Below are 140,894 nucleotides of genomic sequence, written 5' to 3'. Positions count from 1 at the left end.
TACTAAAAGTAGACTACCACGTGATTCGTGGGACCAGCCCTGTATGCACTGAAGGAACCCGAGTCAGCACACGGTGGGCCCATAGCGTGGCTCACAATGGCCAAGATATGGAGCCAGGCAAGATGTCCATCAGCAGACAAACCAGGAGAAAGAAAAGCAGTGCATACACACAAGACATGCTCTTGTCTCTCCTCACTCTGTAGCCCCGCTGACCTGGAATTCACTATGTACTCCAGGCTAGCCTTGAGTTTAGTATGGTAATCCTTCTTCCTTGGCCTCCTAAATGCTGGGATTACAGGTATAAACTGCAGGCCCAGCACAACAGTTTTGTTCTACCATAAAGAATTAAGTTTCCTAGCAGTCTGGAGGCAGAGACAGAGGGATCTTTGTGAGTTCAAGGCCAGCCTGGTTTACAGAGCAAGTTTCAGGACAGTCAGGGCTACGCAGAGAAACCCTGTCTCTAAAAACCAAACCAAACAAACAAACAAATAGAATTACGTTATCTCCAGGAAAATAGATGTAACCGAAGATCACCTTGTTAAGCAAAATAAGCCAGACGCAGACAAATGTTGCTTCCTCTCATTTGAGGAACCCAGGTTCAAACGTGCACACACACGAGCATGGAACAGAGCGTGAAGGAGGAAACCACAGATGGTGGTGGGAAAGGAAAGACAAAATGTTGGACTTTCTCTCAGCGGTAGATCTAACCTAACAGTTACACAAGGCTACTTATATATAACATACGATAAGACATGAGAGAGGAGGGAGGCTTGTGGTCAGAGGGGAAAGGACCAGCTGGAAAAGGGGGATTTGCACTGAAGGCTGGGGGGGGGTGGGTAAACAGGACTAAAACACAATGATTCATATGCCATGGCTGTGAAAACGTCATGACAAAATTCACTTGTTTATTTTATTGTCTTATTGAGCCAGGACCTCACTATGTAGTCCTGATTGGCCTGGAACTTGCTGTAGATATAGTCCAAGCCAACCAGGAACTCACAGAGATCCACTTGCCTCTGCACCCCTGTCCCTGCCCCGTCCAAGCTGTGGCTAAAGCCATGTGTCACCACCCTACAAAACTCATTCCCATGCTTTCTCTTTTATTAGATAGATAGATAGATAGATAGATAGCGATTATAATTACATCATTCTCCCCTATTCCTTTCCCCCCAACCCATTCCAGGCAACATCCCAACTTTCTTGTAAAATTCATGGCCTCTTTTTCTTTAATTGTGGTTACATTTGTGTGTGCATGTTTGTGGTGTGTTTGTGTATTTCCAATATATAAAGCCAACCTGTTTAGTCCATATAATGTTCTTTAATGTTCTTTGTTTTGTTCTTTTTTTTTTTTTTATTTAAGATTTATTTATTTATTTTATGTATGTGAGTACACTGTGACTCTCTTCAGAGAGACCAGATTGGGTCTCATTACAGATGGTTTGTGAGCCACCATCTGTAATGTGACTGCTGGGAATTGAATTCAGGTCATCTGGAAGAGCAGACAGTGCTCTTAATGGCTGAGCCATCTCTCTAGGCCCCTCCTTACATACATTTGTATGTACATGTATGTACATGTTTTCAGGACTGACCTTGGCATTCCTAAGTCCCCTGGAGTTCTTTGTCTAGGGTTGAAGCCTCATAAGCTTTCTCCCTTCCATGTTAGCATGTCTGTGTGGGATCTTCCTATTCAGGCCATGTTTAGGTAGCCATGTTGGTGAGACCTCATGTGTGCAGAATCTCTGGCATTTCTAGGACACAATCTAACAGCAAACCCCCTGTTCTCTGGCTCTTATAGTCTTTCCTCCCCATTTTCCATGGTGATCCCCAAGCCTTGGGTGAGCAGTTGTGTTATAGATGTGGCAGCTGAGACTGGTGCTCCTCAACTCTGCATTTTGATTGGTTGTGGTTTTCTGTAATGGTCTCCACCTACTGCAAAGAGAGGCTTCCTTGACGAGGGGTGAGGACTACACTTACCTGTGGGCATAAGGATAAATATTTAGAATGTAGTTAGGAGTTATGTTGGTTTAGTAAAGTGGTGGTTGTGGGTTCCTTTCCAGGATCCATGACCTCACTAGCCCAGGGAAGTTGGCTAGGTTTCCAGTATGGTCGTGGTTTCCCCCTTGTTAGCATCAAGCCTGAAGTCCGTTTGGAGAGCAGTTGGTTACAGACAAGGTATGTGTGCCACCACTGCACACTGAGGGATACCGTGCTGTGCTAGCTGTTATTGTGATCAATACTCATCACAGCTGGGTAGGAATGTTGCAAGTTTGTATGGTGCCTTCTGGTACTATGGAAGCTAGTCCTCAGGCTTTTAGATAATATCTACCTCTGAGACTCTGAGCCTTGTGTTCAAAGTATGTGATGTCTTCAGTAGTAGGGTCTTACCTTCCACAGCCAAGGACAACAACAATATTCTATAATGTAAGTATATGTTGTCCCAGAGCAACTACCAAAAGGAAACAAACGAAATATACAGTTGATACAGATAAAATACAGTTCATGTGTTTATTTAAATAGGACGCCAAAAGTGTTCAAATAATGCCAGTGTAGGCAGGGTAAAGAAAATAGAGCGGTAACAACATCTAACACAAGTGAATAAATGACTCCCCAGAAGACAAACAAAACAGGAGGTACTCAGCACTCAGGAGGAGTAGAACAGAGAAAATCCCAGCTGATAGGTACCTTTATGAGTGGTATACACAAATTATTTTATTTTATTTGGTTTTTCGGTTTTTGTTTTGTTTTTTGTTTTTTTGTTTTGAGACGGAGTTTCTCTCTGTAGCCCTGGCTGTCCTGGAACTCACTCTATAGACCAGGCTGGCCTCGAACTCAGAAATCTGCCTGCCTCTGCCTCCCGAGTGCTGGGATTAAAGGCATGTGTCACCATTTCCTGGTAAATTCTTTATTTTAAAAAGTGCTTTTGAGACAGTATTTCTGTGTAGCACTGGCTGGCCTTAATGTCAGTCTGTAGACCAGGCTGACACACATATCCAACTGCCTTTCTTTCCCAGTGCTGGAATTACAGGGGTGTGCAATATCATGCCTGGCCTGGCTTGTCAGTGTGTGTGTGTGTGTGTGTGTGTGTGTGTGTGTGCGTGTGCGTGTGCGTGTGTGTGTGTGTTCAAATAGATATACACACAGGTGCAGATACTAGATGTTAAAACATATTCCTTAATCACTCTGCCTTATTTTTTTAATTTTTAAAATTATATTTACTTCCACGGGTTGGAGAGATGGCTCAGCAGTTAAAAGGTCCTGCTCTTTCAGAGGTCCTGAGTTCAATTCCCAGTAACTACATGGCAGGTCACAATCATCTATAATGTGATCTGATGCCCTCTTCTGGCATGCAAGCGTGAATGCAGATAAAGTTTTTCTTTTGAAAAACTTATTTATTTTCTTAAAAAAAAAAAAAGCACCAGGTGGTGGTGGCACATGTCTTTAATTTTAGCACTTGAGAGGCTGGGGCAGGCAGATCTCTGAGTTTGAGAGCATCCTGGTCTACAGAGTGAGTTCCAGGACAGCCAGGGCTACACAAAGAAACCTGATCTTGAAGAACAAAATAACAACATATTTATTTGCCCGTGAGTGTGTGTGTGTGTGTGTGTGTGTGTGTATGTGTGTGTGTAGGTCAGAGAACAACTTACTAGAATTGATTTTCCTCTTCTGCAGATGGATCCAGGGAATTGTACTTGGCAGCAAGCATCTTCTCTATCAGCTGAGTCATTCCTCTGACCCAACACCTAATATTTTGAGACAATATTTTGGGCCTCATGGAAGTCCAGAGACAACAGGTTCTCAGTCTCAGACATCCCAGATGTTGCTGTATGTTTCAGAAGAGCTGAGAACAAAGTGAGGGCCCCAGGGCTGAAGGGAAAAGAGGGCAGGGGGAGATGGAGTGCTGGGTGGTTCCCACATGGGTGAGAGCCCTTAGTTTGGTCCATGGCTGGAGCGCAGAAAGGCCTTCTGGAGGGAGATTAGACATGGCTCTTTAGGATAAAGCCTATTCCATCATTCAAGCACAGCGGGTCTTGATGAGCAGAGTCAGTCTGTGATTTTAGAGCTTTTTGTAGAAAGGCAGGGGGAAAGAGAGAAGGGAGAAAGAGAGAGGCTGGCCATGGCCACGCAGAGAAAGCAGGGAAGGGAGGAGAAGAAAGAGAGCTAGAGATGAGAATAAAAGAGGTGAGAGCTTAAGGGAGCGAGGAGGGGCCAAGCAGCCCCTTTTATAGTGGGCTGGACTATCTTGCAGTTGCAGGGTAGCTGTGGGGAGGAGCATACCTGGCTATTGTCAGGTAACTGTGAGGGTGGAGTCTAGCCAGAATGCCGGGAGCTTGGGACTTTGTCTGCATGACTGATAGTCACAGGATTATGAAGTTGGGGGCTCCATGGTGTCAGGCATCTATGTCTGGGAATGTGGCTCACTGTTCTGTCCCTTGTAGAGTTTTCTACTGGGTCTCCAGCGTAAGCTTTGCTCAACTAGAACACAGGCTGCCTTTCACAGTCCCACACGCTACCTTGTGTGGAGCTCCACAGAAAACAGAAGAAAAGTAACAGTATCCTGCATGGTAAGCAAAGAACAGCATGAATGCGAGTGCTAATCATAAACTTTATTTTTTGGAGGCTGTTGTTGCAGGCGGTGCATTTGAGGGGATAAGGCTAGGTTGAAGAGGTGTTGACCGGACGCTGACTTCACCTTGGAGTGACAGCGCAATGGCAATGGGACAGGGGAATTCTAAACAGGCATTTGTTCTCAGCCTAAAAGAGCTGCTTCAGGCAAGAGGAGCAGGGTTTAAAAAACAGATGTTAGAAAACTTCTTAGCTCAAGTAGATTTGTGGTGTCCATAGTTTCCAGAAGTAGGGATGGTAAAAGCTCTTTCAGAGCTCTCCTAGGGACAGGAGGAAGGAGGGAGAGATGTCCTGCTTCTTCTCTGGCTCCTACTGGAGATATCCTTAGTTCTGGCTCTGGATCTCTTAAGTAGGGTATTTGGGTCCCTTTGGGACATCAAGTTCTCTTCCCTCTCTGTCTATTGTCTGTCCTTGGTGCGCTAATCTGTCCATGTCTGTCCATTTATGCCTGGTTTTGTCTTTTGTTTGAATGGTTGGTGTTCTGTGCTTCATGTTCAAAAGAAAAAATGGATAAACTTATCTGCTGGCTGTCCCTCGTACCCCCCCCCCCTCCTTGCTTTAGTTTAACTTGTTTAAAAGGCACTCAATTTGCACTGCAGAAACTGAGAAGTTACCCTGCAAAAAAACTCTGTAATTGGGTTCAAAAAGTAGCAAGGCACTCCTCTCTTGAAATTACAGCTAGAAAAAGTAAGAAAATTTTGTTTAGTCTAAATATATAAGATGTGTGTGGCCACTTCATTTTTGTTTCTGACTGGTTTTAAAAGTATAAATATGTTATACATGTCTTGGTTATAGAGTATTGGCTTATAAGTTATTTGGTATGATTAAAATTTTGTAACTTTGGTAATAGAAAGTTGGCTTAAAACTGGTAACTCAGGGTTGGAGTCATTCTAAATAACACGTGGCATGAGCCAACCCAGGAAAATATGTCTCTAAAGATACTTCTAAATTGGGATAATATTTTATGTATTTCTTATCCTAGAAACTAGACTTATGAAGGATAGGATTTAAAACAATGTCTCTTTAATGAGGTATTAAAAGCTGCACTGTCATGCACTCATATATAAAAACTGGCAGCCAAAGTTTGTATCGTGAAAGTAATGCTCTTGGTATTGATTTTAGAGAGAAAAGATTGTTTAAAACTGGGCTTTGTTTTCCAAAATTATGGGTATGCTCTATGTTGAAAAAGAAACTTAAAAATATAGTTAAACTGCCAATGTTCCATTAGTTGCAGTTTACAATTCAATTACAAGCTCATGATTTTTAACTCACCCATACTTGTAATTAAGAAAAAATTAAGCAAGTGAAGATGATTGCAAGAGTAATAAAAGAGTTTAAAACAGCTATAGCATAGTACCGACCTGCTACCCCTTTTATACAAGCTTTATTGGATACAGTGGTAGAAGCAAATTTAACCCCCCAAGATTGGAAAGGAGCTCTCAGTGGGAGTTTATCTGGGATCGAACAAGGTCCCGATGAACCAGGTCCCGATGAACCGCCTCAGGAATTTGTGGATAGACTGCTAAAAGCAGCTGGTAGAATTTTTGGAGATCCTCAGGCTGGAGTTCCTTTTGTTACATAATTGGCTTATGAGAGTGCTAATGCAGCCTGTGTGCCCCCATCTGTCCGAACAAAGCCAAGACAGAACCTGATAAACAAAGCTGTCCCTTGTCAGGAAACTGGAGGAAGGGTCAGCCTCAGACCTCAAGGCACTCACAACAGGCAGTTTCCTAGCCAAGAAAATCAGAGCAACCCCAGTAAGCACAGGATTGGACCTCAGTCCCACCACCTACACAGTCCTGACCCCAGAAATGGGAGTTCAAACCCTGCCTATAGGAGTTTTTGGTTCCTTGCCTCCAGGGGCCTTGGGGTTATTTTTAGGCCAAAACATCACTATTATAAAAGGACTACATATCTATCCTGGAGTTATAGATAATGATTATGCAGGAGAAATTAGAATTATGGCTGCTTCTCCCCATGGCATTATAACTGTACCTACTAACAGAAGAATTGCTCAACTTGTTTTAGTTCCCTTGCATCTGCTACCTTCCAAATGTGTTAAGAGTAGGAGAGGACTTTAATCCCAGCACTTGGGAGGCAGGCGGATTTCTGAGTTCGAGGCCAGCCTGGTCTACAGAGTGAGTTCCAGGACAGCCCTGTCTCGAGAAACCAAAAAAAAAAAAAAAAAAAAAAGAGTAAGAGAAGACAAGATGGCTTTGGTTCCTCTGATGTGTACTGGGTCCAGTCTGTTATAATGAGGGACCTAACCTTAAATTACTAATTGAAGAAAAAAGTTTTGAAGGATTAATAGACACTGGAGCTGATGTTCTCTCTCACCTCCAAGGGGTTGGTTATTCCATTAATCCAAAACAAAGTCCAAACTTAAGATGTATGAAAGGTTAATGAAACTAGGAACTTAGGGGGGCATTATGACCTGGCTTACCTACTCCAGCTGCCATTCCAAAAAATAGCTATAAAATTATTATAAATTTAAAAGATTGTTTTTATACTATTCCTTTGTGTCTTGATGGTTGTAATAGGTTTACATTTAGTGTGTCTGCTTGTAATTTTGAATAACTCATGAAGTGATATCATTAAAAAGTTTTGCCTCAAAGAATATCAGATAGCCCTACATTACGTCAAAAATGTGTTTCTGCTTCAGTGCAGGAGGTTAGGACTTTGAATCCTTCAGTGTATACTATTCGTTATATGGATATTTTATTAACGGATCCCTCTGAAGGCGTTTTACCACAAGCCTTTCTCTTCTTATACAACACACTTTAAAATTTTGGAGTAGTTGCTGCTCCAGAAAAGATTCAAAGGCGATATCTTTTTCAATAGTTGGGACATCAGTTATATCCTAAACAAATTAGCACAGAAAATCCAAGTAAGAAAAGATAATTTACAACCGGGCAGTAGTGGTGCACGCCTTTAATCCCAGCTCTTGGGAGGCAGAGGCAGGCGAATTTCTGAGTTTGAGGCCAGCAGCCTGGTCTACAGAGTGAGTTCTAGGACAGCCAGGGCTACACAGAGAAACCCTGTCTCAACACACACACACACACACACACACACACACACACACACACAAAGATAATAAGATAATTTACTTACCTTAAATGATTTTCAAAAGCTTCTAGGAGATGTTAATTGGCTAAGACCTCACCTTAAGCTCACCACAGGAGAACTTAAATCTCTGTCTGTTTGTATTCTCAGGGGGGATGCAAATACTAGTTCCCTGAACAATTAACCAATGATGGACAAATAGCTTTGCAGAAAGCAGAGGAAGGTATTAGCCAACAGCAGATACATTATATAGACTATGAGCAATGGTTGACTGTTTCACAGCAGTCCTTAGGCCAAAGGGACCATTAATGTGGATCCATTTTTCTTTGTCTCCAAGTAAAGTTTGCACGCCCTATTATGAAGCTGTTGCTGTGTTAATACAGAATTGTAGGATAGAGTCATGAAAGTATTTTGGCAAAGAACTTGATGAGACATTTATTTCTTATTTCAAACAGCAGTTAAATTGATAATTGCAGGATACTGATGTTTGACCTATTGCATGACAAATTTTTTAGGCAAATTTGATAATAATTATTCAAAAGACAAGTTGTTAGAATTTGCCTCTGTACATACTTTTGTATTTCCTGTAAATGTACACATGCAGCCCATAGAGAATGCATTTACTGTATTTACAAACTGCTCATCTAATGGGAGAGAAACATATGTGATTGGATCACATGTTTATTCTCTCGAGTTTCAACCCTGCTTCACGAATAATTGAATTACATGCTGTAGCTACTGTTTTTGAAATGTTGAAAAATCAAGCTTTTAATTTGTATACTGATAGCCAATATATAGCTCATGGTTTACAATTGCTTAAAATTGTTCCTTTTTTAGATACTGATAATTCTCAAATTTTACAGTTACTTATACTGATACAGCTTAAGTTAAGAAACATGTACTGTTCCTTACTTTGTAGGACATTTAAGGGCTCACACTGGATTTCCTGGACCCCTGGGCAATGGCACAGCAGATTTGTATCCCAGGCAGATTATAGGCCTTACAGGAACAATTAGCCAAACAATCTCATTCTTTACATCATCAAAACAGTAATAGTTTGAGACAATTTGGTATTTCTAGAAAATACACACATCAATTTGTAAAGACTTGTTCTCAGTGTCCTCTATTTCTTCATGTATCACATAATGATGTTAATCCTTGAGGACTCCTACCTAATCATTTATGGCAAATGGATGTTACCCATATTTACCTATTATCCTAAAGGACAAGGTATTGTGGAACAAGCCCATGGAACTTTAAAACAATATCTTCATAGAAAACAAAAAAGGAGGAATTATATCCCTATTCACCACAAAATTATGTAAATCACACTTTTTATTTTAAAATATTAAAATTTGGATGCCAAGGAAGTCTCTGAGTGTGGGAGGAGCATCTACTGGCGCTTCTGCCCTGGTTTTGCAAGAAAAAAATTACGAGTTCCTTATAACAGCAACAGATACTGATATAGAAAGGATAGAAATCTCTGTTTCCCATTTGCAAGAATCTCTAACCTCCTTATCTGAGGTAGTGCTTCAAAACATGAGAGGACTTGATCTTTCATTCCTTCAGCAGGGAGGATGGTGTGCAGCCCTCCATGAAGAATGCATCATTCAGGAGTTAGTAAAGGATTCTATGGCTAAAGTTCAAGAAGGAATAGCAAAAACGAAAAGAGAAAAAGAACAGAATCAGAGATGGTTTGAATCTTGTTTCTCCACTTCCTCATGGTTTACAACTTTAATTTTTACACTGCTTGAACCATTAATTATACTTTTTTTGCTTTTAACTTTGGGACCTTGTATCTTAAACAGATTGGTTGCCTTCATACAGAACCACTCTCGGCAAGCTCAGCTATCTATTCACCATGGCAGTTACCCATCGCTATGAAGAAATGCATTGAGCGCATATTCATATATCCTTCGTGGCTTTGGTCTGAATGGGAAAGAGTTTGCTATAGAATCCGGTAGTCAGAGATGGGTAAGAGTGTTCTTGAGGTCCTGTCAACCTAAGACAGAGACATACATCAATGCTATTCTTTTTTTTTTTTTTTTTTTTTTTTTCGAGACAGGGTTTCTCTGTGTAGCCCTGGCTGTCCTGGAACTCACTCTGTAGACCAGGCTGGCCTCGAACTCAGAAATCCTCCTGCCTCTGCCTCCCAAGTGCTGGGATTAAAGATGTGCACTACCACGCCTGGCTCAATGCTATTCTTGATCTCCATGACCGGTAAGAAGGAGCAGTATAGACACTGACCTAAGACAGTCACAGTCACCTGGCCACTCTTTACCCTAGATGGGATTCTGTAAAACAAGTAAATCTTGTGGAGTTATCCGCCTTGGTTGCACATGCAAGTTCCCACAGGAACATAGAAGAATAGACTGCCTATTGACCTTGCTTTGCAACATAATCCAGCTGAAACAAAGGATGGGTCTGTGGGCTCTCCCTATATAAACCCAGTGCTGAAGATTAAATTTGGAGCCTTGATCAGAACCTTGTCTTGGGTTCATTCTTCTCTCACCCACCCCACCCCCCATTTCTTTTTCATTTCCAACTCCCTTTTCAGGTAAACCTAGTTTGTCCATGGTCGCTGGATGGCTACAGTCTCTCACTGTACTGAGAGCTCATGACTAGAGGCCAACTAGCTCACTCCTGTCTTTGTCAGTCCAGCACTGGGATAACAGGTATGTGCTGGTTTTACAAATAGATTTTGGGGTTCTATTTAGGTCCCATGCTTATGATATATGCACTTGATAGACTGAGCCATCTTCCCAGTTCATAAATACATATTTTTTATGTGCACGTAATACCTTGCTACTGTAAAAGTATTGCCTCTACCAAGATACCACCATTTATTTACTTATTTATTTATTAATTTAATTTATTTATTTAGACAAGGTTTCTCTGTGTAGCCCTGGCTGTCCTGGAACTCACTCTGTAGACCAGACTGGCCTCGAACTCAGATATCCACCTGCTCTACCTCCTGAGTGCTAGGACTAAATGCATGTGCCACCAAGCCCAGCTAGGATATGGATAACTATTTTAAGTAGTTTTAGCACGTGTCTACCTTACGTGTTTCCAAGAGCCATGATAACCCCATTTTTAAAATGAGGTCCCATGAATAACTCCTTGTCTACAAATCTGGTATTTAGGACTCTTAGCTCAGTGTTCTCACAAGTTTGGGAGGTGAAAGCCATGGGAGAAACAAAACAAAATAAAACAAGACAAAACAAAACAAAACAAAAACAAAAAATAGGGGTGGGGTTGGGAGTAGGGAGTAGGGAGAGTAGCCTGGTGCTGTGTTGTTATTGTTATTGTTAAAGCCCCGACATGGTGCCCTCTAGTGGCATGTTGTAAAAAGCCACCCGGTCTCCACACTGTCTCTCCTCTAGTGGTTGAGAATGCCTTCAGTGTACAATGATAGAGGGCCGAGTAGGACAACCTTTCCTCCGCAGAACTCCCACTGCTTCCTGCTGGAGGATTAGGACGAGGGCAAGTGATTTACTTGTGTTTGTTTATTGAGACAGACTCTCATTGTGTAGCTCTGGCCGGCTTGGAACTCACTGTATAGACCATGCTGCCTTCAAATTCGCAGAGATCTACAGTTCTCTGTCTCCTTGAATGCTGCCTTCTCTCTGCATCTGAATCAGACTGATGCTAGGCATGGGCTGGTGTAAACTGGCAGAAGGTTGCTTATGTAGAAGGCAGACCTGGATCCCAGAACTCTGGGGAGGAGGTGAGGAAGGCTGGTGTCCAGCTATTTGAAGGCCTCTAAAGTGGGAACAATGAGGGGAGTGGAGTGGGCGCTGAAAATTAACATATCAGCCACCAGGGGGCGGTGTTGGATCTCGCCAACGGCCTGCCCAACTGGAAAGAGCACGGAACTTGGAACTTGGCTTCTTTTCTAATGTAGCAAAAGCACCTCAGCTTCTTGAGGGACAGCACTGAGCAGCCTCCAACTGGTGGGAATTTCGGCCACAAGAGGGAGATAGTGAGCTGAGCTCGTGGTTTCAAGGTTGATCTATTTTCTAAAAGACTTCAAAAGGCGAGCTTGGTGATGATACAAGCCTGGAAAGCCCAGGGCTCAGGAGACAGAGACAGGAAGATCACTCAGTTTAGGGGCCAATGACCCCTTGACTCAGAATAGGGGTAGGCAGTTGCATAGTGAGAATCTGACTGTAAAATAAAGTGCAGGGGCTCGCCATACTGCTCTCACAGAGGACCTGAGTTCTGTTCTCAGTACTTTGCTTACAACCGCCTGAAACTCCAGTTCCAGGGGATCCCGTGCCCTCCTCTGACCACCATGGGCACAAACACTCACATGGCACATATCCATATGAACACACGCGTGTACACACACACATGCATGCACTCATGCATGCACACACACACATACACATATAATTGTTTTGTTTTGTTTTGCTTTGCTTTGTTTTTGTTTTGTTTTCAAGACAGGGTTTCTCTTTGTAGGTCTGGCTGTCGTGGAACTCACCCTGCAAACCAGGCCAGCCTCGAACTCAGATTTGACTGCCTCTGCCATTCTAGTACTGGGATTCAAAATGTGCCACCATTGACCAGCAGTAAAATATTTTTAAAATAAGTTGGAGCCGGGCGTGGTGGCCCACGCCTTTAATCCCAGCACTCGGGAGGCAGAGGCAGGTGGATCACTGAGTTCGAGGCCAGCCTGGTCTACAAAGTGAGTTCCAGGACAGCCAGGGCTATACAGAGAAACCCTGTCTCGAAAAACCAAAAAAAAAAAAAAATAAATAAATAAATAAATAAAATAAGTTGGGCATGGTGGCACACACTTAATTCCAGCACTCATGAGACAGAGGCAGAGGCAGGCAAATCTCTGAGTTTGAGATCAGCCTGTTCTACATTGTGGGTTCCAAGACAGCTAGGACTACACAGAGAAACCCTGTCTCAAAAAATGTAAACTTTTTTTTTTTTGAAGAAAAATAATGAATCTAAAACAAAGTAAAAGAAAAAGAACAGGTCTGTTTGTGCTCAGGTGGAATTCAAAGACCAAGAGACAGCTGGTGAGTGTGGCTGTGCCAAGGGTCTGCGTTTTGTTAGGTTCCAGGACACGGCCAAAGCTCCTGACCGGCTAAGAAGGTCCACAAAACAAAACACGCAGCAGCGTCAAGAGAGACCTAGTGATCACCTCGACAGCACAGGCCCTGGGAAATTCTCGCTTTTTTGGCAAAGGCTTTGGACTTGGACCTTAGCAAGAGAGAATGTGATTCTCTTTGTCCAGCTTCGGGAAACTGAACACATGCAGAACACGGCGCTGTTTCACATCCATCGCACGCTCCTCCGCCGCACTCACCCTACCACCCTGTACAGCCGCTTCGTATGTGCGCTCACTGTCTCCCTCTACTGGAGACCATGAGCTAAAGCAGGGCTGTGTCTGATCCTGTACTGCCATAGATGCTCCTCAGGGACAAGTGACAGGTGGATGTGGAACATCAGTGCCCAGAGCCCAGTAGCCTGGGCAACTGGTCTGCTTCTAGTTGTGGCGATTCTTGCAAGGAGAGTCGCCTTGCTTACGAGCCTTCACACTTGGGATCATTCCTCACTTAGAAGCATAGATTTGGCCTTCATTCCAGACCACTGCTAAGAGTCCAGCCTGCCCGTTCGAAAGATGCTGAGGGCTCTAGGGGACCCTGTAAGCTGCCCTGCTTCCGCTCTTTACAGTGTTGTGAGCGTCTTTCTAGACATCCGAGAAACGGGAAGCATCGCGATGTATGGTGGGGTTTGAATAGAATGGTAGAAGACAAAACCCCATTTCTTCCAAGACAGAAAGAAGTTCCTGTTTGCTTCAGCTCCGGGTTTCTCCCACCTCGATTCAACAGGGGGAGGGGAAGTACCTTTCCAGGGGTAGAAAGTACTGGGTGGGAAGTACCCTTCCAGGGGTAGAAAAGAGCAGGCTCGGGCACTTTCAAACTGATTATTATGAAACCGGTCATATGTACGAGAGAAAACAGCACTCATGCCAACGACCTCAAACTCGATCAACTCAGAGGGCACCCCCTGCCCCACCACAGTGTCCAAATCCCCTCCTGCCAGAAGAGACATGAAACAGGTGTTTCCCCTTCCCTTCCTTTCTTCTCCCCTGACCCCTGAACCTCTGTGTCTTGACACTGCCTTGAGGCTGGCTTCAATCTCAAAATGTAACTGAGGAGCCCTTTGCACTTCTGGTCCTACTTCCGACGTGCCAGCACTGAGTATAGCGTGCTGGGGATCCAACCTAGAGCTTTGTGCACCCCAGGCAAGCACTCTTCCAAGGAAGCTACATCCCAGCCCCTCCTCTGAGTTAATCATTTCTTTGTTACCCTTTAAAGTTTTGTCACAGATGTAAATGTTCTGATATTATATATTATTTTATTTTGCCTATTCGGGGCAGGGGCTGCAGGGAACTTTTTTTGTTTGTTTGTTTCTTTTATCCTTATGGGTGCTTTGTCTGCCTGTATGTCTGGGCACCATATACAGAGTCCAGAAGAGGGCACCAGCTCCCCCTGGGTTACAGAATGTTGTGAAATGTCATGTGGATGCTGGAACTGGAACCTGAGTTTTCTGGAAGAGCATCCAGCGCTCTCAACTGCTGAGCCATCTCCTCAGTCCCTGGTAGTGAACTTTACTGGTGGTAATTGAGAGAATAGGGTTTCCTAACTTGTCTGGGTATCTGGAATGGAACTGTGAGGGTATATTCAGTGTGATGGAGACTGAATCCAGGCAGGGACTCCTCAGCAGCTGAGGGCCCCTCTCTTATGGTGTGGGTGGTCCATGGCTTCTTATTTCTTTTTTTTTTCTTTATTTTTTTGTTTTTGTTTTTTTGTTTGTTTGGAGACAGGGTTTCTCTGTGTAGCCCTGGCTGTCCTGGAACTCACTCTGTAGACCAGGCTGGCCTCGAACTCAGAAATTCTCCTGCCTCTGCCTCCGAAGTGCTGGGAGTAAAGGCGTGCACCACCACCACCCAGCTTCTTATTTCTTTTTTTTCCTTATTTATTTATTTATTTATTTATTTATTTATTTAATGTAATGTAAGTACACTGTAGCTGCCTTCAGATACTCCAGAAGAGGGCGCCAGATCTCCCTACGGATGGTTGTGAGCCACCATGTGGTTGTTAGGAATTGAACTCAGGACCTTCAGAAGAGCAGTCAGTGCTCTTAACCGCTAAGCCGTCTCTCCAGCCCCTGGCTTCTTATTTCTTGAAGACCCTGTAAGGCATGAGATCCATAACTCTGTCTCTGTAGCTGAGTTCACTATCATATCAGAAAATGAGCTTGACAAAGTGGTCATTGAGAGCGATGCCATCCATCACCATAGGAGGAAGAGTGCCGCTGTTAAAGTCACAGGAGACAGCCTGGTCCTCAGTATAGTTCAGGATTCCCTTTGGGGTCCACATGCCTGCTTCACCCTCTTCTTGATGTCATCATACTTGGCAGTTCTCTCTGAGCAGCAGGTCAGATCCACGATGGCCATATTGGAATGAGGAAGGACAGGCCAAAGTGACTCCATTGTGTCCTAGCTTCACCAAACTGCTCCTTAGCCCCTACTGAGCACTTCCAGATGAGTAGAACATTCTTGTGCAACCGAACCAGCAATTCCAGGAGGTCCAATTGTTTAACAGCACAAAGTGTTTTAATCAACTGAACCAAAACCTATGAAACCTCAACCTCCCCTACAACCCCACCCCTGACATAACCTCCTCCGACTTGATGTAATTAAACGTAATGCTGAAGGTTTGGGAGTGTATGGCCCATGGTATACATGCAAGAAGCAATGGGCTTAATCCCAGCATCCAAAAAGATTACTCCAAATAGAATATTAGATAGATTTAGGAAATATGAGTAAGGTGTGGCCTTTAGTTAAGGATAAAAAAGAAATCAGTATCTACGAAGGATCCACCCAGGGAGGAAAGGCCACAAAGATGAGGGCATCTACTCTATTTGAATAATTCTGTTTAAATCTGAAATCATCCATGAAGTTAAAAAAAAAAAACAAAACCACCTTTATTTAGGGCTGGAGAGATGGTTATGAGCATTGGCTACTCTTCTACAGGACCCAGGTTCAATTCCCAGCACCCACATGTTGGCTCATGGTTGTCTGTAATTCCAGTGCCAGGGAATCTGCTGCTCTCTTCTGCTCTTCTCAGGAACCAGGCACACATGCAGTGCACAGATATACATGCAGGCAAAAAATCATATACATAAAATAATACATTTAACTTTTCATTTAAATGGGAAATGATGGTGTGTACCCGTAATCCCAACATTTGGGAGATGGAAGGAGGTGGTGTCAGGTATTTAATATACGTAGTAAGTTCAAGGCCAGCATGGGTTATGTGACAGACACCCTGTCTGTCTCAAGAAGGAGGGGGGAGGGGAGAGATGGTCAGAAAAAGAAGTTGTTTAAAGCAAGGCTGTAACTGGTCAGTGGGCAAGGATTTCTTTAAGGCATATACTAGGTTGAACCTCTGGGTCACCGGGTGCGTGTGCCGGAAATGTGTTCTAGGATCTGCATTTCAAAACTACCAATTTATTCCCTGGGTGATGTATCAGAATTCCTTTTACTTCACATCCTGAACTGAGGTGTAATATCTGACTTTTGATTTCTGCCAGTCGGGTGGGTGCGAAGTGTTATCTCCCTGTGGTTTAATTTTTCATTTCCCTGGTAACTAACTCGGTGTGCATCTCTTCCTGTGTTTATTGGCCATTTGCATTTCCTGTTCTGGGTAGTGCTGATTCAAGTCTTTCACCTTTTTTTTTTTTCTTTTCCTTTTTGAGTGGGTTAATTATCTTTTTCTGATTAATTAAGAGAACTTTGCGATACTTTCTGGAAATTTGTCCATTGTCAATATTTTCCCTAGCTCGCCACCGGTCTTCGCAAATGCCAAAGTGAGTGAATGAGTTTATCTTTTCCTTCGTGGTCTGCGCTGGAAGGGTTCTCACCTATTAATTCCCACATTTGGGAAGGGAGACCCTGCCTCTCCGGTGCCCTTAGCTCTCCCTCAGCCTTTCCTGGGTACTTGGAGGTGGACCTCAGTGGATAACACAAATGAATTCTTTTTGTTTTTAGACTCTTTAAAAAGTTATATTTATTTATTAAGCCTGGGAAGTGGGGCATGCGTGCTCCAGCACACAAGTGGAGATTAGAGGTCCAGAGTCGGTTCTCCACGTCCACCATGTAGGTCCCAGGGATCAAACCCAGGTCATCAAGTTCAACAGCAAACATCTTTGCTAACTGAACCATTTCACTGGCCCACTGCTGAGTTCTTCATCTGTAGATTTGGCAGTGGGTTGGCAAGCACTGGTCAGTGATCCAAAGGTGGGAGGAGCATGGAGTCAGGATGTTCATCTTTCCAGTCCCTCCTCACAGGAAGTTCCAGTGTTCATAAAGGGTTCCTCTGTATATAGTACCCCTGAGCCTTCTGGTTCCACTCCTGCGGTTACTAACTTTAGATAGGTTTCTTTCCCTACATCTTGTTCTCATTTTAGGAGTCCCCTCAGTAACTACTCTTCCAAGTTATTCAGTGTGGTGGTTTATTTTGATGGTCAACTTGACACAACTTAGAATCGCCGGAAACGGGAAGTTCAGATTGGCCGGCGGCCATGTTGTAGGGGTTGGGTGGGGTTGTCCCGATTGCCTTCTTTAAGGTGGGAGGCTCTAGCCTGAAATTGGCAGCATCAGGTTCGGAGCCCTCCACTGTAGAGTGGAGGTCAGCTACTATGCATGCATGCAGTCATTTTTCTCTGCTCTTAAAACAGACTCCCCCCCCCCAAAAAAATGGGTTCTTTGAGAATTTCAAACAATGTGTTGATCCTAATCAGCCCTCCCCAACTCCTTCCAGATCCCCCCCCCCCGGCCTACCCACCCAGATTTGTGGGCTTTTTTGTTGTTTTGTTTTTGTAACCCATCATGTCTGGTTTGCATTGCCCACACTCTTGGATGTGCGGTCTTCCACTGGAGCATGGCTAGAACTCCAGAACTTGCAGAAGTCCCACCCCCACCCCACAGCATCTATCAGTTGCCAATAGTTTCTCTCTAGAGGCGGGACTTGGTGCTCATCTCTCCTTTCGGGCTGAAGTTTAGTCAGGCTTGGGTCTACACAAATCCAGTGCCTGGTGTCGCAGCTGCTGCGAGGTCACATGGTAGCTGTCCTACTGTATCCGGAAGACTGTTTCCTTAGAGTTGCCGCTACGTCTGAAGCTTATGCTCTTTCCACCCCATTTCCTTTGATGGTTCCTGAACTTGGGAGGGGGTGTATAATATAGATGCCCCGTCTAAGGCTGAACATCCTGCAGTCTCTCATTCTCTGTTCCTTGACCAGTTGTGGATCTCTGTGCTAATCGACAATTACTGCCAATAAAAATGTCTCTGACGAGAGCCGAGACATGCATGAATCTATAGGTATAAGGACAAGTCGCTGGAAGTCAGTTTGATGCTGTGTCTGTGGATAGGTGGGTCATAGGCCCTGCTGTTATTCAGCTAAATGGACATAGTATCACATTTATGTCTCTGCTCTTGACTGTGGGTGTGGCATGATAAGCCTTTCCTTACTACCTTGACTCCTCTGCAGCAATGGCCTGTAACCCTGAATGGTGAGCTAAACCAAACCTTTCTCCCCAAGTTCTTTTTTTTTGTCAGAGCACTCCATTGCAGCAGCAGAAATGAAACTAGAATATCCCGTGTAAAAGAGAATCGTTTCTTGCTAGGAATGCTCACCCAAGGGCAGCTTGTGGACGTTGTTTTTCTACCACGTGGTATCCAAGGACTGAGCTTCAGACGTCAAGTTTGGTAGCCAGCACCTGAGCCGAGCAATGAGCCCAAGACCCCCCCACCCCCATTTTGTTTTGTTTTGTTTGAGACAGGGTTTTTCAGTGTTGCCTTGGCTGTCCTGGAACTCACTCTGTTAACTAGACTGGCTTCAACTCAGAGAGATAGCCTGCTTCTGCCTCCCTGAATGCTGGGATCAAAGGCATGTTTGGAGCCACCACCACCTGGCTTTAAATCTCCATTTTAATACATATTCATTATACTGGTTCTCTTTCTCTAGAAAACCCTGACCCAGGAAGTACAAATATAAAAGGACATCATATGTCATCAGGGAATTTCAAGTTAAAGCCAGATACCACTATACACTCATTAGAATGGCCCGGATCCAAAATCCCACCAAAGGCAGACACTGGTGACAAGGTGTGAGCACAGACTCTCTAGTTCATTGTGGTGGAGATGCAGCTGGCGGTTCCCTCCAGAGCTCAGCGGGCTTTCACCAGACTCCACAGTCTGTGTTCTTCACTCTCTATCCAAATGAGGGGAAACGTACATCGATTGAGCAACCTACTTGGGGATGTTTATAGAGGCCTTCCTATAATTGCCAAGCCTGGAAGCAATCACAATGTCCATTTAATGGATGGATGCTCACTGTGGTGCATCCAGACAGTGGAATGTTAAGTTCCGTGTTAAAAGAAAATGAGTAGGGCGATCGATGGCTTGGTGTATAAAGTGCCTGGCACACAAGCACCCACGTGCAAAAGCTGGGCAGTGTTGGCACACATTTGTCACCCCAGTGGCAGGGATGGGTTTGTGTGTCAGGGGTGGGGTGGGGGTAGGGGGACAAGAGGATCATCGGGATCATCAGGGCTTGCTGGGCAGGAAACCTAGCCCAACTGGTGAGCTTCAACTAGCCAGTTCAGTGAGTCACCCCGACTCAAAAAATAAAGTGTGGAGTAGTGGAGGAAAGCACGCAATGTTGACCTCTGGCTTCTGGACACACACACATGTGCATGTACAGAAGCATGCAGTACAGGGAGGGGGAGAAGAAGGAGGGGGAGGAGAAAAAGAGGAAGAAGGAGAGAGAGAGAAGGAGGAGGAGAGGAAGGAGGAGGAGGAGGAAGAAGAGGAGAGGAAGAAGAGGAAGAGGAGGAGGAGGAGAGGAAGAAGAAAGAGACATTGGAGATGTAGTTCTGTGGTAGAGTGCTGACCTATCAAGTTCAAAGCAGAGTTCATCGTGAAAAGCACAGATAGCCATGCATGGTGGTTAAGGCAGGAAGATTGTGAGTTCAAGGCTACTCTAGGCTATATAGAAAAACCACGTCTAACACACAGCCACATAGGAAGCATAAATATGGATTGCTAAGTGAAAGGAGCCAACCTGAAAGGTCTGTATATGTGCCATTCAGAAAACATTAAAACTATTGACACAGTACAATAGCAGTTGTCAGCCCTTGGGGACAGGAGAGAATGACGAGGCTGAGCACAGGAGGTTGCTAGGATAGTGAAATGACGGGATGTGAGTACAGTGGTGGTAATGTGTCATTACACATTATGGCTCACTGTTCTGTGGGTCTCTGTACCACCACCAAGAGTGAATGTAGGAAACTATGAACTTGGAGTAATAATGATGGGTCAGTGCTAGGTCAACAGTATGACAGCTGGCAGGAAAAGATGACAACCAGGCTTGGGGAGATGGCTCAGCAGCTGAATGCTCGCTGCTTTGGCTGTCCTGGAACTCACTTTGTAGACCAGGCTGGCCTTGAACTCAGAAATCCACCTGCCTCTGCCTCCATGAGTGCTGGGATTAAAGGCATGTGCCACCATGCCCGGCTGCTCGCTGCTTTTATGGGGGACTCAAGTCTGGTTCCCAGCACCCACAGCTACCTACCAGCTCCCAGAGGTCTGATACCTCTTCTAGCCTCTGTAGGCACTTGCAACACACACAGTGTAGGACACAGTGTAGGAAAGGGCACAGAGGGATCTGGAGATGGAACATGGTAGAGTGTTTGCCTAGCATGTACAAAGCTCAGGGTTCAATTCCTAGCATGGCATGAGCCAGGTATGATGCACTGCATGCAATCTCAGCACTCAGAAGGTGAATCAGTAATTCATGGTTATCTTTAGCTATATTGAGAATTTAAGGCTAGCCTGGGCTACATGGAAACATGTCAAAATAACCCAAAAAGGCAAAGCTATACAAATTCATGGGGTGTTGGAATAAGAGTCATTATTCCTACTGAGTAAAAGCTTTTCAATAATTTTCTGTTGTTGTTGCTGTTGCTTGAGACAGAGTTTCTCTGTGCCCTGGCTGTCTTGAAACTCTCTTTGTAGACCAGGCTGGCCTTGAACTCAGAGATCTGTGCCCCATCACACTCCACTAGCAGTTCTTATAAGGGACCTTAGGGTGAACTGTTAACTCAGCAAAAGTTCAAGTCCCTTAAAATGTAAGAGATACTTTCATAATATTGAATCGCCACACTTTCTGTCCTTGGCAGACGCCAGGAATGCATGTAGTACACACACACACACACACACACACACACACACACACACAAATTTCACACAAATAAAATAAATAAATAAATAAATAAATAAAATCTAACAAATTTTCAAAGAAACAAAACAAAAAGTTTGAATGTTAAATTGGAGACATGGCCCATGCCTGCACTCAGGAGGCTGAGGTGGGGAGACTAGGGAATTTACATCAGTCTGAGCAACACAGTGAGTTTGAGGCCAGGCAAAGTTGCATAATGAAGCTGCATCTCAAAAAAAAATTAATAATTTTGGGAAGATAAAATATATTTTCCAAAGAAAACGCTGATGGAAAATCACCTATGGATAAATAATCAAGGTTAAAAAAAATAACTAGGGAGCCTGGCAGTGGTGGTGCATGCTTTTAATCCCAGTACTTGGGTAGCCAAGGCAGGAGAGCCATGAGCCAGACTCTCTCTCAAAATCATAAAAGTAATATATTGGACCTTGCATACGGTAATACTGACCTGCCGGGCAAGATGATCTCGTTGATGTAATAGTGGCATGACTTTCAGTGTGGTGGTCGTAACCAACTGTGGGCTCTGATTATCTAAGGCATGCTCCCTGGGAGGGAATGCGTGTTGGGAATGTAAATCTAGTCAGAAGCCCACAGACACTTCAGAGAATGTTTTATTGTTTTACTAAACAGTCCAACTGCCTTCTATGTTCATATGTATGTTTCTACCCATAGGCAAGTGCTGCTTTCAACCGTCAGCAGAGGAGCACTTTATTTTTGGTAGTGGGCAGTGCTTAATGCAGGGTCATAACTGCTTAAAGTGGTGGGAATTAGTGGATGTGTGTCCTCAGCCCTACATGAGACATCACACAAAAGCACACGTGCACACACACAACAAACCACAAAGCTTAAGGAACATGATGAAGGGGGATGGTGGGAAGGATGTTCGAGCCAGAGACTGGGGGTAAGTACTGTGAGATGCTGCCTCCTGGACGTGACTTGGCCCTTGTACTCAGGACCTCACAGCAGCTGTGGTTATCTTCACACCATCAAGCCAACCAAAGTTTAGTATGAATGGGGAGGGAAACTCCTAAGGCTCCTGCCCTATGTGAGGACCCGTTGGGGGTTTATGGCCACCAAGAGAGGAAGAGTACCTTTCCTGTAGGGATGTGGCCACTGGTAGGTTGCCTAAGCTCAAGTAGATGGTCCACACGTGCTCATAGGGACAACACTAACTGAACTCAGTGGGCTAAAAAATAAGAGTGAGAAGATTTGAAATCGGGAGGGGGCCATACTGGGAAGTCCAGGAAGAGTGAGAGTGAATGGTAGGACCAGAATAGATCGCACAGACATATAAAATTTTCAAGGAAAAGTATACTGAAAGATAACTACAGAGCCAGAGAGACTGTTCTTCCAAAGGTCCTGAGTTCAATTCCCAGCAACCACATGGTGGCTCACAACCATCCGTAATGGGATCCAATGCCCTGTTCTGGTGTGTCTGAAGTCAGCTACAGTGTATTCATATAAATAAAATAAATTTTTTAAAAAAATAAGAAAATAAAGATAAATACATAAGTAAGCATATCAATCAATACATATTGTATACCTTTAGTTTATTACAATTTTAAAAAGCCAAGTACATGTTTAAAAAAAAAACATACTAAGGAGCTGGAAGATGCTTGAGTGGGTAAGATGGAAGATGCTTGAGTGGGTAAGATGGAAGATGCTTGAGTGGGTAAGATGGAAGATGCTTGAGTGGGTAAGATGGGAGATGCTTCAGTGGGCAAGATGGAAGATGCTTCAGTGGGCAAGAGTGCCCACTGCGCGAACATGAGAAGCTGCGTCTGGATCTCCAGCACCCATGGAAAAAGCCTGGCATGGCCACGCATACCTAAGACTCCACCCCTGGGGCTGAGCAGGAGGAAGAGGAGACAGGAGGATCGCTGGGACTTGCTGGCTGGCTGCCAGCCTAACCAAAAGAAATGGGAAACTCCATGTTCAGCAGGAGACCCTCTTAGGGAACGAGGTAGAGAGTGTTAGTGGAAGAGTCCCAGTGTGTTCATTTGACCTGCACAAGTGCAAGCACACACAACATGCATACACAGGTAGTTCATGGTGGTTTGTTTGTTTGTTTGTTTGTTTGTTTTTTGAGACAGGGTTTCTCTGTGTAGCCCTGGCTGTCCTGGAACTCACTTTGTAGACCAGGCTGGCCTCGAACTCAGAAATCCGCCTGCCTCTGCCTCCCAAGTGCTGGAATTAAAGGCGTGTGTCACCACGCTCGGCTTCCACCTTGCTTTTTGAGAGAAGATCTCTCACTGGTCCAGAACTCACCAATTCATTTAGGTTGGCTGAACAGAGAGCCCCAGGGATCTGGCTATTTCTGTCTCCCAGTGTCAGGACTACAAGTGTGCCCCCACCATGCCCAGCTTTCTGAAATGGGTTTTGGAGCTCGAACTCAGCTCTTCATCCTTGTACAGCAAGCACTTTATTAATGGAGCGATCTCCCATTCATTCATTTATTCATTCATTCATTCATCCTCTCATTCATTCCTCTCCTGTTCACCCTGAGCCATCTGGACATACTCCTACATAGGGAGATCCAGGCTCAGTCCCAGCCCTTGTTCTTGCTCCCGATACCACTACCAAGTCCACCCTTGGTGCTCCCTGAAGCTCTAAGGAGCTGAAAGTGCTTAGTCAGGACATACTCAGTCTCTCCTCTGGGTCCCTGCACACACCCAGGGTTAGAAAAGACCAATAGCAAACTGAATTTGAGTTGTCCCTTCTGCTTTATTAGAATATTATATACGTTGTAATAAATATTAACTTACTGAATCCATCATAAATAATATGAACATCTTACAGAATTAAATAAAAGCATACATCTGTTTTTCCTGGAGTAAACTGGGGGAGGCTTCTCCAGTGACCCTGATACCTGAATAACATCCCAACCATTTTATGCTTTCTGTTGGCATGGGGTAGTAAGGTTGTGGTATTTACTTTGCTTCTTAAGTTCAGTTACACGGAGAAGTAAGGCCCAGCATGTGGCTGGCTCTCATTCACACTGCAAGGAGATGTCCCTTTTCTTTTCCAAAATCCAGCTGCTCCAGGCACAGAGGCACAGTCATGGCACAGTCTGATTCATACATAGGACATAAGAAAAGTCAACCTTCTCTCTCCCCAAGAAATAGAAGTGGGCTTACTAGAGTTTGGGGAGAGTAGCAGGGAGTTGAGGAGAGATTGACTAGTGGGTATTAAATTGAAGTTAGATAGGAGCAGGAAGCCCCGGTGTGGCATCCCTCAGCAAGAGAGTCATTAAGTATCATCTATCTAAAGGGGCTAGGAGAAAGGATGCTAAGGTTGGGTATGTGATCCTCCTGCGTCCATCTGGACCAAGAGTTCAGGGTCACCCTTGGCTACACACTGAGTTCAAAGTCAGCCTGGAATACTTGAGACCCTGATGCAACGAAGAGGATGAGGGGGAGGGAGTATAACTCAGTTGGTAACATGCACAAAGCCTTGGGTTCCATCTCCAGCACTTCATGAACTAGTGGCAATGGTGCATGTCTGTAACCTCAGCCTTCAGGAAGAGGAGGCAGGAGGATCAGAAATTCAAGGTTATCCTTGGCTACATTACCAGTTTGAGGCCAGCCTGCGCTACAGGAATTTCTTTTATGCGTATACAAAAAGGTTAAACACTTTGCATATATGGACATAGATAGGTTTAACTGACTACAGGACATAAATATAAATGGAAACAGCATATGGTATCCCTTGCATTTGCACAGTTTTGTGGGGTTTTTGCATCTGTTGACAATTTAACTTAAATTGTGAAGTCCTGTCACCATGGAGCAGCTCAGCCTCAGCCTTCCATTGCCCACTCTGTACTCATCACACCAAGGAACTCTTGCAGGTAATCCAGGAACTGCCTCGTCCTCCGTCTCTCCTCGCCACACTTCTCCTGTGAAAAGAACAGACTGTCAGGTTGGCTCCTGGAGAACCAGCTGCAGCCGGATTCACAGGGTCCCTGGGGAACTTACTTTTTGGCGGTCAATGTATTTCTTTATTAATGACAGGTTTTGGAATAGCATTTCCACAGTACCCCCACGGACAGTTTGATTCTTCAGTATGTCTAGCCCCTGAAAGATTTCTCCAATGCATAGCTGGTGCTGAAAGAAGATTATCAAGAAGCAAATAGATCAGACTGCCCACAACGTACACATATTTTGAAATATCATGCCATATGCAATAAATACATGCAATTTAAATGCATCAATAAAAAACCCCAGACAATACAAGATGTGATGGTGCTTATCTGTAATGCCAGCATTCAGGAAGTTGAGGTAAGAGGATCAGGAGTTGAAGGCCAGCCTCTGATACATAGAGTTTGAGGCCAGCTAGTGCTACATGAGATCATTTCAAAAAAATGAACCCAAAGTTAGGATTGGGGCTGGGGAGATGGCTCAGTGGTTAAGATCACTGGGTCCTCTTCCAGAGGACCTGGGTTCAGTTACCAGCACCCTTGTGGTGGCTCACAACCATCTGGATTAAAGGTGAGTGGTACCACACCCATATTAATATTTTCTTTTGAAATTTAGGCTGATGAATTTTCTTCTATTTAGAAAAAGTTAAATAATGTACTTTACGCTAGAATAAGATAATATTGAAATGTATACAATATCACTACATAGTCATATTCATTAAACTGTTTAGAAATTATTAATAAAGGCATTCATGATATTTTTATGTCTTTCTATCATTACCTAAGAATATAACCCTCTGAGCGGGAGAGATGGCTCAGTGGTTAAGAACACTTGATGCAGTTCCCAGCATCCAGATGGTTGGCTCACAACCATCTGCATATCCAGCCCCAGGTGATCTGATGCCCTTCTTTTAGCCTTCAGGAACACCAGACACATAGACACATACGTGGAACACACACACACACACACACACACACACACACATATACATACATACATACATACATACATACATACATATATATATACACACACACACACACACACACACACATATATATATATATATATATATATATATGCAGGCAAAATGCTCATACACATAAAATAAACAAAAGGAATATATAACCCTAAACTCTTAATACTTTCAGAAAGGCATTAGAGTGGGCGGGCTCTGGAATTCAGTGGTAGAGTGCTCACTTCACACACTGAAGGCCCTGGGCTTGATCCTCAGCAGTAAGAAATAAGACAAGGAAAACAAAGAGAGGCACTAGGATGAAGAGAGCCATGGACAGAGCCAAAGGGAGCCCAGCAGGACCTCTCGCCATGCAAAGAATCTTGTGAGGCTGTGAGATGTATGACTGACAGCTCCAGCTGGCCACTTACATAACAGATCTAGCTCAAAGCCATTCCTAATATTAATTGGCTGGTGGTTTTTGCGTGTCTCATAGCCCAGGCTGGCCTCTAGCTCAAAAATGTAGCTGAGGATGACCTTGAACCTATGATCTTCCCGCCTCCATTTCACCATCATGAGATTACAGCCAGGTACTTCCATGTTTAGTTTATGGGGTGCTAAGAGTCAACCCAGCATATTAGGCCATCTATCAACAGAGCTTATATCTCCAGCCCTCTAATGTTTTTGTTTATTTATTTATAGGATTTACTTTTGATACATACAGGGCAATGTATCTAAGCTGGCCCTAGACTCAGACTACCCCTGCCTTTGGCTCCCAAGTACTGGGATTACATAATTTGCCACTCTCATATTCTTTTTATTTATAAGCACAAACTTTCATATCTACCTACATAAATTTTCTTTTCCAAGAAAGTCAAACAGTTTAACTGAAATCAAAAGCTCTGCTGGGTGTGGTGGCACAGGCCTGTGTCCCAGCTGCTCTATCAAGGCAAGAGAATCACTTGAACCCAGGAGCTTGAGACCTAGAGAGGTCCCCATCCCAGACACACACAACACCAGAAAGCTAGATGCAGATGACTTATAGCTTAGTATGCGAAGCTGACTTACTCATGCAAGCACGGCAGTAAAGAATAACTTACATTTTTATGAGTAGGGACAGGAAGCCTCATCGTCTGCAAAGGAAAGAACATCATAGGGTCATCCTAAAGAGAGTCCGTTGCCTTTTTTAATGCAATGCTTGCTGGTGATAGGGTTATCACCTGTGCATTAACACTAACACATTCATAATTGCACTTTTTTTTTTTAGTATAGAATAGAGCTTATTCAGGGCATGGAGAGGGGAGTTGAGAGGGTAGTAGAGATAGAAAAAAGCAGAGAGAGAGAGAAAGAGAGAGAGAGAGGGAGAGAGAGAGAAAGAGAGGAGGAGAAGAAGAGGGAGAGAGAGAGGGAAAGGAAGAAGGAGGGGAGAGGGAGAGAAAGAGAGTAGAGAAGTAGAGATGCGGGCCATGAGCACATGGTGGGGGTGGAATGGGGAGAGAGTGGGACAAGAGGACAGAACGGGAGCAAGAAGGCAAGGGAACAAGCCATAATTGCACTATTTAAAGCAGATCTTTATGTTTAGAAATGAATTGCCACAAATGGTTTGGGTTTTTTTTTTTTGTTTTGAAAAAAAATTATTTTGAATCAGGGTCTTGCTTTAGCTCTGGCTGTCCTGTAACTGGCCACGTAGACAAGTCTGGCCTTGAACTCACAGAGATCCACCTGACCCTGCCTCCCAAGTTCTGGGATTAAAGGCCAAATGCAGCTATTTATGCATTCTGAAGAACCATAGCGTCAGGCAAGGTAATGTGTCTGTAATCCTAGTATTTGGGAGACATAGGTAAGGAGATCTGGTAGGGGTTAGGACAGCCTACCCTACATAGCAAGTTTGAGGCCAGTCAGAGCGGTATAGCAAGGTCCTGATCTTAAAAACAAAGCTGAAGGAATAAGTTATACTTTACCTCATTGCTTGTCAACAGAGCTCGGTGAGCGGACAGCTGTGTCAAGGTCTCTTTCACCACTGTGCTCATGGGAATCTCCATGGCAGTGGCCCAGACACAGCTGAGAGTCAGAACACTCAAGTGCAGAAGCATCCTTCTCATGACTCTGAAGTCTTCAGCGCTGGCCTTCAGCAAAGGAAGAGCGCAGAGCAGGGCCGAATCCCCAAGCAATTTATTCTCTCTCTGAGGAAATGAATAATTGCTAACAATCAGATAGAGGACACCTAATAAAGGCGAGTCCTGAAACTCAGGGTTTCCAGTGCCCTGGGTCTTCAAACAAAATGCATTTTTTTTTTTTTGCTCTTTAATAATAGTTAACATCTTGACCCCCACCCCTGCTTAAAAAGCATTTTCTATAACATAAAAGAATGTTTCTACAACTTTGATCCACATTTACACTCCATTCTGGTTATTGAATTTCTCTTTAAAAGTTGTGCATATATGGCGGATCTCTCTAGAGACGCCCATGCTCACACTCTTGGGAGCGTGATCGGCTTTTCTTGAGCACCTTCTTTTTTATCCCCCCCTCCCTGCCCCACACCTGCTTTAATATGTGTTAAACTCAATTCCTGATAAAGTGAGAAAAAATGTATTCAAATGTATACCTCCAACAGGGTTAGGCTAAAATACATAAATGTTGAGAATATCTTACTAGGTGTGGTGGTACACACCAGCAGATGTGGGAGGTACAGTCAGGAGGATCAAGAGGTGACAGCATCTTTGGCTTTTTTGTGTGTACAGCAAAGGTGAGTTCAATCTGGAACACACAAGACCCTGCTCCAAACTGCCAAAGAGAAAAGGGAAAGGGGGTGTTTTTTTTTCTATATTGGCGGTAGCTAGACTTATCTGTGCTTAAAAAAAGAAAAGAAAAAAAGAATTGAAAACTCTCTGGGAAAGACATTTATTAAAGCAGCTGGTCTGACAGAGTTGAGTTGCATGATGTAGGTTTTTGATCAGCATCCTGTCTGTTACTAAAAGGCCAACCCAGACTGAGTGGAGATAAGAGGATGCTTCTTGGTTCCTATGACAAAAAGTGCAGGGCAGAGGCTCCTTCCTGTACTGCTTTGGTGGCTTGGCCTTGACCCACTTTTCAAGCAGCTTACTGTGTGTATGAGGGGTGCTCCAGGGTGACAACAGGACTCCTGGCTCTCTCTGTATCTTGTCACACACAGCAGGTTCGCATTTCTTCTCCTTTTCCTTCTGTCTTTCATTTGTGGTGGGTTTATTAGGACACAGTCTTGACTATGTGGCCCAAACTGTCTATGAACTTCTGATGCTCCTGCCTCAGCCTCAGCCTCTCAAGCACTGTGTCAGGCATGCTCCCCTGCACCGGGTTCCAGTCGTGCTCTTCTCATTGTTCAATCAGAACAATTCAGTCCCTCAGCACTCTCTAGTTTCAAGATGCAGAGGAATCAAGCTGGAAGGAGCCTGAATGTTTCTCCCTGCTGGCTGGCTAGCACTCACAGTGCTGGCAGGTAGTATATGGACTGCTGAGGGAGAGCTGTAGAAACAGTCTTATGGGCTGGCGAGATGGCTCAGTGGATAAGAGCACTGACTGCTCTTCTGAAGGTCCGTAGTTCAAATCCCAGCAACCACATGGTGTCTCACAACCACCCATAAGGAGATCTGATGTCCTCTTCTGGTGTGTCTGAAGACAGCTACAGTGTACTTATGTATAATAATAAATAAATCTTTTTTTAAAAAAAAAACAGTCTTACTTAGCTCTGCACCCTGTTTACACAGGTCAACTGGCCAAGCAAGATGTGCCATCTGGTGCCCTAGTGGTAAGACAGTTATGGAAGCAACCAACGGCTTTAGAGGTGAATTTGAGGCATACTCCATAGGAAGGAATTCACAGGGAGCCTGGGAAAGGCTCACAACTGGGTCATTGGCCCTAGCAGGGAAAGTGGTAAGGTTGTTGCGCTGAATGGATATGATATGTCTGCCAAATTGTCTTCTAAGTAACTGTGTGTGTCCACACATCAGCACAGCTGCCAGCTTTGGTCAGGAACACTTGTTTTAAAGTTGCCAATGGTAATTGTGGAGACCCGTAACTGGCCAAGGTACTGAGGATGAGTGACTATTGAATGCTCAGTCCCCAAAGGATTTATCTATATCACCCCCTCCAATGCTCAGGAAACACAGCAGGAAGAAGGAGCAGACAGAACTAAAGTGCCTTGGGAACTGGTAGACACTGTGGAATGCTGGTTTCTGGGCATGATGTGGCTGTTGTGATCACCTATGCAAGACTGGGTCAGCCATCAACATCAGTCATGGAGGAGTGAGAGGCTCAGGGGCCCCCACCCTTCCCAAGCATTTATATGCAGTTGCAGTTAATAGTTGATAGGTGAGGAAGAGACTTTTTTTTCAGTGATCAAGATGCCTGCGGTCCTATAAACACTGGATCTCTAGAGAAAAACACAGAAGAATATTAGTTTAGAATAGGGAGAGGATTAACAGGAGTGGAAAGGGGACTTGAGAGGGAAATGGGGTTAATATTGCTACAATAAATCACCATTTAAAAATTTTTTTTATTTTTTTATTTTTTCGAGACAGAGTTTCTCTGTATAGCCCTGGCTGTCCTGGAACTCACTTTGTAGACCAGGCTGGCCTCGAACTCAGAAATCCTCCTGCCTCTGCCTCCCAAGTGCTGGGATTAAAGGCATGTGCCACCACCGCCCAGCATAAATCATCATTAATATCATCAAAATATCATAATGGAATCCATTGCTGTGTATACTGATTAATGCTAATTAGAAAACTAGATTTTAAAAAAACAGTTCAAAGACAGAGGGATACACTGTAGACACACTGTGACATAGTACAGCTTCCATAATGAGATGTTTTCTATGCGTTGTTATTTTGTTGTTGTTTATGTGTGTATGTGTTTTTTGGTTTTTGGCTTGTTTTTTTTTTTTAGCTTGTGGGGAGGCTGCAAGGGTGAACGGCAGATTTGGGGAGATAGGGTGATGAGCAGGACTGGGGTGCATGATGTGAAACTCACAAAGAATAAATAAAAAGTTAAGACAAACAAACAAAACCAGTTCAGTCTCTAGCAAAACATGGTGCCTAACGCCTATATTCCTGGCATTTAAGAGTTTAAAGCAGAAGAATCAGGAATTTGAGTCCAATCTCAGCTACACAGTGAATTTGAGGCCAAGTGTAGGCTACAAGAGTCTCTAAAAAACCAAATGCCCCAAACACAAACAACAACATTCAATGAATCAGGTCTCTGTTTGGAAAGAGGAGGGGGACTAATGGGAAGAAGGAAAGAGATGAGACAGGAAGGAGTGAATGTGACAAAAGACAATATAAACATGTATGAAATGTCATAGTGGAACTCCTTATCTTATAAAATTACCATACACCAATGAAATAAAGGAAAACCCAGCTCAGTAAGGGGGTTTATGTGTTCACCATGGACCTGTGGCTAAGCCTATGGGATACACCGCTTGCTCATCCTGAGCTGGAAGTGGGCATCATCCCGTCCAAAGCACACAGCTGGGGCATCCAGGGTTCACGGTACTTGTAAGAGGGATGTAGATGTTGGGAAAGAAACAAACGTATCACAGACAGGGAGCATGTGGGCTTAGCCTCTCCCATATGTCCCTCAGGCTGAGGTCCTTTCATATGGAGTGTTGCCTGTCCATGAGTATGTGTCACGAGGAGAACCAGTCTTTTGTTTTTTAGGCTTAAATCAATAATCCCAGAAGCATCCACAGATTGTTTCCCTGAATCTTTTTCCAAGGCTGTGTATGGTTCTACATGAGATGCAGAGGCCGTTAGCATTTAGCTACCGGTGCAAAGTGTGTGCGAGTGCACATGTGTATGTGTGTTGTGCATCTTCAGGTATGTACTGAGGTTTGAGCTCTTGGCTAGACATAACTGAGTTGAACACTCTCAAGTATTGTGGGAGACAAACTGGCTCACTTCATCGAATCTGTTAGCAGTGAAGCAGGAACCACGGTGGCCGGGCTTAAAATGATGCTCTCAAAATCCAAGCTTAGCTCTGGCAGGACCTGGCTTGCCCCAGAGGTCGTGAGACAATAATTCTATTTCCCTTCAGACATCTTCTGGCTACTCTGAGAAAGTGTGGGCTTAGATGAAGGTTTCAGGGGAATTGCCAAGTAATTTGCAATTTTAGTAACTCCACCAAGGTTTCAGAGTGATTCAACACCATGATAGAGCTGCACAGGTCATGGAGGGAGTAGCAGATTGAAAAATCCCCATAGTAGCCTTTACTAAGCAGCGGAAATGCGGCATCTGCTCACCGAGTTTAGGGATGTAATACTAGCCGGCAATGAATGGGATGAAGCGGGAAAGGCTGTATTTACAAAATGAAGGTAGCGAGGCCTAACTTGCAGCACAGAGCATCTAAAAGTGGGCACTCAGCTCCAGCTCAGCTATTGCCATATGACTTTCACGGGCTCACGTTTCCAGATACCCAGTTTAAAAACAAAACCCCAAATCACACTTACTATATGTACACCAATTCTTTACTTAGAAAAAAAAATATTTCCTATTCAAAATTGTATTTATTGTTTGTTTGAGACAGGGTCTCCTGTAGCCCAGGCTGGTCTTTAACTTGCTAGGTACTCCTTGAATTCCTGATCCCTCTGCCTCAGCCTGCCGAGTGTTAAACGAAATGTGTGTGCTGCCTGGTGGGCTCAATATTGGTTTTCTTTCAATTTTTAAAAATTATTAAGAAATACACTGTAACATGAGATGTTTCATTTCAGCAACTATGTGTTGGGTCCAGTAGCATCATATGCAAAAATAAATTGTAGGCTGTTCACTTTGCAAAATAGAAGAAACTCCGTAACTACTGTCAGAGGTCCCCCGCAGCCCCATCAGCCCTGTCTTCGGAACCCTTGGGTTTCACTACAGCCACACTGTTGTCTTTTATAACAGGATTATTGTGCTTGGACTTCGGAGTTCATGGTGTTCTAGCATGTGTGAGAATTTTCTTCCCTGCTGAACAATACTCAGTCTTACATACAGATCCTGTTTTGTTTGTCCATTTTTCTGCTGATGGATGCTTAGGTTTCTTCCTTCTTTCAACTTCTATGGATAATGTTGTGTCTGGGCATGTGTGTACAATGATTTTCTTTTCTTTTTAGGTCTAGGGTCTTGTATCAACTCACTATGTAGCTGATGATGTCCCTGACCTGCTGGTCCTCCTGCCTCCATCTCTCAAGTGCCGGGGTTACAGGTGTGCACCACTATACCAGGTTCCTCCCCTGCTCTCTCCTCTCCTTCCTTTTGAGATGGAGACTCTGACAATGTCACCCAAGCTGGCTACTCTCAATCTTCCAGCTTTAGCAGCTCAAGTATTGGAAGTACAGGTGACAGCTGTGCACCTCACAGCTCAGAATCGTATTTCTCATAAAGCTAGGTCACTAACGTTTCCTCTATGAGTTTAATCTCCTCAACCTGATTGCAAGCTTTCTTACAGTAGGAATATTATTTATTACCCGTGTGTGTCCATGCACGTGTATGTGTGTGGAGAGGTGTGTGTAGGTATGTGTATGCACATGTGGTAGGAGTGTGTGTATATATATGCACTTGATCATTCATGCCATGGGATACAGGTGGAGATCAGAGCACAGCTTGTAGGAGGCAGTTCTCCCCTTCTACCGTGTGGGTTCAGACAGTAAACTCAGGTTCAGGCTTGGTGGCATGTGCCTTAGTAGGTGAGCCATCTTAACATGAATGCTTAGAGTGGGAACTCTCAAACAATATTTAAAAGCGCTTTATTAATAGAAGTTCCCAAGCAAGAGGTAATGACTTTTTTTGAAAATTGAAAAGTATATTTTATTTAGTGCATAGTGTGCCCCAGCATGAGTGACAGTCAGAGGAAGCTGATCAACACAAGCAGTGGTCAGTCATGTTACACGAACCTTTGATATGACATCTTAAGAATGACATATTATCTCTGTGGTCTTCCTCCTCCAAACCATAAATTCTGCCTAACCATGAGCAGCAAGCACCACTCATCCCTGAATGGAAAGACAATACCTGGCCAGTGCTCACCCCAAACCACTGAGGTCATCATCATATCCAAGGACAGACTCAGGCATGGTCACAACCCAGCAGCATCTGAGAGACACACCGAGTGCTCGGATGTGCTGTCCTGCACCAGAGCCACCTGCATGGTAGCACACACCTTCAATCTTAGCACTCTCGAGGCAGCCACAGGTGGATGGATGGATCTCTGTGAGTTCGAGGCCAGTGGGGTCTACATAGTGAGCTCCAGAGCATCCAGGGCCACATAGTGAGACTAGGTACTCAATATTTATAATATATAACCAAATAAGCAGACTCTTGATGTAGATTGTATAAATTGGACAAATTAGTATGAACACCATAGAGATTCATAGTGTCTATTGTGTGCAGCTAAGAAACTGAACAACAACAACAACAACAAAACTTTGGGAAGATTAATGGCAAAAAGGCACAGCATCTGTCAGGGATTTCAGGATCTATGTTATTGAGACAGGCATGGTGGTGCACACCTGTGATCCTGCCACTTGAGAGTAGCAGCACAAAGTAAAGGCTCAATTCAACTACAGAATAAGTTTGAGGTCAGCCTGAGCTACATAAACTGTCCCCAAACCAAACCAAACCAAACCAAAACCTCACAAAATATTCTTTTATTTTTGGGGCAGGGTCTCACTCTGCAGCCTTGGCTGCCTGGAACTTGGTGTATAGACCAGGCTGGCCACAAACTCACAGAGATTTGCCTGATCTGGGGGACAGACACTTGTCCCCTAAGTGTTGGACTAAAAGTGTTCACTACCACGTCCAGGTTATAAGCTACAATAGCTTAGGTGAACAGAAATAAATTACCAGTCAGTAATCTGAATCTTCAAGGATTGGTGACTATACCATTTAGCAAAAAGACTTTGAATTTTATCTTCATAATAATGTTATAAATTGAAATAAAAGAATAAAATGATAGTTATTTAAATGTGAGCAGTTATGTACCTTTGAAAGGGCACTTTCACAGAGAGGGTTTACCCCCTGTGCCCTAAGCCCTCTATCTCCTTTAATGTGCTACAGATCAGTAATAGTTTTTCAATAACCGGGGTTTTCACTGTGATGCCATTTCAGGTCAGATGACTTTTCCATGAACTGATTCTAATCAGCTACCTGCTCATGATCCTCTAGTTTTCATAGTGACTAAATGCAAATTTGCACCATTTCCTCTTGACTCTATTCTAACCTTTTACCTTCCAGCTCTAAAACATATCTTTAAGATGACGTTGTGGGGCTTTTCTTTTTTTTTTAAAAAATTGAATTAAAAACACTATAGGAAAATCGACACTGAATTTCCCTTGGCGTAGCAACTATTAATTTTTCTGGCAATTTTTTCCCAATCTTTACTAACTTATGGATAGTTTTATGAGGCTGTAATCAATGAATATGTGAGGTTTACATTAACTTTTTCCTGTCTACTATTTCTGGTTCATATTTCTATGTCGTTTCCTTGTTAATACTTTAATGCTCTCATGTTCTCAAATGAAAGTGCTATCTCCTGAATACCTACCTCACTGTTTCCCAACTTATGTTCATTACCCTTGCCTTCAGGGTTGCTTTTTTTTTCCCCCAACGTATTTTTATTGATTATTTGGGAATTTTACATCATGCACTCCGATCACATTTACTCCTCAATCCTCTTAGGTCTGCCCCTCCACCACTACGGTAACTCCCCCCCCCCCCGCAAAAAAAAAAAGAAAATGAAGAAAAGCAAAAATAGGAGCAGTGCAGTTTGTTTTGCCCATGTACTCATTGGTGCAAGTCAAACTCCTGGTGGCCAGCCCCTTAAAAGACAAGTGCATCCTTCCCCAGCTCTCACTCCCTGCCAGAAGCCCTGAGCTGTGGAGAGCTGCATTTCAGCACTGGTTCTCACAATTTAAGATAACACCATCAGAAACCTCCTTGTAGAATTTGTGCTAGTTTGGTTTGGCGTTTCTGTTTCTGTTTCTGTCTTCGAGTCAGGGTCTCATGTAACCCAAGCTGCCAGGGTGTTTTGAGATGTGGGCCTGGACGGCCTGGAATTTACTATGTAGTGCAGGCTGGACTCAAATATACAACAATCCTCCTGCCTCTGCCTCTTGAATGCTAGAATCACAAGCATCTCTATCCTCTTGTATCCAGCTGTTTGTTTTGAGGTAGAGTCCCCTTATAAAACCCAGGTTGATCTCCAATAGCAATCCTCCTGCCACCACTTCCCTTGTGTTTAAAAGCATGTACCACCAAGCCCAGAAATTTTTTTAGAATTTTTGAAAAAAAAAAAAACATGCTGATGAATGGACAAGATCATTTCTATAACTGTATATGCATTTTACCACATTGCCCTCTAAAAATATCCAGTGCATAAAGAAATCTCTTGTATCTTTGATGTTTTTAAAGTTAGCATACAAGTAAAGGGTGTTGTCTTAGCATGCACACGCGCGCGTGCGCGCACACACACACACACACACACACACACACACACACACTGTTATACTTTTTTTTATTCATTTTCCTCCCTTGTATTTTTTTTTTTTTTTGAGACAGGGTTTCTCTGTGTAGCCCTGGCTGTCTTGGAACTCACTCTGTAGACCAGGCTGGTCTCAAACTCAGAAATCCGCCTGCCTTTGCCTCCCAAGTCCTGGGATTAAAGGCATGCACCACCACGCTCGGCTCCCTTATATTCTTTTTTTTTTTTTTTTTAAGATTTATTTATTATATGTAAGTACACTGTAGCTGTCTTCAGACACTCCAGAAGAGGGCATTAGATCTCATTACGGGTGGTTGTGAGCCACCATGTGGTTGCTGGGACCTGAACTTCGGACCTTCGGAAGAGCAGTCGGGTGCTCTTACCCACTGAGCCATCTCACCAGCCCCCCCCTTATATTCTTAATATTTCATAATTCATAACACATTTCACAGAAATAACAGTAATATAAAATCCACTAACACTGGGTTGTTTTTTGTTTTTGACAAGGCTACATATTGTAGCCTCCCCCAGCCTGAAGTGAGCTGGTGCAGACCTTGTTGCCACTGAGGTGGGGCCACCTGTGGTGCAGCTTTCCGACTTGGCTGGCTTCTTTTGAAGTGACAACTGTCTTCCTGAGACATTCCTGAATAAGCAACAGCCTGGCGACCAAGTGCTGACAGCATGGCGACAAAGCACCAAGGATGGACTGGTGTGATGGGCTTTCCCCCTTTATAAGCAGAGTCTCTTAGTAAACTCTTGGGCCTTGATCAGAGAAAAAATTGTCTTGGCCTCATTATTTCTCTCACCGTCTAGTCTCTCTCTTTCAGCCCCAGCCTGCCTTCCAGGGATACCCGGTTCATGTAGGCCGAGGGCCGGCTTACTACTACAACATATAGTCCAAGCTGGTTACTCATTATGTAGCCAAGGCTGACCCTGAACTCCTGACCCTGCTTTTGCCTCCTGGGGTGGAATTACATGTACGCATATCACATCTGATTTATGTGGTGATACAAGCACTCTAGCAACCTAGTGATATCCCTAGTCCCCAGCACAAATTTTTAAGAGTTTTGCTCATGTAATGAATGACAGATGTCTGAAGGAAGAGGGTGATGTAAGCAGTAGTAGTTACTATTTGATAGCTGGTGTTTGATAACCGTTTGATAACTGCTGGTAAACCCAAGTAGCAGTGTGTGTACTTAGCTCACTGTGAACAAGAATTAAAAAGAGCTCTATGATGGATAAGGTGATAGGAATCGTGCATCATAGCTTTTGTGCATCATAGCATAGATTAACTTTGAATGTCAAAACAGCCACGTAAAAATTTTAAGTAGAATTTCTAAAATAATGGGAACATTTTTTTCTAACTCAGGTACTAAAAGAATAAAAACGTTCAATCAATCTAGGAAAAAAAAACCCTAGAAAGAGTGAAAAAAAAAAAAAAAAACCAAACACACACACACACACACACACACACACACACACACATACATGAACAATATGAGATAGGAAATTCCAAATTGACCAGACAAGTTAACTAACTCACCTATTAAAAAGACTCATAGCTAATCCCAGCACTTGGGAGGCTGAGGCAGGAAGATTTCTGAGTTCGAGGCCAGCCTCGTCTACAGAGTGAGTTCTAGGACAGCCAGGACTGCACAGAGAAAAACAAACAAATGAACAAACAAACAAAAAAGACACATAGCATAAAACTGTATCAAAGATATTTGCCATCTGTTTTCAAAAGATACTCAACATAAATGACAAAGAAAACAGAACGAAGACTAGCCAAGAGTTAGCTCAGTTACCAGACTGTGTTAATGGAGACAAGCGATCAGAAAGCATTAGAAAGATGCATAGGTTCCTGTGGACATAAGATAGCATCTCGTGGCAGCTTAGCTTTTCATCACATTAATTTTGGTTCAGGTAAAACCAAACGTTTTCCAGAAGTACTTTACCGAGAATTGGGGACTTGGCTGATTGGAACTTTGAGCCATAATTTTTTCTTTTTTGGTCATTTTGACTAGAAAACCTTTACTATTACAAGGTAGAATTGTGTGTGTGTGTGACAGAATGTAACTACCATGACATATCCATTATTTTTTTTCAGTTAACTATTTTGTTCTGAACTGTTTTTTTTCAAAACGTGTGCTTTGTGCATACTTACGAGAGGTTCACATGCTGTTTTCCCAGAGTATCAGAGTGGTCCAGAATTCAGTTCCTAGCATCCACATCAGGGACCCAACACACTCTTTAGCTCCCAACATGTGCACATAACCACACACATACATATAAGTTCATATTTTTAAATACCATGCTACTAATATTCACATATGAATCTCAAAATTCTCCTCCTCCTTCTCCGCCTTCTTTAAGATTTATTACATATTTATTATACGTAAGTACACTGTTGCTGTCTTCAGACACTCCAGAAGAGAGCGTCAGATCTCCTTACGGATGTTTGTGAGCCATCATGTGGTTGCTGGGATCTGAACTCAGGACCTTCAGAAGAACAGTCAGTGCTCTTAACCACTGAGCCATCTCTCCAGCCCTCAAAATTCTTCTTAAATTAAAAGCATTATCATTATAGAAATATTGTTTAATAAGCATTTTTGTCTCCTGATTTCAAGGTTTACATTCAGAATTTCCTGAGTCCCTCAAATTCCCTTCACTTTTTGTTTTTTGAGACAAGGTCTCATTGTAGCTGTGGCTAACTTGGAATGTCTTACACGCGTTCTCGACCGGCCAGGAAAGACGCAGCAAACCAGAATCTTCTGCGGCAAAACTTTATTGCTTACATCTTCAGGAGCAAGAGTGCAAGAGAGCAAGAGCTCTATTGCTTACATCTTTAGGAGCCAGAGCGCAAGAGCGCTAGAGTGCAAAGGGCAAAAGCAAGAGCCAGAGCAAGAGTGCAAAAACGCAAGAGTGCAAGAGAGCAAGAAAAAGAACAAGAACAAGAAAGCAAAAGAGCAAGAAAAAGAACAAGAAAAAGAACAAGAGCAAGAGAGAGAAAATGGCAAAACCCCGTCCCTTTTAAGGAGAATTATCCTCCGCCTAGGACGTATTACTCCCTGATTGGCTGCAGCCCATCGGCCCAGTTGTCATCACGAGAAAGGCAGAACACATGGCGGGAAAACTGCCCCTGCACGTGTGCAGATTATGTTTACCACTTAGAACACAGCTGTCAGCGCCATCTTGTAACGGCGAATGTGAGGGCGGCTCCCCACAGGAATGTGCAATGATCCTCCTGCCTCAGCTTCCCTAGAACAGGGATTACAGGCTTGTCTCACCAGGTCTGTCTGGCTTCTTCTTTTTCTTGAAAAAAAAAAAATTAAAGCATGAAGCCAAGTGTGGTGGCTCACACCTTTGATCCCAGCACTTGAGAGTCAGAGGTAGGTGGCTCTCTCAGTTTGAAGCCAGCTTGGTCTACATAATGAGTTCCTGGCTGCCAAGATTACACGTCACAAAATGACAATGGAAAAATTAAAATGTAATTATATCATTTCCCCCTTCCCTTTTCTCCCTTCAGCCCTCTCATGTTCTGTCTCCCCTTTACTCTCTCTCAAATTCATGGCCTCTTTGTTATTTTACACACACACAAACAACCTACCGAGCCAGTTAGTGTTACTTGTACACATATGATTTCAGGGCTAACCACTTGGTATTGGATAACCAACTCCTCCCCAGAAAAGACCACCTCTTCTCTTCTCAGCAGTTAATTCCATTGTAGTTCTCTATGGGCTCCCTTTCCATGTCAGCATGTCTACTGATGCTGTCCTTGTTCAGGTCTTGTTTAGGCAGCCATATTGCTATGGTATCATGTGTGAAATTTTCTGTCATTTCTAGGAGACACAATCTCACAGGTTTCCTGGACCTCTGGTTCTTACAATCTCTTCACCCCCTCTTCTGACATGTTCTGTGAGCCTAGGTCCAAGAGTTGTGCTGTTGATCTATGAATCAGGGCTGGGCACGCCAGGCCAGCCTTTTATTTTTGTATGAGACAGGGTCTCACTCTTAGTCCACACTTAACAGTGAAAGGCATCCTCCTGCCTCAGTCACTCACCTGAGTGCAGGAATTACAGGTTTGAGCCTCCATAGCCAGCCCCTTTCTACCTAATTCCTACCTTGTGACCTTGTTGACAGGAGCGGACTTTCTTCCTACTTATAAGAACCCTGTCTTGGAACAGCATCTGGTTTTGGGTCCACAAACTTTTGGTCTTAAACTCCTTTTGCACTTTTAAATACTGCTGAGGGTGGAGGCATTGTATATGTTACTAATAGTTCAGTGGCAAAACTTTAAAAAAAGCCTACACACACATATATACTTTGTGTATTGCCTGCATGTATTACAGCATGTCTATGCCTGGAACTCAGGGAGGTCAGAAGAGGGTGTTAGATCCCCTGGAACTGGAATTACAGATGGTTGGGGCCACCATGTGGGTGCTGGGAATTGAACCCCGACAATCTGCAAGAGCAAGTGCTCTTAACCACTGAGCCACCTCTCCAGCTCACAAAACCATTAGCTCTGCAAGGATCTCAACACAAGCCTATGTAAGCATTAACTAGCAACATTTACAGCTTAGTAGAAATGAAAACTGATTTATTCTAAAGGAAAAATATATACAAGAGTGCAGTCTATTGTAATGGCAGCACCACAGTCACGTGATCAAGAGAAACTACTCGCCACTATAAAGTGAAAAACCAAAAAAAAAAAAAAAAATAATAATAATAATAAAAAGTGACAGTGAAAAACGCTGTTAAACAGTACTGTCCGTACAGTAGATGTCATTAACAAACCACTAACTGGGGTCTCCGACTGCACCCCAGCCTACCCATGCGGTCCAGGGATCCAAATGTGGACGTAAAGTATGGTCTTCGCTACTTAAGATGGGCTAGGAGGCTCTGTAATAGCGACGCTTGGAAGACTGAGGCAGGAGAATCGCAAGTTCGAGCCTACAGAGCTAGACCCGATCTCAAAACGTCAAAGCAAACAGTGATAGGTGGCAGCTGCCTCCCTGCCCAACTTCTAAAAGACAACAGCTACTCGTCCTGCTCGTGTTGCTTAGGACTCCCACTTCCCGGCATGCCCCGGGCGTGCGAGAGGCGTGGACAAGTACGCGCCCGCCCCCACGTGACCCCAGGTCGTGCGAGGCGGGAATGTGCGAGCTTACGGTTGCTGGCTCGCTTGGCTTTTCTGGGCTGTGCAGACCCTAACCGGCCCGCGCCCTCCCGGGAAACCGAAGCCCGCGGGGCCGGAAGTGCTCTCGCCACCGGAGCTCCTGCTCGCAGCGCGTGTTCGGAACTTTTGGGTCCTCTCGCGGCGTTCCTTCCCGGCTTGCCCAGCTTCCGCCTTGAGGTTAAAACTCGCCCCTGGCACTGAGTAAAGGAACGTGGTGCAAACATGTCCCGGATCGAAAAGATGAGCATTCTGGGCGTGCGAAGTTTTGGGATAGAGGATAAAGATAAGCAGATTATCTCTTTCTTCAGCCCCCTCACAATTTTGGTTGGACCCAATGGGGCGGGGAAGACGGTAAGTCCTGAGGCGAGGGCCCCAGAAGGTGTTTAGGGCGTCGCCCTGCGCGCTGCGTGGGCCTCGGGGACCTCAGAGCCGGTCCGGCCCAGCAACTCGGAGTGTCGGAAGCCCACGCGTGCGCTCCGCTCTGGCATCTCGTTCCCGGGGAAGGCCGGCTGCGCCCCTGCTTCCCAGCCCCGCCCCCTAGTTCCGGAAGCGTAGCAGACTCTCGCCACCTACCTGTGCCCAACTGGGACCTCCCAAAAGCCCCTCCAAAAAGCTTTTTTTTTAAATATGAGAGATAGGTAACCTAGAGTTGCAAAACATGTCTACTGGTAAAACATAACGATGGAAAAAAAAAGACTTATTGTGGACATGAAGCTGATAGAGTAGCCCTAACGCTGGAAAATTATTTTATTACTTCTGAAGATTTGGGCAATGCGTTGTGACACACTCGTTTAATCCTAGATTGGCAGAGACATGCCCATTTCTATGAGTTTGAGGCCAGTTTGATCTACACAATAAGTTGCAAGATAGCCAGAAATACCAACTTGGATGTTGAATGTCAGGAGGTGGACTTTTATGTGGAAATGTTACTTGACATTGTACCAGGTCTGTTCTTAGCCTTGATCTCCTGGAAGGAAGACATAATAAAGCGCTTATAATCACTAGCTACATGTATACATATTTTTTGCTATTATTTAATTTATTTATTTTGGACACAGCATCCCACATAGCTTAGGCTGACCTGATCTTCTTGTCCACCAAATGCTAGAATTGTAGATACACACCTCCACACCTGGCTGTGAATGAATATTTGTCATAAACTACTGTGGTTCTCATCACTAAATAACACACAACTTGCTCTTTTTTTAGACCATCATTGAATGTCTAAAGTATATTTGTACTGGAGATTTCCCTCCTGGAACCAAAGGAAATACATTTGTTCATGATCCCAAGGTAATGGTGTCTGTAAAGTTTTGTATTTTAAGAATTAAATTTTTATAATTCTAAAAGTAGTGGTTGCTTATTGTAGAGGACCTTAGAGTGGAAAGTATGCAGAGAAGATGGTCACCTGCAGTGGACGCACCCAGTGATAACCATTGTTGGCATTTTTATTTTCCTATGTACTGTTTAACCCAGCAGAGATCATAGTCCTATCTAATGGTACATTTCGGGGTTTTCCCCCCAGAGCACTGTCATACAGTGTGAAGTTATTAAAGCACAATAGGGCTGACAAGAGCAGGTAAACACATTTGCTGGTCACGCCAGGGTCAAACTTAAGAAGGGTGAGGGGAGAATTGACTCCACAATGAGTTCTCTGACCTTGTGTCATGCACAGACATTCGCGTGTACATACACACATACACACACACACACACACACACACACACACCTCTAATAATAATAACAAATAATAAAAGGAAGTTTTGAAGAAGAAAGCAAAACCACTATAATGATTTCTTAATCTTGGTGTATGGGATGTTTCAATCTTTAGACTTTTTTTTTTTTAATTTAGCTGGAGTCTTTTAGTTGAAATTTGTGATGCTATATAAAATCATTAATAGTTGCAGTATTATTTGCAGTTAGATTGCTTTTAGTTTTTCACCATAGTCTACCGTGATGTAAATCTTTGGAATGCCTTGTTTGGATTGTGATGTTTTACATATAAATATGTTTTGCATATCTATATGCAACAAGAATGTGAATTTATGTAGTGCCGCAGAATCCCATTAAGGTAAGTGTTTATTGTTAAATTCTTTCTGTGCTTGTAAAACCATGTCTTTGTGTATCTATAATTACACTTTCACATTTATATTTTAGTGTATCAGAATTTTGTTTATTATACAAATTAAGTAGGTGGTGTGCTGTGCATCTGTTAATGCATATACACACTTGCTGGTTTTAGTTTCTGTTAATGCTTCGTTGAGTTCATGTCCTGCAGGGTTGTTGTTACTTGCTTTAATACAAAGTCTGACTGTATAGTCCTGGCTGACCTGAGACTATGTGAACCAGGCTGACCCTGAATGAACAGAGATTGACTTGCATCTGCCTCCAGCCCTTGTTTATTTAACCAATCACCTGTAAGTCGTTTAAGTAGCATCATTAAATGTGACTTTAAACTTTCATGTAAGCTTGGTATGCCGCAGCATGCCTGTAATCCAGCACTCTAGAAATAGAGGCAAGAGGACCAGGAGAGCGAGGCCAGACTGGGCTATATGAGACCCTGTCTCAGATGAACAAAGCCAGCTTGTCATATTTTTGACAAGATGACACAACCCTAGACAAAACTGGCAGTGAGGGAACCTCAATTGAGGAATTGCCTCCACAGATTGGCCTGGGAGGCTGTCCGAGCAAGGGCTGTCTTCTTGATTGCTTATTGATATGGGAGGGCTGAGCCCCTTGCAGGTAGTACCATCCTTAGGCAGGTGGGTGTGAGCTGTGTAAGAGAGGTAGCTGAGCAAGCCAGGGCAACCCAGCCAGGAAGCAGCACTCCTCCATGATTTCTGCTTTAGTTCCAGTCTACACATTCCTGCCTTGAGTTCCTGCCCTGGCTTCCTGGAATGAAACTAACTTGTAAGTCAAATAAACCTCTTCCTCCCAAAATTGTTGTTGGTTAGTGTTTTAGCAATAAAACCTAACTAGTACACAAACTCAAAAAACACCTAACGAAGCTTTAAACTTTCCTGTGACTAGAGAGAATGCTGGAATTATAAAAGTCATTACGTATTTCATCTTGAAAACAGTCATACTGCTTAGTACACTTTTATTGGGCCCTCTGTAAAATGGCTGCTTCACACCTTCTCATTCCTAAATCTATAAGCTACTCTGCTTAGTTAGTGCTCTTGGCTTGTACTTTATTGAGAAATAAGAGGACTCAGATGAAATTCAGTTTTTAATAATAAACTCTACCAAACTAGCCTGCACATGAGTGCATACTGCTCGTTGGGTGGAGCATAAGTTAGGAGAGGTTTCCTACGTTCAGATCCTTGCCTTGCTCTCAGGCCTGGTTCTGCCTCCGGAACTTGAGTTTAGTAAGTTATAGATATGATCAGCCACATATTTTTTTCATGCCAAAACCTGTGGATTGGCCTCTATTGATTTCTTTATCTTACCCCATTTTTCCATTTCATAAGCCAGCCTTTGCTACCCCTTAAAATGGATCGAGGATTTGTCCTGTCCATTCTAACTGTAACTTGAGTGACAGTGATCCCCTAAGTTGGTTTTGCGACAGTGATCCCCTAAGTTGGTTTTTTTTTTTTTTTGGTCTGCACTCTTGAAGTATTTTTGAGACCAGCCAGAACTATATTCAGGAGGAAGATAGTTGCTTGAAATCTGTGGAAAGCTTCCATTCAGTGTCAGTCGGATGCAGAGTCCCTGAAAAGCAAACATGCTGAGTATGTCAAGGACTCAGAGGAGCAAAGTAGTGAAGAGAGAACTAGGAAGCTCAGTTAAAGTTAAAAGACGCTAGGTTTCAGATGCCAGGCAAATGCGTCCCTGCTGACCTGTATCTCCCACTGGTTGCTAATACAAAAAGACAGAAGATTTTGAGCAGAGAAAACACATCATCTGAGTTTTTTTTTTTTTTTTTTGTTTTTGTTTTTGGGTTTTTTTTTTTTTTTTTTGGTTTTTCGAGACAGGGTTTTTCTGTATAGCCCTGGCTGTCCTGGAACTCACTCTGTAGACCAGGCTGTCCTCGAACTCAGAGATTCGCCTGCCTCTGCCTCCCGAGTGCTGGGATTAAAGGCGTGCGTCACCATACCCGGCCTGAGTTATGTTTTAAGGACTCAGTCTAGCTGACAGAAGGCTTCTGTAAGTGGTAAAGGCAGGCAGAGACCGAGAGGCTTGTGATAAACCAGTGAGACGCATTGGTGGCCTCATTAAAGTAGTAGAAAAGGTGATACTTAGATTTGGGTGTGACCTGAGGGCGGAGCCAACGGCTGAGCTGCTGTTCTGAGTGATGATGTTGAGAGAAGCAGAGGCTTGAAGTGTAGCTTCAGGGGTTCTCCTTGAACAAGTTACTGAGGTCAGTTTGCCCTTTATTGTCACAGAGGAACTCAAAAAGGAAATTTGGTCGAGTCTGGTTTAAATATGTAAGTTTGAGTTACTCCATAGATAATCAATATCCAGTTGGCAAAAATAAAAAATAAATATTTGTACCATTCAGAGGTTAGAATTACAAAAAGAAAATTAAGTCTTAAAAAGAAAAAGAAAATTGGGAATTCCTGAGCGACACATAGTTTAGTACAATTACTATTTAAAGCCTTAGGGGATCAAATAGGAAATGAGTAAAAGAGGCCTGGAGCCAGTGCATTAGAGCTAATGTGTTTATACATCAGGAAGAGGAGCTGCCATCAACTTCACCACCATGTTAAGTGATGGGGAGTTGGGTACATGGAGCCATTCACTGCCCTTGACAAAACCAGCTTCGGTGATCAGAAAACCAATCATCATTATATATATATATATTTTTATAACTAAGAGGGCAATACAATAGCTATAGAGTTTTTCTTGATAAGGGGGGCGTTTATTAGATATTGTTATTAGTGCTTATAAAAGTGGAATATGCTACAGTGTACAGACAGAATGGCTAGAGGGGCAGTGAACACTGAACACAGGGGGCTGCTTAAACTGCATGGTTTCCAAAAAAATCAGTTGAGCAGTGTACTTCCCATGTCTAGAAAGATGTGTAACGTGGGCTCATTTTGAATGAGATCCTTTAGTGGCTTCCTCCTCATTTTTGGATAAGCAAGGTTGTTGGTACTCTTTTCTCTCTTGATAAAAATGTGCTGATGCTGCGTATGACGGTGTTCTTCTCTTTACCATCCATCAAAGGTTGCTCAAGAAACAGACGTGCGGGCCCAGATTCGCCTGCAGTTTCGAGATGTGAATGGAGAGATGGTAGCTGTGCACAGGTCTATGCTTTGCAGTCAGAAAAATAAAAAAACAGAATTTAAAACCTTGGAAGGAGTCATTACTAGAATGAAGTAGGTACTCATCTTCTTGGATTGTTGCTCACATTGGTCTTCTAGGCCTAGAAGCCTTTCTGTAACTGTTACTTTTATTTTAGGGGAGTATATTAATTTTCTTTCAGTAGAATTGTGTTTTCCTTTTTGATACAGTCTTCTTTTCTTTTTGAGACAAGGGCTCATACTTTTAGTTCAGCCTGGCTTGGAACTCACTGTGTAGCCCAGTCTGGCTTCAAACTCATAGGAATGCACCTGCCTCAGCCTCCTGAGTCCTGGGGTTACAGGGATAGATCTTCACATCTGATCTCAGACTTATGTATGTTTGTTCTTTCTTTGTTTGTTTCCTTTTGTCTTTCCTTTCTTCCTTTCCTTGTTTGTATGGTTTGTTTGTTTTGAGGTGGGGTTTCTCTGCGTAGCCCTAGTTGTCCTGGAACCATACTGGCTTCAAACTCAGAGATCCACCTGCTTCTGTCTCCCAAGTGTGGGGATTAAAGGCATGCACCACTACCACCAAGCCAGACTTTATTTTTCAGGAGTAATTTTGTATTCTCAGTGTGATTGAGAGCTTGTTTGGAGGTTCTAGCAGGGGAGTGCAGCTACGTATATATATTGTTGACTAAAAACCAGTCCTCCTCTATTCCGGGAAGGTCGTCCTCTTCAACCAAGTGCAGCTTTGGGAGGACGAACATGGAGCAGTGAGGGAGGAAGGGGACACCCTCCTAGCCAACCAGATCATCCGAATCATCCTGGTGATCAACTGGGTGACAGATGTCACAGCCAGATCGTTTTCCCTTCCTCCCAGTGTAATTTAATAGAGTAGAGCTCCCACCGACTCCATGCCTTTTTTTTTTTACATTTATATATTTAATGTGTATGAATGTTGTGCCTGTATGTCTGTATGTGCAGCAGGTTAGAAGATTCCCCTGGAGCTGAAGTTGCAATGGTTGCCACCATGTCGGTGCTGGGACTCCAGTTCAGGACCTCTGCAAGAACAAATGTTCTGAACCACTGAGCTGTCTCTGCATCCCAGATGCAGAATGCTCTTGTTAAAGATTGAGTGATACCATTCCATTGCCTTAATGTCATTTGTGAATAGTTGCTGTAATGGAGAGTGCACTACTGGAGTATAGGTTGGATAGATGGTGGCTGCATACAGAGAAGGGTGAGGTAAAAAGTGGACAAGTAGGGAGAAGTAGTCATTTCCCTTTTGACCATTGTCAGTGTGTTAGAGTTAGAGGCTATGTAACTGGATATGTCCTCTGTGTGTGTGTGTGTGTGTGTGTGGCAAGGTAGTTACATTCTACCTTGTAATGGGTATGGGTTTTGGAGGTTGGCTTTATCAAAAAAGAATGCCAAAGGTTTGCTTTATATATTTAGAGGGCTTTTTGTTTTTTGAGATAAGGTTCTCGTGTAGTCTAGGTTGGTCCCAAACTTCCTGTGTAGCCAAGGATGACTTGAACTCCTGATCTTCCTGCTTCCACCTCCCAAGAAGACCTTATAGGCATGCACCACTACATCTAGCAAACCTCGTGACTGCCAGGCTGGCCTCATACTCAAAACAGGCCACCTGTAGCAGCCTCCCTAATGCTAGGATTATAGGGGTGAGAGTCAGCATGCCAGCTCGCCTACTTGGACTTTTAAATATACTAGTTCGAAATAGTCGTACAAAGTTGTACTGACTGTCAGTAGCAGACGGAGAAAGGTGAATTATCAGAGACACATGTAGTATGGGTTAGAAAGTGGGTTTCATCACTTCTCAGCCTTGTGTCTCAGATCAAGTGTAGACAATTGTTATAGGGCTGGAGAGAAGACCCTGGTTAAGAGTGCTTGCATTCTCCAGAGACCCAAGTTAGGTTCAGCACCGCAGCAGGCTGCTCAGAATCACCTTAACTCGCCTAGTGTACCGTCATCTGCTGGCAGCCACAAGTTCCTCCACTCCGGGTGCTTGAAATGAATGATTTAAAAGTCCAGATGTGGGGGTTAGGAAGATACTTGCCAAACAAGTATGAGGACCCAAGTTTGATTCCCAGCACCCATGTAAAGGTCAGGTGAGGTTATGTGTGGCTGTAATTCCAGCTCTGGGGAAACAGACAGGAAAATCTTGGGATTCTCAGTCAGCTGAATCAGTGAACTCCAGATTTAGTAGAGAGAGCCCCTGTCTGCATTGAGAAAGACAGCTTGCATTGTCCTCTGGCCCCCACACGGATGTGCACACGCAACGCAAGCATACAGGCATCCTACTGTGTTTTTTTGAATTCTTGATTTCTTTCTTGAACTACTCGTTTCGCATAGGCTTCATCAGTGCACTTTTTGACCATAGAAGGGTTAGCTTTTTTCCCTTCTGTGTTCATGTGTTTGAAGAAGCCAAAGTTCAGCTTTGGTTTTGGCTTTGGCTATGGCTCTTCAGGAGCCATTCACCTTGTTTTTTGGGACATAGCATTTATTGACCTGGAGCTTGCCAATTTAGTGAGGCTGATGGCCCGTGAGTCCCAGGAGTCCTCCTGTCTCTGCCTGCTCAGCACTGAGGTTACAAGTGCATGCTACCACCCGAGCCTTCTTCCATGGGTGCTAAGGATTAACTCCAGTGGTCACACTAGGTGGCAAACACTTCAGTCTGCCTCCCTTGTACCAGGCTATTTAATGAGACATGTAAAGGGCACTTTTGTTTCTTTGTAGAAGAATGGCATGGCCTGAGTGTGTGACTCAGTTGGTAGAGTGCTTGCCTAGTGTACAGTCTTCAGTGTGATCCCAAGCACATCATAGACTGGGTGGTAGCAGCCCTTTGTAATCCTAGCACTTCGGAGTCAGGGATAGGATCATCAGAAGTTCAAGAGCATTCTTGGCTACATGGTGAGTTTTCGGTGAGTCTCAGGTAGATAAGACCTTAAAATATTTGAAAGACTAAACAACGCAGTAGGAACCTCTGAGGGTCATTTCACTAATAGCCTTGATTCTCACTTTCTGTAGGCATGGTGAAAAAGTCAGTCTCAGCTCCAAATGTGCAGAAATCGACAGAGAAATGATAAGTTGTCTTGGGGTTTCCAAGTCTGTGCTAAACAATGTTATTTTCTGTCACCAAGAAGACTCCAACTGGCCTTTAAGTGAAGGAAAGGCTTTGAAGCAAAAATTTGATGAGATTTTTTCGGCAACAAGGTTTGTGAGTGTGAGTGCCTTCGCTGTGAGGTTGTTTAGTCTTGTTTTATTTGTGAGGCTGTGCTTGAGCCAGGGCTTTGTGCCAGGAACCTGTGTTTCACTGTGAGTTAGTTACAGCCCCAGTCTGGGCCACTGCTTCTGTTGGTTTTATTGGCCAGGTTGCCCTCACACTCTGGGTTCACCCAGCATCTGGAACTTTAGGTGAACCATGGCCAACTTGATGCTATTCTATAAAAAAATAAGTTAGAAAGCAGAGAGTGTCAGCACTCACTACTCCACCAAGTGGCAACTACTAGGTGTATTTATTTCCTTTATGTTTTCTTGCGGTGAAAGTTTATCTGAGAGGAAAAAAAAAGTGTCATTTTTTTTTTCACTTAGTTCTGATGTCATAAACATGTTCCAGGTCATTAACTCTAAATGTAATATTAATGTTTGCATAGTATTCTACTGTAATTTACTTAGCCAGAAATTTTACTTTTTTTTTTTTTTTCACATCTTCAAAGGTACATTAAAGCCTTAGATACACTTCGACAGGTGCGTCAGACACAGGGTCAGAAAGTAAAAGAGTGTCAAACGGAATTGAAATATCTGAAGCAAAATAAGGAGAAAGCGTGTGAGATCCGAGATCAGATTACGAGTAAGGAAGCCCAGTTAGCGTCTTCGCAGGAAATTGTCAGGTCCTACGAGGATGAGCTTGAGCCATTGAAGGTAACTGATTTTTTTAAGTGTTTATGATGTGCACTGTGACTTAAGTGTTTGCTCCACGGATGGGTAACGCCAGCTAAATAACATTTTCGTTATGTCACACCTCTTTTGTGTGGTATTTTCTCAGCGATTGATAAGTATACAACAATTAGTTACTGATATTATTTACCATGGTGAACAACAGCTGTCATCTAGCATACTAAGAAGAAATCCCCTCCCTCACTGTTGTATCATTTACCCCTAAAGTGTTTACTTACTTGTTTGGTTGGTTGGTTGTAGCCCTGGCTGTCCTGGAACTCACTCTGTAGACCAGGCTGATCTGGAGGGATCCGCCTGCCTCTGCCTCCCAAGAGCTGGGATTAAAGGTGGCGCCACCATTTCCCAGCCCAATGTCCCTTTTAAAACATTTATTTTTATTTTGTGTATATCAGTGTTTTCCCTGAGTGGATGACTGTGCACCATGTGCACGCAGTGCCTGTGAAAGCCAGAAAAGGGCGTCTGATTCCCTAGATCTGGCGCTGCGGACATTGGCAGTCCCTGTGTGAGGGGAGCTACTCGGAACCACTAGCCCGTCTCCATCCCCATAAAGTACCTGATTTTATATGAACTTTGAGAACATGTATATTTCTTTAAAATTATGAGATACTAAGTTTTGACTGAAGTCTGTGTTAGATGGTCAGTCTTATTTATTATTTATTTGGTTTTTCAACACAGGCTCTTTCTGTGTAGCCCTGGCTCTCCTGGAACTTGCTCTGTAGACCAGGCTGGCCTTTGCAGGCCTCTATGCTCTGACTCTCAGTGCTGGGCTTAAAGCTGCGTGCCACCACCACGCCCAGCGTAGACAGTCGGTCTTTACATTGCCCAGAGAGGATGAATTTGAGTGAGTGGTTGGCACAGGTCCTAGCTGCTGAGCACTGCGTAGCTACACCTGACTTGAGAGTTTTTCTTTTTTGAAGTTTTCAAATTGACAGGTCTTTGTGGAGAAATTTTATAATTTTAAGGGTGTTCTTGACGTTGTACAGAATTTGGAATTCATCCATACATATGTAAATTAGTATCGTTTTTTTCTAAGCCCTGTGCTGTTGTTGTTTTAACCAGCTTATAAATTAGCAGGTTTTCTTAAGGCATTTTTGTGCATACTTGGTGTGGGTTGTTTCTTTTTCCTACCTTCTGGGTTTTATATATTTATCTCTGAGGCAGGATCTTAGCCATATCCCCAGGCTGACCTTAGAATCCTAGTCTAGGGTCAAGGGATCCTCTTCCCTACCTCCTTTCAGAGCCTGGAGGAGGCCAGCAGCTGAACCTGTGGTCTATAAGGAAGCCTTCGGGAAGTGCATGCATTTAGTAGCACTTACCAGTGCCTCCCTAGTTGGGTATCCACACTTGAGTCTGCATGCTCAAGGAGCGTCAGCATTCCAGCGTACCTCCCGGTCTTGTTTGCTCCATTCTTGTTGCTTTGAGTCTTTGAGATGAGCTCTCACTTTGTCACCCACAATAAACCATTTGTAATTCTCTTGCTCCCCTTCTGAGCCCAGGGATTACAGGTATGTAGCACCACAGCAGCCTGGGCTACTCAGCTTTGTCCAAGTTGGCTAAGTCTTCTGACTGTGCTGCTTAGCTTGTGGTCTTATATCAGAGAGAACTTAGAGTAGCACCTAGGGCTGTCTGGAACACAGTAGACTTTCTTCAGTGATATGACCATTGTTTGTAAGATTACTTTGCTCAACTCTCTTTTATTTAGCTAGCATTAAACTCTTCTGGGGATATAGGAGGAAACAAAGTAAAGGAGGTTCCTGCTTGTATGGTGATTACATAGTTCCCAGTAGTGTATAGAGCATAAGAGGCATTACTAGCATAATTTGCTTTATTTTTTCCTTTGTTTTTGTGTGTGTGGGTGTGTATTGACTGTGTGTATATCTGTGCACCACATGCATGCCTGGTGCACTTGGTGAGGGGAGGCAGAAATACTGAGAATGCAGCATTGCCTTTGACTATATAATGAGTTTAAAGTCAGTGTAGGCTACGTGAGGTCCTGTGTCAACTAGAACAACAAGAAGACGACTTTAGGGCTTGGGTTGTAGCTCAGTGTTAAAGCTTGCCTATCAATCATGTATGAAGCCCTAGGACCAAGCCTCAGCATTTAATCATCATCATCATTGTCATTATGAAATAAACTAGCCATTTAAGAATTTTGTTCTTAAAAATGTGGCATTTCACAAGCTGGGTTGAAGGCTCAGCAGTTAAGAGGGCTCACTGTTGTGTGGAACATCCAAGTTCAATTCCAACAGTCCTATTAGAGAGCTCACAGTTGCCTTTGACTCTAGTTCCAGGAGATCTAGCACCTGTCTGAACTCTTTGGGCCTGTACACAGACGCAAACACATGTATAATAACAAATCACCTCTTGGTCTTCTAAGATCAAGTGTAGTATCTGTTATCAAGTTAGCATAGTGAAAATGTGGCATTTCACATCGTAGCTGTAGGTGCCTTCCGAACAAATGACTTGTACAGAAGTTGTTGAAAGCAAGGTATGTGCTTTATGGTGTCCTGAGTGCTCTACATAGTGTTTCTAGTGACTCTTCACAGGCTGGTATTAGCACCGAATGGTGGTGTCTTGTTAATTGGTCTGTGTATAACTTATGTCCCTTTCTCAATGATGTAAACCAGAATGGATTCTGTTCATGTAAAATATACCTTTACTTTCAGAATCGCCTGAAAGAGATTGAACACAACCTGTCTAAAATAATGAAACTTGATAATGAAATTAAAGCCTTGGAGAGCCGAAAGAAACAAATGGAGAAAGATAACAGTGAATTAGAACAGAAAATGGAAAAGGTTTGTGGGTGATAAATTTTGTTCTGTTTGGAAATTCAGGGCTGATCATAGTGAATTGCATTTAAACCCTTTCATCTCCACATTTTTGGGGAAAAGTAACCCTGAATCCTGACGTTCATGATACCTCTATTAAAATGGGTACTGAATAAAATTATTACTGTGTTAGGGTGGTTGTCATATAAATACACGAAAGCTATCTATTTTGGTTTGATACAGGTTTTTCAAGGGACTGATGAGCAGCTAAATGACTTGTATCACAATCACCAGAGAACAGTAAGGGAGAAAGAAAGGCGCCTGGTAGACTGCCAGCGAGAACTGGAGAAGCTGAATAAAGAAGCACGGCTCCTCAACCAGGAAAAAGCAGAGCTGCTTGTGGAGCAGGGTGAGACACAGACCTTACTTGGCCTTTTCCTTTCCAGAACATACATTTTCTGCATGAATGAAGAATCGCCACAGAATTACCACCAAGAGCATGCAGTCTCAAAGGGCTGTGTCAGGAGCCATCATACGACAATCTAATAACTAACAGGTGCTCTTCCTGAGATGACCGCCTTAGATTAGTCTATGATGGAACTCTAGCAGGCAAGACCCAGGAGAAAATCATTTTAGGGAAGATTCCCGCTATTAATATGCTTTTTCTGCTGTTATTACATATATGACAATCACTAGGTATTAGCCCACCGTTTGAGCAGATCTCTGTAGATCTGTGAAGAGGTACTGTCTTATAGTGATGCTATGTAGACAAATAGATGACTTCTTAATTCTTAATGATGATCCTATAAGAATTCCTAAAATTGTATCAGTATTTATTAAGCTCTTTTATAGTGAGACTGCTATTAGGTCCTATCTGATAGTCAAAACTGCAGTGGGAACTCTGCCAGTCTCCGGTGTGTCAACAGTTAATTGCTTCTGATAGTGAGCAAGCTTTCTACTACTCAGAGCACTTTCCAAGAGGTTCTAAGACCGTTAACCAAAGGTCATAAAAAAGGAACTAATGATTTATTATAGGTGCTAGGATGGGAGAGCAAATATTGATTGGGTTTATCTATACAAAATTTACTAATAACTTAGCTATGATTTTTTTAACTTACGAAGTTGTGACAGGTGATGAATGTTTAGTCAGATAATTACTCCCAACGGATATGCGTGTAAACATTCTCTGTTGTAAACTCCTTATTCAATTTATGATTTGAATTTACATGTAAACCTGTGATGAACTTTTTACCATGTGATCATGTATTCTGAAAGATATACATCTGTGCTGAGGACAAAGAGCAGAGGACAAATTTTCCCTTATCCCCCTTCTTCATTCATTCTGTTTTTCCCCTTTTTCTTAGCTTTCTTAGGAAACTTTTTACAACTTAGAAATAAACGTTAAATTCACTTTTCAAAGTGTCTCCTTTTTTTCCTGCAGCTTCAGCTAGCAGGCTGAAAGGCCACATTACTTGTCCCTCACTGTTAGGCTACGGGTGTTAATCACCTAAGCCAGCGGCTTTTAACCCTCAGAAAGAGCCAGAAAGTTTTCAGGACTTTTTAGAAGTTATCATCAGCATCTCAGTATAGTTAGAGCTAGGACTTTTTAGAAGTTATCATCAACATCTCAGTATAATTAGAGCTAGGATGTCTGGAGACCGTCATTCTGTAAAGCCACACCAGAGCCCTACTCTGTGTTCCATTTCAACCCGCTCCAGGCCGGAGGCTCCCCACAGGGCTATAGAGTGTGCTTCCATTTTAATGATATTCTGAAATGTCAAAATTAAGGACCTAGTGAACAAAATCATGGTTGCTAGGGGGAGTGGATAAAAGAAGGGGCAGGAAGAAGATGGGTGTGCTATGGTTACAGAAAAAGATTCTTATGGTATTGAAACTTTATTATCTATACTGTTGTTTAGATGTATGAGATAACATGGGGTAAACTTATGTAGCACTTGAGGTTGGAGATAGCTCAGTGGTTAGGAGCACTTTGTGCTCTTCCAGAAAACTTGAGTTTGGTTCCCAGTACCTACATGAAGTAGCTTACAGTCACTGCAACTGCAGTTCCTAGGATCTGCTGCCCTCTTCTCTCCACAGGCGCTCACTCACGTATGGCACAGACTCAGACACAAACACATACATACACCTAAACAATAAATTTAAATCTTAAAAAATTATATGAAATTTAATGTATATACACAAATGAATGCAGTTAACAGAGGAATTTGGATAGGCCTGATGGATTATACAGTGTAAGTATACCAATTTAGACTATATGACAGTTTTACACAGTGCTCATTAGAGCAAACTGGGCAGAATATATAAAGATTACACTGTTATTTTTTACAGCTGCATATAAATCTACTGTTACCACAACTTTGTTTTTTAATTTATTTTTTAAAATAAAGGTCGTCTACAGCTACAGGCAGATCGCCATCAAGAGCACATCCGAGCCAGAGACTCATTAATTCAGTCTTTGGCAACACATCTTGAATTGGATGGTTTTGAGCGTGGACCATTCAGTGAAAGACAGATTAAAAATTTTCATGAACTTGTGAAAGAGAGACAGGAAAGAGAAGCTAAAACTGCCAGCCAGCTCTTGGTAAATATCTTGAAATCCAGGTTTGCTGTCTTTTGTGTTAGACTCACTAAGTGATCCTATAAACTTTTAAAGCGAACCCAATGTTGTCACATTTTTAACTGAGTTTTGGGCTACTAAGTAGAAAAAAAACTTAGAATTTTTTTTTTTTTAATTCATAAGGATAAAATAGGAGCATAGTACAGATTTATGGTTTTATTTTAAGAAAAATAAATTTTTGAGGATAATTGCAAAAAAGTTTGCTCAGTTACTAATTATCACCTCTGGGTGATGCTTTCACAGTTTTAGAAATGATTTCTTATATTTTATTCATTGTGTGTTTTACTTTAAAAGGGGGAGTTTCCCTAGTTGCTTAGTGACAGAATCAGTAATGTGCATTGTTGCCCTTTAGAGCGACCTGACAGACAAAGAAGCTCTGAAGCAGAGGCAGCTTGATGAGCTGAGGGACAGGAAGAGCGGACTGGGGAGGACGATTGAGCTGAAGACAGAGATCCTCACGAAGAAGCAGAGCGAGCTGCGGCACGTGAGGAGTGAGCTGCAGCAGCTGGAGGGCTCCTCCGACAGGATTCTGGAACTGGACCAGGAGCTCACGAAAGCTGTAAGCTGACGAGTGACCACTGAGCCACCTCACATTCAAGGCCCATGGCTCACCCTGAGACTGTAGTACTTCAGTTAGTAATCCCATGGAAAGTGAGCTTATTCAGATATCTTGATGATCAGCTCTTTGATTCTAGAAGTTGATGGGTTAAAACTAGAATCACCAAGAAAATTAAAAAAAAAAGAAACTCGTGCTTAGACTTTCAAGCTTTTGACTCTCCCAAAAACCGTCTCCTCTGTGTGGATCACAGACGTGTGTCCCAAACGCAGCAAAGTCGGGTGATTATCACAAGTACCTTCGTATCTGACCCAAATTAAAAGGCAAATACTTTCCCGTTAGTCTGCACACCTGAGGTTTTTCTGTGACCGACTTGTCACCACGTTTCCTGTGGTAAACAAACGCCATTTTCTTTAAGAGGTTTGAGCTTTCCTCCTTGCTTTGTCCTCTTTCACATCTCCATTCCTCTTCAAAACCATAGGACGCCCGTGTCCCACCTCCATAGCATAGGGAAGCTATGGCCACTGCAGAGTACGTTTTCTTTCTTTTTTTTTTTTTCTTTCTTTTTTTTTTTTTATTAGGTATTTAGCTCATTTACATTTCCAATGCTATACCAAAAGTCCCCCATACCCATCCCCCCCACTCCCCTACCCACCCACTCCCCCTTTTTGGCCCTGGCGTTCCCCTGTACTGGGGCATATAAAGTTTGCAAGTCCAATGGGCCTCTCTTTGCAGTGATGGCCGACTAGGCCATCTTTTGATACATATGCAGCTAGAGACAAGAGCTCCAGGGTACTGCTTAGTTCATATTGTTGTTCCACCTATGGGGTTGCAGTTCCCTTTAGTTCCTTGGGTGCTTTCTCTAGTTCCTCCATTGGGGGCCCTGTGGTCCATTCAATAGCTGACTGTGAGCATTCACTTCTGTGTTTGCTAGGCCCTGGCATAGTCTCACAAGAGACAGCTATATCTGGGTCCTTTCAGCAAAATCTTGCTAGTGTATGCAATGGTGTCAGCGTTTGGAAGCTGATCATGGGATGGATCTCTGGATATGGCAATCACTAGATGGTCCATCCTTTCATCACACTTCCAAATTTTGTCTCTGTAACTCCTTGGTGTTTTGTTTCCTATTCTAAGAAGGGGCAAAGTGTCCACACTTTGGTCTTCGTTCTCTTGAGTTTAATGTGTTTAGCAAATTGTATCTTATATCTTGGGTATCCTAAGTTTCTGGGCAAATATCCACTTATCAGTGAGTACATATTGTGAGAGTTCCTTTGTGATTGGGTTACCTCACTCAGGATGATGCCCTCCAGGTCCATCCATTTGCCTAGGAATTTCATAAATTCATTCTTTTTAATAGCTGAGTAGTACTCCATTGTGTAAATGTACCACATTTTCTGTATCCATTCCTCTGTTGAGGGGCATCTGGGTTCTTTCCAGCTTCTGGCTATTATAAATAAGGCTGCTATGAACATAGTGGAGCATGTGTCCTTCTTACCGGTTGGGGCATCTTCTGGATATATGCCCAGAAGAGGTATTGCTGGATCTTCCGGTAGTACTATGTCCAATTTTCTGAGGAACCGCCAGACTGATTTCCAGAGTGGTTGTACAAGCTTGCAATCCCACCAACAATGGAGGAGCGTTCCTCTTTCTCCACATCCTCGCCAGCATCTGCTGTCACCTGAATTTTTGATCTTAGCCATTCTGACTGGTGTGAGGTGGAATCTCAGGGTTGTTTTGATTTGCATTTCCCTGATGATTAAGGATGTTGAACATTTTTTCAGGTGCTTCTCTGCCATTCGGTATTCCTCGGGTGAGAGATCTTTGTTCAGTTCTGAGCCCCATTTTTTAATGGGGTTATTTGATTTTATGGAGTCTACCTTCTTGAGTTCTTTATATATATTGGATATTAGTCCCCTGTCCGATTTGGGACAGGTAAAGATCCTTTCCCAATCTGTTGGTGGTCTTTTTGTCTTATTGACGGTTGTCTTTTGCCTTGCAGAAGCTTTGCAATTTTATGAGGTCCCATTTATCGATTCTTGATCTTACAGCGCAAGCCATTGCTGTTCTATTCAGGAATTTTTCCCCTGTACCCATATCTTCGAGGCTTTTCCCTACTTTCTCTTCTATAAATTTCAGTGTCTCTGGTTTTATGTGGAGTTCCTTAATCCACTTAGATTTGACCTTAGTACAAGGAGATAGTAATGGATCAATTCGCAATCTTCTACATGATAACAGCCAGTTGTGCCAGCACCATTTGTTGAAAATGCTGTCTTTTTTCCACTGGATGGTTTTAGCTCCCTTGTCAAAGATCAAGTGACCATAGGTGTGTGGGTTCATCTTTGGGTCTTCAATTCTGTTCCATTGGTCTACTTGTCTGTCGCTATACCAGTACCATGCAGTTTTTATCACAATTGCTCTGTAGTACATCTTTAGGTCGGGCATGGTGATTCCACCAGAGGTTCTTTTATCCTTGAGAAGAGTTTTTGCTATCCTAGGTTTTTTGTTATTCCAGATGAATCTGCCGATTGCCCTTTCTAATTCGTTGAAGAATTGAGTTGGAATTTTGATGGGGATTGCATTGAATCTGTAGATTGCTTTTGGCAAGATAGCCATTTTTACTATATTGATCCTGCCAATCCACGAGCATGGGAGATCTTTCCATCTTCTGAGATCTTCTTTAATTTCTTTCTTCAGAGACATGAAGTTCTTGTCATACAGATCTTTCACTTCCTTAGTTAGAGTCACGCCTAGGTATTTTATATTATTTGTGGCTATTGAGAAGGGTGTTGTTTCCCTAATTTCTTTCTCAGCCTGTTTGTCCTTTGTGTAGAGAAAGGCCATTGACTTGTTTGAGTTAATTTTATATCCAGCTACTTCACTGAAGCTGTTTATCAGGCCAGAGTACGTTTTCATCAGTTCCCAGTTTATCGTAGTGTTGTCAGGATGGGGATGTGCGGGTGATGGACCACATCACAGCCAGGGAGTAGAGTGAGTTACACGGGAACTTAATAAATACCTAAGTAGGGGGAGTAAGAGTTATTCATCCATCTACAAAGATACATTTCTCTTAATTATTTTCCTTTTCTTTATTCTTTAAAGATTTATTTTTTGGAGCTGGTGAGATGGCTCAGTGGGTAAGAGCACCCGACTGCTCTTCCGAAGGTCCAGAGTTCAAATCCCAGCAACCATATGGTGGCTCACAACCATCTGTAATGAGATCTGACTCCCTCTTCTGGAATGTCTGAAGACAGCTACAGTGTACTTATATATAATAAATAAATAAATCTTTAAAAAAAAATTTAAAAGATTTATTTTTATCTATGCATATATGTCCATGTGTCTGTGTAGTTACATACGTGGGAGTCCAGGCGCTGGAACAGGACAGGGGCATTGGATCTGTAGTTCTGAGCTACCTGACCTGGGTGCTGGGAATTGAACCTGGGTCCTCTGGAAAAGCAGTGTGTGCTTTTAATCACTAAACGGCCTCTCTAGCCTCTCCTAATAATTTTCTGATTTTTATTTCTCCTTTCTGTTTGACTTTTCGAAGTTTATTTACTAATTCTTTATCATTACAGCAGAGTACAGTACCCTGAATAAGATTTTTCCCAAAGCATATGTGAGTTTATATTTTTCTCTTTTGGATATGAGCAGAAAGTAGTATTTTGTTTCTCTTAGGAATAATTTTTGGTTTTAGTGGAAAAAAATGAAAACTTACTAAAAGGATATATTCTTCAAACAGTAAAAGAACTGCTTTAAAGCTAGCAATAATTACACTTTCTCATTATCTTAATTCTGGCACAAAATATATAAATGTACATTTGTTTGAATTGTTGATTAGGAACGTGAATTAAGCAAGGCCGAGAAAAATAGCAGCATAGAAACCCTAAAAGCAGAGGTAATGAGCCTCCAAAATGAGAAAGCTGACCTGGACAGGAGCTTGCGAAAGCTGGACCAGGAGATGGAGCAGTTAAACCATCATACAACAACCCGCACACAGATGGAGATGCTCACCAAAGACAAAGTATGAGTTCTTTCTGTAGTATCTATACTGATGGGTATTTAAAAGAGTTTATCCATTTTTAGTCAGTAGGTTGAAGTATTGATTTGGTATTGTCTTTGTATTTAGAGGTAACAACATAATATTAAAAATAGGCTTATAAAATAGAGTTTTAACTTAAAACTCTTTTTTTCTAAAATTGTTATTACTGTTTTGAGATGAGCTGTAGCCCTGTTGCCCTTCCTGGCCTCTGACTCTATGGACTCAAATGATTCTACTGCCTCAGTCTCCTAACTGGAAATATAGGCATATACCATTGTACCTGGGAAAAGCTATGTTTTAAGAACAAAAATCCCAGAAATACAAACACAAAAACATGGTTCGAGACCAGAGTTTCTTGTGTGGTGCTGTCTGTCTGGAACTCCCTTTGTAGACCAAGCTGGCCTTGAGCTCACAGAGATCTGCCTGCCTCTACATATTAAGTACTAGGATTAAAGGTGTGTACCATCCTGCTCAGCTGTTGGTAACTTTTAACAGAGAGGTTTAATTTTTTTTATGATATTGAGTTGGTTACTCTCTTTAAAAGACCATCCTGGAACATGGGGGATGTCTTGAAGGTAAAGATACTTGTTGCCAAGCCTGAGTTTAGTCCCTGGAATTCACATGATAGAAGAACTGACTCCAAAGTTGTCCTCCAATCTACTTGTGTGTGCCATGGTTGGAGTATATACACACAAATGTTTTTTTTAATTGGATTATTTTCTTTATTTACATTTCAAATGTTATCCCATTTCCCGGTGTCCCTCCCCCCTTGGAAACCCCTTATGCCGTCAGCCTTCCCCCTGCTTCTGTGAGGGTGTCCCACCTTCCCACCCTCAAGTCCACTATTCTGGGGCATCTTTTGAGCCTTCATAGGACCAAGGACCTCTCCTCCCACTGATGTCTGACAAGGCAACGTATGCAGCTGGAGCCATGTGTACTCCTTTGTTGATGGCCTACTCCCTGAGAGCTCTTGGGGGACTGGTTGGTTAATATTGTTGTTCTTCTTGTGGGGTTGCAATCCCCTTCATCTCCTTTGGTCCTTTCTCTAACTCCTCTATTGGGGAACCCACACTCAGTCCAATGGGTGGCTGCAAGCATCCGTCTCTGTATTTGTAAGGCTCTGGCAGGGCCTCTCAGGAGACAGCCATATCAGGCTCCTTTCAGTATGCACTTCTTGGCATCCACAATAGTGTCTAGGTTTGGTAACTGTATATGGGATGAATCCTCAGATGGGACAGTCTCTGGATGGCCTTTGGTTTTTTTTGTTTTTGTTTTTGTTTTTAAAGGCAGTTCTCTGAGCCTTTACACATTTTATATGTTTTGCCTGAATTTGTATACTTCCCATTTTTAAATTGGAAACTTTAGGCATTCTAGAATTTATTTATTCAATGTAATTAATTCATTTAAAAAGTTCTACTTATTACTTAGTGTGTGTTTACGAGCACATGCTTGGCTTTTTAGTCATCTGTAGGTGGTGCACACTTTTAATCCCATCATTTTGGAGGCAGAGCCAGAGGGATCGCTGAGCTTTTGAGCAGTCTTCTGTATAGCAAGTTTCTGGCCGGACTCTTTCTCAGAAACCTTAGAGAGAGGGAGAGCTGGTTCTCTCCCCTGTTCCTGTGGGCTTCAGGGGTAAACTCTGTTGTCAAGCTTTTATGGCAAATACTTGGACCTGCTGAGCCACTGCGCTGATCCCCAGAATTTATTTTTGTCATTAACAGGCTTGACTTTTAAAAGTTGATTTGTTTTGTTTTGTATTTTTCTTATAGACTGACAAAGATGAACAGATCAGAAAAATAAAGTCTAGGCACAGTGATGAACTAACTTCACTGTTGGGGTACTTTCCTAACAAAAAACAGCTTGAAGACTGGCTTCATTCTAAATCCAAAGAAATTAATCAGACCAGGGACAGACTTGCCAAACTGAAGTGAGTTGCTAAAACATTACCATGGATACAGATCTCTTTATTTCGTGCTTTTCTTTTTAAATCGTTTTAAGTATTCATTGTCATGAGATGGTATATCATATTTAAGTAAAATGTAATGGGAGTCGTTGGGGCCTCTTGTTTCGTAAAACTGTAGAAAAAGGATTGACATCGGAGTTTGTTTTCTGTCTGAACATACACTGCTCAGACTTTCTCGAGTGCTCTCTGAAGTGCTGGTTACATGAGAGGTATTTCTCAGTGAGCTTCTAGGGAGATCATAGATTTGACTTTTGCTGTATTAAACTAATGGTGCTTTGTTTGTTCCTTGTGTGAGCAGGGGTCTCACAATGTAGCCCAGGCTGGTCTCCAACTTAAGATCCTCTTGTCTCAACTTTGAAGTGCTGGAATTATAAAATGTATGTCACCATGCCTGGCTCAAATTCTATTTCTTTTGGAAGAGTCTTTTAGTAAATAGGCTTTTTTAAGTTCAGGAAATTGCAAGTTGTTGCAGTTTGTTAAAAAGATAAAGTAATTGGTATTAGCCATGTCACCTTGAAAGAATTGTACAAAGAGGGGCAAGTAAGATATCTCAGAAGGAGCTGGGCGTGGGCCTTTAATAACCCAGCACACGGGAGGCAGAGGCAGGTGGATTTCTGAGTTGGAGGCCAGCCTGGTCTACAAAGTGAGCTCCAGGTCAGCCAGGGCTACATAGAGAAACCCTGTCTCAAAAAACCAAAAAAAAAGATATCTCGGAAGGAACCCTTACTGCCGAGCCTCATGACCTCAGTTCATTCTCAGGAACCCACGTGGTGGGAGAGAGCCGATTCTGCAAGTTATCCTCTCGCCTGCACATGCATACCATGGCGTGCATGGCCTCCACAGTGGAGAAGAGAAGGGGTGCACAGCTAAATGCAAGGGGTAAGCCCCACTGCATGCTAAGGAAGAGGGGCTGTCAGTGGAAGCAGCGACTGCTTGGGGACCAGGATGAGGCAGCTGCAGTGGTGTCTCGGGTGTTTCCTCAAGGAGAGGCCAGGAGGGTTTGGTGCTTCTTGGAGACTGGATAGGATGAAGGCTGCACTTGTTTTTGATGAATGAGGGTGATAAGTGACCACGAGGCGAGCTGTCACAAGAAGGGCCAGGGGAGGTGTTTAGAGGTGCGTAAGGAGTAAGTGCTGTGAGGAGAGCCATGGAGTAGAACTGCTGCTTGTTCTTGTCTCCAGGAGAGCCAGTGGGTGGCTGCTGCTTGCTCCATCCCATAATCTGGGGTCTGAGGCTGTAAGCCCCAGAAATATAGCAGAATTCTGCCCCTATTTATTTATCTGGGAATGGGTCCATGCTCAGGGTTAGCAGATGTCAGTGTCCTAGGAGGAGCGTTCCACTGGAAGATTAAATGAGAACATTCAATTTGTTCTTCTGACTTCTAAAGAAAGAATGTGGTAGTGTGTAGTTACCATGCTTGAGGGCCGTTGTTCTATTTCCAGCACAAAACTATAAAAAATACAAGTATAGGAAAGTAATTGTACATATCTCTTTAACAACTTTTGGCAGAGTTTGTGTAGTAGCTCTTTAACCAAAATTTTCAAATTTCTAGGGAGCTGGAGTAGAGGGCTCAGTGGTAAAGAGCACTGGCTACTCTTGCATTGGCTCTGGGTTTAGTTCCCAGCATGCACGCAGTGGCTCACAACCACCTGTAACTCCAGTTCTGTGGCATCTGATATGCTTTTCTGATGTCTTTGGGTCCCAGGCACATACATAGTGCATGCCCTTATGTGGAGGCAAAGCATTCCGACACATAAACTCAATCTAAATAATTTAAATTTTTCAAATATCCCACATTTGTTTTTATTTTAGCAAAGAGCTAGCTTCAGCTGAACAAAATAAAAATCATATAAATAATGAGCTAAAGAAAAAGGAAGAACAGTTGTCCAGTTATGAAGATAAGCTATTTGATGTTTGTGGTAGCCAAGATTTGGAAAGTGATTTGGGCAGACTTAAAGAAGAAATTGAAAAGTCCTCAAAGCAGCGAGGTAAGTTACAGTTTATAGAGATCATCAAGGCACTTTGACTTTTGAAATTTCATTCACAGGTAACTGCTAAGGATCAGAGATTTTAAGACTTACTTTGAAAATTAATTATAATTGTGTGTATGAAGGGGTATGTGCATGTGAGTCAGGTATCCACCAAGGCCAGAGGCATCAGGTCGTCCTTGGAGGTAGTGTTGCAGATGATAGTGAGCTGTCCAGTGTAGGTGCTAAAAACCAACTCTGCTTCTCTTGCTAGAGCAGCAAGTGCTCTTAACTGCTCAGCCACCCCTCCAGCCCAAGGACTATCCTGGAGGTTTAGAAACTTTGCATAGACCCAAAAGACTTGAACTTGTTCCTGGCTGTATAGCTTCACTGTACAAGTAGCTTTGGGACTTGCTGAACCTTTCTTGTGCTTCAGATTTGTCCTCTATAGAATGAAAATAAAGCTATGCATTATGTAGTACAGTAAGAGGAGCAAATGAGATTGTGTGTGTAAGGAATGCCTAGCACATAGAAGATCTCAGTAAAATGTTAGATGCCAGAGATTATGCAAATAGAATATAGAGTATCCTTAGGAAGATTTAAATGTCAAAATCTTTATTTCCTTTGGGTATACTTATAAAGCAAGAATAATGATTATGGAAGAAATGCATGTGTGTCTGACTAGGGTTTCCTAACCTTTTAAACAGCCATGCTGGCAGGAGCCACAGCAGTTTACTCCCAGTTCATTACGCAGCTGACAGATGAAAACCAGTCCTGCTGCCCAGTCTGTCAGAGAGTATTTCAGACAGAGGCTGAGTTACAGGAAGTCATCAGCGACTTGCAGTCCAAGCTGAGGCTTGCTCCAGATAAACTCAAGTCAACAGAATCGGAACTGAAGAAAAAAGAGCGGCGCCGTGATGAAATGCTTGGGCTTGTGCCCGTGAGGTAAGCCTGAGTAGTCTTGGCTCGGGTGGTCTTTACTCTGTGTTTCCTGAGGCTTGGCTTGAGTCATAGTTACGACAGTTCTAAACTGCTTGTTGATGTCATTTTCCAAACCCCACAAACAAAATATGAAAAGTTCTAAAAAACAACTTAAAAATTTTTATGTATGTGTGTGGATGTTTGCCTACATGTATGTCTGTGCACCACATGGGTACTTGGTACCTGTAGAAGCCCAAAATGGGTATTAGATACCCTGGGACTGGAGTTTTATATGGTTGTGAGCTGGCTGTGAGGGCTGGGAACTAAATCCTGGTCCTCTGGAAGAGTAACCAGTGCTCTTAACTGCTAAGCCCCCCTCTCCCAAAAAACCCTCTAACTTTTAAAACTACATTTTATTTATTTAGTGTGGGTATGGGCATGCAATGTCATTCATGTGGCCGTCAGAGGACAACTTTCAGAAGTTCTCCTTTCCATTATGTAGGTCCTGGGGTTCAAACTCGGGCCATTAGGCTTGGTGGCTGGCATCTTTACCCGCTAAGCAATCTTGTCATTCCCCAAGACAACCTTAAGGGTATGACGTTCTCATCGGTAACTCCTTATCCTCATGCTTCTCCCTCCCAAGGTCGGGTGTGGGCCACCATGTCCTGCTCCAAAGAGCTCTTAACAGTCCGTTCTCTAGACAGGAAGCCTCTTTACTTACTTTACTTTACTTATTTATTTATTTATTTTTGGTTTTTTTTGAGACAGGGTTTCTCTGTAGCCCTGGCTGTCCTGAAACTCACTTTGTAGACCACTCCCTGCCTGTGTGAGACTTTGTTAGCACTGTGTGACTGCTCCTGGTTCTTAGCCAAAATCCTGTCATCATAACTGTCCTTTTTACATGTAACAGGCCTGTCTGTGACCACGGTTTTTGGAAGTAATAAGAAATGGAAGTGATTGCTCATGTTAATATACATATGAAATAGGAACACTTCATTGTTTCTTCTCCCCCCTCCAACCCTCCCTTAAGAACTTGTCTGTTACCACAGTACTTTAAGGTTGGCATTTCTTGGTCATAGTGTATACTTTTTAAAAAATCAGTAACAGTTATAGCATGTAATAGCCAACATTTGGGTTGTTGTTTTTTCCTTGTTATTAGCAGCTAATTTAATTTATTGTACTTTTTAGACTTGCCATATTAATTTAATTTTAAGAAAGAATTTGGAATTTTTCAGAAATAAACTTGATTTTTTTTAAAAAAGTTTATTTTTAGTTTATATGTATGGATGTTTTATTTTCTTGTATGATCTGTGCACTCCATGCATGCAATGCTCATGAAGGCCAGAAGATGTCATTGGACCTCATGTAACAGTTGTTACATACGGTTGTTAGCCACCATGTGGGTGTTGGGAATTAATCCCCAGTTCTCTGAAAGAATACCCAGTGCTTTTAACTGAGCCATCTCTCCAGCCCCTAAACTTTGAATTTAAAAAAAAAAAAAAACTGAATACGTGTTACTGCTTTATAATTGACATCAATAATAATTATAGAGCCAGTACTTGTCTTAGAGACAGTAAGATTCAAATAGTGATATTAAAAAAGGCTGAGCTAGGCGTGGAGGCGCACACCTTTAATCCCAGCACTCGGGAGGCAGAGGCAGGCGGATTTCTGAGTTCGAGGCCAGCCTGGTCTACAAAGTGAGTTCCAGGACAGCCAGGGCTACACAGAGAAACCCTGTCTTGAAAAACCAAAAACCGGGCTGGTGAGATGGCTCAGCAGGTAAGAGCACCTGACTGCTCTTCCTAAGGTCCGGAGTTCAAATCCCAGCAACCATATGGTGGCTCACAACCATCCGTAACGAGATCTGACGCCCTTTTCTGGAGTGTCTGAAGACAGCTACAGTGTACTTACATATAATAAATTAAAAAAAAAAAAAAAAGAGCATACAAAGAAGTCTTAGGACCCAACAAATAAAAAGACTAGCTCTTAAAAAAAAAAGAAAAAAGAAAAACCAAAAAAAAAAAAAGGTTGATGTTTTTATACCTTTTTTTAATACCTTGAGCCCATATAGCATTTGGCTGAGTGCCTGACTTCTTCCCTTCCTCTGTAATTTAAAATACTTTTAATTTTGAAATAACTTTCTACATAGGAAAAACTTAGAAAACTAGTACAGAGAATACATACACACTGTTATGCTGAGCTTAGTGCCTGTGTACAGTTATTGAAACCAGGAAGAGTAACATTGGGCAGCCCTGCTGACTGCAAACCACACTGCAGCCCGGCAGTCCTCACATCCCTGCCTGTCTTCAGGATCCCACGTTGCATCTGATTCTTTCTCCATAGGCTCCTGCAGTCTCTGTGCAACAACAGTGCATCCACCTTTCTGTCTCTGTCATGGTCTTGAAACTTTTTTTTTTAAAGATTTATTTATTATTATATGTAAGTACACTGTAGCTGTCTTTAGATACACTATAAGAGGGCGTCAGATCTCATCACGGGTGGCTGTAAGCCATCGTGTGGTTGCTGGGAATTGAACTCAGGACCTTCAGAAGAGCAGTCAGTGCTCTTAACCCGAAGAGCCACCTCTCCAGCCCATCTTGAAACTTTTGATAGTGCAATCAGTCAGTTTGTAAAATTATCTCTGCTTGGCAACACCCCAGTAATAATTATTATAAACAGTTAACAGTGGCTACTAGCATCAGTAGGCAGATGTTTGAAAACAGGACATTGACATATTCTCAGATCTGTGATATCTCTTAAGATGTATTTTTTAAAATACAAATGGGAAAAAGGAGTCATCTTACAGTCTAGAAACCTGGCTAACACCACCATACCCAAATGGATAGGGTAAACATCACAAATAACTGACATCATTGAGCAGTGACAGGATGTCCGAGAAAAGGTTGGCAGTTCTTCTGTGCTGCTCTTGCCAAAAACACACAGTTTCACTTTAATTATGAGGACGTGTCAGCTAGATTGACTTTCATTGTGTTTTCTTTTAAGGCAAAGCATAATTGATTTGAAGGAAAAGGAAATACCAGAATTAAGAAACCGACTACAGAGTGTCAATAGAGACATACAGCGCCTAAAGAATGACATAGAAGAGCAGGAAACACTCTTGGGTACAATAATGCCTGAAGAAGAAAGTGCTAAAGTGTGCCTGACAGATGTTACAATCATGGAGAGGTTCCAGGTAAGCCGCTGTAGTTCAAAGCAGAATAAGATTGATTTGCGGGTTCTTGAATGTGAAGTGTAAGTGCATTAAAAACAGTAGCTGGGGGTGGTGGAACACACCTTTAATCCCAGGGCTGGAGAGGCAGAGGCAGGTGGATCTCTGTAAGTTCAGGGCCAGCCTGGTCTATATAGCAAGTGCCAGGTCAGCTAGGCCTACACAGTGAAACCATGTCTTCCCCTTATCCCCCTAGATAGATAGATAGATAGATAGATAGATAGATAGATAGATAATATACATGTGTATATGTATACACGCACACACACGTGCGCATAGTAGCTAATTTTCAGGTGCAGACAGCTGATTTGTATGCATTCCTAGCATTAAAGTATTCATAAACTATGGAAATTGAGGCATAATTCATTTACCTTATTTGCAGGACTAGATCTTAATTTTATTTTTTATCCTATTAAACTTGGCCTTAAAAGAGTTTGAATCATGAATAAGTCTCTTAAAAATAACTGTTCTGTTCTTAAGATGGAGCTGAAAGATGTTGAAAGGAAAATTGCACAGCAGGCAGCTAAGCTGCAGGGAGTAGACTTGGACCGGACTGTCCAGCAGGTTAACCAGGAAAAGCAGGAAAAGCAGCACAGGCTGGATACAGGTACTGTGTCCACAGCCACAGAGGCCACTGCCTGCTCTGTGGAGGAGCCCTGTGCACTCACTCTCTTCCCTCCAAGTGTCTCTGCTTGCCTGCTTTGCCTTGGAATGGTACATGGTCAGATGAGCTGTGTTCTTTCCAGTGGTACCTGCCCTGTGAGCTTCACCCAGGAGTGGCCAGGGGAGGGACTGCAGGCAAGATACCCTTGCCACGTGCAGTGGAGGCCCCTGGAATTCAGCCTTTGAACTGTGTACACTTTGAGAACTCAAAAAGGATGATAGTGGTGTTGTCTGTACCCACCCCTTAGCTACTGTATCATTATGTTTCTGTGCAGTTACCAGTAAGATTGAATTGAACCGTAAGCTTATACAGGACCAGCAGGAACAAATCCAACACCTGAAAAGTAAAACAAATGAGCTGAAGTCAGAGAAGCTGCAGATAGCCACCAATTTGCAACGGCGCCAGCAAATGGAGGAGCAGAGTGTGGAATTATCCACTGAAGTCCAGTCTTTAAACAGAGAAATAAAGGTAGCAATGTGCATACATGTTGTTCTTTAAATTACTTCAGACAAAATTCATGTTATTAATCTAACAGACATAATTACAGTTATTGTGAAAATCAAGTGTTAAGTGTTATAATGCTTCTTCGTGCGATTTCTAAGCAACAGAGTAGGTATTAATAAGTAAAGATTTGGGAAGAAAGAGTCGGGGCGTATAAGGAAGAACCAAGATTCTGGTTAGGTGGTGGATCTTATGTTCCTGGAAGTGGTCAGTTGATGGCTGCATAACTGTATGTGAATTCTTGTCCCCAAGTATTGTATCCGTAGCAGATACCTGTGTGTCAGCTGTGCTTCCCTTCACCTCGTGTGTGATTCAGACTGCTTGCCAGTACAGTGAGCAGGCATGGACATGCCACGGATACCGAAATGTACCCACTGGCTTTCTTTTTTTTTTTTTTTTTTTTAAACATATAAAGCTCTTTTTTATTTTTTTATTTTTTAAATATTTATTTACTTATTATATGTAAGTACACTGTAGCTGTCTTCAGACACTCCAGAAGAGAGCATCAGATTTTGTTACGGATGGTTGTGAGCCACCATGTGGTTGCTGGGATTTGAACTCAGGACCTTCGGAAGAGCAGTCGGCGCTCTTAACCGCTGAGCCATCTCACCAGCCCCCCACTGGCTTTCTAAGTGCATCAAAGCAAAGGTCTTGACCCAAGAAACCAAAGGGTCTCTTAATCAGGGTCACTCACTCAGTAAGCACTACACAAGTTACCCAGTTTATTTAGTAGTCATTGCTATAAATGTTCATTTATTTCTTAAATAATTTTTGGATTAAGTAGGTTTGGCTTATAATACAAAATAGTATTACCTTGCACTAGTTTTGGCTGGTTATAAATGATTTTTACTTAAAGTATTGAATGCTTCCCAGCCCTGTTGAAATACATAACCAAGTCTGTCTGTGTAGAAAAAAAGAAACTGAGATTTTAGAATGCCCCACGGTTGACCAGAGGAAGCAAGGTTGATTCTCAGAAAGATCTGACAGGGAGGCCTGTGGCTTTCCACCACACCACTGTCTCCCAGCATGAGAAAACACCAGTGCCGAAGTCACAACTGTGTGTCTGTGTCTACCTGTAACCTTGTAGGTTCAGAACATGTTCAAGATTTCAAGGTTCATTGTTTTAAGCTGTGGCTATCATGTATGTGTGTAAATGGCAGTGTTATAAGGGATTTCTGATTAGTGCAATAGTTTCTCATTTGAAAGTCCTCTTTCTTCCAGAATAGGCATGGATCCACCGCCATGAGTGAGTACGTTGTTATTACCTTGAGAATAGCTGCTTAGTCAGCATGTGAGAGAGAAGGTTGGGCTGAATGATCTTCTAGTCTCTGATCACACAGAGCTGATATAGGGCCATAGGTTCCTATTGCTCTCTTGAAGATTCATGCATAAAACTGTGTGGCATAATTGGGACCACGTGGCCTAGATCAATAATCTAATTTTGGTAGAGTCATTTCTGGAGCCAGACTAGGTTATTAGGTTATACTCTTAGCTATTTTAATTGATTATTTTATTTATTTGATTTATATCCTGACCATAGTTTCCCTTCTCTCCTCTCCTCCTAGTACACACACACACACACACACACACACACACACACACACACACACTTTTCCTCCCCCCATTCATTCCTTCTCCCTTTCTCTTCACAAAAGGGGAGGCCTCCCGTGGATATCACCAGCCTTGTCATATCAAGTTGCAGTAACACTAGGCTAGAAGCAGCAGCACAGTAGGGGAAAGGGCCCCAAAGGCAGGTGACAGAGTCAGAGAGAGCCCCTGCTCTTGCTGTTTGAAGTCCCCCATCAAGATAGAACTGTAAGGTGTGTAATGTGTGTAATGGGCCTAGGTGTTCATGCAGGTTCCATAGTTGGTGGTTCAGTCTCTGTGAGCCCCTATGGGCCCAGGTTAGTTGATTTCTTATGGTGTCCTTGACTTCTCTGGCTTCTTCAATCCTTTCTCCCCCCTCTTTCGAAGGATTCCCCAAGCTCCAAACATTAGGATGTTTGGCTGTGGGTCTCTGCATGTTTCAATTATTTGCTGGGTGAAGCCTCTCTGAGTTATGCTAGGCTCCCTTCTGCAAGTGTAGCCGAACATTATTAATAGTGTCAGGGGTGGGCTCCCTCTCATGGCATGGGTCTCAAACTGAGGGAACTCATGGGTTGGCCATTCCCTCAATTTCTGCTCCATCTTTATCCCTTGTAGACAGGGCAAATAGTAAGTTTTGTAGCTGGGTTGGTGTCCCAATCTCTCCATTGTAAATCTTGCCTGGTTACAGGAGATGGCCAGTTCAGGCTCCTTTACTACAAGTCTTAGCTTGGGTCCCCGTGTAGATTCCTGGGAGTTTCCATTGTCCTAGGTGTCTGGGTCATCCCAGAGATTGCACGCCACTCCCCATTCCAGCTGTCTTCCCCAGTGCTCTGTCTCCTTCTGTACTCCCCCAACATAATCTCTCCTGCCCCCAACCCCTAATCCACGATGTCTATTCTATTTTCCTTTCTCAGATTCAGATTGCCCCCTCCCCCCAGGCCTTCTTGTTAGCTTCTTTGGGTCTGTGGATCGTAGCATGGTTATCTATTACTTTATGGTTGGTACCTACTTCATCTACTTTTATGACCTTGAACAAGTTCCTGTTTATGCCTGTTTGCCTCTCTGAAATATGTGGATAAAGTAATGGTGCCATCTTCATGACCCTGTCAGGAGACAAAAAGAAGTTGACATTAATTTGGGACCCATTTTATTAAGGCTATAGAACTTCTGAAATAAGATAATGGAGTGTTACCTGACTAGTCTGGTTTTGTATGTATGTGTGTGTTGTCTAGGATGCTAAAGAACAAATAAGCCCTTTGGAGACAGCATTGGAAAAGTTGCAGCAGGAAAAAGAAGAATTAATCCACAGAAAACATACAAGTAACAAAATGGCTCAGGATAAAGTAAGTTCTTGGTTATATATTTTACTAACTGCTAAGATAGAGTATCTTCGGGGTTGTGATCCCTGTGAGCCGGAAGTCCTCCTTGGTTGCTCTGCAGCAGAGTCTCTCTCACTGAACCTGATTCTCACTGTAGTTGCCTGGTGAGCTTCTGGAGTCCTCCTTTCTCCCCTACCTCAGTGCTGAAGTTACAGGCACACATAGCTATGCCCAGTTTTGGTTTTGGTTTTGTGTTTTTGTTTTTGTTTTTAATCAAGGCTTTTTTTTTCTTTTTTCTTTTTTTTTTTTTTTTTTTTTTTTGGTTTTTTGAGACAGGGTTTCTCTGTATAGCCCAGGCTGGCCTCGAACTCAGAAATCCGCCTGCCTCTGCCTCCCGAGTGCTGTGATTAAAGGTGTGAGCCACCACGCCTGGCTTAAGGCATTTTTTTGTTAGATATTTTCTTCATTTACATTTCAAATGCTATCCCCAAAGTCCCCTATACCCACCCCCGCCACCCCCCCCCCACCCCCGCCCTTATGTTTTGTTTTTAACATGGTTGATGGAAATTTGAAGTCACATCCTCAGGCTAACATAGCAAGTGCTTTTATCCACTGAGCTGTGATTAAATTTTTGACATTAGCAAATTTTTGAGTGTGGCCGGCTCTCCTGGAAGTCTGTAGACCTGGCTGGCCTCCTACTCACAGAGATCTACCTGCCTCTGCCTCTTGAGGCAGTCTCACTCTGTAGCTCTGACCGCCTTGGCATGTGATGTATGGACCCGGCTGGCCTTGGAGTCATGGCGATCCTCCTGTTTCAGCCTCCTTCCCAAGTACTAATTCCAGGCATAGACGACCATGCTCGACTCATCTAATGTGAATGCTTTTGTTTCTGTATGTATGTGTTTCAGTTTTATAAATGTTTTCCCACAGATTAATGATATCAAAGAGAAAGTTAAAAATATTCATGGTTACATGAAAGACATAGAGAATTATATTCAAGATGGAAAAGATGACTACAAGAAGGTAATTAAAACAAAATTAATATTTCTTTGTTTTTATTTCATGCACTTAATGATTTTTAAATTTTTAATTTTTATTTATTTATTTATTTTAGCAAAAAGAAACTGAACTTAATGGAGTTGCTGTTCAACTAAATGAATGTGAGAAACACAGAGAAAAGATAAATAAAGACATGGGAACCATGAGGCAAGACATCGACACACAGAAGGTAGGCTGGCTGCCCGAAGGAGCCTGTCAGCACTGTCTGCCATTAAAATAGAAGATAAACTGGACAAAAGGCCAATAGAGGAAATAACTTGTCATTTCTCTTCTTTATTTTTTATTTTTCACATTTATTTTTAGCAAAGGACTTGGGTGGTAAAAGTTTAAACATAAAAAGCCAGGCATGGTGATGGTAGCACATGGTTTTAGTCTCAGCACTCAGAAGGCAGAGGCGGGTGCATCTCTTGAGTTCAAGGCCAGCTGGGGCTACAATTAAGTATCTCCCTCCTCCTCCTCCCAGTCTTCTTCCTGGATGTTGTTTCCATTAGATCTTTGTTTAATCGTGAAGAAAAGTTTTACTTCTGTGTCAGCAGATACACACAGAGATAAATGTTTATATTTGCACATATACTTAAGTTTATATATGTATCTTACATTTGTATTACTTTCTGTCTTTTCAATTAATGTGTTTTGCTCTTACATATTAACTTATAGGCGTTTTAAAAAAAAAGACAGATCTCATTATGTAGGCTAGGCATAGGACTAAGTCCCAGTGTATCCTTAAAAGTTCTATACAAGGAAAATAAAAAGTCATTTTGGAGTTGGTATGTGTGTTATTTTCTCTATTAATAAAATTAATGTCTATAGTATAGTTAAAGTTAGATTGAGACATTATCTTTTCTAGACTCATGCCTTTAATCCCAGCAGTTAGATTTCTAGTTTAGCCTGGTCTACAGATGGAGTTCCAGGACAGTAGGGCCTACACAGAGAAACCCTGTCTCAAAAAGCTAAAAAAGAAATTAAGTTGACATGTTACCTTCAGCATGCCTTAGGCAGGCAGGCTTGGTAGTTAGTGTCCTCGAAACAACATCCTTTTTCTGTTTGTGTTGGGTTTTTTGTTTGTTTGTTTTGTTTTTCAAGACAGAGTTTCTCTGTGTAACGCTGGTCACACTGTAGATCAGAACTCACAGAGATCCTTCTGTCTCTGCCTCCTGAGTGCTCGGATTAAAGGTGTGTGCCATTATTGTCCAGCTTTGTGTTCATATTGTCTTAAGCCAAATTGGATGTTTGCTTTATTTACTTTGTTATACATGATAGCTACATTTTATTTGAAGACTTGAGGATATAGTTTATTGTTAAATATTTGCCTTTTGAGGATTAGCTAGAGCAGCTGGGTATATGGCTGGGTATCACCAAATATTTTTATTGTTTCTTTGAGACAGGGCCATGCAGTGCAGGCTGACCTGTAACTAGTGTTGCTGAGAACCTTGAACTCCTGACCATTCTGTTTTGACCTCCCAAGTTCTGGGATTACAGGCATGAACAACCATGCCCAGGCGTTTCACATGTGAAATATCAGTACAAGGGCAGGTGGCCTGACCTCGTTCATGTATCTGGAAAGTCATCCTGTAGTGTGAGCAGGCACCTTGCAATGGGCTGGGAGCCCGGAGAAGAAAGAAAAGAATTTCTCTGATGACATTTTAGCAAAAATGCATTCTTTTTGAAGATTTATTTTAGTGTGTGTGTGTGTGTGTGTGTGTGTGTATGGTAGAGAGACCATATGACGGCATCAGATTTGCTGGGACAGAAGTTACAGGTGATTGTGAGCTACCAGCGTGGGTGCCAGAAAACAGACTCCATCCTCTGCAAGAGCAGCAAGCGCTCTAACTGCTAAACTGTTTTCCAAGTCCTGTGGGACACACTGCTTTTGCTCTTGGACATCAGACCTCCAGGCTCTTGGGCTGGAGAAATAGCTCAGTAGGTAGGGTACTTACCTAGCATGTAGGAGGCCTTGGATTTGATCACTAGCACTGCATAAACTGTGCACATGTATGTTACACATGCAGTGTTAAACATTGGAATCCCAGCACGAGGGTGGCAGAGACAGGAGGAAGAGAAAACCCAGAACTTAAGACCATTGCCCCTCAGGTTCTTGGGCTTGACACACGGAGCTGTGTTTCTGGCCTCCTGGAATCTTGAGTTTGCCAACACCTTGTTGTGAGCTTCCCCTTATCCTCTGTAATTTTGTGAGTCAACTGTCCTAATGATTTCCCCCTCACAGATCTGTATGCTATGGGCTCTGTCTCTCTGGAAGTCGAAAGTGGCAGACTGTGTGTGCTTTACTGTATGAGCTGAGCTCTGTGGCTGGAAACTGACTTGATATGTGCTTGTTAAGTCATGATGTGCCGTGCCTAACGGAGACTTGACATGCCAGGGTGGGAAGATACCAGGGAGGCCCCCACATCAAAGGAGAAGGGGAGGGAGTAGGATTGTGGGAGGAGGCAGCGAGCGAGCGGGATGTAAAGTGAATAGGAAGGAGAGAGAGAGAGCGAGAGCGAGAGAGTGAGCGCGCAGGCTGAGCAAGTCATGAGGAGCAGACCAGTAAGCAGTGTTCCTCCATGGCCTCTGTATCAGCTCCTGCCTCCAGGTCCCTGCACTGTTAAAGTTTCTGTGCTGATTTCCTCTGATAGTGAACAGTGTCATGGAAGTGTAAGCCAAGTAAAACCGTTCCTCTCCAGAAAAAAAAAAAAAGTTCATCCTAAAGAAGTAATTTGAAGTCTACTCTACCTCCCTTCTTCGTTCAGTGAAGGAATATATATGAAGGGAAAGTAGAGATTATCTGACTTACCCAAGTCATAAAATTATAATAAGTTCACCCTCTTTCCTCTTTTGTCAAGTTCCGAATACAATATGAAACAGCAGTGGTGAAAGCCAAGCAGTGTGGCACACAGGCAGAGACAGGCTGTGCCTAGTGCTTACTGGTGAGTTCCAGGGTCACTAAGTAGACTGAGGAGTGACCCTCAAGGTTGTCCTGACTGCCGCACACAGGCCCGTGCAAAGCATCACACAGTACTGATGAACTTGGAGTGCTAACCAATCTTCCTGTCATTATCTTATTCTTGATATTTGTGAGGTGCTGTTAGAAGTCCCACTGCTTACAATAGGAAGGACAGTTGGAGCCCAAAGCTTTTCTAGGCGCGTACTAAGTCAAGCACTGTCCTGCCTGCCTTAACCTTCACAGGGTTAAGTTTACAGTAGGTGGCATCATAACCACATCCCATGCAAGCTGATACTTAGACAATTTAAATTAGTTTGCCTAAAATTATCCAGTTTTAAACTGAGAGCATCACCTGACTTCACCAGCTGTTGCTTTTTACCTACGTGCTTTCCAATTAAAGTAAGAACAGAAGTTAACCTAAAAGAAAGTCCTGTCTTTCTGAGGACTGTGCGGCCAGATTAGGAATTTTCCATGATAGTCAGCCTTACCTGCAGGGTGATGATAGCACTTTATAACGAGCTCTTTCATGTAGTCACAAAAGTTAATTCACATATTAGATCATACCAGATGAAAGCAAGCTTTCCATTTTCCTAGTAAGGAAAAACTCTAAGCTGGGTTCTCCATGGCAAGGCTTCAGAGAGCACAGCTGCCTGCAGTGTGTCTTGGGTTGCTTCAGCCATTGAACACTTACAATCTTGTCACTTTGGCTACCTTAAGCTGTTTATAACAATGCTTTCAAGAATTTGCATAACCGCCCTTAATCCCAGCCTTTAATCCCAGCACTTGGGAGACAGAAGCAGGTGGATTTCTGAGTTCAAGGCCAGCCAGAGAAAGAAAGAAAGAAAGAAAGAAAGAAAGAAAGAAAGAAAGAAAGAAAGAAAGAAAGAAAGAAAGAAAGAAAGAAAGAAAGAAAGAAAGAAAGAAAGAAAGAGGGAGGGAGGGAGGGAGGGAGGGAGGGAGGGAGGGAGGGAGGGAGGGAGGGAGGGAGGGAGGGAGGGAGGGAGGGGAAAAGAATTTGCATAATGGTGTCTTAACTTTTTTTCTTTCTTGAGAGTCTCACTATGTAGACCAGACCTGCCTTGAGCTCAGATTGTCCGGCCTCTGCTTCCTGAGTGCTAGGACTCAGGCGTGCACCACTACACTCAGCTTACCATACTTACTGATAATCTTGTAACAATCTGAAGATAGTGGTTGTCAGGAGTACAGTTGGATATAAACCTCCAGCAAGTGTGAGGTCTCCACTCTCCTAGTGTCTCCCCCCCCTAGCACCCAGGTCCTTCACTGTTGGAAGCAAGTACAGTCAAACAAGCACAGTCAGAGCTCTGCTATTCCCTCTGCTCCCATATCACTGAGTTGCTACAAGTTTTTCCTACCAATGTCAGCTTCTAAATTGTCTCTTAATATTTTTCTCTTGTAATTCATTGTAATCACCAGGAAAACTCTCCAGGGAGTTGTTTATCACTCTTGCCTAGTGATTGAATATCTTTTTTTCTTTTCTGTCTTTGTTTATTTGAGACAAGTTGTCTCTGTGTGACAGCCCTAGCTGTCCTGTAGACCAGCTTTGGCCTCCAACCCACAGAAATGCACCTGTCTCTGCCTCCTGAATGCTAGAATTAAGGCATGCACCACTATGCTTGGCTTGAATTTTTTTTTAAGGATTAAGAATACTTAGAATCAATAGCCAGTTTTTAATACTCTAGGTCAACTGGCAGAATAATCTCAAATGCACAGCTGTGTGTAATTTCCACTCCTTTGTGGGATTATTGGTAGTTTCATTCATCCGAGGATTAGGCATTAGCAGTGTTTCATATCCTGTAGTTCTTTGGATTTTGTAGTAATTACATTACTAGTTGAACATCTCTAATCCAAAACTCTGAAATGCTATTAAACCCATTGTGTGGGGTTTGTCTATTCAGAGTAGGGCCACTCAACTTGTATTTGTCATCCTGAAGGCCGAGATTGCATCTGATGTCCTCTAAAGGATCGTACAGTCTGGGCACGCGTAGGAGATGAAAAGATCAGGGAATAAAGTCTTAGGGAGACTTTAGTTTGTATTGATCTCAAAATTTGTTAAAAATTCTTCTGCATGTGCCTGTTAGTGGCTTGTTAGGGAGGTCATGTCATCAGCTTGTTTATTTTTGTTAACGGATAACAATGTTTATGTCTAGATACAGGAAAGGTGGCTACAGGATAACCTTACACTAAGAAAAAGGAGAGATGAACTAAAAGAAGTGGAAGAAGAACGAAAACAACACTTGAAGGAGATGGGACAAATGCAAGTTTTACAAATGAAAAAGTAGGTTTTCATAAATAGTGTTTGTTGTTTATTTTTGGGGGTCTCCTGGTACATCCGGGGCAGGCCCCAAACTCATAGTGCTCTGGCCTCTACCACTTGAGGGCTGGAATTATAGATGTGATTAGTGTACCCAATATGAAATTGTGTTTCAGTGATGGCTCTTACTATTATAATATAAGGAAACCAGGAGCTGGAGCGATGGCTCAGTAATTAAGAGTAATGGCTGTTCTTCCAGAGCACCTAGGTTCGATTCCCAGTGCCCGGTATTCTGCAATGAAGTGTCCTCCCAGATCCTTTCCCCCCAATATTTTCTTTTTCTCTCTCTCTTTTTGCTTTTGATTTATTTCATGAGTATTTTGCCTACCTACATGTATGTGTGTACACCACATTCATGTAGAGCATGTAGAAGGAAGATGACAGTGTTGGATCCCCTGGAGTTGGCTTTAAGTGATTGTAAGCCACAATGTGGGGTTGTGGGAATTGAACCAGGGTGCTCTGGAGGAGCAGCCAATGCTCTTAACTACTGAGTCATCTCTCCAGCACAAGCTAGATTTTTTTTTTTTAAATAATTACTTCTGTGATTAAAATTCAGCTATTTTTTAAGACAAAGCCACACTGGGTAGTGTCCTAAGTGCTGGGATCAAAGGTATGCACCACCACACCTGGCTGAACATGCTTCAGACTGCTTAGTGCATCGGTTCCATAACAGACTTTTCACTATCGGATATGGCACAGTATCAACCAAATAGATAACCAGGTTGGCTATATAGTAATTCCCTAAACTTGTGAGTCATATCTAGCACATAACAACAGGGACTTATTAAGCAGTTGATAAATAAATAAATGAATTTAAGGCATATATTGAAGTCTGTATCATATGTGAGGATACCAAAATTTTCTGAATATTTTACTTCTTTTGGGGCATACTTATGATTTTTAGACTTTTGCAACAGAAAAATTTTAATGAATTTTACTATAGAAAGTAATTTATTGCAGATAAAATTGTACTGTGTCTTTGACATTTTAAATAAAACTAATTGACACCTGTTACCCAGTAACTTCTCGTGGTTGGCAGTTGGTAGTTGTTCTTGGTTCTAAGAGTGTGACTTGGCGTGTGACTCCCCAGCTGCCTTGTCAGAGCCTACAGCCTAGGGGCTTTCGTGGTGCTCATGTGTTAGGAGAGTTATTTGGTGTACATAAATTTGCTGCTCAGAAACTTAAATCTTGCAGAAGTTTGGAAGGAAGAGAATTAGCTCAAAGTCTTAGGAAACAAGGAGAGCTGCTGTCCCAGGCCTGTCTCTGAGGAGACTAAGAGCTGTCTGAAGGGACTTTCTGCTTAGGTTGCCAAAGAGCTAAACAGTGGTCCTCACTAATGTTTTCTAGTGAGCATCAGAAGTTGGAAGAGAACATAGACACTATAAAGAGAAATCACAGTTTGGCATTGGGGCGTCAGAAAGGCTATGAAGACGAAATTCTTCACTTTAAAAAGGAGCTCCGAGAACCTCAGTTCCGGGATGCCGAGGAAAAGTACAGAGAAATGATGATCGTCATGAGGACCACAGAGCTGGTGAACAAGGACCTCGACATCTACTACAAGACTCTTGACCAGTAAGTGCTTGCGTGGGGTTTGTTTCCTGCAATGGTAGCAGCTAGCACACTGTGGTTATCTTTTTTTCCCTATTTTTGTCTCTTTAAGTATATGACATTTTATATATATTATGGAATAAAAAATACTTGCATGTTGCATATGTGCTTATACTATAAAGCATACCTGCCCTAACCAGTCCAAGAACTACTGGCTGGCTGAGCCATCTCTCCAGCACAGATTGGTTTTTTAAGATGATTTTACTAGCCCAATATTGTGGCTCAGTACCTATCATCCCAGCAGGTGAGAGGCTGAAGCAGGGGAATTGCTGTGAGTTTAATGTAATGGGTTTAAAGGGAGAGACAGTTGTGGCTCTCATGGACACTCCTCTGATGTTTGTTTATTTATTTATTTAGTTTTTTTTTTTTAAAGTCTAGAGTATTGGGGCTGGAGAGATGGCCCAGTGGTTAAGAGCACTGACTGCTCTTCCAGAGGTCCTGAGTTCAATTCCCAGCAACCATGTGGTGGCTCACAACCATCTGCGATGGGATCTGATGCCCTCTTCTGGTGTGTCTGAAGGGAAGGATAGTGTACTCACATAAAATAGATAAATCTTAAAAATAAAAGAAGAGAGTATTTTTGTAGCTTGGCCTTTAATCCCAGCATTCAGAAGGCTGAGGCAGGTAGATCTCTGAGTTTGAGGCCAGCATACAAAGTGAGTTTCCAGATAGACAGGGCTACACAGAGAAACTCTATCTTGAAACTCTCTCTCCCCAGAGAACAGAATAGTATTTTTAAATTACTGATTTTATTAACTTATCAATTATGTATTAATGGGGCCAGTAAAATATTGCCACACATACATTCAATAGACACTGATTAGATATCACCACCCCCTTCTCTAGTTATATTTTATTTTCAGAATTTGGTGGGGAGAAGATCTCACCATGCAATCTTGGATAGCCTGGAACTTTGATACATAGCCCAGGCTGGCCTCAAGCTCACAGAGACTTTCCTGCCTCTGCCTCCCAAGGTCTGGGATTAAATGCATGTGCCACTGTCCTCAGCCTTTTCAGGATAGTTTTTAAATTGTGTATATTAGGAACATGTAATACTTTGGATAGTATGGCAAATATATTTCCTGGTGGGTTTCAGAGTTTTATGTTTTTTAAACTTCAAAAAAGTATATTGCTTTTGTACACTTGTGAGAGGGGTGTGTGTGCGTGTACATGCCAGGGCAGCTCTGTGGAGGTCAGAGAACAGCCTTGTGAGTTGGCTCCCACCTATCTTTGCATGGGTTCCAGTGATTGAGTTAAAGTCATCAGGCTTGTGCAGCAACTGCTGAGCCCTGAGCTAGTTTGCTAGCTTGTTAGAGTTGGGGTCTGAGCTGTGTAGACTGGCCTCAGAATCACAGAGATCTTTTTGAGTGTATGAGAGCTCCATCTCCTGCATCCTTACCAGCGTTTTGTTTTATAGTAGTCATTCTAAGTGAAGTGAGATGATCTCTCATTATATGAATTATGTGTATGTCACTGATGGCAAATGATAGCAGTGTGTTTTTGTGTTTGCTGATCATGTGTATCTTGAGAAGTTCCTGTGCAGCTCATTTGCCTCTTCTTTATAATGTTAAGGCCTGGCTTACTGTCGCCCCTTGCTGTTACTAATATTACAAGGAAACGTTCTCCTGCCAGGGTTGATTGCATATTGTGTTATGTTCTATGCTTGGTGTTCTTGGGAACAAATCCCAATAGTGGTCAGTTAGAACTGCTTTGTTTAGTTAGCCACAATAAAACTAGGACCCGAACCAACCACCCAGCAGCACCCCTTGTACCTGTGTATGAGTTTTTATGGTTTTTGCTTATAAGCTGCCCCTGGGATGCACCCCAACATAAGAGAGACACCTGCATCAATATAAGAAGCCGTTTGGAGTAAGACTTCATTCTGAGTAAGAGTCAAGTAAAGTTTAAGTTTCTAAGACCTCCCTGGGAGCTGGCATCCTGCTTGGCAGAGACATGTATGTGGGTAACTGACACCCTGGTTGTCGAGGTAAGACATAAATGCTAGGCAAGGCAAGTCCCCTGCCATAGTTGACTACCCCAGCCAATGGGAACAGGATAAGTGTACCACAAAGACATGTTCCTAAGGAAGTCCCCTGTCCCTGCATCCTGATTGGTGAAATAACTTGGCACAGGTGTTTGTGGATTTCAGGCTTAGAAGGTCTGTAGGAGTCTGGTCTGCAGCCCTAATTGATCAGCCCTGGAGCGAATGCTCAATAAACTATGTCTGACTGAGTGCTGTGTACCTGTGGTTTATGGGGCAATTTCTGGACCCAAATAATTAAACCACTCATTTGTTGTTGTTTGTTTGTTATTTGAGACAAGGTTTCTCTGTGTAGCTCTGGCTGTCCTGGAACTCACTATGTAGACCCGGCTGGCCTTGAACTCAGGGATCTGCCTGCCTCTGCCTCCTGAGTGCTAAGATTAAGACCACGTAGCACCACAGCACAGTGGACACCCATTTTTAAGTTCCTTGTATGTTCTGGTTGTTCACCAAGCCAAGTGAGTAGGTGACGCTTTCCCCAGTCTGAGGCTCTGTACTCAGCTGGTTCCTCTGCTGGCAGAAGCTTTGTAATCGGATGGAGCTTTGTCTCTTTCGGGTTTGTTCCCAGGACGTTTAGGATCTTGCCCCTCAAAACAACCCCTTGCCTGTTGCAGAATTGTGAAGCATTGCCCTGGAGCTCCCTTCCACAGTCTGAGTTTCAGATGTTAAATGTTACCCATGTTGCATTTTGTGTATAGAGAGACAGGTCTAGTTTCATGCTCTGCATCTAGATTCTCAGCTGTCCCTGTACCATTTATCAGAGACTGTCCTTTGCCCACTGTCTGTCCTTAGCCTCTTCATGAAAACCAGGGAGCAGTAGAGACATGCTTATATTCCTAAGCTCTCTGTTTGGGTCCACTGATCTGGTATCTATTTCTTGGTCAGTACTGTGCTGATCTGATTGCTGTAGTGTTTAGACTACTCTGTGGTAATGTGATAACTTTCTGTTGTCTTTTTTGTCCAAGATTGCTTTGACTATTTGGGTTTTGTCTGCTTGCTTCCTTGTTTATGGGTCCATATGAATCACTGACTTTCCCCCTACTTATCTGAAGTTATCCTTGGTATTTTGATATGGATTGCATGAAATCTGCGGTCAGTTTGGGTAGCAAGGGGACAGGTGAGTGACACTCCCATTCCATGAATGTGGACATGGGCCATCTTTCAACTTTTCTGTGTTCTCTTTGAGTCTGTCACTGGTTTCTTAAGTTTTTTTGTAGTAGTCTTTCTCGTCTTTAAGTAATTCCCAGGATTTTGATTTTATAGCTGTTGTAAATGATATTGTTTTCATATAGTTTGTCGTTGGTCTATGAAAACAGTGATTTTTTGTATATAGATACTTTTGATAGTCTTCCTTCCTTCTTTCTTTTTGTTTGTTTGTTTTGTTTTAGGGTTTTTTATTTTGTTTTTGTTTTGTTGTTTTCATTTGTTTGTTTCGAGACAGGGTTTCTCTGTAGCTGTCCTGGAACTCCCTCTATAGACCAGGCTGGCCTGAACTCTCAGAAAGCCACATTCCTCTCTCTTGTTTGTTGTTTGTTTTGAGATAGGGTACTGGGTACACATCGTACCCAGGCTGGCCTGGGCCTTCCAAGTGCTAATCTGGGTCTGGCTCCATTCTCCCATGTTGAAGTTTAACTCTGTTCCCTACAGATGGTGGATGGTAGAAGACTTGGGTGTAGCCATAGAAACGGGAAACAGTGGCGGTGATGGAGTTGATGCAGCTTACTTCTAAGTTGAGGGACGGGGAGGCTGGATGGGTGTTTCTCCATGTTCTCACTTGTGCAGCGGGCTCTCAGGGAACAAGTTGCTATTCCTGAAAGGGGAGGGGTTTGGGAGAGAAAAGGAAAAGTTCTTTGTTGGGTACATTAATGTTTGTGTAGGTTTTCAAATAAAGAATTAAAGCAGGAAATTAAATACATACCTATGACATTTGAAGCTGGAGTGGTGTTCCATATAGAAAGGGTACTGCTAGAGAAGAGGAGAGTATAGACTAGTTTACAAGTGGGTCAGAAGCTGGGAGGTGGACAGGTTGTAACTCAAAATGGAGTGAATTTGACAAGTTGGAGGTGTATGACTAGGAAGCCAGCAGTTGTGAGTTGGAATTGGTTTAGGAGAAAATGGTGGGAGAGAAATGTTGATAACATACTCTGCTGTAAAGGGAGCCAGAACTTGGGATCATGAGGGACCTAGGGGACCAGTGACAGGGTGGGAGGTTGTGCTGCATTTAAAGGTCTGCTGTGAATTCTGTCCTTGCTTATGGTACCTGGCTCCTTGTTTCTGTGTAACATAGAATACTATGTCCAGGAGCCCTCCTGCTGTCACTCAGTAAGGCACTGCCCGCATGGGTACATGTGCATTAAAGAGGTCATAAAGACTGCCATAACCTGTTCTTTCCCTAAACTGCCTGGTCGGCCAGGGGAATGCCTTGATACCACCAGGCTTGTCTGGCCTGGGGAGGAAGGGCCTTTCCACAGAGGAACGTGAGGTATCACACTGAGTAAGCAAGGAGGAGCTGGGAGCTCTCTGGAGCCAGCCAGGAGTGGGCTGAGGTGAGGAGATGCAGGGGTGCTTTCCAGAAATCTAGCTCGCTTAGGAGCACTGCCACACTGTTCAGTGAGGTATCTTATCTGCTAATCAGATTCATTCTTCTAAATAAGGAGAAAAATAGCAGTAAAATTTCCTTCAAGTGGAGTCTGTGGGGTTTCTCCTGCAAACAGTGATGTCCTAAGATTCATATGTGATCCCTAAATTTGCCTTCTCTCCTTGCCAAAAAAAAAGGTCTAAAATTTCCCTCCTTGTTTGTCGTCTCAGAGTAAAGCACACTGTAGTGTCACTGTTGCACAGCGTCTATTTAAGGTAACACAGGAAGTTAACAGTGCATTTTCGAGAAGCGCTGATTAGCATCTGTCATTAGTAATCATCTAAAGCGCAGTGAGCAGAAGCATTGCCAGAGGCGCTGGCCGAGGATGGAACATGCTCAGGATGTGACCCTATGCACAGCGCTACAGTTCAACAAAATTAGAATGTGTCACTTGTCCAAAATGCTCAGGCGTGAAACGTGTTACATCATTCTGCTTCTGAGACTTGGGAAACATGCAAGTCCCACAACTTTGTATCTGGGTAGCCAGGTCTCTGCCAGGTTGTTGAAAGCCTGGGTCCCTGCCTTCAAGGGGAGCTCTGATGGAGAACTCATTCAGGACTCACCCTGTGCTGGCTACGGATGCATTATAGTTTTATATGGTAGCATGCTGTAGGAGATTGATTACAAGTCATAATAGTTTTAACTTGGGGGAAAAGTCACTTAAATTTGCCAAATTAAGGATTCTGTGTTCACCAAGAAGAAATCCTAATTTGTTTAGAACATGGTACCATTTCTTCGAGCAGGAGGACTTCTGCTGACCCAAATATAAGGAGTCAGAAGGTTCTCCTGGTACTGAGTTCTGGGGCAGTAGGGACATTTAAAAGGCCAATCATGGGGGCCAGAGTGATGGGTCAGCAGTTACAAACCTATATTCCATCTGCATTCTGAGTCAGTTCTCTGCACCCACACCAGGAGACTCACAGCTGCCCGAAACTCAGCTCCAGGGCATCCTATGCCTCTGGGCTCCTTGGGCACCTATATTCATGTATACAGGCCCACAAAGACATATGCATATCTACACATAACTAAACATAATTTTTTAAACACCAATAAACCATAGCTAGGTTTGCATTTTTGGTTTTTTTTTTTTGTTGTTGTTGTTTTTATTTTTTTTGGCAACCCATGTATCAAGTTTGGCACAACTTTAAACACAAAGAAGAAAGTATATTTCAGAAAATGCCTTTGAAAGTATCTTTGCTACTTTTTTTCAAACTTGATTTGCATTAACTTAGTTTTTATGCTTTCAAATTAAAATAATAATTACGAAATAGTCCATACGTGTTTGGTCTTTCTAGTTACTAGTCAGCAAGATGGCTTGAGACATGGGAAGTCAGGTTCAGGGTTTGCCTTTGTTTGTACACTTGCTACTGTGAGCAGTAATGCAGATTTTGCATTAATCATCTGTCTTCTCAGCTTGAGGCCTTTAGATAGTGTGAACCGGGAAGGAAGCAAGAACTGGACGGGTCTTAAGGAAGGAAACCTGGGTCACTTTGGATGATTCTGTTCTAACCTCTTAAGCACCTGCTCTCTCATGGCTGCATCTTAAGTGTTTGATTCTACAGTAGTGGCCAGATGGTGGGGTGGGAAAGTAACATTTTAAGTAACAACAAAAGGCCTGATGTCTCTCCATTCGTGACATCAGGCTGGAAGCCATGTGTGCTTCCGAAGAGAGTAACTCAGGCTCACACAAGTTTCTCCTTTAAAGAGCAAGCATGGGAGGCAGTTGGCTGTCTTGGATGCAAAGGAAAGAGCAGCCCCCTGCTGAACAGTCCAGTCCCTGGCATCCAAAGGGTACCTGTGTGAAGGAGCAGAGGAGATAGGCTAGAACAACTCTGCATGCTGCATTGAGACCACTGAGTTTGATTTTGTTTTCCTTTCTTTCTTTTTTTTTTTTTAGATTTATTTATTATATGTAAGTACAATGTAGCTGTCTTCAGACACACCAGAAGAGGGAATGAGAGCTCATTATGAATGGTTGTGAGCCACCATGTGGTGGCTGGGAATTGAACACAGGACCTTCAGAAGAGCAGTCAGTGCTCTCAACCTCTGAGCCATCTCTCCAGCCCCCTTGTTTTTCTTTTAATACTTGATTGTTTAGAGCAGTTTTAGTTCTGTAATAAAGCTAAGCAGAAAGAAGGTCACAGATTTCTTATATCCCCACCATGTCCATACAAGCACAGCTGCTTCCACCATCTGCTGCCTTTGCTGGAGTTAGCAGTGAGCTTGAGTTGATGTCACTGCCATCCAGAGTTCAGATGGCACGAGTTCTATAGGCGGAATGAGACACCTCCCATTACAATAGCTTCACTAGCACAAGGCTTCTTGACGCTCTGGCCAGCATCAAGATGCTGCCTTCTGGATGGGAAACTTTGTCATTTCGCAAATCACATGCTAAGGCTCAGGGCCACCAGAACCACCTACCATTCATCCACACAAAATGCAGCGAAGTATTAGAGAAGTCTTTAAAGTACTCTTTCAAGCTATTAATGAGTATTTCATTATAAAACTGAATACGTTTATAAGTTGCTGTTTTCTTAGTTCTTAGACATTCTTATGGTCTTTTGAGAGCCAGTTTTTACAAGGAAAACGTTCCACTTCCCAGTTATTCATTTAGCTGACAGACGGCACTCTGGGCCACAGCAGGGCTATGTACTTGCCAAATAACTAGTCCTCAACTGTCTCCTCAAACTCATGCCTTTTTAAATTGTTGCCTCAAGAGACGGCAAAGATTCTTAAGGTCATCTTTGGTTTAAGGATAGTTTTGTGTAGTGCTGTAACAAGTGTAAAGAGTAATGGAGTTCAGTGCAGTGACAGCTCCAGTTTGCACAGGTTTCTGCGTGGCGGCAGTGTTGCAGGACAGCTTTCCTTCCATCAGCTTCTCCCAAGCTCACCTGCCTCTGCGGTAGCTGCTTCACCTCTACACACTCCTGTGGTTCTCACCCATACATGCCCCATTGTTTTTCTTCTAGGCTAATAGGTGGTTCCTTTTGTCATTATAGGAAAGACTTCAGTCACCCCGATCTCTTCTCACAGTGCCCCTCACCAAGCTGAACAGTTTGTTCTCTTAATGTCTGTTTCCCTGTGCAGTTCTCCTTCTTGGAATGTTCACTTAAACCCTTCACAAATAGACATGTTGGCTCCTCCCTTTCAGTCCATATTGTTTGTGCCTTATGCTTCTCCATACTGCACATCTGCAAGTCTGAGAACACAGGTCCGGGTAGACTTGGTACTTGGTGACAGTGCCTGCCTAGTGCTACTCACCAAGGCGCTCCTGCGTTGCTAACCCCGCTTCCCTCACAGTGCATCAGCACAGTGTGAATGGTATCGCTCTCTTCCCTTTTTTCATTTTCTATTTTTGAGACAAGGTCTCTGTGTAGTCCTAGCTGTCCGAGAACTCAGTCTGTAGACCAAACTGACCTTGAGCCAGTCCTAGATCCACCTGCCACCACCTCCCAACTCACTGTTTTTTTGTTTTTTTTTAATATATAACCATGTATTTCTTTTATGTTCATAGGTGTGTGTGCTTCATTGCTTTTAATGTTTTGTATAATCCATAAAATAGATTTTACCTATTTCAACCAATGACATTAGGACACTTTAAAATTTGTCCACTGCTGCTACCGTATATATGACTTTGCATACTTGTGCAGATAGACCAGAAAGATAGCTTCTTAGAAATGAAGCTACTAGGTCAGAGGGTATGATCATTTTTAACTTAATACCAGATTGGTTCCCAAAAGCACTTTTTGTTTGTTTGTTTTTGAGACAGGGTTTCTCTACATAACTCTCTCTGTCCTGAAACTTGATTTGTAGACCAGGCTGGCCTCAAACTCAGAGAGCCACCTGCCTGTGCCTCCCAAGTGCTGAGATTAAAGAAGAATGCCACCAACACCTGGCCAAAAGCATTTGTAAAGTGTGTATTTCTACTTTCAGTATATGCATAAGACTGTCAGTGTCACCATGACCCACTGTTGCATGAAAATGCTCTGGTTGAAATTGCTCCTTCTCTTTCATTTTAAGTTCTCACTTGTCCTTTAACTTTGTTCACGACACCATTGAGGACTTAATTTATATCTTCATAGTTCTGTACCTTAGTCAGAGCTTCTAAATCCAAGATTACAAAACTTCTTTCTTCTGTTATTCTCTAATAATCTTCCTGACCAGCCTTGGGTAGCAGGTGTGTGCCATTACACTGGTTACTTTAACTTTTATTTTATTTTTTTTTAAAGATTTATTTATTTATTATATGTAAGTAAGTACACTGTAGCTGTCTTCAGACACTCCAGAAGAGGGGGTCAGATCTTGTTACAGATGGTTGTGAGCCACCATGTGGTTGCTGGGATATGAACTCAGGACCTTTGGAAGAGCAGTCAGTGCTCCTACCCACTGAGCCATCTCACCAGCCCTAACTTTTTTTTTTAAAGAATTATTTATTTTATGTATGAGTACACTGTAGCTGTCTTCAGACACACTAGCAGAGGGCATCAGATCCCATTACAGATGGTTGTGAGCCACCATGTGGTTGCTGGGAATTGAACTCAAGACCTCTGGAAGAGTAGTTATTACTCTAATCCACTTGAGCCATCTCTCCAGCCTCGGGTTACTTTAACTTGGGGGGGGGGGGGGGGAAACAGGAGAGAACATGTCTAGTAGCTCTTCATCTTTTTTGCTTTGTTTTGTTTTGAGACAGGGTCTCTGTATGGAAGAGGGTTTCTAGGGCTCATCACTTCAGATGGTCAGTGAGCTTGAGGTCCTCCTGTATTCATCCCCCAATGATGGATTAAAGGCCTGTACCCCGTACCTAGGCTCATTTCTGCTTAATTGGGTAATCTTAATATTTCAGTTGATTTTCTTGAATGTTTAGGTATCCAGTCAAACCTTACCTGCAGAAACTGTGGCAGGTGCCATTGCTGCCTGTCACTTCAGTCCTTTCTCTTTCCTGTCTTACAAGCTTCAGCGCCTTTCCTGGTTATTGTGGGAAGGGTGTTTATGTCTGTGTTAGATTGTTTTTGCTGTTGCTATAGATGCCCGACTGAGACATTTTATGAAAGAAAAGACATTTTCTTCCATTTGTCATATACTTGTGATTTTTACCAAAACTCTGTGCTAGTGCAGCAAATGTTCCTTTTATAGTCACTGGCTCGTCAGTTTTTCTTTAGTCTGATATGCAGTGTTACCTTGGACAACTCTCTTCCTGCTGTACTGTTCTTGCTTTCTAAGGATAACTACTACTCAGTAAGCCGAGATAGGGGGCTGGGGTGGGGTAGACGGCGTGCTTGCCTGAGGTGTGCTTATCCTGGTTTCCATGTACAGCAGGAAAGGCTGGCTCCACAGGCACGTGTTCTATTCAGTGCCCTTATGACTAAACGCATTTAGGATACCTCTCTCATCACAGGAAAAACAAGCCCAAAAGTGTTTGCTGTTTTCAGTTTCTCCTGCTTTCTACTGCTTTGTATACCCAGAAGGTAGACATGCTTGGAAGATTTGACAATACTCTTGTCTGTTCACTCCCTTAAAAACAGACAACAACAAAACTACCATAATCAAAGCTGCTAGTTTCCTAGCCACTTTCTGTATCTCAGGCAAATTTTATAGGATCTGTTTTCGTAGTAATTGGAGATTGGAGAGATGTTATGTGACTTGGAGCACAGCTTGTCTTTCAGAAGGTGAAGCTACGTCAGTGGCTGCTTCTTTAGATGGCCTACTGCAGTCACCTTGGTCATCCCCAGTGGTTACGCACTGTGCTGCTAACTCCCAGAGAGACCCAACTTCAGCTGCCCGGCCAGCCGACCGACCAACTGTAGCAGTCGTCATTTCTGTGACACCCTGAGCCTTTCTGTACGAGGCTCCCTCTGCTCTGACTCTCTACCCTACTTGGTGTGTGTTCTCCATTCACAAGCTTATTTATGTTAGTTACCAACCAGAGGAAAAAAATAACATTTTAAAAGGCCATTTATAAAATTAGGATCCTAGCATATAAAGCTTTGGAAAAGTAATCTTCACATATGATTGGTTCTCGAAACATTCTGTGAAATACTTTTTGTTACCATTTTCCCTTTTTAAGAAAATAATAGCTGGTTTGTCTACACTTTATGAAAGAAGCATAAAGTATCAGGCAGAGATGAGCGTGGGTTAGAAAATGGAGACCTGGTGAAGCAGAGAGGCTTCTCCAGGCTTACTGTTTCAGCAGCCTGCATCTGATACTTAGACGTATTTATGTTGAGTCATTTCTTTCTCTTTGGCTGGTGACCAGAAGATCACGGAATGATTGTACAGAGGCAGCGGCATTACGTTTAGTTTCTTTTTTTGTATATATCAGATAAGAGGCCAGCAAATGGAAGGGAGTCCGCGCACATCCTTTGCATGGTGATAGCTGTGAAACTTGCCTTCCTACCACTGGAGTGACTTTGTTAGTCCTGTCTCCTGAGAGCTGAGGTAGCTAGGGCAGGCATGGTGTTCAGGTTTAACAGGAAGCTTTGGCTTTCACAAGCATTTCTTCTTTCAGTGTCTAGAGACTACTGCTTTAAAAGAGAATTGAAGTAAGGGTAGGCCTGTGGAGGTTAGTGCACACTGGTACTAGCCCTGGTGACTGATGAGAGAGTCAGGCTTCTAAGTCAAGGCCTCCTTTTGAGCCACAGATGCCTTCGGGTTGGTAAAATTCACAGATCTAAAAAATAAAAGGTAGAAGGGGCTGGCTTTTGATGAACCTTAGCAATTCTAGAAAAACTGGCCACGGTGCATGGTGGCACACACCTTTAGTCCCAACACTCATGAATCAGAATCAGGTGGATCTCTGAGTTCAAGGCCAGCTTGATCTAGAGGACAGCCTGTAGAGACCCTTGTCTCAAAGAGAAATAAAAATTCTAGAATGGCCAGACAGCAGTTCCAGAGACTTTACTTTGTTCTGCGACAAGAACCTCTGGCTAGCTACACCCTCAGCCTTAGCACATAGGTCTGCCCGCAACAGGCCTCTTGCCAGTTCTGGAGAGGCTGCCCCCCAATCCCTCTCCATTGTGATCTTAGGGCCTAGGAAAGAAGTCTGTTAAAGATTTATTTTCTAAAAGGTTCTGGGGATTTGTTTTTAGACAGGGTTTCACTGTATAGCTTTAGGGAATTTACTGTGTAGACCAGGCTGGCCTCTGCCTCCTGAGTGCAGGATTAAAGGTGTGTATGTGTGTGTACCACCACACTCAACCCTTGCAGCTTCTGAGTACTTTAAGAAGTCCTTGGATGCCAGAGGAAAAGACGGAGATGCGTGACAACTTGGGGCCTGGCAGTTCTCAATACCAGGGAAATGGCACTGCTTGGTCCTGTTTAACTTTTTTCTAGACCTTTCCATAGTCTACTTTTCTAATTAAAAGTACTAGGGGTCTGGAGAGATGGTTTTGCGGTTAAGAGCACCAACTGCTCTTCCAAAGGTCCTGAGTTCAAATCCCAGCAAACACATGGTGGCTCACAACCATCCTAACAAGATCTGACGCCCTCTTCTGGAGTGTGTGAAGACAGCTACAGTGTACTTACATATAATAAATAAATAAATCTTTAAAAAAAAAAGTACTAGGGCAGTGATATTATTATCATTATTAGTATACATATTCATATATAATTTAGCATATACTACTACATAGTTATGTCTTTCATATAAATAGTACATATTGTATTAAGTAAAACTGACTTCCTTTTTCCAGAGCAATTATGAAATTTCACAGTATGAAAATGGAAGAAATCAACAAAATTATTCGTGATCTTTGGCGGAGTACCTATCGTGGGCAAGGTAACTAACATGGTGTGTCTCAAATGCTTGTTCCAAAGCTCTGCCCACAGCCTCTCCTGTATGACCTTAGTTGCCAGCTTTGCCTTCTCAAACCCCTTCCTGAGCAAGTCTTTGAGAGTTTTCTAAGAATTCTTATCTTTGCAACATCTTACAACAAAATGAAAATGCAGTTTCTCTTCCAAAGCCCTGTACGACTCATATTGGCTGCAGCAGACACATTTAGCTGATGACATAATGGGTTCTGTGAAAGCGCAGATAGGGATAGGCCCAAGTGTGATAAGAAAAGTACCCAAAGGAAACTCTTAGAAAAGAGCTGGGCCCAGGCGGGGGTGGGCCATCCAGGCTGCATCTGGGCAGACCACATGATCTGAGTCTTCCTGGCCAGAGAGTTTGCAAGGCAGCCAGTGCTCCTAAGGACATCAGACTCACTGTCGTCCCAGGCTTCTATGACGATGTGTTTAAGTGACAAAGGTGTAGTGTAGGTTCTCTAAATTACTCTGCTTACTGTCTCAGATATTGAATACATAGAAATTCGATCTGATGCTGATGAAAATGTATCGGCTTCTGATAAAAGGCGAAATTACAACTACCGAGTGGTGATGCTGAAGGGGGACACAGCCTTGGACATGCGTGGACGATGCAGTGCTGGACAGAAGGCAGGTATCAGCAATCTAGGGAGCCATCTTAGCCTGGAAGATGGCCCTGATGTCACAGAAGTCTTAGAGGACCATTACATGAACGAGAAGCTCCTACAGCTTCCTGGCCACCTTGTGAGACAGACATGGCTACCATCAGTGCACCATCCTGGTGCCAGCCAACATGCCCTGTAGCCCTCTGAAGATCACTTTTAAGAAAAAAGGGTCAAGGGACTGGAGAGATGGCTCAGTGGTTAAGACCACTGGTTGTCCTTTCTTAGAGGTCCTAAGTTCAATTCCTAGCAACCACATGGTGGTTCACAACCTTCTACAATGGACTCTGATCCCCTCTTCTGTCATGCAGTCATACAGGAAGACGAACACTCATACATAAATATATTTAAAAGGAAAAGAGTCAAAGTTACTCAAACCCATTTTCACTTCACAGCATTCCTCAAAGTAAAGTCACTGTTTCATGGGCCCCAAAGATGCATTCTGGTATAACAATGGGCAGGAACATCTCAGAACCTCAGAAGTAATAGTAATTATACTGCCAATCATAAATAACACTAGTAGGGGGAAGGACGTGCCTAAGTTGGTAGAGTGCTTGACCAGCATGATCAGGCTTTGGGTTGACCCCACCACTCTCTAAACTTGGCTATAATCCCAGCACATGGAAGTAGAGACAAGAGAGAAGTTCACAGTTAGCCTGGGCTACAGAGTGAGTGAGCCCAGCCTGGGCTACAGAGGGCCATATTCAGATGAACAAACAACACAGCAAACTAGGAGACATTCTAATCTGTGTCACTGAGAATATAGCCCCTGCATGGGCCTTAAGCTCCATTTCCCCAGCACAGCTTTGGGCTGGGCCTCAGACCATTGAATAGAGAGATCTGCTGTCAGAGCTTTGGTATCATAGGGACTTTCTGCCCCTTACCACTTAAATAAGACACAGTGGCACTACATGAAGCTCCTGGAGGAGGGGTAGTATGTAGGTTTGGAGTACAGGGGAAGTCAGGATGAGAAATGATGTCTCAATAAGGCTAAAGCATGAGACCTGCATCCCAGGAGCACAGGAAGGTCATGAATGTTTGATTTCTGCTAACCATACACAGAGTGCGGATTCTGAGCTGTCATATTAAAGCAGATTTTCATAAAACTTCACAGGCTTAGGGAAGGATGTCACATTACTGGCATAATTATCCCCGTTACTGCCAACCCAGGCAGCTCACACCGATTTCAGGCAAATGAAGGTTACTGTCAAGACCATAGTCTGAAGAAATGACTGACTTGTAATCTATAAACAGGATCCCTGCCTGCTTTGTTTGCTGATGTCTAATGTTGACTATAAATGAGTTTGAAACATGGTTTGTGAACAAAAGTCAGTTTTCCTAGAGCTGCTCTTAAATTGAGAAAACTGGCAGTGCTTGCCTCCTGGTGTAAGGAGAGGTGTCGGATGGATGGTATAGAGGCTGTGGGCCAAGCTGCAGCGTCATGTGAGTGAGTAGTGGTAAACGGGCAGGAGTAGGGGTCAGAAGCAGGAAGGAAGTGTCTGCCCCTCCAAGGGACAGTAAGCTCCTGCACTCTGCTGACCTGCTCGGGGAGTCAGAGGGAAAGTGTGTACTGCCCTGCATTCAGCAGCCCAGAAATTCAGCAGGCAGTGAGGTTAGAGCTCACACAAGAGCACTATGCACTGCCCAGACAGTCTGGGTCCCTTTGCTGTGTCCCTCCAACCCTGAGAGGGCTGGGGCTGAATCTGAGGGTTTAATGTCTCATTTTTAATAACCATGAATGTATTTAGTAGGCTCCCTACAGATAGATGCAAATAGAGCCATATTCTAGTAACTCCAACATAGAATTTGTTCTCCCTCATTGACACAATTACACAAGCAGACACGGTGTGATTTAGAACACACTACCTGGCTTCTCTTTTGGACCAGAGAATTATGGAGATTTAAAGATATCTCTCTAGAAGTTAAAGTGCCTGTGAGGTTAGGAAGATGTAGTGTCCTTGGATTTTCCAGTCAGTTTCATGGCTGAGGGCTGTAAGGCCTGGTGTGGTTTCATACACCTTTAGTCCCAATGCTCAGAGGGCAGAGGCAGGCAGATCTCTGGGTTTGCTGCCAGTCTGGTCTGTGTAGTGAAGTACAGGTGAATCTTAAGACTGCTATTAATATTATCAAGTGCTTATAAATTGTATGCATCTACCGTTAGCCTGTGATGCCAGTTTTTAGTAAATCTGGAATGCTTCCAGGCTGTTTCTCGGTATTTTATTTCAGCACAAATGATAAGCAGAGAAATGTGGTTAATGGTCCACCTTCCAGAAAAGCTTGTATCTCCATTGAACTGTCCTTGACTTCAGCCACCTGTGACATTTCCCACCTCTTACTACATAGCCTGGGATGGCCTAAAACTCAGAGATCTCCCTGCCTTTGCCTTCTGAGTGCTGGGGTTAAAGGTGTGCACTACCACACTCGGTTCATCCACCATGCCCTTCTGTTCTCACATGTGTTATGCAACTTTTCTCCAGGTGCTAGCGTCTCTCATCATCCGACTGGCCCTGGCGGAAACCTTCTGTCTGAACTGTGGCATCCTTGCCTTGGATGAGCCGACAACAAATCTCGACCGAGAAAACATTGAGTCTCTTGCACATGCTTTGGTTGAGTAAGTATTTGAAGTTTAGGGGCAGGTTGTAATATTTTTTTTAAAATACAGAGCCAGGTGTGGTGACACATATCTTTGATCCCAGCACTTAGAGGCAAAGGCAGGCTGGTTACTGAGTTCAGGGCCAGCCTTGACCACATAGTGAATTCTAGGCCAGGCTCAAAAACAAACAAACACAAAAACTCCAAACCAAAAAGAATTCAGTTGAGGCCAGGCTCTGCACTTTGCTTTTCAATAGTAGTTCTCCAGATTCTCTTGAAAAAGAACTCGTGCCCGACAGTGGTGGCGCACACCTTTGATCCCAGCACTTGGGAGAGGAGGCAGGTGGATTTCTGAGTTGGAGGACAGCCTGGTCTACAGAGTGAGTTCCAGGACAGCCAAGGGTACACAGAGAAAAACGCTATCTTGAAAAACAAAACAAAACAGAACTCATGAGGCTGGAGGGGTGGCCAGTGGTTAAGAACACTGGCTGCTCTTCCAGAGGACTTGTGTTCAACACACACATGGCAGCTCACAACTCCAGCTCAGAGGATCTGACATCCTCACACAGATACATATGCAGTTAGAACACCAGTGCTTATCAAATAGAAGGAGCTGGAGTATTGAGACACAGCCATATCTTGCCTCTCCCCAAGTGTGCATAGGGCAAGTGAGGGCGAGGCGTTCTGGGCTGTCTGTATTTCCTGTGAATCCTTCATGTCAAGCACAGGGGTGCCTTTGCCCTGGGCCAGATACTTAGAGCTGATATGGAAAAAGAGTACTGGTGATTAGACGGTGCCCAGGCTAAATTGTAGTCATGTGACCCCATTCACTTATGTCAGCAAGCCCCCGGGGAGGGCAACTTGTATTTTTGTGCACCCCTGGCTCCAGGACGATGATGACACTTGTGCCCTCCAGCCAGGTCTTGATTGTCCTGGGGACCAGCAAGAGGGTTGTGGTATTGAAACATGAAGTGCATCTAGTCCCGGGCAAGTGATAAACAAGTTTGAGTTAAAACCCTTGTTGCATCTCACTCATAGCCGATACCTCAGCATGCTGAGGATGAGCAAAAATGTCCCCATACACCCACTCAGGCCCTGTGTGTCACTGCACTGAGGCATCTAGTGACTGGGGGAGGAAGAATTCTAGGTAGACCCAGCTCCTCAGAAGGTAGTGTTATTCCCCTCACTGCCTGTTGTCTGCCCGAACTACCTTGAGACTTTGAAAGAAGTCTGGGAGTCTGGGCAGAGGAGCGAGCTGGGCTCTGGTTGATGTTTTAAGTTTTCCTAGAAGACTTTCTGCTGCATCAGTAGCAGCTTAGGATCTTAGGAAACTAGTCCAAATTCTTCACCTAGTTCTTAGCCAGATGGGTGGGGAATGAGCTACACATCCCAGTGTGTGGGAGGAGATAGGACTCTTACCTGCCTAGGTTGAAGGCCTCAGCTCTCCTCTGTTTGCAGGGCAGGCAAAGGCCCTGTCACACAAGGCCCAGGAAAAGCCTGGATGCCACACAGCTGTTCTTGTATCTGACAGGATTTCCAATGGCTTTTCCTAATCTATGTCCATTAATAAAAAAGCATTCTCAATGTCTTGTTTCAGGATCATAAAAAGTCGCTCACAGCAGCGCAACTTCCAACTTCTGGTAATCACTCACGATGAAGATTTTGTGGAGCTCTTAGGGCGATCTGAGTATGTGGAGAAATTCTACAGGGTGAAGAAGAACATGGACCAGTGCTCAGAGATTGTCAAGTGCAGCATCAGCTCCCTGGGTTCTTATGTTCACTAACTTGTCTTGGGAAGGATATGGATTGTGTGACGGGAACCATGTGTGTCAGGTTTGAGAGTCCCTAAGATCGGGAGGCTGCCTTGAGTGAAGATGAACACAGTTCCCACAGGCCTAGCAACCTCCCAGCACCACTCAGCCTTTCATTTCCTGCCAACTGAATGTCATCCAGATAAACAGTGCTGACAGGAGGGGTGGACATTTAAACACATTACTATTTTCTCTGAAGCTTGAAGGTATATTTAATACGTAGCCCTGCTGTCACATGAATCCATGCACACGACCTGTCTGAGTCTAGGTCTCCCCTGAAACCACAGTCATTGAACGGGGCTGGCAGAGTGACAGAAGCCATCGGTGATCATTTAGTGGAATACGCAGTTCGCTCCCCATGCAGCCATACCAGATAGGTACCCTGGCTGGCTGTTAGAGAAGAGTTTCCCCAGTCCTGACCTCATCTGCCCATCATGCAGAAGCCTGGCGCTCTCCTCTGTGTCTGTCATGTCTATCTATGTGGCCTGGCCCCAGTTACTCTCAATAGCAGGTTCTCCTGTGGCTGGAAAGGAGACTCACGCAGCTGGAGCCTGCTCCACGCACAGACCTGCAAAGGCAAACCACATTTTCACTCCAGAGGCTGAGCCTGGTGAAGTCCAGTACACATCTCCACGGCATTGCCAGCTGAAGCCTCCTGTGAAGACAGGACACATCTAAGTCACACGCTTCCAGATGTCACTAACAGTTCTCTCACTCAGCTGGGTGGCCTGTTCTGTGCCATCTGCAGATTTGTTGGGTGTCACCTCTAGAACAAAGGTTTTTTCTTCCCACTGTCTTCCTTCAGGAATATAAAACCACGTCAATCAAATGCATACTGAGAATAGATCATAAGAAAAATTACTTTAAAATAATTCTTTGGTATACAATGTTATCTATTAAAGACAAAAGCAAATATTTGTGTATTTGGGGCATGGATGTGGGTGTTTTACATACAGAGTTAATCTTCGTGGATATTTGATACTTCAGGAGGATATAAAACATCTTAAACATTTTTCAGAGTTGATTAGTAGTTAGTTTTATGATCCCTTTTAAAGTTGCTTCACATAGCCAGGTATGATATCCCAGGTGGATCTTTGTAATTCAAGGCCAGCCTTGTATACATAGCAAGACCTTGTCTCAGAAAACAAAATTTTTTTTCACAACTATGCAAATGGTAAGGGAGGTTTATGGCAATTTTTAAAGTTTTTGGAAATTCTGTCACTTCCAAACCAAAATTTATTTACACTGTGAGAAAGGTCCTCTAGGAGCTGGAGAGATGGCTCAGTGGTTAAGAGCACTGTCTGTTCTACCAGAGGTCCTGAGTTCAATTCCCAGCAACCACATGGTGGCTCACAACCATCTGTAATGGGGTCTGATCCCCTCTTCTGGTGTGTGTGAAGACAGCTACAGTGTACTCATATACATAAATCTTAAAAAAAAAAAAAAGTCCTTTAGCCCAGGCTGGCTGTGAGCTGCTGATCCTCTGCCCCCAGGTACTTGGATTGCTATGCCTAGTGTACGTAGTGCTGAGAATTAACCCAAGGTTTCATACACAACAGGCAAGCACGCCACTGACTGGGCCACATTCCTGACCCCAAGTCATTTAATGATGGATTCCGCTATGAAACTCAAATCAACACTCAGAAATTTTAAAACAAGTCTTCCAACACAGCACAGCCAAAGCCAATTTTGATATTTGCTACCTTAGTTATTTTTTTCTATTGATGAGATAGAACACCATGACCTAGACAACTTAAGAAGAAAGCCTTTAACTTTAGGGGGTTAGCGTCATGATTTGGAACAAAGGCAGCAGGGACACCTGAGAGCTTCCATCTCAAGCAGGATGGCAGAGAGAGACACCCTGGGCGTGGTGAGAGACCTCAGCAACTGAAGGATGATGGCGGGAACATCTTCACTCTATAATTGAACCACATGCTTCTAAGAGTGCAAATATGTAGAGTAGGGCCATTAATGTGTCACATGGAGCAGTCTTGAATTTGAGACGGGATATTTTATGCAGTGTCCGTTGTGTGCTGTAGCTGTGCCTAGTACAAAGTGTACATTACTGTGTCCACAGCCAGGGAAAGAGTGAAGTTGAAGGTTGCATTGTGGGGATGCACTGCTGGAAAGACCTTGGTTTAGTAAGACACTGGGTTTTAATTTTTGGTGACTGATGCTCTGGAGTTGTGGCCCACATTTAACAAGCTGAGGGACAGGCTGCCTTGCATACAGTTCTCAGGCTCTGCTCAGCCCCCTCGATACCCAGATTGTCGTTACAGCTGAGCTTCCTTGCCTGGTAAAGGATTCCCTGCAGCAGTGATGAAAGCTAGGTATTTTAACTTGGAGACATTGTCCCACGAAGGTCCCGGGTGTCATTTTAAGCATCCTAATAAGATGGTGGAGGGAAAATGGGATGTGGAGAGAATAGTGTACTTGGAAATGAGAAAGGGTTCCAAGCCGAGTGAGTGAGACAGCTGCCAGGAGCCAAAAAGAACAGAAACATTTGTCCCTCTGAGCCTATAGAATGATTGGGTCCTGCTGACCCCTGGACTCAGACCAGTGTGGCTTATTATTTTGGACTTCAGGCCTGGCTGAGAAAATAGGGTCCCAATTCTCACCCAGGGGGCCACAACTCTCTAAGCATTCTCTGGTCCTTCACGGCCTCTGTGACACTGAAAGAGAACAGAGGGCCATCCTCACAGGGCAAAGATTTACTTACTGAATTCAAGAAGTATTGATTCTGGTTAGACTAATCAATGACCAGACTGTCTATCCCAAGAACACAAGAAGGTCCAGAAAACAAGACTGCCCGTTGACCACCACAGCAAAGCTGAAGACAGATCCACTGGGCAGGTACCTAACACAAATATTTCCTTGTCATGGAGTCTGAACATAATATGAACATAACATGTAATAATGTGTAATAGAACACATCAGCCAGGCAGCATCTGCCAGTAAGCTATAGAGGCCCTGACTGCAGTGATGGGGAAAAGGCAGTAGCCAGGAGAGATGCACACCTTTAAATCCCAGAGGCAGGTAAGTCTCTGAGCTCAAGGTCAGCCTGGTCTACATAGTTCCCAGATACACAAGGCTACGGGAAAGAAAAGAAAGAAGAGAAAAAGGCAGAACAAGCGAAGTATGAAATGAGAACAGCACCCAGTTTCAGATCTGGACACACAGGACACCGCGTCTCTTACAGCTGCTTTGAGAGCTGCTTTCACTCAACCCCCATCCAGCTTTGAAGTGGAATGGGTGCCATTCTAGTCACCCATGGGCTTAAATCCCAATGCCACTGCTTGATGGCTGAGCAGCCCTGGGAAAAATTGTCACCCTCTGACCTCTGTGTCACCCACCTGTGAAAGGAAATCTTGCTTGTGTTGTAGGGTTTTTCCAAAAGATCAGTGATTTCATGTTTATAAGCCTAAACAGCAGTCAGTACCAGCTAAGCACTGGCACACGGAAGTCCTCGTTCATCGGTCTGGTCCCGCTTCAGTCAGTATTCCTTAGCCTCAGTTTTGGCTTGCTGGCACCCTCGGTCCTAGTTCCCTTTCTGGCTGTGATAAAACGCTAACCAGAACCAACCTGGGGAAGAAAGGGTTGAGTTACCCTTCCTAGTCATAGCCAGTACAGAAGCTCACCACAGGAACTGAGGCAGAAGCCCTGCGAAGATAAACACTACTTAGCTGGTTTTCACCCATGGCTTGCTTGCTCGGTTTACTTTCCTATACAACTCGGGCCCCTCTACCAAGGATGGCACCACCCACAGTGAGCTGGATTCTTGAGCATCCATCATGAATCAAGAAAATGCCTCACTGACTTGCCCACAGGCCAGTCTGTTGGAGGCTGTTCCTCAACTGAAGGTCCCTCTTCATAGACAATTCTGGGTTGTGTTGGAAACACACACACAAACCAACCAGCACAATAAACCTTGTCAGTTAACACTATTAAGCTATGACGTTTTCCTTTTTAATTCCTAGGACCTCAATAATATCACAATATAACTCAGTCTAACTTTTTTTTAAAAAGTCTTAGTTCATTTATTTTTCTTGTATAAAAACCCTTATGTGGTAGTCACAGCTGGAGTCTGGGTCCTCTGAACATAGACTCTGGTGTGGGTTTTCACAAGATGATCAGTGAATTCCTGATAAGGAGACTTGGTGAGCATGGTCTCTTTCCAGAGGTTGGGGTCAGGCAGCTGTAGGTCTTAGAGGTGGCATCAAAGGTGCTCTTGGCCAAGTTGCCCAGGGTGGCAGTGCAGCCTCTGACTGAAGTGTAGCAGTCATCTATACCGGCCATCATCAGTAGCTTCTTGGGCACAAGAGCAGAGACAATGCCAGTGCCTCTGGGGGCAGGGATGAGACGCACCAGCACAGAGCCACAGCGGCCTGTCACCTTGCATGGAACAGTGTGGGGCTTGCCAATCTTGTTCCCCCAGTAGCCTCTCCACACAGGGACAATGGAAAGCTTGGCCAAGATGGCCCCTTGGATGACAGTGACAACCTCCTTGGAGCACTTAACACCAAGACCAACATGACCATTGTAGTCCCCAATAGCGACAAATGCCTTGAGCCTGGTCTGCTGGCCAGCCCGAGTCTGCTTCTGCACTGGCATGATTTCCATCTTTTAGGGATGCACCCAGGAAAAAGTCATTGATCTCAGACTCCTTAATGTCAGGGAGAACAGGTAGATCTCTTCCAAACCTGAACTGGCTTCAGATGAAAGCAGTCAGCCAGGGTGAGAGCCAACTGGTAAACCAGCCCCACCCCCAGACCCCACAGTGGGCAGTAGGAGCTTGATCCCACAAGGAGCCCCTGAGACATGATAAGATGTGCATCAATATACTACCTGAATGCATGACTCTTTATGCAGTTAGTGGGGAACATGGCTGTGTGGACCCTCAGAGCTACATCCTCAGAGAAAACAAGGGGCTGGAGAGATGGCTCAGTGGACAGGCCCTCGAATGTGAGCAGGCCCAGAACTCCTGCTCCAGCAGCCTCTATGCTGATGCTCGGCAGTGTTTGTCTGCAGTCCAGATCTCTTCTAAACTGATTGACCCAGCAGCCTGTGGACAGCTGGGCATCCAAACACACTCAACTATCTAACGAACATCTGAAACTTACAACGACTCAGCCCACGACTCCTCCAGAAACTCCAAATGACAGCACATTCTTCCAATTTCTTCAACAAGCCCAGCATCTTTTGTTTTAACTCACAGTTCACATCCATTCCCTCAGTTTAAAACTCAACTCTCAGAGGGTTTCCAGAGGCCCAGCAAGATGGCTCTGCAGGTGAAAGGACTTGCTGTCACGCCCTGATATTCTGAGTTCCATTCCCAGGCCCCAATGTGGTAGAAAGAGAGAATCAAATCCTACAAGCGGTCCTCTGACTGCCACATATGCATATGAACACACACGGACATATGAAATACATAAACTGTACTTTAAAATTATTTTTGTTTTTGATTTTTGGGACAGGGTTTCTCTGTGTAGCCCTGGCTGTCCTGGAACTCATGCTGTAGACCAGACTAGCCTTGAACTCAGAAATCCTCCTGCCTCTGCCTCCCAAGTGCTGGGATTAAAGGCATGTGTCACCACTGCCCGGCTAAATTACGTTTTAAAGTCATGTAGAATCTAGCCATTCCCTACCATCAAACCCAGCAGCACTCTGGTCCAGGCGTCACAGTTTCTGACCTGGATAGTTCGAGTAGCCACCTAGCTTCCCACGTTCACTGAGCCCTGCTCAGGTTTGTCTGTCCCGGCAGCAGGCAGTGATCTTGTAAATGTCCCTGAGCTGACAGCAGTTATAGCCCTGTAAGCACACTATGAGCTGGAAATAGCGATCAGAGAGGCAACAATTACCCCTGCCCTACTGGCTATCCTGCTCAGCAGTGCAGTGAAGGCTGTTTCCACATCTAGGCTTGCACCATTGGAACATATCTTATAGTGTGACTGGCCTAGGAAAAATTCATGATCCAAGATGAGAAGTAATTCCTAGGGCCAGTGAGATGAGCCAGTGGGCAAAGGCTTGCCAACAAGCCTGAAAACCTGAGTTCTATCCCTGAGACCCACGTACAGGTGGAGAACCAACTCCACAAAGTCACCCTCTGAGCTCTCTCCTGGGCACATGTGCATGCACACACAGTAAGTGTGCAAAAACACAAATTGTAAATAGACAAAGGACAGCTCTATGCCACACGTGGAGCTTTTTATACCATCACAAAGTCAAAAAAAAAAATTTAAAACCCTAAGTCAGTGCTCAGTGATGCATGCCAAAGCCAGACACACCGCAGAGGTCACGTGTAATGATGCTAGGCCAGTGGTTAAAGGGCAGGGGGGTGGAGTACTGTTGGTAGAGGGCTTGCCTGGCATGCATAGAACCCCGAGTTCCATCCTAAATACCATATATATAAGCCAGGCATGGCAGTCTGGCTGAGGGTAGGAAGGTAGGAGGAGGTAGGAAGATTGAAAATTCAAAGTCAGTCTTGGCCACATAGTACATTCCAGGGCAACCTGAGATACATGAGACCCTGTCTCTAAACAGGTAGGTAGGTAACTAGATAGGGAGATAGAAAGAGTTAAACACTTCCCACAGAGAAAGGCCCAGGGCCAGTGTCATCATTATGATATCTGGCTGGCATGTAGAGTATCGCCAATTTTTTCACACTCTTCTTTAGAAAACAGAAAAGGACTCCTGTGGGCACCATTTGCAGATCCCTAGCAATCACTGTAATAGACATTACATTCCTTCCTGTATGTGTAGTGTGTGTCGGTGCTTCCTGAATCCAGATGAAGGTCCCCTGGAACTGGACAACATGAGCTGCCATGGGGGTGCTATGGGAGAGCAACCAGTGCTCTTAGCCACTGAGCCATCTCATCTTCCCAGCCCCCAAACTTAAAGTCTTGTTCTCTTGAAGAAAAAAAACAAAAACAAAAACAAAACAGAAAAGGAGAAAGGAACACAGTCAAGGTCATTCTGCAAGGTCACTCTTCCATGGATAGCATCGAGGAAACCAGAAATCAACCCTTTCAGTTAATACACTCGGCCAGCAGACAGTATCAGGTGTTTCCAGGACACTTGTATACTTGTGGCATTAGACCTCCCTGTGCTCCTTGACCCTCTGGAGGGTCCCCTCCTGCCCCAGTTACTCCGCCTCTGCTTCCTTATCTCATGAATTCCATTACCCTTCCTTCTCCTGCAGTGCACTATCTGATGAAAACGTACTAGCAAGCCAAATATCTAAAAACAGATATATGCCAGAAGCCCGGGCAACCAATGGAAATGCAGTTACACAGAGCACACCAGTGCATGAAAGGACCTGGTCAATAGAACAGAAAGGAAATGTGCAGCACGCGGAGAAACATCAGTGAATCAGCCACGTGACGTGAGGTGACAGCCCAAATAAGTAGGGAACCCTTACAATGCAGCAACGTTTAAAATGAGGCTTTACGTTCTTTGCATGACTGCCTTCATGTGTATACCGTGTGCATGCAGTGCCCATGGAGGCCAGGAGAGGGCGCTGGATCTACTGGAACTGAAGTTAAAGATCATTGTAATCCATATGGGTGCTGGGTACTGAACCTGGGTCCTCTGCAAAAACAGCTAGTGTTTTTTCACGTCTAGGTTCTTAACTTAGCCATCTTGCCAGCCTCCACAATGTGGCGGCAATTCTTAAAAACTGATTTTAAAGTGAGCAAAGAACTTGAATTTGTATTTTATAAAAATGGGGGGGTAATAAAAACTAGGATTGGTGGCTTATACCTGTAATACAATCACTTGGGAGGTAGAAAAAGTAGGGTCAGTAATTCAGGGACAGCTTGGGCTACATAGTGACTTCAAGGGCAACCTGGGTTATATGAAACCCTATCTAAAGAAGTAAAGAGGCTAATAACCCCACAAGTGATTTTCAACATCCTTAAATTATAGGGAAGTGCAAATGAAAGGCACAGCATGGGGCTGTAGAGATGGCTCAGTAGTTAATACACTGGATGCACTCCCAAGAGAACCCAGGTTTGGTTCCCAGCATTCCCAAGCTGGCTCACAACTATCTCTCACTCCAGTTTCATGGGATCTGATGCCCTCTTCTGACCTCTTTAGGCACCAGGAATGTATGGTGCACATACATATATGCATATATATGCAAAGGCACAACACAACAGTTAGGATGACTGTCCTCTTTCCCTCCCTCTCTCCCTCCCTCTTTCCCTCCCCCTCCCCTTCCCTTCTCTCTCTCTTTCTCTTTTCTCTCTCAAACACATACATACACATACACACATACATACACACACTCATACACACACTCATTCACACACACACTCACACACACTCGCACACACACACACACACACACACACACACACACACACACACACACACGACGGGTGAGGGTATAGAGAATGTGAATCCTCAAGTACTGTTAGTAGAATGCAAAGCAATGTTGCTTTCTCAAAACCATGATGACATTTAGAACAATTTTTTAAAACACTTTATTTTTACCTATGTGTTTGTGCACATGTCTCTGTGAGAGTGTGTGCATATGAGTCCAGTCCCCTCAGAGACCAGAGGTATCAGATCCTCTGGAGCAGCCGGAGTTATAGGCAAAAATTCTTAAGAATTATGTTTTGGGGGCTAAAGAGACGGCTTGATGGTGAAGAACCTGTATTGCTCTTCTAGAAGAACCGAGCTTAGTTCCCAGCACCCACACGATATCTCACTGCTCCTTGTAATCCTGGCTCCAGAGGACCTGACATGCTCTTCTAGCCATGGGCACCCACAGGCATGCACAGACACACAAGTACAAACAAATCTTTTATTAGCATCTCTGGATGCTGAAAGCACTCTCAAAGATCTAGGGTCGGCACAGCAGCCGAGGGGCAGGAGTAGAGCACACTCACACAGACCTTCATACTGTTGAATACTGACTGACCTGGCAAAGGAAGGAGTCTCTGATGCCCACAGCAGCATGGGTAAGCTTTGAGGACATTAGGCCAAGTCACGAAGCCAGTTGCAAAAGGGAAACTACTGCCTGAGTCCATGTGCAGGGCTCCCTGAAAGTCAAGTTTACAGAGGGCTCCCAGAGCCTGGGCGAGGTAGGGGTCTGGAAAGCCGGGGGCTGTTTCTCAGGATGGAGAGCTCTGGCTTCAGTCACACAGCATGAGTGCTTAACACAGAACCACACCTAAGTCTCCCTTAAAAGCCCGTCCATACTTCTAGCCCTCACTCAGAGCTAATCGGGATCTCCACCCCCACCCCCACCCCCACCCCCACCCTGGGCTCACTGCAGGCCGGTGGGCCCCATTCTCAACTCCTTGGTCCAACAGAGTCTGTCTGGGTATACAGGAGTTTGAGAACCACAGCCTCAGTCCCAGCCTCCCCCATTTCTCACCCAGAGAAACACAGTCTGGGACCCCTTATCTTAGATTATGTTATGCCTTCCCTGAGCAGTGTGTCAGTGACCCCGCACCCCAGCAGCAAGGAAGAAGTGCAGCCTAAGGCCCTGTGTTTCACCTCCCCAAGATGCTTGCTGGAGGCGTTCTGACACCCCAACAGTGAGGCGGAAATGCAGACTCACAGCATAGGCAGGACAAGATGGCCTCAGCCTCATGGCCATCCTCCTTAAATCTCTTGAGTGGTGAGATACAGGTGTGGCTATGTTACCTGGCTTGCTGTCAGAAAAATAAAATAAGTTTAAATAAAAAGTGTTCAACTTATCAAAAAAAACAAGGAAAACAAAAAACAAAACAAAAAAAATCACAGGACCTCCCTGGGAGTGGTGGCTCATGCCTTCAATTCTAGTGCACAAGAGACAGAGGGCGGGCAGTTCTCTGTTGAGTTCCAGGCCAGCCAGGAACTCAAACAAACAAACAAATAACAAACAAACAAACTAGCTACCTAACAAAAAACCAAACCAAAAAAACAAAAACCACACAGGACCTAACCTTTAATTTCTAACAGTGAAAACTGGGGGTGTGGCTCTACTGGTAAATCAAAGCATTTGCTATACAAACCCAAAGACCTCAGGTCAGACCCACAGCACCCAGGTAAATCACCAGCACATCTCTGTGTGGCTCTAATCAATCTCTGGGGAGGCAGAAGCAGGACGACCTCAGGGTAGCTGGCAGCCATTCCAGGGAATCAGCCTCAGCGTCAATGAGAGAGAGAGCCTACCGAGAGTCCTTGCAGACTCCAAACATCAACTTCTGGCATCCACACACGAGTGCATGTGCACCCACACCCACACCCACACCCAAGATTACATATGCCTCAGAGACACAACTATGCACACACACAGGACTATATATGCCTCAGAGCTCCAACTATAGACATACACACAAAGGGTGGGACAATCAGAACTGGTAAAGCAGTCTTACCTATAATCCAAGGAAAGTCTATAACACAAAACGCAGAAAAGGACTGGGGTGTGGCTGAACAGCAGAGTGCTTACCTGGCATGTGCAAGGCCTTTGGGTCAATGAATACCAGTAAACAAACAAACAATCAATCAATATTGGAGGCAACAAAGACTAAGTATGGAGAAAAAAATAAACAATTTATAAATTCTTAGATTGTCACCAAAGAAACAGGAACATGGTTCTCTCTCTCTCCCTCTCTCTCTCTCTCTCTCTCTCTCTAGAGAGAGAACCCCAAAGAATAAAATACTCTTGGAATTAAAAAGGAAAGCTATAGAAACATACCAACAGAGGAATTTTTCCCAGTGGGAAGCAGAAGAGAAATGATAAATGATAAGAAAAGTTGAAGAACAGACTCCAGGAAGTATAGAACACAATGTGTGCGTATTGATATGCACATATAATTGTTCTAACGTATATACATGTGAGGGAAGGAAGGAAGAAAGAAAGGGAGGAAAAGAGGGAGGGAAGAAGGGAGGAGGGAGAAAAGAGGAAGAGAAAGGCATATGTAGTCTTGTGTGTGTGTGCACAGTTATGTCTCTGAGGTATATGTAGTCTTGTGTGTGTGTGCACAGTTGTGTCTCTGAGGTATATGTAGTCTTGTGTGTGTGTGTTTGCAGAGTTGTGTCTCTGAGGTGTATGTAGTCCTGTGTGTGTGTGTGTGTGTGTGTGTGTGTGTGTGTGTACCTTAGTGACTTGCTTTCTCAATCAGGGACCTTGTTCATGTCTAACACAGCAAATAACATCGGCTGCTCCAAAGCACATCACTGATAATTAGAGCACAAAGACCAAGAAAAATCCATTCACTTTCCAGAGAAAGGCTGAGGGAGGACATAAATTCAAAAGGACGTGGGCTCTGGAGCTTCAGAAAGACAAACGATTAAAATTCTGAAAAATTTCCATCGAAAATTTTATATTTAGCTAAATTAGCTATTTAATATAAAGATATTTAGATGCATGAGTTCTGACAAACTTTACCTCTTATATACCTTTCAGCAGAAAGCTTCAGAAAGCTGGAGAGGTGGCTCACTGTGGGGAAAATGCTTGCTTTGCAAACACATGGGCCTGAGTTCAGATCCTCCACATCCACTCTATAGGCTGGGCACAGCGGAGCATGCCTGCACCCCAGGATTTCCTGGCCAACCAGACTAGCTACATCAGCAAGGTCCGGTGTCGGTGAGAGACCCTGGCTCAAAAATGTAATGGAGCCGGGCGTCGTGGAGCACGCCTTTAATCCCAGCACTCGGGAGTTGGAGGCCAGCCTGGTCTACAAAGTGAGTTCCAGGACAGCCAGGGCTATACAGAGAAATCCTGCCTGGGAAAACAAAACAAAACAAAACAAAACGTAACAGAGTGATAGGAGATAGATACAATCAGCCACTAGCTTGTACATGTGCACCACACACACACACACACACACACACACACACACACACACACACAAGCATTTGCATGGACCCTCCATTAATATGCACAACTTTTATTTTTTTAAATATTTATTTACTTATTTATTATATGTAAATACACTGTAGCTGTCTTCAGACACTCCAGAAGAAGAGGGCATCAAATTTCGTTACGGATGGTAGTGAGCCACCATGTGGTTGCTGGGATTTGAACTCGGGACCTTTGGAAGAGCAGTCGGCGCTCTTAACTGCTGAGCCATCTCACCAGCTCCAACTTTTATGGTTTTATATATCAGTTAAAATTAACTACATTATTGCCGGGTGGTGGTGGCTCATGCCTTTAAACCCAGCACTTGGGAGGCAGAGACAGGAGGATTTCTGAGTTCGAGGCCAGCCTGGTCTACAAAGTGAGTTCCAGGACAGCCAGGACTATACGGAGAAACCCTGTCTCGAAAAAAAAAAAAAAAAAAAAAAAAACTACAAAAAAATTTAAGAACCTAAAAGAAAGTTCCCACAGGTGTCTCGCTGAGACAGAGGAAAAGCTGGGAGCAAGGACTGGGAGAACAGAGGGTAGGGCAAGGCCTGCCCCTGCACTGCACATGCGCATGCGCACAGGTGACCTGCAAGGACAGTGTGTAGCTCCCTACCAAGGCCACGGGATAGACTTCTGGAGAGGATAGTTTGGGGTTAAATTCTGAAGAAGAGAGGGGGGAGGGAAGCAAGGAGAGAGGTGAGGAGGAAGAGAAACTACCGGACTGGCAGAGGAACTGAGTCTGAGGTTAGCCTGGTCTACGTAGGGAGACCTTGTCTCCAAAAACACAAACGATAATAAGAAATCTTGTAGTACCTGAGTTTTGTATCCTACTCGCAAGCTAAGGAAGCCCACTGCCATAGACTAACTGATGCCAGCAGAAGAGGGTTTCTTGGCTGAGAGACAGGTATCTGCCACAGCCAGGGTGGTAGAATGCCAGCCCTTGTCTTTATGTCCTGGATCCCAGTCACGAGCCAGACCATTCGGTGCACACGGTGGGCTGGAGCAGGAAAGCGAAAGCCGCAGGTTAGGGACCTGGCCTTTTCTGTTGAGCAGTCAACCTTTTGCTCTGAGGAAGGCGGAATCTTTTCCTGGATCTTGTGTTTCGCAGACACCTTTAAAAAGCTAAGCGCAACCGGCTCACTCGGGGTTAAGAGTGGGAGACCCTGTTGAGAACTGAGAGCCACTCTGCTGGGGTTCTCTTTTGAAATTCACGGCAAATAAAACGTCTCTGAAAATCGAATAAGCAGTTGTACTTAATCAAACAGCTCACACGTCCGCATTCTTACCAATTTATCACCTTTTCTCTGCGAGAGACCCAGTGCCTGGGGCAATCCAGACACACAGCAGGGGCTGTCCTGAAATTCCAGCCGGTTCCAAAGTGAGCAGAGGGGCAGGCAGGAACATTCTCCCGATCAAGTTACTTTTGGAAACCTGCAAACTGCCCAGCTGCAGGCTGTGGGCTCATGAGTGCCCTGAGCCCAGGCCACGCCCGCCACTAGTTTGTGTATATTGGTTTCCTGTGGTGTAATAGATAATTGGAGCAGGCTGGCCCCAACTTTAAGGGCCATCTTGGTCTAAAACACATCCAACCTTTTGACACTGTCATCTACAAAGTTCAAGAACAGAAATGACATTTTACACACACACACACAGAAAGAGAGACAGACAGACACACAGACACACACACAGTGGGGGGGGGGGTCTTGCTTTTAAATCTTCATGTTTCAGTATGTTTAAAATTGTGTGCATGACTGCTTTTGTAGCTTCAAGTTGGACATACTAAAACTGCAGGCCAGCAAGCTAAGCAAATCTAGCTTTTGTCTCAAAAAAAAAAAAAAAAATCAAAGGCGGGGGTGGGGGTGGGGTGGGGTAGGGGAGCTGAATAGTGGTGGCATTTGCCTTTAATCTCAGCACTTGGAACACAGAGGCAGGTGCATCTGAGTTCGAGACCAGCCTGATCTACAGAGTTCTAGGATACTCGGGGCTACACAGGGCAACTCTACCTCGGGGGTGGGGGAAGTTCTCAATTCTCCCACTGCAGCGGGGCGGTGGCCCCTCTCCTGGTGGCGTGTTGGTGGCAGAGGCAAGGGGCAGATGCAGGCGTGCGATGTTCAAGGGTGCGCAAAGGCGCTTGGGACACTGATCCAGCGGTCCAGCCGGGACCGTCCCGTTTCGCACACGGGGTGGTGGCCGCTTCCCCGGGGGACAGCTCTGGCCGCGCCTTCCCGGAGACCAAGGAGGAGGCGGCGCGGGCGTCCTCTTATCGACCCCATCTCCCGTTACATAAGGCCGCGCCTCTATCTCCGCGGGCCATCGCCGCGCCAGTGCGCCTTCTCCCACGCGCGGGGGGGGTGGGGCGCCTACCTGCTGCTGCCCGCATGCCTTCTGCTTGTCTTGAGGGGCAGGGGCCGTTGACTCACCCATGCAGCGCCCAAGGTGTTTCCCCAAGCCTTTCCCCACCCCAGGAGACCTCCAAGGGATCTGCCACCTTGCCCTGTCCTCCAGATTGAGAAACTGAGGCCCCACAGGGGTCATTTGGCTAGGCAAGGCACTTCAAATCCCGGGAGGGCACAAGGGACGGAGGCAGATTTCCAGTTCCCAGATCTGTAGAAGGTCGGGGGGCACCTCCACTGTGGACAGAAAGCTGTCATGTTTTCCCCAGTGGGAAGGGAGCTGGGCAGGACTAGGCCCTGCAGGAGTGAGGGCGTCAGGAAATTTGTGAGAAGATGGAATCTGGCTGAGGAGAAGAAACGGGTGGGGAAAGAGTCTGAGAAAGAAGAGGGGCCATGGAGGGGCCTCTGCTGGCCTGAGGGAGGAAGTGGGTGAGGGTGCATCTTGACATCACTACCCAATAGGCAAATGCTGCGGCCTCTGCAGGGGGTGGGTGGCTCAGTATGAGGAAAGAGTAGGGAAAAGGCTATGTGCGGGTGTCCCTGCAGCAGAGATGCTGCAGCTCCAATCATTTTCAACATTCTGGGAAATTTGAGGCCCTTGCAGGATCAGCGCAGCTTCTGCGGAGACGTGGAGGTTGGGGTAGGGGTGGGGGCTGGGGGAGTGTGATGGCCACAGTCTCGGCCTTATCAACAGCATTAATGCTCTTTGGCCTGGGCTGGAGTTTGGGCAGCCTGCTGCTGGCCCAACCCAGATATAGTGTCCCAACAGAAGGGTCAAGAGAAGACACTGGTGGGCCGGGTGTTCAAGCTGCCCACTGGCAGAATTAGCATCAGAAGAGATTTACTCCTTAAAGGTCAGGGGAATACCTGAGCCAGCTGCATTTCAGCGAACCTTTGGGCAGTACAAACGTCTATATCCCTCCCACTCGTGCAGCTGAGGAACAATAGTGTGGTTGGAAGTGGCTTCTTAGTCTCTCTGTCCTGTTTAAATTTTGTATCCAAACCATGCATTGCTTTGGTGATTTATCAGATACGTTTGTTGAAATTAAGAAGAAAAAAAGAAAAGAAAGAAAGAAGAAAGGAAGGAAGGGAGGAAGGAAGAAAGAAAGAAAGGAGAAAACTTCCCCAATTCTCACAGCTAATAGACTGATACTCACCTGCCCAAAGGGTGACAAGTACTTAGTGATCAAGGGGTCAGCATTGGGCTGGCTGCTCAGGAGCTTGGGGCGGTCAGCGGGTGGAATTACTGGGGCGGAAGTTAGCTTTGCTGATGCCCACCGTGGAAATAAACCACCCAGAACCTGGAAACCCTGTCCCAGACCCTTCTCAATAAATCCACTAAATCAGACTCTTTCCTTTAGCGGCCACTGGATTTTCCAAAAAAGAAAAAAAAAAATTCAAGATGAGTAAAGATGTGGTTTTCAGATAATGCCCAACAAAGCAGAGACCAGGGGTGAGGCGTCATCACTTTGGTTTATAAAAGCTGCTTCAACAGGCTAAGGCCACAAGCCAGCAGCCTAGGCCAGCCCACAGTTCTACAGCTCCCTGGTTCTCTCACTGGCTCTGGGCTTCATGGCGCTCTGGGTGACTGCAGTCCTGGCTCTTGCTTGCCTTGGTGGTCTCGCCGCCCCAGGGCCGGTGCCAAGATCTGTGTCTCTCCCTCTGACCCTTAAGGAGCTTATTGAGGAGCTGAGCAACATCACACAAGACCAGGTGAGTAGCACACACAGCCCCTTCCCGGAAGAGGTCATGAGCAGGCTGGGTCTGGGCCTGTGTGAGTGACAGACGAAGCCCCCTGGTCACCGGGCTCAAAAATGAGGAAGAAGAGCAGCTAACTTGGGGGGGGGGAGGGTGCAACAGTGTATGGACAGTAAAGGGTTCCCCCAAAGAAAAGACCTTTACAACAGGACAGGTTTAATCTAAGAAAACCCGTGGAGAAGAAACCTCTGGATGGGGAAACCAGACAGCTCTCCAACTGCTCATAGCCTAGGGATAGTTATGGGGACAGGGAAGAGTTGAGATGTTGGTCCAAAGCTTGCTATCAGTATTCAAAGAAGCAAGCAAGAGGGCCAGCTGATCCTTATCTGATCTGATAATGACTGGCTAGTCGTTATCAGGGACGTGTAGGAGTGGCGACCACTGTTTATCCAAAATGGAGGATTTTCTCAAAATGGCGTGGCCATGGCTAACAGATGGACCTTGCAGGGGTTGGCAGAGTCACCCGAGGCCTGGCCCCACTTCTACTAGCTCGGGACTCTTCCACAGAGGAAAACCGGGACGAGCCAGCAGCTTCCTAGAACCATTTGGCATCTGCCAGCTGGGTTTCCCATGTCATGTCCATCTGGATTTCTTAACCCATGTCCCTGTCAGGGTTTCAGTCAGTGGGACAGGACGCAGTGACGCCAACTCCTCTCTCTACTGGAAAATCAGCTCATAGCATCTGACCACTGATTACTGCCAAGCCTGGCACTGGATGCTGTCTTATCTTTATTGACACCCCCAGAGGCTGGCATGGTGGTTTCCTTTTGTGAGGTCCAGGGAGGCTAATGTCAGACTCAAGCCTTTTAAGAATCTCACCTGAGGCCTCGTGTGTGTGTCCCTAACATGGTGTCTCATTCAGAGAAGAGAAGTGGTCCACTAGGCTCCCACTGCCTCCCACTTGACTTGACTAGGTCAACAGCAGCCTCCCCCACCCCTCCTTTATAAAACCTCACTCTGGCCTTCTCTGTAGACCCCCGTCCTCCTGCCCAGACAGTGGCAAGCTTCAGATAAGGCATTTCCCCTGCCAACAGCCACTCAGTTTCCCTCTTTCAGCTCCAAGACTCTATTTCCTGCCCTAGCTCCTTATGCAGACTAGACAGCGAAGCATAGGGTGTTGAGGGGTTGTCAAGCCAGGCTCTATGCTACCCGAGGGATGCTTGTGGGCCTGGCCTGGCTGGGGTAGGCCTGTGACTCCTGCTACCGGTCTACTCACGGTCTCTTTGCTTCCTTAGACTCCCCTGTGCAACGGCAGCATGGTATGGAGTGTGGACCTGGCCGCTGGCGGGGTAAGGAACCTGGCCTGAGGGGATGTGGCGGCGGTTATTGGCTGTTGGCTTCTTTTCTCTAAGCCCCACTCATGTAGCTAGAGCTTTGCAAACAACCTTCAGAGATAGGCATGCCTAGAATGTCGGGGCTTTAGAGGTTGAGGCAGGGGGTTTACCATGAGTTTGAGGCTAGCCTGGACTATAATTGTAAGTTTTTGGCTGGCCTAGGCTACAGAAAGATATCCTGCCTCACAGAAAGCAACTGAAAAAAGCAAACTCTAGAACAACAGTTCTCAACCTTCCTAATGCTGTGACCCTTAACTACAGTTCCTCATGCTGTGGTGACCCCAACCAGAAACTTGTTTCGTTGCTACTTCATAACTGTACTTTTGCTGCTTTCCTGGGTCATAATGTAAATATTATATGCAAGATGTGGTCCTCAAAGGGGTAGAGACCCACAGGCTGAGAACCATTGCTCTAGAAGCTACTCTCATATTCCCCATAATTTAGGCTCCTCCTACCACCCGTACCCACCTGGCCAGTTCAACGGCCTTCCTGTGTCCTGAGTCAGGCCTGACATCTGCCCTCTTTTCCTACAGTTCTGTGTAGCCCTGGATTCCCTGACCAACATCTCCAATTGCAATGCCATCTACAGGACCCAGAGGATATTGCATGGCCTCTGTAACCGCAAGGCCCCCACTACGGTAAGGCCTGGTCTACCCCTGAACCCACTCCTGCTAGCCGGGATGGGCATTCCACGTGTGCGTCCAGCCAGGAGCGGGTCCACTGTGACAGGAGGGATGCAGACTTAGAGCGTTACAAGTGCCTGGGCTCAAGGGCTCCCAACCTTCACCTGAACCTCAGTATTCACAGTTGTAAAGTAGAGGCAGAGCCAGAAGCCACCTGGCAGGGACTTTTGGTAGCATCGTAAGGGCCTGTCCCTGGAAAGCCCCTGCTGAATGCCAACTGTTCTTGACCTTGGCGTCCCTCTAATGGATGGGCTTCTCTGCCGTTTCACAGGTCTCCAGCCTCCCCGATACCAAAATCGAAGTAGCCCACTTTATAACAAAACTGCTCAGCTACACAAAGCAACTGTTTCGCCACGGCCCCTTCTAATGAGGAGAGACCATCCCTGGGCATCTCAGCTGTGGACTCATTTTCCTTTCTCACATCAGACTTTGCTGGGGAGAGGCAGGGAGGAGGGTTGAGGAGGAAGGGAGATGCCTCAGCTTTGGCCTCAGCCTGCACTGCCTGCCTAGTGCTCAGGGTCTCAGCCTGGCAACACCCCCACCCCACCCCCACCCCCGCCGCCCCATCCCATCCCTACAGAAAACTGCAGCAAGACCGTGAGTCCAGCCTGTGGCCTGGTCCACACAGGGCAACTGAGGCAGGCAGCAGCTTGAGCACATTTCTTCTTGATCTTATTTATTATGGTTGTGTGTTATTTAAATGAGTCTGTCAGTATCCCGGTGGGGACATGGTTTGCTGCCTATGCCCTGGGGGCTCCAGCATTGAAGCAGTGGGCTCTGGGGTCCCTGGCAATATTACTGTATACATAACTCTGCTACCTCACTGTAGCCTCCAGGTCTCACCCCAGGCAGGAGATGGGAGGGGAGGCCAGAGCAACACTCCTGTCTGCCACGGCAGCAACCAGCCCTCAGCCATGAAATAACTTATTGTTTTGTTCTTATATTTAAAGTATTAAATAGCTTAGCAAAGAGTTAATAATATATGGAAGAATGGCCTGTTACACTCAAGGTGATGTGTAGTGAATGGGGGGAGGGTGGTGGGTTTGTCACTGAACAAACTTTTCATTGACTGTCAAACTAGAAACCGGAAATAAAGATGGTGACAGATAGGCCTGCCTGCTTTGGCTGTCTTTTTTTGGGGGGCCCTGGGGGATGCTGCTCTGTGGGCTCCAAACTGAGGAGCCCAGTGTGGGGTAGGCTGCTCAAAGGAGAGATAGGAGGAGTGATGAGCAGGACCTGGGCTGAGAGAGAGTAAGTCCTCTGGTCTGTGGCCGACCGAGGAGACACGCCCCCTGTCTACTGTGGGGGATCCGGGGGAGCTTGGGCCAGGAAATGTCTGGGGCAAGCGGGGAACCTCTTGGGTATCTCCTGATGACTGGCCAGCTTTGTCTGTACCACCCACACAGTCTCAGGTCTCCCTTGCCACCCTAGGAGGGCACATAAGAGCCCGAGGCATGGGCTGGAGAGATGGCTCAGTGGTTAGGAGCACTGACTGAGCCAGGCAGTGGTAGCACACGCCTTTAATCCCAGCAGATGCAGATACAGATGCAGGCGGATTTCTGAGTTCGAGGCCAGCTTGGTCTACAGAGTGAGTTCCAGGACAGCCAGGGATACACAGAGAAACCCTGTCACCACAAAACAAAAAAACAAAACAACAACATCAACAAAAAGAGCCCGAGGCATGATGCGGGCAGGAGGCTCGTCCAAGGCATGTACTGGGAGGAAATAAAGGCTACATTCTGCCTCCTCTTTCAAAAGTCACCCGCCTAAATGCATGGCTCTTTCCAGTATACTGCCTGTTTGGATGTCCCCTGGTGATGAGACATTCACCACTTACTTTCTAAGGACAAACTGTTCAGTTTTGTACGCTGGGATGGACCAGATACATGTGGGGACTAGGGTAGACAGACATGGAAGACAGCACCTCAGAGCAGGTGGCCTGCCTCTCCCTTGCTGGCCCGCAAGCTGGAGTGTTGGGAACGGCTGCATCAGTAAGCGCTAGCTAACATGATGTCTGGTGGCATCCTTGGGAGGTGCTGCCCAGAGCGGAAAGCCACTGAGAAGGGCAGGAAACTTGTGTGGCAGGCGTGGGGTGGGGGTCAGGGACCGCTCAAACTCTGAATGACAGCAGGAGCCCTCCTGGAACAGGCCAGATCTGAGATTCCAGTACTCAAAGTTGCATGTCAACCCAGCAACACCAGATGACATGGCAGCAACTTAGCCAACGCATGGGGAATAGTCTCCCCTTCCTGCCTCACAGCTGACAAAGAAGAGAGGCAGAAGAGACCAAGCAATAGCGCCCAGAGCCAGCTACTCTGCAAGAAAGGGAATATGGATAGCAGGGCAGGACTGGCTTCCAGTCCTGCCAGAGAGGTCACCTTTTCTGAGGACTATCTGTGCTGGCACAGCACCGGCCACCCAGATTGAGTACTGAAGGACATGGTGCCAGACAGAACTTACAAAGGCAGGGAAGAGGATGTCTCCTCCATCTTTCCTGCTGGGAGCCCTGCTGGAGAGTTCGGGGTGAGCAGTGGCCTTCTCTCCTCCTTCTCTACCCATGGTCTAAAATCAAAGATTAAATGGACCATTTTTTGTTGGTTTTTTGCTTTTGTTGTTGTTTTGGGTTTTTTTTGTTTTGTTTTTTTGTTTTCTTGGGGTTTTTTTTGTTTGTTTGTTTTTTGGTTTTTGGTTTTTTTTGAGACAAGAGTTTCTCTCTGTGGCCCTGCCTATTCTGAGACTTGATATGTAGACCAGGCTGGCCTCAAACTCGTATTCACCTGCCTCTACCTCCCCAGTGCTGATATTAAAGATGTGCGCCACACTGACCAGCTTGCTTTGCTATTTTTAAAAAAGGGTGAAATGTGTATGTGTGTGCGCCCATGTATGTACATGTATGTGCATGTGTGAGTGTGCATGTGTGTGTGACTGTGTATGCATATACATATACATGTGTGTATGAGTGTGTGTGTGTATGTGTGTGTGACTGTGTATGCATATATATATACATGTGTGTATGAGTGTGTGTGTGTATGTGTGTGTACCCATGTATGTACATGTATGTGCATGTGTGAGTGTGCATGTGTGTGTGACTGTGTGCATGTGTATACATGTGTGTGTGTGTGTGTGTGTGTGTGTGTGCGTGCGCACTCGTGTAGATAAGCTAGAGGACAACCTTGGGTGTTATCCTCAGGAGCCGTCTACCTGCTCTCTATATGTCTCTCACTCACTGATCTAGAACTTTTCTTATTAGGCTATGCTGGCTGGTCAGCAACCCCCAAAGATCCTTTAACTTCTGCCTCCCCCGTGCTGAAGTTCCGAGTGTGCACCCCCTGCCCTTTTCCTCATGCTTTCAAGGCAAGCTTTTTACCCACTGAACCCTCTCTCCAGGCCCCAAGAACAATATTTCTCAAAAATATTTCTGTGAATAGATTATAGCTTCATCTTTACCCAGGTCCCCTAACTGGCCAAAGTGTCAGCCTGTCTGTCTGAAATAAGGGACATGGTTCAGGGGGATAAAAAGCTCTTGCTATTCAAGCCTGATGACCTATGCTCAATGTCTGGAACTTGTACAAAAGGTCAGACACAGGAAGAGCAACTGGAATGCCAGTGCTCTTACAGTAATACAGGAGATGGAGACAGGAGAATTGCCCTGAAACCCATGGAACAGCTGTCCCTCAAGAAACAGGAAGAAACAGGGTTGGAGAGATGGCTCAGAGCCATCTGGTTAAGAGCACTGGCTAATCTTCTGGAGACCCTAGGTTTAATGCCTAGCCCTCACAAGACTATAATTCTAGTCCCAGAGGATCTGACGCCCTCTCGTAGCCTCCACGGGTATTGCACACACATGGTGCACAGAGGTATACATGCAGGCAAACCCTTATCATGTAAGATAAGAAAATACAATCTCAACTGGGCATGGTGTCACACACCTTTAATCCCAGCACTCAGAAAGCAGAGGCAGGCAGATCTCTGTGAGTTTGAGGTCAGTCTGATTTGTAAAGTTGAGTTCAACAACATCCAAGGCTGTTTCACAGAGAAACCCTGTCTTGAACTCCACCTCAAAAAAAAAAAAAAAAAAAAAAGTAAGGTCAAAAGCAAGAACCAAAAGTTGTTCTTTGACCTCCATCCATACGTATGGAGCTGCACAGGTGCACATGCGTTTAAACGTTTGTGTATACACAGACACATAGACATAAACACACACACACACACACACACACACACACACACACACACACACACACACACTCATTTTTTAAATGAAGGAGGTCTCTCTTCCAGTCCAGTTCCAAAAGGAGCCTTCACTCTACAAGATGCATATGGAGCCATTCCAAGTCTCACCACTAGGGGTCCACAGCTAGTCATATCCTCATCCTGTCCACAGCTCCAATTCTTCACACTTCTACACTGTGCCTCAGACAGAGGGGGAACCTGTGGTTCTCAATAGGGAGCACTGGGCCCTTTGGGGACAGAGGATGCCTTACACTGTCACAAGACAAAGCCGCTAAAGCTGACAGCAAGGAGGTGTCCCAGTAGGAGCAAGAGCAGGAGGAAGAAGCAGGAGAAATTTAACTTTGACGCATCAACTTGACTCTAGGTCCTAGAAGAGCCATTGGACATCTAGGAAGCCACTGGGCACTTTCTCTAATATGCAAAAGAAACTCTCAGCAAGGCCAGAGACAGGGGAGCTGAAGAGAGCTGAGAGCCTGTGGTGAGTGGGAGACAGAGCTGGTCAGAGCGTAGGGCGAGCTGCCCCTCAGCACCCCAGGCTCAGGAGGTTTCACTGAAGGCGAGAGGGACGGGGGTGGGGGGTGGGGGGGCTCAGGTGAGAAATGAGATTCAATTTCCGTTGAACTCCACAGCAAACAAACACTTCTGCTACTCAGGCAAGGTGTTGAAAACACAGTCACTTCAGGGGTTTCTCTGCTCAGTATGCAGAGGAGCTGTGCAGAGGACTAGGCCTATGTCAGACAATGGTGTCTGAGGACAGCTAGGAGGATGGGGCTAATTAAGCCATCCACTGTCACATTTACGCTGCAGCCTCGCCTTTCCCCTTGCAGGCAGCTGGTCAGTGGGTACCAGGTCTGTTTCCCTCCTCTCCTCTGAGATGGTGGCAGGTGCTGCTGGCCACGCACCAGGCTGAGTGTCCTGACCATGGGGAACCCCGGTTGTCTGGTCCCGCACTTTAGGCTGGTCAGGCCTAGAGCTGTGTCCATAGCCACCTTCCCCCACAGTGCCCCCTCTCACTGTGAAAACTAAAAGTCACGAGGCCTCATTATCTTCATTCATTTCTCGGCTCCACCCAAAAGCGACAGAGCGCATGGCTTGCAACGAACTTTCCCAGATCAACTGATTTCTCGGCAGCCAGGGAGGGCCCCATGACGAAGCCACTCGAAATCCCAGAAGCAATTTTCTACTTACGACCTCACTTTCTGTTGCTCTCTCTTCCTCCCCCTCCACAGTGCCATCTCGAGTGGAAAGTGATCCCCTCGCAGAGGGCCTAAGAAACTCCCCCAGCCCTGCTCTGTCTGGGCTGCTGTGTGGTCAGAGGTGACGCAGGCACCAAAATTAAATATAGCAAACCTCGTCATCTCCGCTCTGAGCATCACAGTGGACCAGTGTGTGGGGGCTGCATTGCTCTTCCTGCAGCCCTTGTGCGGCAGCAGCCCTCATGGGGCAGCCAGGTTATGGCCACCTGTGATTCCTGGCTGATTCCTAGCCCTACCCAGGCCCGCTCTTAAGGAGTTCCAGGGATATCCGGAGGGAAAAGCAATTTCTCATCTATTTTATTCCTCCATGTTCTCCTCCCTGCTACATACTCTTTTGTTTGTTTGTTTGTTTGTTTTTTGTTTTTGTTTTTGTTTTCGAGACAGGGTTTCTCTGTATAGCCCTGGCTGTCCTGGAACTCACTCTGTAGAGCAGGCTGGCCTTGAACTCATAAATCCACCTGCCTCTGCCTCCCAAGTGCTAGGATTAAAGGCGTGCGCCACCACTGCCTGGCATGCAGCACATTCTTGAGGTCCATGGAAGGGACAGATCAGGACTTGGGCTGGAGACAGGACAGTGTCCTAGAACTCTCAGCAATTCCAGGAAAGGATCCGGCCTGGGATGGCCACAGCTGTAACCCTGCCAGAAGTGCCTTCTCCTCGCCTGAGGCTGAGGCTGCAGGGACACATGATCCTTACAGAGGAGAATAGCTGCTGATGTCAACTGTGCTTTCTCTGTCTCTCTGTGTCTGTGTGTGTGTCTCTATCTCTCTGCCTGTCTGTCTCTGTCTCTCTGTCTGTCTGTTTCTCTCTGTCTGTCTGTTTCTCTCTGTCTGTCTGTTTCTCTCTGTCTGTCTGTTTCTCTCTGTCTCTGTCTCTCTCTGTCTCTGTCTCTCTCTGTCTCTGTCTCTCTCTGTCTCTCTCTGTCTCTCTCTGTCTGTCTGTCTCTCTCTCTCTCTCTCTCTCTCTCTCGTGAGAAATCGTCCCAGGCATCTCAGGAAACAGAGGAGCCCAAGGCCACACAGACACTTGTCCACACACCCTCTTCTCTAGTGCATGTACTTTGGTAGGGTCCTCTCTATGTCTGTGATCATGGTTCCTTATCTGGACCTTTCGAAGACATAGGCAGAAGACATGCAGCCAAAGGCTCAGGGAAAGAATTCAGAGTTAAATCAACTCTGGCTTTAAGTTCCATGGTGTCCCCAAATTGCAGAACTTGTTGCTTGGGCTAAGTCTCAGGTGCCACTCTGAGGCAGAGCTCCATCCATCTACCCACCCACCCATCCATCTCACCCACCCATCCTCCCATCCATCCATCCATCCTCAGGGATTCACTGCAGCCTTACCAGGTACCACGGATCTGGTTCCTGAGCACAGCAAGGTTAGGTTACATCCAGTGAGACAGTGAGACAACATAGAGCAACAGCACAGAGGTGCCAGGCACCTCGGAAGCCACAGAGGAGAAGCCACTGGCCAGTGGTTGGGGCAGAGCACAGGAAGCCAAGTACACCTCACTCGTGAGATGGGTGAAAACAGAGGTCTGGCTGGCTGGAGAGAGTCTGTGTGAGAGACGTTCTTTGCATTAGCAAGACCAAAGCATCAAACAAGAGTACTGGAGTGACCCAAGTCTTGATCAGACAGACGCACAGCACATGAAGCCTAACTCCGGCACTCAGGAGGTATAGGTAGGAGGGACAGGAGTTTGAGGACTGTGAAAAATGTCTAAGACCTTGAGGCCAAGCCGTATCTGAATCAGATTTTAGCAGAGCCATTCTGGCAGTGAGGGCTGCAAAGGGCAGGGTCAGGGAGACTGCTTATCAGGTTCCTGTAGAGACCCGGGTGGGACAGGATGGCAGTAGAGAGGGGAGAGTCTAATTCTGGAGAGGTGTGTATGCAAATTACATGTTTATACTTTATATAATATAAAGTAAACATGCATACGATATCTACTGCCTCTTAATATACACACTCAGTTTCTATGAATTCTATGTTTGTGTAGAGGATGAATGTCTGTGTACAACATGTAGAGGCAGATGAGAAGGTCAAGTATCTCCCTTCTTCTGAAGACAGTGTCTCTCACGGAGCCTGGAGCTAGGCTGGCAGCCAGCGATCCCAGTCACTCTTCTGTCCCCATCTCCACAGTGAGGGGGTTCCCAGGTGCCTGTGGGACCACGTTGGCTTTTTTATATGGGTGCTGGGGATCTGAACCCAGCCCTCACGCTTGCTTGGCAAGCTCTCTTAGCCTGAAACATCTTCCCAGCCCAGTACTTAAATATAAACCCATGCACACTTTTCTGCAGAGCTGCACACATTACCCATGTGCACTACCACTGAGCTATGCCTCTGAGCCACATATCAACTTTTTTGGTTTGGTTTTATTTGTTTCTAGTTTTGTTTTGTTTTTGAGACAACGTAGCCCTGGCTGTCCTGGAGCTTGCTGTGTAGACCAGGCTGGCCTTGAACTCACAGAGATCATCCTACCTCTGCTGCCCAAATACTGGTATTAAAGGCATGAACCATCATGCCCTGGCCCCAAATCAGTTTTTGTTTTGTTTTGTTTTTGTTTTTTAAAAGTGTGTGTGTGTGTGTGTGTGTGTGTGCAATGCCCCCAAAGGCCAGGAGAGGGCATCCGATCCCTGGGAGCTGGAGTTACAGGTGGTGGAAAGTCAACTGATGTGGGTGCTGGGAACCTAACTGGGCCCTCTGCAAGCACGGTACAAACTCTTGACTGCTGAGCCACCTCCCCACCTTCTAAGGGATTTATTCTAAAAATGTCAAATATTTACAAAATACCCCTGAGGAACCCATTACCCAGCCTCAATGGTTAGCATGTGAGGGTCGATTTGTCTCATCTCTACCTTCCTTATTCCCCTAGTGACAATGACTGGATCCAGAGTCTAGGTGAGAGCAGAAGCTGGGTGGGGTGGATGTAGCCTGTGAGGTCTGGACACACTACGTGTGAGAAACCTGAGCTCCAGTATGCCATCAAAGCTGGATTGTGGACGCCATGTTCCTTCCTGGAGCGTGGCACGGCCTGGCCTCCCAAGTCTCAGGCCACAGCACAGGGTCTCCATCTTCTCCGTCCTCCCAGCTTACCACCGTTCCACTGCACAGAGAAGTCACTTTGCTGATGTCACAGTGTTATCAATCCATCACCCTTATCTCCTGTCACCTCCCACGGGCCTCGGTGACCCTCACTTCTGCTTCTTGAGACTCCCACTCCCTGGGGCTCTGACCCTGCCTGTGCCCGGCTCTTGGTTAGGCCTCCTACCCTTCTTCCGGTATTACCAGTGGGTAGTGGGTCATTTCTTATCCCCCTTGCCTCTCTCAACCCAGTATAACTCCATTTATGGGAATGCCTCCATGTTCAGGGCCACAGAGGCCGCTCAGCTCAGCATTGCTGATCTCTGACCATATCTCATACCTGCTAAACTCCCAGAAGCTCCTGGGTCACCTGCAGCCGACTTCTCACTCAATCCAACGTGCATTCGTTGTGAGTGGTGACCCATGGCCGCCACTGCTGCTGGTGATGATCACAGCTGGGTTTGGGGTTGTTTTATGTTTGTCTTTCAAACATTGTATACTTACATATTTTTTTCTAATGTGCCAAATGCCACACCAACACTCGACACTTATTACCACACATGATTTTCTCACACCACTTTTCTACTGCCAGCCGGTTTTACTGGAATACCCAGACAGAATAACTTTCTCAAAGCCACTCAGAAAGATGTCTAGAGCTGGATTCAGAGGTGGTTGACTCCAAGTCTTTCTTTGTGTGTGCATATGCATGTGTGTATAGATATGTGTGTGCATACGCATGTGTGTATAGATGTGTGTGCATATGCATGTATGTATAGATATGTGTATAGATGTTTGTATATGCATGTGTATATAGATGCATGTGTGTATAGATATGTGTGCATATGCATGTGTGTATAGATGCATGTGCATATGCATGTGTGTATAGATGTGTGTGCATATGCATGTGTGTATAGATGTGTGTATAGATGTGTGTGCATATGTGCATGTTTAGATGTGTGTGGAAGTCAGAAGACAACTTTCAGGGAGGGAGTCAGTTACCCCTTCCTCTGTGTGGGCCCTGGGGATTGAACTTGGGTCATCAGATTTTGATCTGAGTCACCTCACTGGAGTCCTGACTCCAGGTCTTAACTCTACCATGATACTGCTAAGCCGCTCAAAGCCACGGGGTACCTTCCCACTCTCACACTCGGGCCACTCTCAAGGAAACTGCAGATTCTAACTGCCCCTATCCATCCGTTCTCCCTTTCTGACACCCTTCACTTCCTCTAGGGCTTCCTCGACACCACACTGGGCCTTCCACAGGCTTCCTCTTGCCTGGTTCTGGCACTGAGCCCCACAGTGCCAGTCCCAGCTCCTAGCCTCTGAGGAGCTGGAAGGGGCGCCTTCCTCAGCTGCAGGAGAGAAGGGAAGGCAAGTCTGGGCTGGGGCAAGCAGGCTGTAGGGACAGACAGCCAGGCCTAAGGACACAGCGGGGCTGCTTGTTTCTGATCCTTTCTCCTTAAATGGTGCATGTGACACCATGGTTTGACATTTCCTAGTGGCAAGTCTGAGCATCTGCTGAAGTGACTCTGGGTGGAGATGGTTTCTCCAGAGAGCTAGGCATGGCAGAACAAAGGTGACGCTGTCTTCCTCGCCCAGTGGGCTATGAGGACACCAAGTTTCCTTCTGGAATGACTCGGCAGGTTGAAAGGTCATCACAGCTGCATCTCAGCATCGTGTCACCCAAGCTCCAGGCCCTTCTCAGAGTCCTAGGCACAGTGTGCGCACACCCACTCCCACAGCCCTCTCAACACTCCACCTGCATCCACCTCCCTTTCCTGAATGAAGTGCCCATGGTGTATCATGGTCAGCTTCCTCTGCTATCCAGGTTCATAAATCTAAGGACTGAAACCCAACACTGAAACTCCTCAGAAACAAGTGTGGGGACCAAAGCGTGAATGTCCAGACTTGAGTATTATAGTCATTCAGCCAACCAAAATGTGATGAGTAATGAAGTACCCACTGCGTGCAGGGTGCTTAACTAAGTACCTGAACTTAGTACTTAGAACAACCTCACAAGACAAGTACAACTGTCACTCCTCAGTTTCGGGACTGAGGTTGAGTGTATGCCCAAAGTCACATGAGAGGACACAGAACAGCTAGGTCTGACAAGCAGCGGGGGTGGGGGTGGGGTGGGGTGGGGTGTAGAGTCTTTTTCCTTAGTCTTGTCGCAATGGTATATCAGGTGACTCAGGCTAAGTGCTTTCTCCATAGATCTCAGACTTGTGGTCACAGGAGCCCCAGGGGAGGGGGTGCACAGCTTTCTCCTCACTGTGTAGAAACCCGGCCACAAGCCCCTGCCTTCTGGACTCCACACTCTGGTACACAAAACTGCTCAATGGCTCTCGGCTCACAAAGGGCTGGAGAGGGTCTATGACAGTCACTTTCCTGCCCTGTCCCTCCACTGACCACCACTGGCTGGCTGACACTCTTCATCCCACTTTTCCAGCCTCTGCCTTATCTGCTCCATTCACAGATAATGTGAATCTGTCACTTGGGGTGGCCTTGGACGTCCTTTCTAGTCTTTGGGAAGACTTGGAGTCTGGGACTATTCAGACTCTTTTCTCTGACTCCTTCCAACCACTGAAACAAGCAAGACAAACGGAACTTTGCTTCTGAGCGGAGTTGCCTTACTCTATCCCTTTCTGACTATCATCTTCCCACAGAGCCCAGCAGTTAAGGTGCTGAGAGGAAAACCTGAATGGTCTATTCTTTGCTCCAGGGACACTGTGGGATCCAGCCCTCCCCTTCCCTAGGTGTCCTTCTGTGCCCCTTCTTAGCAGGATTCTTCCAGCTATGGATGACAAGTTCCTGCTGGATCTCAGCCACTCGATGCCCCACCCTGGCTCTCGCGCAAGGTCAACCCCAGCCAAGCTCAACTGAGGCGGGATAGTTGCTTCTCCTAGAGGCGACCGACCTTTCAAATGCTTCTAGAGAAGCCCACCCTCGGTTAAGAGCACTGGCTGCTCTTCCAGAGGACGCTAATTCAGTTCTCAGTACCTACAAGAAGGCTCACAACCACCTGTAACTTCAGTGTCAGGGGTCTCAACACTCTCTTCCGGACCCCAGAGGCATCGGGTATATGTTTGGTACACACATGAAAGCAAAATAATCAGATGTATAAAATTAATAATTCTAAAAAAAAAAAAAAGCCAAATTGAAACAAAGAATACTCCTCTACCTGTACAGCGAAGGATCAGCTTCAGAGCCAGAGAGATGCTCATCGGGGAGACGCTCGCTCACCATGTGGCTGAGTGGATCTGTAGGACATCACAGAAGTGGAAGAGGGAAACCAAGCCCAAGCCATAAGTAAATAACTCATTTATCTACTAATTTATTTTAGGTTTTCGAGACAGGGTTTCTCTGTACTCTGTGTAGCCCTGGCTGTCCTGAAACTCACTCTGTAGACCAGGCTGCTCTGAACTCAAGAGATCCCCCTGCCTCTGCCTCCCAGTGCTGGGATTAAAGGTGTGCGCCACCACTGCTCAGCTTAATCTTTTTTTTTTTTCTTGTAATGAACCCCTTTCACCCAAAGAGAGCTCAGGCCTTTACCCTGGCTCGTCGCCCAGGGGAACAGACTTGAAATTTGCCTCGTTGCTTATCATCAGTGGCTGGAAGGTAACAGTTTCCCAAGAATTGACTGTGTCCCTAGGCCTACAGAACATGACTGTGTCCAACTTTACAACAGTCACAGTTAATATATATATATTTGTAAGTGGGGTATGGTGGCTTATATCTGTAACTTCAACACTTGAGAGGTGGAGGCAGGAGAGTGACCATGAATCTGAGGGCAGCCTTACCTATATAAGTTCCTAGGTAGCTTTGACTTCAGAGTGAGACCCTTCAAATTTTTTTATTTTAAAAGTTAAAAAGAAAGAAAGAAAAAAAGAAAGAAAGAAAGAAAGAAAGAAAGAAAGAAAGAAAGAAAGAAAGAAAGAAAGGAGGAAGGAAGGAAAGAAGAAGGGAAGGAAGGCTTATATATTATAAACATCTTCAGTTTTTATTAATTAAATAACAGTAATGGAAAAATAATTTAACACACAATGACAACCTTAGCAACAACTATTTCTAGATGGTCTTCCAGAAATGAGAAGTCAGAATTGGAGGCAGGGACTTGGGGGATATGAAGAACCCTTTCTACTCTGTAAAACAGAGCTTCGCTTCCAAGCAGATGGCAGGGGTGCGGTGCTCACTGCTGGTGGGGGGCAATGAGTACCTCGACAGGGCCTGCATTCGTTAGATTAAGGCAGTGGGCTGGGGGCAGGGTGCTGACTGAGAGGGTGAGAGAGGGCTGTTTCCTGGTTAGTGAAGGATATGTTTTAAGTTCATTGAAAAGGCAGCCAGCCATTCTTGGGCCAATGAGATGGCTCAGGAGGGAAGGTGCTTGCCGCCAAGCTTGTGAGTCTGAGTTCAAGGATCCACACGGTGCAAAGAGAGACCCGGTCTCCTGACCTCCACACTGATGCTGTAGTGCACATAGATACACACATGCTCACATGAAGTAATTTAAAAAAATTTTTTTTTAAATCAGCCATTTCTCAGGCTTCTGTCTAAGGTAGGAAAAATCTTCAACCTAGCCCAGAACCTCCATATAGGTAAAGCCTCATTCCATGGTCCTGCCTGCCCCACTCCATGTCACCTCTCTGTCTCCAAAGACCACAAACTTGTAAGATCAGCTGGTCTAGGATGCGAGAAGGTCTGCCTCCATCATCCTTCTATGAGGTAAGACCCCAGAGTCAGCTTTCCCAAGATATCAGAGTTTCCAAGGGGCCCCCATAGCAGGAAGCAGCTAGGCCCAGGTGTGCTCAAGGCAGACTTTCTTGATATTACTCTGTCTTTCCCCAGGGCGACACCAGCACCCTCGGACACCTGTGACCTCTTCCTTCTCTGCAGGAGGAGAGCCAGTGGCAACCCTACGCTGATAAGATTAGTCTGAAAGGCCGATTATGGTGTAATTTCCTATGCTGAAACTTTGTAGATTTAAAAAAAAAGGGGGGGGAGGGGTGTTTCATTTTCCAATTGGTCTGATTTCACAGGAAAATTTACCTGTTTCTCTTTTTTCTCCTGGAAGAGAGGTGCTGATTGGCCCAGAATAACTGACAATCTGGTGTAATAAAATTTTCCAATGTAAACTCATTTTCCCTTGGTTTCAGCAACTTTAACTCTATATATAGAGAGACCTCTGCCAGCATTGCATTGTTAGCATCTCTTGATAAACTTAATTGTCTCTCGTCACTGACGGCACAGAGCTATTGATGGGTCTCAACCCCCAGCTAGTTGTCATCCTGCTCTTCTTTCTCGAATGTACCAGGAGCCATATCCACGGATGCGACAAAAATCACTTGAGAGAGATCATCGGCATTTTGAACGAGGTCACAGGAGAAGGGGTAAGTACCTATCTGGCACCATCTCTCCAGATACCCAGGTGATACTGCTGGGGCGATTCTAGGCTTGGAGAGCTGAGTTGCTAGAGAGGTGGACGGACGGCAGGTGGCTGAGGCAGGACTAGGGACAAAGCTCAAGAGACCCTGCTACTTCCACCTTGGAGGCAGAGGGAGTCTCCCGGGTGGGGGGTGGGAGGTGTAGCGATGCTTTCTCTGTCCTGCTTGGATTAACTTTTATCTTTTGCTCTGTCTGCATCAAGACGCCATGCACGGAGATGGATGTGCCAAACGTCCTCACAGCAACGAAGGTAAGTGGACCTGAGGGGTCTGCTGTGGCATATTCTGGAGGTGGGAGAGGAAGGTCTCACACACACACACACACACACACACACACACACACACACACACACACACGAATCTGAATGAGAAATGCCTGTGATAGAAACCCAGGAGGCCCAAAGGAGGTGCTTTTATCCTTTGTGGAGGCTGAGTTGCACTCCTCAGTTTCGGATTTCACTAGACTCAGAAGACAAGTCAGAGAAAGCCAGGATTTATTCATTGTAACTCAGATAAGAGTACAGATATCTAGAGTCCTACCTGGCCTTGCTTGATACGGTATCTAGATCTAGATCATAGGAGACACACAATTTGTGCTGTTGAGTGAGAAAATTCTCTCTCTCTCTCTCTCTCTCTCTCTCTCTCTCTCACTCTCAGGCCATGCATTTCTGAAAAAAAAAAAAAAACCCAAATACTCTCTCAAATACAGATATGAAGATTAGAGGTTGAGAAGGCTTTTGCTTTGTCTATGAGACTTCGTATGGTCCCTACAGGCCTCTTTCTGGTCACCTAACAGTCATCTGATGGTGGCCCACTGCAGGGCCTCCTCAGCTCACTCTGTTCCACCCCATTCCCCTAGCTATCCCCTAGCTGGGAGCTGTCCTCTGGCTGGAGTCTGACCATCCCTGCTTCTGCTTGGACATCTCTCTTCCCTTTCTGCCTGCTGCTCTGCCCTGCCCCCCGCCCCTCCATTTGTAGTGGGAGGGGACAGATGTGACAGGCTGATAGTGCATTTTCTCTGACAAACACATGACTTGGCTATGCTGTATCAATAGCTTTGTGCATTTCAGTTCCTGTTTTCATGGAAACACACCACTGAGAATGAAAGGCCCCAAAGTCTTGACTTACCAGTGGTCTCCAGACTGCCTGCTTTTCACATGAGGTCAGGAACAAAGACCTGTGGGGTGGTTGGGGTGACAGACCTGTACCCAAGCCATGGATAGGATTCATCCTGCTTCACCAGAGATCTGTCCTCCCGGCTCGATCCGGATGGTCCCATTCTATTCAAGATTACTCCAGGAGTCTGATGCAGAATGAGTTTCTGAAGGACAGATGTACATGTATGTATATATGTGTACATTCATATGGATATATGTGTCTACATATGTGTCTGTCTCTTTCTCTATCTATCAATATATATCTATCTCACTGTTTTCTACAGATGCAAACTTAAGTATTTCCCAATTCTGAGTCCTACCAGAAACTGAGTCTACTGTCCTGCCCTAGCAAACGCCAGGGCAGGGACCAGCTCTTGAGGACTGGGACCAGAGGAATTGTGGGGTCTGGGTGTGAGAGCCTTTGCTTTTGGCTGCAATTCTGCCGTTCACTAACAGAATGGCCCTTGGTAGGTCTTCATAAACGTTGGAGGTCCGGTGTTTACTTTTGGGGATACAAAGGTTGATTCTGAGGTCATATGAGGGCAGCTGTAAGAATTTAACTGAAAGTGTCTGTGGACGGCTCTAGGACTCGGACCAAAGGCACAGCCTGGCTTCTGAGATGCAATGAGTCTGAGGAAGGGCCGTCAGCCAGGCAAGCCTACAGGGCTCCAAGTCTGGGTCCCCTCCTTGGAGGCTGTTCTGGAAGACTGCATGCACCCACTCCCACCCCTTAGCTCTCATGCTGGCTTTCCTCTTACCCACTCCCACCCCCTAGCTCTCATGGCGGCTTTCCTCTTTCCCACTCCCACCCCTTAACTCTCATGGCGGCTTTCCTCTTACCCACTCCCACCCCTTAGCTCTCATGCTGGCTTTCCTCTTACCCACTCCCACCCCTTAGCTCTCATGGCGGCTTTCCTCTTACCCAATCTGCCCCAGCGTTTACATGAGCTTGAAAAAGCCTTCCATGGCTTCCTTCACACTCGCCTGTTTTGTGGCTCTTCCCTGAGCTGCTTCAGTGCCTCCTGGGTAATTGATTTTCCGCTTCTCCCATTCGGTCTGTCTCTCAAACACTTTGCTTACCTTCACAATATGGCTTATTCACACCCCTCAAAAGTGATATGAGGGGGACTACTTCTTTAGGGTTCCCAAAAGACTACCTTTCCAAAATCTAGTTCCTTTACTTTAACTCTTTTGGGGATCAAAAGTCCCAGCATCTCCAAGTTGGGTAACCCTGTTGGTGTAAGGAGGAGTGTGATGAGGTGAATCTCGGGCATCACAGGCAATACCAGCCGGGATGCTGATGGCCGTTCAAGGATAAGCAAGTGGCAGGCACCAAGCTGGCTGTTCTGGGAAGAGTTTCTGGGGGTTCCATCGGCTGGCTTAGTTCCAATTTTAAAAAAGAGTGTTTAAGACTGAAGCCCTTGAGATACACTGTGTGTGTGGTGTGTGCGTGCGTGCGTGCGTGCGTGTGTGTGTTCATGCATCTGTGCTTGTTCACATGCATGCACATGCATGAATATGTGAATACACATGTGTTTGTGCACATAGTAGCACCTTCTATATTGCTGTCTCCTTCCTTCCTTCTTTCTCTCTCTCTGTCTCTCTCTCTCTCTCTGTCTCTCTCTCTCTCTGTCTCTCTCTCTCTCTCTGTCTCTCTCTCTCTCTCTCTCTTTTTCAAACACAGGCCCTAATTGGCCTGGAGCTTGGCAATAGGCCAAGCTGGCTGCCCAGGAAGCCTCCTGTCTCTCCGCCTCTCCTGTAAGGTACACAATCACATTCAGCTGGTTTTTTTAAGAAAACAAAAACCAAGCCGGTTCTAAGAATTGAACTCAGGTCTTCATGGTTGCAAGGCAAGCACTCTGGCCCCTGAGCCGTCTCCTCCGGCCCCACTTGGTTATTTATGACACAGTGCCTCATCTAGAGCACTGACTGACTAGATTGGGGCCCAATTACAGATAAAGAACTGTAGTAGGGATAGGACTAAGTTTTCATGAGCCCCAAGGAGGCTGGTGGCGACACGATGGTGGAGAGGGTTGTTTTGTTTTGTTTGTTGGTTTGTTTGTTGCTGTATTGATCCTAGGCTCTCACACATGCTAGGCAAGTGCTCTCTACCACTGAGATCACCCCCAGTTCTGATATTTACCCAAGTATTAGCAGTGTAAGAGTTCTCTCTGGCTGGTGGGATTAGTGAATTCATTTTTGTTAAATAAACCCTAATAGTTGTGGTGGGGGAGGGCAATTGTTTAATCCCAGCACTCGGGAGGCAGAGGCAGGTGGATTTCTGAGTTCAAGGCCAGCCTGGTCTACAAAGTGAATTCCAGGACAGCCAGGGCTATACAGAGAAGCCCTGTCTCGAAAAACCAAAGGGGGAAAAAAAAAAAAGAGCAACTGTGAAAAGTGAAACAGTTTAGAAATTGCTTGGGCTGAAGGCTCCCAGGTTTCATCACCACACATGCTGGCTCAGTGGGCCCAGGGTGGAGCCATCAGAGTAGCTAAGAAGTCCCTGGTCTGCAGGCAGCTGAGTAGCCAATGTCGTGCACAGGCTAGAAGCAGTTTCTCTCAGTGGAATACAGACTGGCTCATACTCAGACAGTCTCCATGATCTGTCTGTGGTCCTCCCCTGGTGCATTCTGTCTTCTGAGATCTGAGGTCACAGGAAGAGCCAGGAGCTCTTATCTCTCCTGATGATGGGCAAAGGCTTACTAAGGCCCAGGTCAATGGCACCTTCTTCCAGAAGCCTTCTCTGACCGCCTAGACCAGGCTCCTAGACACTTTGCCTACACTGGACTCCTATCTCTGGCTTTCCTAGGGACATTCCTTAGTCCTCCATTGGACTATGAGTGTTGCCTTCTCCCTTGGGTAGAGCCACAGGTAGCATCGGCGGACATAAAGAGGTTCTAGTGCCATATCTGGCTAAGAGCTCACGTGGGCACTTTGAGCTAAAAGAAAAGCCCACTGGGTAGAAAGATGAAGACTGGGGATAACAGACAGACAGGTGTCCCCACTCTGCCATTTACCTAGGGGTGTGTGGCCTTACTGACCTCAAGGTTTTCAATAAAAACCTTTATTAAAATGTTGAAGAGAGGATCTTCAGAAATACTTTCCTACAGATTCCAAGTTGAGCAGATGACATTGGGGCAGAAAAAACCTCTCAGGCAAGTTCAAAACAAAGCAGCCAACAGCCTCCTGTATTGTTTCTCTTTGCAGAACACCACAGAGAGTGAGCTCGTCTGTAGGGCTTCCAAGGTGCTTCGCATATTTTATTTAAAACATGGGAAAACTCCATGCTTGAAGAAGAACTCTAGTGTTCTCATGGAGCTGCAGAGACTCTTTCGGGCTTTTCGATGCCTGGATTCATCGGTAAGCGGAGCAGGGCAAAAGCTTGCAAGTGACCTGGCACAATGAGAGCAGCATTGAAGACCAGTCGATGAGAGCGCCTGCTCACTCTCATGGAACGTTCTAGGGGAGTGGTTAGAGGAGATGAACAGCAGTACAGTGCCCAGGTGTGCTCATGGGAATAAGAGAGTGGATGGTGAAGCAGATATTTGGATAAAGTGAGGAGGCAGGCGAGATGGCTGACTACCAGACAAGGGCCTGGAAGGGAAAGCATGCACTCCAGTGTGGCTGGACCAGAGTCAAGAAAGTAGGTTTAGCCGGGCATTGGTGGCACATGCCTTTAGTCCTAGCACTTGGGAGGCAGAGGCAGGTGGATTTCTGAATGTGAGGCCAGCCTGGTCTACAGAGTGAGTTCCAGGACAGCCAGGGCTACACAGAGAAACCCTGTCTCAAAAAACCAGAAAAAAGAAAAAGAAAAGAAAAAGAAAAGAAAGAAAGAAAGAAAGCAAGCAAGCAAGCAAGCAAGCAAGCAAGCAAGCAAGAAGGTTTAGCAGCTGAGCTCACAGGAGCCTTTGGATGCTGTCCCAGGGATGGAGGGAAACACCTAGTTACCTACAGGGTGGAGCCCACGGTGTTAACCAATGATATTTGTTCACACTGGCCCCTGGGTAGAGGTGGGTGTGTGCAGATAGGTAGAGAACAAGATGGCCTGGTGGACAGCCATCCTACTATGGCCAGGATAGTAAAGGCAGAGGCTTACCCAGACTTGGATAGTCACTGATAGATAATGTCAGCCCTGTGTACCACCTCCCAGTTGTCCCCAAGAGATGGGACTGAAGACTGAAGTTTTTGTTAAGTGAGGTGACTGGTCTAATCTATTCAATGAATGACTGGAGGAGCTGAGACCCAAACTGCAGCACCGGCATGGACGGTGTCTCCTAGGTTACTCGTTATGTACGATGTCGCCACTCCGAAACGCATCTGCTTCCCTGGCAGACAGGCCGAGTGGCAGCAGAGCCAGGTCCCGAGCCTGCACATTCTGTTACTGGCTCCAGCCATCTCTATCCATGGCACACTCCTCAGAGACTGTGGCACCAGGAGTGACCCTAGCTCATGCTAAATAAGCAGGTCAAAACTTGCTGGCCTCATGACAGCCAAAACGCGAGGTCTAGACAGTCTGGAAGCCCTGGGTTTTGGAGGCTACCGTAGTCAGCTTGACCCAGGCCCGACAGCGAGACCCAAATCTGTCTCACAATGAAACGTTTCTTTTATAGATAAGCTGCACCATGAATGAGTCCAAGTCCACATCACTGAAAGACTTCCTGGAAAGCCTAAAGAGCATCATGCAAATGGATTACTCGTAGTACTGAGCCACCATGCTTTAACTTATGAATTTTTAATGGTTTTATTTTTAATATTTATATATTTATAATTCATAAAATAAAATATTTGTATAATGTAACAGAAATGATAACTAATGACACTTCATTTGGCCATAAGGTTTCTACTGTTAGAGAAAGCATTTAGCCTACCGTGGCTTCGGTGCTGCAGATACAAGAGAGAGCTGGCTTCCCTTCCAGGAGTTCCCACCCTTCTCAAGAGCATAATGCGCAGATCATTAAGGGACAGATGCAGGCTGGGGAGACGGTTCAGCAGTTAGGAGTACCTGTTGCTCTTCCAGAGGACCCAGGTTCAATTCCCGGCACTCACATAGCAGCTTAAAACAATAACTCAAGTTCTGGGGGAGCTGATGCTCTCCTCTGGCCTCCTGTGGAGGTACACAGACCACATGCCTGTAGGCAAGACACCCACACACATAAAAACAAAATAAAATAAGGATAGAAAGGCCAGGGGGATGAATCCAGAGGTAGAAGAAAACTTATTCCCTGGAATTGTCCTCTGACTCCCCTCCCAAAACCTCTAACACGCATCTCTCTCTCTCTCTCTCTCTCTCTCTCTCTCTCTCTCTCTCACACACACATACACACACACATACACACACACACACACAAATGAGGGGTATGCATATATACACATGTATACACATACATACACACAAATGAGATGGTATGCATACTCACACATGTGCACACACACAGATGAGGAGTATGTACACACACACACATGCACACACACTAAGTAAATAAAACAGAGAAGAACAGAGGCATGGCACTACACCCTACCTTCCATGGGGAGGGATTACTGAGACAACAGAGCCTGCGGCTTGTGAAACAAGAACCAGAAATCAAAAAATAATTTTTTGAAAGGACAAGGAATCGGTAGCACTTACCTACAATCCAGTTTGAAGCAGGCCAGCATGCATCCCCAGAATCCACATAAAAGTGGAAAGAGAAAATCAACTCTACAAAGATGTGTTCTGACCTCCACATACGCATCATACATACACACAGTCATCATATATATATATATATATATATATATATATATATATATATATATATATATATTAGAGAAAATCAAGAGATTTAAGTGTTTAAAACTGCTAACACAGTAGAACTACAAAACTTGACTACAAAACATGTCATAGGGAAGCCACACATGTGGGTGTGGCCTGAGACCTGTGGGGGACTGTGGTGGATTGAACGAAAATGGCCGCCATAGACCCATATGCTTGAATACTTGGTCCACCGTTGGTGGAACTGTTTGGGAAGGATTAGGAGGTGTGGCCCCGTTGGAGGAGGAGTGTCACTGGGGCAGGCTTTGAGGTTTCAAAAGCCCAGGCTATTCCCAGTGTGTTCTCTCTGCCCCCAGCTTTCAGATCAAGACATGAGCTCTGACACAGTGCCTCTGTTCTGCCATCATGTACTCTAAACCCAGAAACCTATAGTCCCAAATTAAACACTTCCTTTTATAAGTTGCTTTGGTCATGGTGTCTTGTCCATTAAGAGCAGTAACTAAGACAGGGCAGGGAGACTGTTTAAAGAACAGGAGTAATTGGTTAGGTGTGGTGGAGTACACTTTTAATTCCAGCACTTGGGAAGCACAGGCAGGGGTAGCTCTGTGAGTCTGAAGCCAGCCTGGTCGGTATATTGAGCTCCAGGCCAGCCAGAGCTACATAATGAGAACCTGTTTCTAAAGTGGGGGGGTGGGGGGTGTGAGTTGCTGGGCAGGAATGATGGCTCAGTGGCTAAGACCACCTGCTGCTCTTGGTTGTTTCCAAGCAACCACATACTGGCTCACAATTATCTGTAGCTCCAGGGGATTTGACACCTCTGGCTTCTGTGGGCACTGAACTCACATGCACATATCCATGTGCAGACACACACATCTACACATAACTTACAGAAAAAAAAATTACATATATATATATATATATATATACATATACATATATATATATATACACATATACATATATATACATATATATATATATATATATATATGTATGTAAAGTTGATAATTAAAAATATAGCTAAGGATAGTCACGAATTGGGGCTGGAGAGACAGCTCAGTGGTTATGAGCACCAACTGCTCTTCCAGAGGACCCTGGTTCAAGTCCCAGCAACCACATGGTGGATCACAACCATCTGTAACTCCAGTTCTTGGGCATCTGACACCATTTCCTGACCTCTGTGAGTACTTCGTGCAGAACACAGACATGCATGCAGTCAATGCCCTCACACACACAAAAGCAATTTGAACAAATCTCAATCTTAATTAACGCTGTTATTAAAAGGGAAGGAATCGAGAGGAGAGAACCCAACGGAGCTCCACACTGTCAAGCTTGCCCGTCAGAAGATGCTCTATGCAGTCTCTTCTACTAGAGGGATCTAGTAACAGTGACTTGGCACTCTTCTGACCCTCAATCACATGCATGTGACAAAAATTAACACCAACACTGACATCACCCCAAAAATACATACCAACTTTTTAACCCCTTCAAAATAAGGGGAAAAAAATCAAAAGCTTAAAATCTCACCCTGACCACAGGCAGTTTCACCCTGCCCACATGAAATACCAGCATGCCAAGGGCAATAGCGGCTTCTAAGGCCAATCAGGGAAGGTATGCAGTGAAAAATTTAATTTCCTCTCTTTTGATTGAAACTCATTTGCATGTCCTGGCTAATGTGAGCCCTGTCTGCCACAGGATATGAGTTGTGGGTTTGCACTTGGTATATGAGGCTGAGATGATAAAGGAACGGCTGTCAAAAAGAAAGACCTAAAATAGACCACGGGACCCAGGCAGGTTCTAGGTCAGTCAGTCACACCTACACTTGGATGGTCAGAACACACTAACTCTTTTGTTTGCCTCCACATAGGGAGCCCTAGACTCTGGACTTAAACATCCAATGCTCAGCCTCTGATTCGATCAAGGGAAGAAGAGGTAAGGCCAGCCATAAAACACGCGTGGATTAAGGGAACTTGAGGATTAAGTAAGTCGTGAGGCTTGTGACTGGAGCAGTTACTGAGGCCACCAGCCACAGTCAGTGCTCAGTGGAGTGTGTTCGCCACAGATGGTGAAGGTGGAACTGTTAACTCTCTCTCCCATGATGCACATGGGCTCTGCTTTTGCCCTCAGCCAGTGGATGGGTTATCTCTAACTGGCATCTGGCAATGGGCAATAAGTACCTCATGGATAAATGCCTAACAAAACCATATATAGCTGTGTCTTGCATTCTTGGGGAGCCGGGAAGAAATGCTGGCCTGGGCTGGAGAGATGGCTCAGTGGTTAAGAGCACTGATTGCTCTTCCAGAGGTCCTGAGTTCAATTCCCAGCAACCACATGGCTCACAACCTTCTGTAATGGGGTCTGGTGTGTCTGAAGACAGCTACAGTGCACTCATACACATAAAATAGAGACAGGTGGATCTCTGTAAGTTTGAGGCCAGCCTGGTCTACAGAGTGAGTTCTAGGACATCCAGGGCTATACAGAGAAACCCTGTCTCAAAAAACCAAAAGCAAGTTTAAAGTAGATTTCCCCCTCCTGCTGTACTAGGGCTTGAACCCATGGCCTTGTGCACAGCAGGGAAGCACTGTACTATGAGGTATACCTCTAGACCTCCTGGTCTCCCATCCTAAAGCTATGATGTTTTCACCTTAGCTCTCTAGACTGCCTTTGTGTGTGTGCACAAGCATGTATGTACATGTGCCTTGACACTACCATGTGAAGCCCAGAGATCTGGGTCTTTCTTAATCACTATCTTACTTTTTTTTTTTTTAATAAATGTTAGTGTGTGTGCATGTGTGCACATAATGTGTGCACCTGTGTGGCATGGTGCGCACGTTGAAGTATGTGAGTATCTGAGATGGAACTCAGGCCTTGAGGTTGTGCAGCAAGTGTCTTTTACCCGCTGAGCCATCTCCCCGGCATGCGGTCCCCTCCCTTCTGATTAGCTCTTCCTGCCAGTTTCTTCCCAGTGCAAGCTGCGGAAGGGACCTGTTCCTTCTTGGGGAGAACCTCCTGTGTACTGTGAGGAAGCATCCGTCACCTGTCAATAAAGCTGGCGGTTGGTCTATTAACTGAGGCAGGAAATGGGGTGGAAGTTCCAGTAGGGAGAGAGGAACTCTGGGATAGGCAGGTTTAGGAAGACATTCTCCCGGGATTCTGAGACTCAAGAAACTGAGGCAAGGTAACTAGCCGTGTAGCACTCACAGAATAGAATAAATGGTTAATTAAGGTACTGGGTAGTCAAGGAGTGGGCCAAAGCTTGTGGTCTAGGTGTTTATTCATAAACAGTAAGTCTCAGAGTCACTGTTTTGGGCACTAGGGTGTCAGTGGAAAAGCCTGAGGTTAAACCTTCTTGTTCTGTATTGGCCAGTGTTAAAGCAGACAAAGTCTGCTTTCATGCTGTGGGCCCAGTGCATGCCCAGTGTCCATTTGACACTACATTTGAAAGACATGTTTGTCCCCTTGGTCTAAGAGTGGAAGCTGGCATATCTACCTATTGTCTCTCCAGCCCACGACTGGCGTGTCTGTTCTCAGGGGCACAATATACACCACAAGCGGGAAGGTGGTCAGTAGAGTCCTGCTGCAGCGCA

General features: G+C 44.7%; 4 protein-coding genes and 1 pseudogene across 5 annotated transcripts, besides 17 other annotated features; 3 read left to right on the top strand and 2 right to left on the bottom strand.

The window, feature by feature from the left end:
• Positions 1-23,715: 23,715 nt before the first annotated feature.
• Il5 (interleukin 5) lies at positions 23,716-28,025 on the bottom strand. The gene is made up of 4 exons (NM_010558.1): positions 27,842-28,025; positions 26,981-27,013; positions 24,983-25,111; positions 23,716-24,903 (listed from the first exon to the last, which is right to left on the bottom strand). The coding sequence occupies exons 1-4, from the start codon at positions 27,980-27,982 to the stop codon at positions 24,805-24,807; spliced, it is 402 nt and encodes a 133-aa protein (NP_034688.1). The 5' UTR covers positions 27,983-28,025; the 3' UTR covers positions 23,716-24,804.
• A 13,474-nt stretch (positions 28,026-41,499) lies between these two features.
• Rad50 (RAD50 double strand break repair protein) lies at positions 41,500-99,300 on the top strand. The gene is made up of 25 exons (NM_009012.2): positions 41,500-41,892; positions 42,751-42,834; positions 46,711-46,862; positions 49,812-49,997; positions 50,501-50,705; positions 53,408-53,536; positions 53,753-53,918; positions 55,918-56,111; positions 56,500-56,706; positions 60,542-60,724; positions 62,512-62,669; positions 64,518-64,693; positions 65,380-65,617; positions 68,597-68,786; positions 69,303-69,429; positions 69,761-69,954; positions 72,807-72,917; positions 73,824-73,916; positions 74,008-74,121; positions 79,062-79,189; positions 80,573-80,797; positions 93,201-93,286; positions 93,800-93,942; positions 96,452-96,585; positions 98,164-99,300. Exons 1-25 carry the CDS (start codon positions 41,764-41,766, stop codon positions 98,348-98,350), a joined length of 3,939 nt encoding a protein of 1,312 aa, NP_033038.2. The 5' UTR covers positions 41,500-41,763; the 3' UTR covers positions 98,351-99,300.
• Positions 76,467-101,230: a locus control region, noted in NCBI's record as "Th2 cytokine locus control region; 25 kb fragment containing elements necessary for LCR activity". NCBI's record gives its function as "LCR activity" and the evidence as "EXISTENCE:transgenic organism evidence [ECO:0001131][PMID:12871646]".
• Positions 76,515-78,960: a DNAseI hypersensitive site, noted in NCBI's record as "RHS4; the nucleotide coordinates are approximate for this feature". NCBI's record gives the evidence for it as "EXISTENCE:in vivo cleavage assay evidence [ECO:0001075][PMID:15589174]".
• Positions 85,255-86,139: a DNAseI hypersensitive site, noted in NCBI's record as "RHS5, includes two fragments, also known as RAD50-O or LCR-O; the nucleotide coordinates are approximate for this feature". NCBI's record gives the evidence for it as "EXISTENCE:in vivo cleavage assay evidence [ECO:0001075][PMID:15589174, PMID:15507491]".
• Positions 85,727-85,747: a protein binding site, noted in NCBI's record as "RHS5 Ets-1-binding site". NCBI's record gives the evidence for it as "COORDINATES:sequence alignment evidence [ECO:0000200][PMID:20038639]".
• Positions 91,376-93,588: a DNAseI hypersensitive site, noted in NCBI's record as "RHS6, includes two fragments, also known as RAD50-A or LCR-A and RAD50-B or LCR-B; the nucleotide coordinates are approximate for this feature". NCBI's record gives its function as "essential for Th2 cytokine expression, PMID:23569250" and the evidence as "EXISTENCE:in vivo cleavage assay evidence [ECO:0001075][PMID:15589174, PMID:15507491]".
• Positions 91,803-91,828: a protein binding site, noted in NCBI's record as "Oct-1-binding site II". NCBI's record gives the evidence for it as "EXISTENCE:protein binding evidence [ECO:0000024][PMID:24613343]".
• Positions 91,865-91,891: a protein binding site, noted in NCBI's record as "Oct-1-binding site I". NCBI's record gives the evidence for it as "EXISTENCE:protein binding evidence [ECO:0000024][PMID:24613343]".
• Positions 97,191-98,163: a DNAseI hypersensitive site, noted in NCBI's record as "RHS7, also known as RAD50-C or LCR-C; the nucleotide coordinates are approximate for this feature". NCBI's record gives its function as "essential for long-range interactions, PMID:15608641" and the evidence as "EXISTENCE:in vivo cleavage assay evidence [ECO:0001075][PMID:15589174, PMID:15507491]".
• Positions 97,627-97,656: a protein binding site, noted in NCBI's record as "YY1-binding site". NCBI's record gives the evidence for it as "EXISTENCE:protein binding evidence [ECO:0000024][PMID:23248301]".
• Positions 102,402-103,084, bottom strand: Rps2-ps4 (ribosomal protein S2, pseudogene 4; annotated as a pseudogene).
• On the top strand, positions 114,117-117,496 carry Il13 (interleukin 13). The gene is made up of 4 exons (NM_008355.3): positions 114,117-114,325; positions 115,606-115,659; positions 116,238-116,342; positions 116,659-117,496. The coding sequence occupies exons 1-4, from the start codon at positions 114,185-114,187 to the stop codon at positions 116,752-116,754; spliced, it is 396 nt and encodes a 131-aa protein (NP_032381.1). The 5' UTR covers positions 114,117-114,184; the 3' UTR covers positions 116,755-117,496.
• Positions 116,659-117,496: an origin of replication, noted in NCBI's record as "ori IL-13; region containing peak of nascent strand synthesis determined by PCR of labelled nascent DNA". NCBI's record gives the evidence for it as "EXISTENCE:nucleotide analog incorporation evidence [ECO:0001107][PMID:16622012]".
• Positions 116,659-121,951: a biological region, named in NCBI's record as "origin of replication in Il13".
• Positions 117,048-117,093: a conserved region, noted in NCBI's record as "conserved region; 3". NCBI's record gives the evidence for it as "COORDINATES:sequence alignment evidence [ECO:0000200][PMID:16622012]".
• Positions 117,312-117,365: a conserved region, noted in NCBI's record as "conserved region; 2". NCBI's record gives the evidence for it as "COORDINATES:sequence alignment evidence [ECO:0000200][PMID:16622012]".
• Positions 117,431-117,522: a conserved region, noted in NCBI's record as "conserved region; 1". NCBI's record gives the evidence for it as "COORDINATES:sequence alignment evidence [ECO:0000200][PMID:16622012]".
• Positions 117,751-117,792: a conserved region, noted in NCBI's record as "conserved region; 4". NCBI's record gives the evidence for it as "COORDINATES:sequence alignment evidence [ECO:0000200][PMID:16622012]".
• Positions 121,838-121,951: a replication regulatory region, noted in NCBI's record as "CNS-1 defined in PMID:10753117". NCBI's record gives its function as "required for activity of nearby origin of replication" and the evidence as "EXISTENCE:knockout evidence [ECO:0001091][PMID:16622012]".
• Positions 121,838-121,951: a conserved region, noted in NCBI's record as "conserved region; CNS-1". NCBI's record gives the evidence for it as "COORDINATES:sequence similarity evidence [ECO:0000044][PMID:10753117]".
• On the top strand, positions 130,154-136,359 carry Il4 (interleukin 4). Of its 2 annotated transcripts, NM_021283.2 has the most exons (4): positions 130,154-130,344; positions 130,602-130,649; positions 134,763-134,915; positions 136,166-136,359. In NM_021283.2, exons 1-4 carry the CDS (start codon positions 130,213-130,215, stop codon positions 136,253-136,255), a joined length of 423 nt encoding a protein of 140 aa, NP_067258.1. In that variant the 5' UTR covers positions 130,154-130,212; the 3' UTR covers positions 136,256-136,359. The 2 variants fall into 2 exon arrangements, 1 of the variants encoding a protein (NP_067258.1); NR_027491.1 differs by lacking the exons at positions 130,154-130,344; positions 130,602-130,649 and adding an exon at positions 131,481-131,738.
• The last annotated feature ends 4,535 nt before the right edge of the window (positions 136,360-140,894 follow it).

This window comes from Mus musculus, chromosome 11 (assembly GCF_000001635.26).
Source record: "Mus musculus strain C57BL/6J chromosome 11, GRCm38.p6 C57BL/6J".
Lineage (NCBI taxonomy): Eukaryota > Metazoa > Chordata > Mammalia > Rodentia > Muridae > Mus > Mus musculus.
The sequence above is the reverse complement of the archived record's forward strand: the minus strand, read 5'-3'. Positions and strand labels throughout refer to the sequence as shown.

Coding starts and splice junctions, on each gene's coding strand:
- Il5 (NM_010558.1), bottom strand. CDS start 27,982: ATGAGAAGGATGCTTCTGCACTTGAGTGTTCTGACTCTCAGCTGTGTC. Junction 27,014..27,841: donor CTCTGTTGACAAGCAATGAG/GTAAAGTATAAC, acceptor TTTCCTTTGCAG/ACGATGAGGCTTCCTGTCCC. Junction 25,112..26,980: donor CTGTCCCTACTCATAAAAAT/GTAAGTTATTCT, acceptor ATCTTCTTTCAG/CACCAGCTATGCATTGGAGA.
- Rad50 (NM_009012.2), top strand. CDS start 41,764: ATGTCCCGGATCGAAAAGATGAGCATTCTGGGCGTGCGAAGTTTTGGG. Junction 73,917..74,007: donor GAAAAGATGACTACAAGAAG/GTAATTAAAACA, acceptor TATTTATTTTAG/CAAAAAGAAACTGAACTTAA. Junction 93,287..93,799: donor GAGTACCTATCGTGGGCAAG/GTAACTAACATG, acceptor TTACTGTCTCAG/ATATTGAATACATAGAAATT.
- Il4 (NM_021283.2), top strand. CDS start 130,213: ATGGGTCTCAACCCCCAGCTAGTTGTCATCCTGCTCTTCTTTCTCGAA. Junction 130,345..130,601: donor ACGAGGTCACAGGAGAAGGG/GTAAGTACCTAT, acceptor GTCTGCATCAAG/ACGCCATGCACGGAGATGGA. Junction 134,916..136,165: donor TTCGATGCCTGGATTCATCG/GTAAGCGGAGCA, acceptor TTTCTTTTATAG/ATAAGCTGCACCATGAATGA.
- Il13 (NM_008355.3), top strand. CDS start 114,185: ATGGCGCTCTGGGTGACTGCAGTCCTGGCTCTTGCTTGCCTTGGTGGT. Junction 114,326..115,605: donor GCAACATCACACAAGACCAG/GTGAGTAGCACA, acceptor TTGCTTCCTTAG/ACTCCCCTGTGCAACGGCAG. Junction 115,660..116,237: donor TGGACCTGGCCGCTGGCGGG/GTAAGGAACCTG, acceptor CTTTTCCTACAG/TTCTGTGTAGCCCTGGATTC.